The sequence below is a fragment of the Helicoverpa armigera genome, chromosome 13 (assembly GCF_030705265.1).
Source record: "Helicoverpa armigera isolate CAAS_96S chromosome 13, ASM3070526v1, whole genome shotgun sequence".
NCBI lineage: Eukaryota > Metazoa > Arthropoda > Insecta > Lepidoptera > Noctuidae > Helicoverpa > Helicoverpa armigera.
In genome coordinates this window covers 9,449,616-9,593,794 of record NC_087132.1, presented here as the reverse complement: position 1 = coordinate 9,593,794, position 144,179 = coordinate 9,449,616, and the positions used below count along the sequence as shown (strand labels likewise).

The window sequence follows — 144,179 nt, the reverse complement described above, 5'->3', positions numbered from 1 at the left end:
TAAAATGTAGGTTTTTTTTTGTGCACCATGCTATTTTTGAACGAAGACTTTGTGCAATCACGGGTTATTAAACAGGCTGAGGACTATTACAATAATACTGAATAAAAAATAGATTTACAAAATTTAATTTATTAATGTTCCATGAACTAAAATCTTAATCGAAAATTGCTTCGAAACCGTTTATAAAATTAAAGTAGTTACTTTATCGTTAGCTCATTTATAAGTCACCTAATCAGTAAAGTCTACTATTACTATTAAAGCAAATAAGTTAGAATATTTGAATCAAGCTAGAACTGAATTCTAATCAATTATTCTTCATTTATTTAATCTGGCACTATTAAAGTCTGATTTCACCAATCAATCTAATCAATCAGCAAACGAGTTTGAATTAGCTATTTAATTTTTCTATCGTCAATAAGTAAAACTTATAATTAATTGAAATAAATCAGTGTCAATTACACCTAGAATACTATTTAAACGTTTTTAACCTATTTTTAACTGAACTTTTTAATTTTGTGCCTAAAAGACGTCAAAATACCGTCGCATTATAATTCTTTTCCACTTATGTAGTTGTACGGTGAAACCAATCATTAAACGTAAACCATTCAGTATTTACTGGAAATTTGTAAGATTTACTGAATCGGCAGCATAAGCTTTTATTTAGTTAACACCTATTAGCCCAATTAGATAGATAAAGGAGCTAGTTATGTCGACTACTTACTCCGTTAATTGCTCTTAATAAAGGTGGCGATGTTAGACTGGGTGGAAATTAAACAATTCTGAGAAATAATCTTCGTGATATATTATTTTCTTCGTTATGTAATGTAAATCTTCTGTAGATAACAAATGTGTACTAATTAAATGTTATAGTGCTGAAGGTTTTGTTTTTTTGGTTGAACGCGTTTTATCAGGAACCAGTGATTCGTTTTGAAGAAAATGATGTGAAAATGTGTTTGTAAGCCTATTAAAGAAAGTGACTTGTACAAAATGTTATTTTATTTTCTTACTTACATTATAATGAAAAAAAAAATTGATGTATATTTTTTTAATTTAACAACTGATAAACACTCGACTACTTTAATAGTCCTTTATTTTGAAATCAACAAGCGAAAATACGGAGAAAACTTTTTTCATAATAAATGTTTTCGTATTAATTCAAACTTTTGTCGATAATATTCAAACAAAAAGTATTCAAGTGGTGTGCTTAACTGTTTAGTTTTCTTTTTTCTCTGTTCTTGAATAAGTTTCATAAGTTACAAAAACTTGGCCGGCCAGTTCTTCAGATAAATCTTTTGTTAAGTTTTATAGATTTAATACCATTGTGGTTTTCTGAAAGAAATAATATGTGAATTGTACCTAATTCTGAAATTATGTTATAAGCTCTAAGTTTTCATTTTAATCATTAAACTTATGAAACTAATTACATAATCCCTTACACCGAGGAAATAGGTATATGACACTTAAAAAAAAATTGCGTTACTCAGAAAAATGCCCATATTTTGTGCATAAAGTCGAAAATGTATCAAACACCTGTATTATTCAAACAATTCATGGAGTTTTAAAGTTCCAACAGAATTTTACTCAGTTACAGTATACTGAAAGATACAAAAAGTTTCAATAAATCGCAGGTTAAAATCCATAATACGACGTGAACTTCCTGCTTGCCATTTTGGCGGGTCAATATATCATATTACTTGTCCGAGTATCGAGAATAGCTGAATACGGAAATTCGAATAATGCACTCGAACGTTTTGTGTGAAGTTGTCATGTCATATTATAATATACTGGTTGTTTCCTATGTTTTGTTGTTGTATATGGAATATTTTGTAAATCCCGAGAAGATAAAAGCCACGTTCTCTAAAGAAATTCTATTACATCCTTGCTAGACATCACCACAGTTGAAAAAGTTTTTATAATTGTAGTATCTATTTGCAACTGCAATGCTTCCTATTCCTGGGTAAGATTTAATACAACAGAAAAACGAATACCCATAATGTAAAAAAAAAAATAACTTTAAATATGACATGATTAATGCAGTGTACTTTTCATCAAAATGAAGTGACAGGCAATTAAAATTAGAATAAATACGTACCATGACGGATATTATTTTAACAGCATTTTATTTACGAATTGTAACTATTAATTTACTATACAAACTCATTAACGGGGTTAAAATATATACAAGAGAAGTTTGTAACAGCTCAGTTTATTCCACAACTATTTTCGTACATAAACAAAAAAACTTCAGGCAATCGTTCATGAAACGTGTTGTTTTTGTAACTTATGTTTTCCAAGACGGCGTCTCACATTTCAGCAAAGTCGTTCTTTACGTTTTTCAGTCGGTCGACTCGCACCCCTTTGCCGAAAAAATGTAGCTTCCCGAATGTTCCTCGTTTTATCTTGTAAGAGAAAGATACCGCTAATTTTCTCTTTGCCTAGGTCACGTAGGGAAAATAATAATTATTTTGCTTTTGGATAATTATTTTGGTATTATCATTAATGAAGGGCAGAAGTACGTAGTATGATATTGTAAAAGTATTTCATATCCATATTTTATATTGTTTAATCTGCTTTCCATAATGTTAGGACGGGCACGAGACAATGGCTTATAGCTAGGAAAATTCATGCTTGGACCCATGATATTTAGGACACAGCGATATAGGCCATGAAGTAAATGAATTGATGCAGATCTACAGTTTCATTTGGTGGAGTCAGGCCTTGCATACCTATCCATTTTAATAGTACTAAAATATAACGACATACTCGTATATTATACAAAAACTGGTTTCAACATCCTTTAGCCTCCTCATATATCATCGTAAAGTTAACTTCTCAAAAAAAAACGGATTCATAACAAATTCTCTTACAGTCTAAACCACCTATCAGTACTACACACCTTGTTCCCTAAGCCAAAATAAACCCCTTTAGGAGCAGAACATTGTAAGCTATAGCTACCTACTTTGTAGTAGTTCAAATAGGTAGAATTACGTGACTCGACTTACACAAAAGGGTGAACATTGCATTAGTACTTCTAGAAGCATATTAGTTTAACATTATTCAAACATTTTATGTTTTCATGGTTTTTTAGTAACTCGGATAACGATTTATTTTGTTATTATTCTATTATTTTTTTGTTATTTTCCTCCGAAACATTACGCATACTATTTTGAAATGAAACATTGTCTGAAACTCAAGAGTGGGATTCCACTGGTGAGTGTGACACACACACACACAATTAATATTCCTTCAGGTTCAATTGCTCTATCAAACAGTAAGAAATGCGTAACCACATTTTTTCAGAGACATTACAATAATTATTTTTATTTGAGAACAAATGTGCGCGAAAAATTCTGAAGCAATCTCACCATAAGATACCACATCTAGGGATTCTACACATCAAACACACAACGTCACATTTCGTTGGTACAGCAAGAAAATTGTAACGATACACTGCTGGCCACGTTGATATACCCCGTCTTTTTTGAGAAGACCAGCATACTGCAGACTAAACAGTCGGCCGACAGTTGACTCGATAGTTGCCAGAAAAAAATATTTTTAGAAACATCTTGATTCCAATCAAATCACTAAATACCTGATTTTTGTTATATGCGTAGGTATAGTTATCGGCACGAATGTTGAGTGCTGACCTTCATCTGCGCAGAAGTGATTTATTAGCAAAGAACCAATCCCGAGTGACGGCTATGACGCGATGCGCTGCGGGCCAATCACCGCTTTAGCCCGCCCCCGCGCCTCACTTCATCCACAAAAGGGACCCAATAAATTACTTCTGCGCAGGTGAAGGTCTGAGCTCAAGATTCGTGCCGATGATTATACTACCATTTATCTTGGTACTGATTTAGGAGCCCAAAACCATCGGCCGACTAAAAGTTTGAAGTATGCACTCTAAACCTCACTCCTGGAAGCTTCCTTTGGCTGAAATAATAGCGACGTATTATTGTTTCAAGTATTCGAAATATTTTTATTTAGTACGAAGCAAAATGTTTATGGTTTTCTTTGGTGAATGCTCGGTCGTATTTAAAATGATTTATGATTTTCTGCTATAGGATTTTATGGGAGTATTTTTATTTATATTTTTGTGTATTGCACGTAGCTTTGCGCTGGCTTTAGTTAAGTATGATGTGAAGGATTTGAAGATAAGCAATATTTTTTTATTATGAAATTCTTGACGATGGCAAAATATTTCTTCGATACTTTTTTATTTAATCTCTTTTACGTCATAACTTACGATATCAATTAATTATTGTATATAATGAAATCTTTTACTTATTTTACGGTTCAGAATAGGGTAGTTTCCAGGGTCGAAATAATGAAATAATATTTAGTCCGCTTTTTAGATAATCAAAAAATATTGGATACGTATTTTTTCTTTTTTTAATTAAACATAAAATGACAAAGATAATACGCTTCAAAAATTAGGAGTGGGGGCCTTTTACGTCACAGTCTCCTGAAAATTGTAGCAACTTGTGACGTCACACTCAACTTTAACACGCTATATCTTAACAAGTTCTGATCCAATTTAAAAAAGAAAAAATACGTATCGCTTAATTTTGGACAATCTACAAGACGGACTAATTATTATTTTTTAGGAAACTACCCTATTAAGATTAAAACTTAAAGTGCCCAAAGATTTAGTATCTATCCTTTCCACTGTTTAAATAACTAAGTTAATGCCAACAGTTAATTAAAATAGAGATTTCTAACCTTAAAAGACTTTCAAGACACCATTTTCGTACCCACTCCACAATCTGGTAGACATTTTCAACCAAATTAGGTACTGGCAATTTTTTTGTGATTTAGAAACAAACAAAACATCCAAAATAATTACGTACATAACAGATTGAAATTTCATCACAGCAAACGTGCTTTACATTCAAACGTAATGGCTAATCAAGTTTCTGGCAGATATTCAAACGGTTCACAGTGCAGTTTGGCTCTCGTCTTCTTTGGATCACTGGCCCAATTTGTACTGATTTTCTGCCTGTAACTGTAATATTTTAGCTTTAAGCTAGACTCGGTGTTTTGGCAAAGGTCCTGTAGGTTATTGTGTTGGATTAGTTTGTGTAGCGGTGTTAATTTTAATTATAAAGTCACAGTAACAAAATATATCACAATTTCTCTACAAAAATGTATCTTTATAATGTCATATTTAAAATTCTTATAAATATTAATGTCGCTGCTTTCAATGTAAATAGCCGGTAATCTAATGCTACTTGACGACAAAAAACTTTCTAATCACGACGCAAAGTTAATAAATATTCGAGCTCAAAGAAATCAGAGAACAAAAAAAATAAAAATAAAAACACTGACGTCTGCATCCCCTTTCAAAAATCGAACAGTCAATTCCAGAATACAGAAGATAGATGCCACAAAAATACCTGCACTTCATAACTCGTTGAAAACGAAGTCGTAGAAAATCTTCGACCTGAACAAATATCAGATAGCCAGTACTATTTCTCACGAACATCGGTATCAGCATATCAATGCAACTAGAATTCTCCGAAAGGAAATAGTTGTAGAATATCTCCGTTGTCAACTTGTGAAGTGGACTTATTCATCAAAAATGAGTTTTATGAGGAACATGAGAGGACAATGCATCTATATTATGTCTGTGGTAAACCGGCCATACACATGACTTATTTCAACATCAGTTAGACCTATTGCTGGTGAATATAGTTCTTCAATACTTGAAAAAAAATATTATTGTTTTGCTATTTGATGTAACTCGAAGTATAGAATTTGAGCATCCAAATTTCTTCCAAAATATTATACGGCCGAAAATATTACCAATACCAAATAGATCTATTTTACAATTCCTCCTCAGCCGTACTCAAAGAAACAATAGTAATTGTTAGTCTAGTAGATAATTAGGTTTTATAAAAACTAAATTAATAAAACGCATTTGGTATCGGTACATGTAGCTACGGTTCAGTCACCTAAAATTAATTACAACGTACATAAACCAATTTGTAACACAATAAAAACAACACTACAGAAAAGCAGTAGATACACAATGAAATAAATTTTACTAAACAAGTAAGAGAAGCTACAGAAAGTTAGTTCAGCTGATTTTAATGTAAATTTATGTTGTCTTATCGCGTAAGCTGTTTATACTGATTACAATTATATTCATGACGGAGAATCGAACGTTGTGTAAAGCATTTTGATATATTCATATATTCTCTTTTGATTTTATCAGCTTGTATTTGGAATATCGATGTAATGCAATGTCAATGTCGGGGGTACAATTAGGCTCAAGTTCATCGACAACATAAAGTAAATGACAGTTTTCTTAATACAAGCGTTTACTATGAATTTATGAAGTATCTAAACAGTAAAAAAAAACAACGAACATTTATGTTGATGACTTGTTCATTGGGCTTGGGCCTTAATAGTTCAAAATAATTATCTGCCTACCCTTTTACTAACTATGTTAAGATCAGCTTCCATTCTAACCAGATGTAGCTGAGCATCAGTGTGTTACATGGAGCGGTTGCTTATCTGTTGTCTTTAACCTAAGCAACCCGACATCCCTTGGAGCAACTTAATTTAGCACAATTACTTTAAAAAAATACAGCCAAACGCTCAACAAATTACAACTATCTGCCCCTAGTTAATTTAGTATACTCTGAAAGGTAACTACTGGTATAAATTAGCCCAATAGTAGCAAGTACTAAAACCTAATTAGGTAGTAACAGAAACTGGCCAAAGACTAAATAGGACAGACTCACGTAACCTTTCATTGCGTGCCTCACGAAATAAATGGATCTATTCTGCCTAATAGTTGTATGGTGCGTGCGATTTTATTTGCAAATTAAATAAGCATATCATTTTTGCGGGCAGTTTTTGATGATTTATAATGTGGGAAGCTTTTTTGTGTTGTGATAATTAACGTTAAACTTGTCATGGTATTTTATTAGAATCATAATAAAATATCTCCAAAAAGGCGTGGTACAAAAGCATAAGAAGGGCAGAGCAACGAAGCATACAAATGGACATAAAAACAACAGAGTCCACAAAGAAAATGCTTCAGAGTAAAGTCAGTAATTATCATTGTTACTTTTGCCTTAGTGAGGTAAAAAACACAGTCCGGATATATACGGTAACACGGAGTGTACAATAAAAAAACAATAATCAACAATATGTCATTTTTTCAATCACCAAAAAAATAAACTGTAACACAAAAAATTCAAGAGACCTAAATAAAAACTGGAAGCGCGAGTGTAGCGCGCTCCATATTTTTGTATGAGATTCCACAGCCGCGGGGTCCAACACGATCTTCGTTTGTTTGCCGATGATTATACCCATTCATTGTCCAACAGAGCATTGTGCAGTGTTCACTGCATGGTTTTTATCTCATAAATAATACGAAATCCTGATTGGATAGCAGCTATGCATAACAAACCTTGGAAAGTCATCTATAACGACTGAATATTTGCATAACTGCTTTTTCGTGAATTGCTTTTTGTATTTATTATTTGCATTCGTTTCCTGCAGGTGGACTCACTTTAAATTCCATTGCCTTTACTGTGTTAAAGTTGTATGAGTCAGTAAAATTGTATGATTTTCCTTTAGGTACTTTTTATTTGAAGTGACATGTCAATTGGATGAGATTGACTCGCGCCGTGATAGTGAGTGACATAACGATTGGTAATCTTGACACACCCTCTCTCACACACATACAGTTCATGTGTGTTCATGTGTAATATACTACTTTGTTTCTCTGTGTGAGTGTAGATAAAAATCTATTCTTCCATAAACGTAGATACTCTATAGACGCTCTCCGACCACAATAAAATTTCCCGAATCCCACCCAAATATTACATAGACACAGCTTACTATTAAAACTATTATTTATATTGAAACCAGCTAGTGCGTTCAGAATTTTATCCAAACTTTAAGCAACAACATAGAATCTTAATTGAAATGTTAAAATTACACTTGCTCTCAGAATTAATTAAAAGTTAAAATATTAATCCGCAGATGGGTTAAGAATATTATTAATCAGAGAAAGTCATCTTTTAAATCTTAACACGTATACTCTATATGGAGGGTAATAGTTAGTTCAAAAACACAGTTAAAATGTATTTACTGCACGTTTCACTTACACGAAACTTAAATAAACTAAAGCATGAGAGATTTTCACTAAAAACTGGGACATTTTTATTAGAAAAAAAGACGAGTGGAAATTATCTCAACTACTAACATATTAAAATTAAAAAGTTTCGAGTGAGCATCTAACTAGCCTTTTTCATCTCATTATGGCGCAGTGAAGTGAAATTATCCGCGCTGGCTGGAAAGACAAGTAAAAAAAAAACGTAATATTAAATATTTTATGTTCTTAAAACTCAGATAGTTCTGTAATTTAAATTAAAAGTTAGGTTATGAAGTAATGATTACTACGGGATATTGTCACAATTACATCCCCTCACACCCGCGTGGGCAAGCTGAAGGTATTTTTGCGACATTAACGACGTATTCGAAATACGTCAGGCTTACGAAACATAGTCCTCCCTCATTTCCATAAAAGACACGATTTTTGTCAAGTGCTATCCAACCAATCTTATCCACTCAATAAAATAAATATTTAAAACATCAGCACAGACTATTTCATAAACATAAATTCCTCTTAGCGTTCATAAATAACATAATTATTTACTAGACTTAACTAAATAGCCTTAAATTACTGGCCACTTGCAACTTTGTAACTGTTTAAAATTAGAATGAAATAGAATACATGGAGCTGGCAGGTTATAAAAAAAGTCCTTAGTTCTAAAAGCATGTTCATAATCTGTTGGTTAAGCATAAAATACTTTGGAAAAACATTTTATGAATATGAAAACGCAAATCTAAACAAAATCCAATAGTAGATGTTACATTACAGTTGTATGTGATAACGCCAGTCAAATTCAGTAGATATCTATGTTCACGATATTTAGCCGTGTTCAAACAGATTGTAATCAGAGCCCAATCTAGTTCCGAAAAGGCCTGGCTAATGGCTAAAACGGTGACAATATAGCCATTAAAAACAAAATCTAAAATCTCCAATTTAATTAAGTACCTGATTCTGTATTACGAAACCTGGGACTCATTTTAAACCTCTATTCAAGGGTTAACAAGAATTGTTTCCAATTACTTCGTGAACGTTAACAACATCAATTATAATGACAAAGAGCTATAAGATATAGTTATGTCAGGAAACTTCATTAACGTTTTCTTTCATTAAGCTATTAAAAAGTTAATTAAAACCACGTACCTACAATGTAGTGGTCGAAACGCGCTGATGAAATTATAAATTAAAACGATTCCGTTTTATGACGTAATGGATTTTCCCGCGGCTTTGTTCGCGTTTCGGGTGGATTGGATGCATTTATATTTTTGAGTGAATTTAACCACAGAGGCTCTTTCGATCTCTCGAAGTGTTCCTAACTATTTAATCATAACAAAAAAGGCAAAACTTTGTCAGCCTTATAACAAAAACTTAAACAATACTTGAACACTTCTCTAAAAAATGTGTGGCTGCAAATCTGACCTTATTTCAACGTCATGATCTGTCACTTTTTTAGACAAGTAGTCAACAGTCGTTTAAAAGTTTTTGTGGTACGACGGTTTATGTATCTATGAAGTATTGTTTTATGATTGATTATTTCAGCTTATTCATTGATTTATTGCAATACCCAAATATAACTCTAAAGCCATAATATCTAATAGCACCAAAATGCCAATTTGAACTGACCAGGTTAGTTTTGATTTGGAGTTCAAGCAATTTATTTACATAGATTTAAATGCAAACCATTTGCTAAAATCTGACAAAGTTGATGCGTTTACCGTATTTGCATACCCTGAAGGTAAATTTTACTACCATATCAATGATAAATGGCTCCGATAAGTTATCCCCTTGATAGAATCATAAAATGGAGTTTAATGTTCAGCTTAAAAATTATTTTGATGGCCGTGATTAATTCCTCTGATAATATTTTTATTGGGAATGATTTTATTTAATATCCGATCCTATAATTTAACTCAGATCTTCCGAACATAAGTACACGTTTATATGTTTTTCTATTACGAAGCATTCCAATTTTAAGAACCACACTTGATTTTTATTACCTAGTCTATAAATCCAAATTTTCTGCTCACCTTTTGGTTACAAAAAAAAAAAAAAAACTTATCTTTGTTGTCATATAAAACATAAAGATGTAAAAGCTAGACAAGATAATCCTCGCAGTGTAATTCTCACCTAACTAAATAAATAGTTAAATATTCAAGTTTGTTTCATAACATCTAAGCTGTCAATGATATAAGGTTATTATCAAAAGCTTCATTCCAAGACTTAATGCTAAATAAGTAACTCTTGAATCAAATCTTATTAGGTTTCAATAATATCAAAGACAAAGCAGTCTTTGACACGATATACAATTTGCAATTGAACACACAATGCAATATGCTCTGCAGATACACATTATGAAGTATGTAATACTATTACAAGCAATTAGTATTCGTATTAACTAAAGCAATAGTTCTGAGCTTTGACTCAAACAATTACGTACCTTTGAGGTAATTTAAATCCTTACTAATATTATCTGTAAATGTTCAAGTAACTTTGTATGTCTGTCTGTTGCATTGTGTAGAAAGGCAGTGGACAGAACATAATGTCGTAACTGCTTGGGAAATGGAAAAGTAAATTAGGTTAGTGTTTGCGAAGAATAAAAAACTTCAAGGCGTATTATTAATTCAATTAGATTAACATCCTTTGTAAATCCTTTGAAAATGTTATATTCGATATTGGTACTCAAGAGAAAATAAGAAGAAAAACATGTGTATTTATCATTTTGTTGACTTCACATGTGTCTAAAAACTGTTCATAACCTTCTTTGACTAAAAAGTTGTTTGGATCGCAAAAACTTGGACACATTGAATCATCCCTTTAAATCCGACCTGAGTTATTTCTTTGACAAAGTTAATACCTACGTATTTGGAGCAAGAAAAACCTTTACATAACAAATTTTCAAAAACTTAATTAGGGTAAAAAAAAAATGATAGGAAAATAGCCTGAGCCTTATAAAGTGCTGTATGATTATCTAAACCGTGTATCTCACAAAGGACTCTGTAAAAACTTGCTTTCACATGAGAGATAACTGATCTGATAATATCCAACATGAATTCAAAAACTAAATATATAAAATACCTAATATGGCTTACTTAAAAATCCTCCATTAAACGCAAACATATTTACAAAGCATACCTACCAGTACTTTGCCATTTTACTAAAAAAAAAAATACTATTACCAGACGACGGCGAGTCGCACTGAACTGCATATGACGCCACGAGTGCTCGGAAATGAAATTCTAAATCGTGCTATAATATCATTCTAGCAAAATAATAAAGGATTTAGAGTAAGCGCACACTACACACTTTCATTTATCTATGGCTTAACGTACTTGTACACAATTAATGGTAACTGGGTAGAGGATTTCAGATAGGCAGTCGCTCCTTGTAAAATACAGGTATTCAGCTGCATCCGGTTAGACTGGAAGCCGACCCCTACATAGTTGGGAAAAGGCTCGGGAGATGATATCATGATAATGAGTTTCTGTATAAATTAACCAGTAAGGGCGCAGCAAATTACTTAAACGAAATATTGTAACTTATCAGTAATTATGTGGAATACTAACTACTAAGTAATTTTTGCATAGTAATGAGAACAAAAAGTCGACCGATAGTTTGTTTGGACTCAAATAAATCAGTATGGGGGTGAATGGTAGTGCGTAAATAACAAAGATCAGGTATCCACCCGATTTCAGACCGACTGAAAACTTTCATTTTGCCTACCATCGTGTCAACTGTCGAACGACTGTTTAATCTACAGAGTGCGGATACTCTAATAGTGAATATATATGTGTAATATTGTTTTTGAATTTTTATTTTCCAGCTGACTGATTTGCTAGTTTATTATGCACTGTGATCGCCGTATTGTAATACCAATTTTGCTGAGGAATTTTGATGTTTATCGGATGTATTTTGAACGTTTTAAGTGATTACATTTGATTGGATTTTTATTCTTAATAAAAGGTGTTTATATTTACAGTGTAGAATAGGGTTATTGAAGTTTTTATTTGAACAGCGTTCCTTCTCCGTGTGAGAGGATGCCTATGCCCAGTAATGGGACGATAAAAAGGCTGTAATTATATTGTTCTGTTTATTACCATTATCATAATCCTGCTGCTGTTATCCTAATTCTTTATTGGGTTGGCGCAGCATGTCGACTTGTAGACTTCTAATGACTAAGAAAAATAATATAATTTCTCTGCGTTTTCAAATCCGTACATTATTGTAACAAAACTAAATTTAATCCAACTACAACCTTTCTTCACAGTCAGGGCAAAAGAAACTGAAATGAAATGTAAATATTTCTTCTAAAAATATCATAATAGAGATAACAATATATCAGACTTGTGTCATATATGAGAAAAGTCTTTGTGAAAACGTATGTATTTTTAGTGCAGCTGTTTGCATTGTCTTCAACTGGGCTTTCATTGTTTATATGTGTGTTTTGCTTGAATAAATAATCATGTTTTGTGACCAGCCTTTGTTTTTCTTAACTTTCATATTAGAGCAACAATATTGCTGTAAAAATTATATTATGAGTATTTCTTTGTGCTTTTACTAGCCTTATTTTTAACAGGTGCATATTTGCAGATAAAACAAAAAAAGTACGGTACAATTCAAATGTTAAGTGGCATTTCTTCCTCACAGACTGACTGGTAAAGGCAATCAAACTAGTTTGCGAAACAAACAAACGAAAATCAATCTTCAAAAAGCTTTCACACATACAATAATTAGCTAGTAAGACAAGAATTACACACGGTAAACTTCCTAAACACTACAAAGCAAACACTATAATCCACATTGCTACAAGCAAGGATTCTCCCAATGACTCCCCACGCATTATTTAGCCTGATAATAATCTAGCAAATTTGCCTGACTGGGACCAAACCGGAGGCAATCTGTAAACCGAGCCTTGGGAACGGGTGTGTGGCAAAAAACTACCCGTAGACCTAGTTACGGGTAACAGGGTTAAATAGAGGATTGCTTTAGTAATGTTAAGCAGGATTAGGGTTAAGCAAACGGGGTACTTTAAGGCGATTTTTGTAATGAGGTGCCGTTTTTGTATGCTGAAATTGGTGAATGTTTAGAGTGGAATAAATAGTTGATGATAAAATTTTAATGGAGGACTGTTTTAAATATTTTAGTGATTAAATTAGTCATTCAAATCTTTTCGATTTAGGATTCAGGGACAGGGATTTTAGTTTATAGCCTAATGCGGCTGAATTACAATTTGTAGGTTGTATATTCTCTCGAGATTTGTTTAGCATGTGTTTGTAATTATACGTTTCAAATTAAAGACCAACTTTTTTTTTTAATATCAGACATTTAGGAATAGGTGAATAAGTGAGAGTGTGTCTATTTTTGTAAATAGAGTTCATGATAAAAAAGTAATAATAAACTAAGAAAATAACTAATTAAAAATTGCCTGCATTTTTGTTATTGGTCCAATAACCTCTAAATAGTACATGCTTGAAAACTCTGTAAAAAATCACTCAAATAAATGTTAATTTTCTTTTAATATTGTCATATCATGTAACAGTAATTCGCCTATCCCATGAGATAAGAAACTATGCTCATACTGCGTGTTTCTCTGCAATAAAGCTTACATTCCAGCAACGAATGCAACAGGGTTGTTTATCAAGACTTGGAAATGCGACATTACTTCTGGATTTCTTATAATTTATTGCAGTGCTTAGCTTTTGACCTGTGACTTGTTAGGTACAAAAATAATGGTTGCTGTTATATGATTAAGTGTCTTTGTGTTAGTTTGTTTATGTTATAAGGAAAGGAAAATATTTTATTTACATTTTATAAGTTGTTTGTTGTAACATGTAATTTGCATAACAAGAATAAATGTTTTGCTGTTGGTAACTTATTGTAATGGTGTGATGATCGATCTTGTTGAAACGAGAATGAGAAAACACTGATCAAACGAACAAACAAATAAAACCAACTTTCAACCCACTTTCTAGTGTGATCTTCAGTAATAGTACTTACTATATTTAGATACACGTGTCAAATAATGTATCTCGCGAGTAGTTCAAGTTTGATATACAAACTAGGAACTGTATCACGGCAATAATATGCCTCAAGTAAACTTTTAGATATTAAAACTTTTGCCAATTTTATATTTATTAAAAATAATCAGAACCTTTGCACGTATCCGAATAAAATATGGTAAGAGTGTATTTTTTTATTAGTAAAAGATTTTTTCAATAGTGTCGGAGCCTTTGGGGTAAAAACAAACAAACAAAAATGTTTCGTCGTTATTATAATATATCGCTTTCTAAAGAATAACTGATGCCGTAGGTGAACTTGCCGTATGTGATCTGCGTAGGCAGGATCTAGTTTAGCTAAAGCCTTTTCCTTTACAATTTCTACATATTGGGGTCACACTGTTACTTTCCCATGGGTGTTGTGGGCGTTTATTATAAGAATTGAACCTATGTACATCTAATTTGCTTAACAGTATACAATAATATGTATTATACCTATATTTGAATAGGTTTAAAAATAGAATAGTTGGTACCTTAGTTGTGAAGTAATTACCTACAATTACATATTATGTCGGTCTTTTAACTAGAACAATAAATTAGCAAACTCGGTTACCCATCCAAAAACCAACCACAGCAAGCACACATTTGTGCTGAATATCAGTACTGTATATGATATATTTATCAAAACAGTTCTATAACCCTTAAACCATTACCAGTTAACCCAATCCACCAACTTTACCAAACATATGAAACTTTCCGATTGTAGGCTCCATTACAAGGAAAAAAAAACTTCGAGATAGAAATCAAAGTTAAGACATCTTCCAATAGGTATGTACCTCACAAGAATGCTGATGACTCTGCCTATATCGTCGATCAATAAATTCAGAACTTCTGAAAACTTAATATCTGTAGTATATAAAGGCGTCCCCGTTTGGGTCCAGTAGGGTGACCATACTATTTGTCCCAAACGAGGACAGGAAATGAAAGGACGGAGTGATATTACGAAGGTTTAGCTTATGAGTTTTAGCCTCATAGTTTATGGTCACATAATATGTGACGTTATTGCTTAATATTTATGCTGCTTTTACTTCTTGGTGATGTATCGTTTCTATTGTGTGATATTACGTGAAATAATTTCGTTGTATGAGTTGCGTTTATATATGTATTTTAAGAGCACATAAAATATGTGACAATGAAAGTATTAAAGGTTTGGTTTTACAAAAAAATAAGAACGGTTCGATAATACTGTTTCATATTCAATTTCTAGGTAAACCGAATGTTGTTTAATAGTTGGAAATAATTCTAGAAAGTACCGAAGAACTTAATTGCGAGTCAGTAACTTGTACTGAAATTCCTGATACTTATGTTGCGTTAATTGCGCCATTGTCAGAATAAATTTGTTGAAAAGAATAGCCTGAAATGTTTAAGGCGAAACACACTATAGAGAAAATCCAATTTTACCGTTCTACGGATCCTGATAATATAATTATAGTATTCAGTTAATTATTTAGTGTTTACATCCGATTATGGTAAATTGAAATTTGAAAATTCACTAAATCTTTATTTATTCAACATAATAGTGTGAATTTAATTTGTTAGTCATCTATTATCTCTAACAATCTGTCTTAATTATTTCAAAGAAAAGTATGATTGAAGACGTCAGAATTAGGCTCACAATTTTTAAAAGATTAACTAGTCTATTTTTAAGTATTTTTTGTTTATTAATTTAAGAAAAATTGTGTATGTCTTATTTAATTCTTTAATTTTGATTAAGTGACAGACTTTTTTTATTACGAGACTTATCCTAACTTCAAAGAAATAATGGACACCTTAACTGACATTGATAACTTCCTTCACCACGGACTGCTTCGAGAAATGCTAATTTTAAGATGACATTACGACTCTCCAGAGTTTTCTTTTTTCGTCCCAATATTACGCTATACTTAAAAAATAGGTTCTTTTATTACGTGCGACAGACGAAGCACGTTTTTGTTTGAAGTACAAAGTTAATTAAAAAGGGAATAAATATTTTGCGTCGCCGTTCCCTTGGCGATGAGCAGCGATGACACAATTTATCTCACTAATTAAGTTTTTGTGAAGGATAATAATTAATAACAATAGCTTTGGTAATAAGCTATAAATAATATATGTCACATTTAAGTACCAACATGTTTTTAAATTAAATATTTTTTGGCCTTTTTTTTCATGTACTAATTTCATTGAGAACAATGCTTGGAACAAAAATCTTTCTTGGCTGTTTTAAGCCTGGTTAAGATAAAATATTCAGCAACTATACAGTGCAATGATTTACATATTTAATACTCCAAAACAAGTGAGTATTATTATTAGTAATACTATAGTTATAGAGTTGCGTATTACCACAAAAATAAAGCCTTTATCCATATTATGGGACTATAAATTTTATCGTCGAACATTAAATCCAGCGGAGCTACATGATGTTCTAAAAATGTAAACAGAATTTCAAATATTGTATAGCTTCACTAGAATAAAAGCTGAAAAGTTCGTTTGTTAGTTCATATCGACAAATTAATATAACGAATATTTATTTTCTGCATGTGCTCAAACTATGGTCATATAATATGAATATAACTTTGAAGTGGGAAACGATTAATATATTGCACGTCATCCTCATCCTCCGAGCCTTTTTCCCAACTTTGTTGGGGTCGGCTTCCAGTCTAACCGAATTCAGCGGGGTATCAGTGCTTTACAAGAAGCGACTGCTTATCTGACCTCCTCAACCCAGTTACCCGGGCAACATCTAGATCATTGCACATCTAGATTTAAATAGGTTAACTCAAAAAACACATTTTTTCCGAAAAGACGAAATACTGATTACTCCGTCCCTGCATGTAGTGTTCTGTACTGAAAAATGATTTTTGTGCATACCTACAACATACTTTTTAATCTGTTTTGGTGGCCTATGGATATTCGTTTAAGGTATTCGATGGTATGCATAACTGAAAAAACTAGATTTATGAGTTACCCCCTTTAGATCTACGTATGTGGTATGTACGGTCAGTCACAAGTGAGTGCGACCACGGGACATACCTAGTATGTCTAAATATGTTATACATTCTTGAAATGTCACGTATTGCGGTAGGGGTCCTCTAAAACCAGGTTTACGTGATCTAGTTGACAAGAGAATGCTCTTAGGGTACTTGGGTGATTTTAAGTATTTTAGGTATCGGAGAAATGTTTTACGATACCTAAGATTTTCAATCACAGAGGATCTGAGGGACTCAGACTAAGATTTTGTAAAATAATATTAACGGTGTCACTGATTGATTTATGGGGTTAAATTAATATGTTTTCAGGGGTTGTTCGGAGCATTCGTAGGTGTAGGTACGTCAAGTTCATATCTATCATTAATATCATTAGAGTAAATGGCACCGCTTGTCACATGAGAATTCTAGGAGAAGTATAAGTTATTTTGACGGGCCTGAAATCTGAAAACATAAAAATACATAAGAATTTTCCTAAAAAAATGTGGTTAACATTTTTAGGTACCTACCTAAAAGATCCTTAGGAACTCCATTAAGAATGAGACGTATTTGATGTACCACTCGCTCCCTAAAAATGATATTTCTTTAACAAAATTTGCTAGAATGTAGCCCAATACACGTAACTGCTTTTTGCTTCGCAAATAGGTCGGAGGTTACATACGTACCTACATAATCTATTTACATATGTATGTATGTAGACCCCAACCATGGAGAACAAAATTATTAGCAGAGATCGTCATAATGGAAAGTCTCCTAAGAAAGTAGCGCGCCCAAAATGGGTGTACGGGGGACGAGGAACGTTACAGTCTCCGCCTTTTTACGAAGTCTTTGGAACCTGTCAATTTTGTGAAAAACCGTAAATCGATGACAGATGTCTTAAAGAACCCAAATGCTTCTTTAGTTCACTCGTAACTGATAGTTTTTGTCATGCCCACCGTACATATTGGACCTAGAAGAAGGCTCCTAACCTACCTGCATTATGATACCTCCGCTCATTTTTCCTTACTCCGAGACCCCTTCGTATTTACCTACTACAATGTAGGTATGTATAGAAAGGTTTAATTTAGAAGTATTTGGTCAGGACTCTCTTGAGGAAAAGGTGTAGTATTGTCCACAGAAACCTTGGCTTCTTACATTGTGTAAAATGAACTTGGCCCAAATCCTGGTTTTGTCTTTGTAAGTGGGAATTGTGTGGGAATGTAGATGTAGGCTTGTTTGACTGAAAGCTGGAGTTATAACACGTGTAAAGCTTCTTTTTGTGTAAAATGGAGCTTGGAACATTTTTGTTTTTCATTTTACGTTGATGAGCGGTGTACGAGAAGTGATATTATGTATGTCAGTTCTAATTCCCTTATTTTTAATACAGTTATGTTCTGACCTAGAAAAGGATAGTGGGGATTAATTTTGTTATAGCTATTAGTGTCACTAGGTATCTAAAACTAAGACATATTTTAAGCGTGTACGATAGTGGAAAGTGTACGGAGTGGAGTAGCGTAGATATTGTAAGAAGGTTAATGGGTAATGCCGAGTTCCAGTGTGGTTATTTAAACAAGTTTTAATCCCCTATTAAATGAATAAAATAAAAACCTCTTCCACCACACAGCACAGCCAAAAAAACACTAAAATAAAAGCTTCTCGCGTAAAACTACTAGCGTTTCAGTGGTTAAATTGCACGCTATCAAAAATGTACTACCACCAGTTTAAATTTTACAACTCCAAAGTGCCCTACTCAGCTACTGCACATAACCTTTAATCTCTGACCTGAAAGTTTACCTGAAAACTTCCTGAAGGCTCATAAAAACAATATAAACGGGTTCATGTAGGTTCGTATCGCGATGCTTTACTGCGGTTGTATGTTAGCAACCGTTACTGGTTGCTGCGTAACCGTTTATGAGCGTTAAACTGGTGGGCAGGTAGAACAGTAAAGTATAAAGCTGTTGTTTATTTTTGTATAATTAATTTATAATGTTCTGTACCAATAATGTTTCCAAAATTATCATATATTTCAAACTAATCCAAACGCATAGGTACCCGGCTAAATCAAAGTAATTACTGCAAATATGACAAAATAAATTATCTTCTATTATTTTACAAATCAGTTAATTCATCAACAAAATTCACTCCAAGCAACTACAGCTGCTTATAACTTATGCTTATGCGGTGTAGCTGACGTAAATACGTCACCGCTACGCCGAGCCGCTAGCTACGCTGTCGTAGCTGACAACCGATATCCTATTCGCCTATCATCGACGATCGAGTTGACATTATTGTGCTTTATTTACTACATACTTTTATAACAAGGTGGCAATATCTCTTTCAACTATCAGTAAGTCGTTCGCTGCCATCTCATGAACTTATAGTGTGTCCTATGTGAGCAATCTAGATGCGAACGCGTAGCGGCGCTGTAACGCGAAAACAACAAACAGACGATTTATTTTGAAGTGGCACGTTCGTACATTTTTTAATTTGCATTCGCGTTTGCTTTCATTTGCGCCCTTAGAGTAGACATTGCAAACTTTTAGTCGCTGGATCATTAAGCATAAGGCAGGATGAAGATATAACAAAGACCAGATATTTAGCAGGTATCTGACCGACTGAAAACTTTCATTGGAATCAAGATTTTCATGAAAAAAATGCCCATCACCTAAGTATTCTTGTAAAACACAATTATTACGAGTACGCATACCGTGGTAGTGTGTGATACAGCTATACTACAGAACCTTTCGTAAGGATTACATACAAATAGGCGTTTATTAGTTTAATCTCCATAAAGGAACTATGTTCTCGCGAAATGTAATGTTAGCCAAAGTTAACTACGTGAGAAATAACTGTGGCGAATTAACTGAATAGGCCTCGTGCTAGTAGTTAGAATAAGTTTAATTTCAAAGTAATTTTCTTCATTGCTACTTTCTAACCTAGAATAGCTATGTTCGTAATTATGTACCATTGAGTTTTCCGTGACTTCCTACGCGTAGGCTTTGAATTTCAGCTAAATGTATCCTAGAGGGTACTAATGCTCCTATCTGGATAAAATGTTGTAATACTAATATTTTTATCTGGGTGCGGAAAATAGTTCCATTAGAACACCATTGTGTGTAATAGAACACCATATTGTGATAATTCATTATTATAGTAACATATTATATATATTTTTTTTAATATTTTAAAACCAAATGCTTCTGTCTCGTCTCCAATTCGTCCGTCCATTCCATAAAAGTCCTACTTTTACAAACTCAGGTTTACGGTTCACCCTTATTATCTGTAATCATTCGAGTAACAGTTTAATAGTTTTCAAACATTCTTTTGCGGACTCCAAAAGTTTCCGTCCGAGGTCTTAGACCATTTGATCAACGGGAACCGCCATGAGCACAAATCTCTTTGCGAAAAGTCTGGCAATTGGCGAGGCATCGCAACAAATAGAGATAGCTCACACGCTCATGGCTAAACTAACAAACACAAGCATAAATTTCACACACACCTGTAAATAAGTATTATAAGCGGTCTCGCGTCTGAGCCAGAGGGGAAGCCGTGGCAATGGCGTTTCCAGTTCGTTGAATGGTCTAAACTTGTGGTTGATAAGGCTAATAATTCTCACGCAACTCGGTTTCAGGGGGAATTAATTTAAAAGTTTTTCGATTTTCTGTTTAATAGATAGGAGGAGAGGATTGATGGCGGTCCGTTGTTCTTTTTTGTGGACTTTTTTGAACGTTCCTAAGGTAAAATAAATTTTGATCATAGTTTATGAAAATCTAAAACTTATAATCTTCACTTTTTTGTTATAAAGTATGATTTTGAAAACTTAACGGTGAAAATACACCTAAGTAATGAGCAAAAAAAAATGCACCATTCAAAATAAAATATTGCAAATTATATATTTTAAACAATTTCATTCTTTTGATTTACGAGTTTTTATTCACAACACATTTAACATAAATTCTCAAAAAATGTATTTCCAACTTATTTTTATTTATTCATTTAATCAAGGACGATGTGAAATAAAAGGTAATCCAAGAACGAAAGATGATAAATGCGTTATTTAAAATTATCTTTAAAAGATGCATTCATTTCAAAAAGATATGTATTGCAGTAATAAAGTAATTTTGTTTTAAGATGGAGAATAAAAATATATGAAATTTTGGTCACAAACTGTGAGTGATAAAAGTCTTCGTTTTTCGCAAATAAGTTCTTCGTGACATGAATTTTAGTTCTCATAACATATTTTATAAAAACTTTTTTGTAACATATACTTTGTGCCCTATATGAAACGTGTGTTATGAAATACCTTATACGGTTCGTTTACTTATGGTATTTTATTTCATACAAACAATCTGGATATTAAGAAATTCTTATTTTTATTTTACTTGAAATATGAGCTAAAATTTTTCTATGCATAGGTTATTATTTTATTAGAAAAATATTTTCGATCTCGTTATTAAAAACAGACATAATGATAACATACATGAATTACATTTAATGAAACAACCTTTATGATTTTGTCAAAAAGAACAAAATTGATATTTTATGTTGTGAAAATATCCCCAAGATTCTAATACCTTTATCAATTTTGAAACCACCTAAACAAAGCAAGTCCGGTAAATGAAGGTCCCACGTACATAATAAAGGAGTACTGTTAGTATTACGTATCCTTTAAACTTTATGTACAGAGAATTTCTCAGATACCTATAACAAACTTACCCCAATTACGTAACTTAACAACAAATAACCTATTGACGTACCTTCTACTATTATAATAAACAATATAAACATATTCGAAGGTTTCTCTATTAATTACGTATGTCTATGCTTGGGGTGCTCGTGGCTTCATAGAAACAAACTGTCAATTGTTTAAGGAAGTGTTTACAACAAAAGACCGAATGCTCAGTATTTCTCAACACTATGGAGGTATTCCATACTAATATTTTATATAGAGGAAATATTGTTTTCCTGCGATACCGCGAGAAAACAGGTTAATACAAACATAAGCAGAGCATTTTCCCAATGTAGTTAAGTACCTGCTCCTTTTACAAATATTCTTCAGAACTTAAGACATATCCTAAGACTCAAACAGTAACTGTTTGATTGTTGCATAACTTCGGAGTCGGTAAAAAAGTCCTAGTGGATATTTGAACTTTATTTTTTTGTCCCTAATCAAACTCAAGCAAGCGTGGTGATTAACGCCTTCTCTAGCCCTGTGGGACTGTCAAAACGCAGATTATTACATACCTACCCAAAAACAAAAGACCATCCAGATCCGATAAATAAATTCTAATAATACCCACGTATCTACTTGATAGACTCAAGATAAACTACTCAGTATAGAAAAGAACATCTCCCTTAAGGGATGTTAGTAAAATATTCATAGTCGGACACATGGGAGTTTGGTCGGGAATATGTTTAAGATAATTTTGGGAAAGTCCAACATATAGATATGGGTATATCTGTAACCTTTTTCCTATGGATTAAACAGGATATCGGCAGGAAAAGATTTCCTTAAAGATATCTACATACAGTATTGTATGGAAGCATGTCTTTTCTATTGTTGGGTAAATATGTGGATTTTGAAATAAAATATTAATTTATAATGCGAGACAAGAATACATGAGTAGAATCGGGACTAAGTACATGGCTATAAATACATTAAATATTAAAAATGTGTAGGGTTAAAGATTACTATAAAACTAGTTTAACATATTTTCTAGTTTCACTCACGCGGATGACGTCACGGCCAATTGTGATAAAAATTTTTGTTTTTTTTTTTATTATTTTATTTTTTCATTGATAACTGTACTCATAAATCAATATTATCAAAAAGCTTACCCTGTCAATGTAAAGCTGCATTATCGATACAAAAAAGGAAAATACCGCCGACTATTTATACGCAAAAGTAAAATATTATTATCGTATTTTCTTAAGACAATACCCTTTTCTCGTCGGATGATAAGAAGCAGGGATTTCGTGTTTCCTTCCATTCGCAAATCAGCTTAGGAGCGACATAATAAGAATTCTATTTTGTCTCTTATGTTGAGTAAATACAAGATATTAAATATTTAAAAAAAAACTGAATGAAATCTCATGATTATTGAATACTAGCTGCCTTCCGCGGTTTGTTCGCGTAGAGTTCAGTTATATCGCGTTTCAAAGAGAATTCTTCAAAAGTCCGGGATAAAAACCTACCTACCTACCTAACCTATCCTATGTTCTTTCTCAAGTTCAACTCTATATCTGTACCATTTTTTTTTTATCAGTTCAATGGTTTAGACCTGTAAGCGTAACAGACAGACAGACAGTTACTTTCACATTTATGATATTAGTAGGGATGCTTGTTGTCAAAGTCGAGAATAAATTTGAATCGTTAAAATAAAATTTAAAGACACTGCAAAAGTGTATGTGTTTGTTACGCTTACAAGCTTAAATGGCTGTACTGAGTGGGATGAAAGAATTTGGTATGCGGGCACCCTGAAGACAAGTTAATTTTTATCTAGGTACTAGGCGAAGTTCCCGTAGGACGTGAACATCATCTTAGGCAAAATCTAGTGATCCTATTCATCATCACCATCATCTCAGCCATAGGACGTTCATTGCTGAACATAGGCCTCCCCTTTTATCTCCACAGATACCTGTTGGAAGCGATCCTGTTGAATTATTTTAATTATATATTCAGTAAGTACAATATGAAAACTGTTTAAGTGTTCATTTATTGAAAACTTAATTAAGTACATCAATCAATCAATGAATTTGATAAAACCACAATGTCAATTTGAAACGAAATGAGTGAAAATTCAATTTTAAGATAGTTCTCCGCCTACAAATGTACTTTTATTGTTTTGAAAATGTATAGAAATAAAAACAATAAAATTCTGTCTTTGATGTCGTTATAACTATTGAAAGATTTATTTGAGCCAATTTAAAAAGCATTCAGAATAATTTTAATTAAGTTTGTAAAAAAGCAGGTTCGGTTTAATTCAGAAATGCATAATTATGTCTTCTATGAAAGCATACTTTTTTTTAGTAAAAAATATGTTAAAATTATAGTTGTTATCTCAATTACTAAATCATCATCCTCCGAGCCTTTTCCCAATCATGTTGGGGTCGGCTTATGTTCTCAATTACTAAATATGATATAAATATTCCATTTTATAATGTTTTTTTTAAAGGCACTATCCATTGTGTTATTTACAAACTTCCACTACTGACAAAATAACATTAAAAAATTAAGTAGGTATTTTAAATTGCAGTTAGTCACTTTATCATAATTACCACACAATGACAAGAAAAGTAAAATCATAAAGTACAGTCAGCTTCATAATATTTTAAAAGTGCTTCTATCATCGAGTCCCATTTACAAATATCATCATCTTCCGAGCCTTTTCCCAAACTATGTTGGGGTCGGCTTCCAGTCTAACCGGATTCAGCTGAGTACCAGTGCTTTACAAGAAGCGACTGCCTTTCTGACCTCCTCAACCCAGTTACCCGGGCAACCCGATACCCTTTGGTTAGACTGGTGTCAGACAACACACCACAAATATGAGTTACAAATATGAGTTAGCAAATTCAAATCGAGTTTACGCACCTTCAATCAATTTGGATGAAATATTACGATCCTTATATATTATTTCGATAGTATTTTATTTACTCTAAATCGAATAATACTGTGTAGTTTGTGATTTAAGTAATTTTATTTAAATCTTTAAAATAAAAATATTTATTCAGTTTTTTTTAGCAACATTTGTAATAATGTCGAAAAAATATTCACATGAGAAAATTTCGCTCATTGAATCTTTTTTTGACTTCCATTTAATATTTCTTTGTCAGCAAGAATATTCCAAGAAATCTATCCAACCTTTATCAACTAAATTAAAACAAGAACTACTACCAAGAACCTTTAAGCTGAAGATTGAATTTCAGCTCAAAAATATTCTCTTGTTTCAAAGCTTCAATTTCTCCCTTCAAACGTCAACATCAGGCCAAAAGTATGGGCCCAGCCAAATTACCACCACTTAGTTATAATCCGGGATAATCCACGAACAAACGCACCCCGGCAAGTCTAAATGGTTTAGAATATAGATTAAATTTAATGATGTGATCCCCAATTTCGGCTTTTAGCCCTTAAGTAATTTAATACTTGGAAGATACTGTGAGATGGGCGAATGAAAATGGACCTTTTAATGTAGTAAGTGAGTGTAGCGTCAATTAAGTTTATTTTATTACGCGCCCACTAATTCTGCCTGCATGTGTAATTGCGAAATTCGAAATGGGCCACTTAAATCTTGGAATTAGTCACCAAATTGGGTATAAAAAATAATACGATAACGAATTCAATGAAAAAGACCGATAATACTTATTAAAATTTTAATTACCGAGTTAATTTCATGCAGAAATGCAACTACATTAAAAAGCATTACATGTTCCATTGTAACAAATAAATTAAAAATGTACAGTCGAACACAAAAATCTTAGGGCAAAAAATGTCACAGACAAGTGATTTGAAGTTTGAATTTTCTGCCAAGGAAATTGGGATCGACATTATCGGACAAGTGAATTCCCTTAGCAAAGGAAAGGGTGCGGATGGGGTGCCAAATGTCTTTTCCAACTCATAAATCTTCGATTAAAATCGGGGGCGCAGTAATTGAGCGTGCAATTTATATCATGGTCATCAAACAATTTTAGAGTGTAATCTCATGTTTACATGTCAAAAAGTGAAGAAGTGATGTGTTTACAACATTGCTTTTCAAGAAGGTAATTTATGGGCTTAATATATTTTGATAGAGTGATGATGCGGTAAAAGATGGCCTAGAAAAATTTTGTAATTTTACCTGCAAGTACTATAATTTTACACAACCCGCAAATTATTTAAAATACTCATATCAACAGAGGGGTTTGCCTGCTAAAAAGATTATCTTCCTTATTAGTTAAAAATAAAGATTAACCTCTCTTATAATAAACTCTTTGAAGGAATAAATAATTCCCTCTTCGTGCAAGTTGTAATTATTCACTGCACGGAATGAGTTAGTATTGTGCTCCTAGTAATCAGTAGTTTCTGAGCACATTCTACGTTTCTTTGTATTGCATGCATTTTTGTATTGTAGCTCTAATTAAGCGGTAGAAATGTTCTTTTATTTCGTGTGCGTTTGTATATTCAATAGTTATCTGATGGAAATAAAGGACTTTAAAAAATAATACTGGTTAATGATGCTTGTGGTATTTTCTTGAACATTTTTTCGCCGCTGGAATTAAAATTTACATGAAAAAATAATTTCCCTGTGCTTTATATAGCTTCGTTAAATGACTAAAACAACTAAAAGTTATTTTAAACTAAATCATGAATCAAATAAACTTAAGACAGTCTATTTATAGTTCACTAGTAAACAACTAGAAACTATTAAATAAATTCACTGAACGGCAATGAAATCACGAGCGCTTTTCAGTATTATCCAAACAGCTTTCTTATTCAAAGTTTATATCTTTCCGACTTTAAAATAATACCAAAGAAGATACTGTCGTTGTTTTAACTCAATCTCGGAGCGAATAAAATAATATGGTGAAATTAAATGCAATTTCTACAGTAAAGGCTTAAGCAGCGCATTGAGCTGTTTTGCATCGTTGCTTGAAGCTGCTGAAAGCGCTTGAGGAGATCTGGACCAATGAGGGCAGCGGTTCACGACCTTAAACCCAAAGTGATAAAATAAAATGCAGCGTGAAATTTCCTTTAGCTGAGTGCATTTTGTGTCCAGGAAAATGGGTCAGGGTTGGTGGTTGTTGTTTAAAAGAGGTAGACATAAGTATGTAAAATGAGAATGTGATTTCGAAATACGTGTAGGTAAAGGTGCGTCTTGCGTTAGTAAACGCAAAAGCAAATATGAACCGAATTGATAGGTAAACTTTTAAGGAAATACTTAATCGTTCACTTCCCCAAAAATAAATTCGCTTTATACATTATTTTTCGGTAGCAATAAAAATATGACGTCTAAAGTCATTTAAGAAAAAAATTTTTCTCATGTAGTGTGTGTTTTTTCAAATGTAGTCGATACCAACAAGTTTCACTATAACAAAACACTACCTCAGCAACTATTTTACACGCATACTAAAACACTTTTGCACATACCAGTACTACCAATAAATTAACGCCTATATAAACAATTGCTGAATGAATTTAATTGTACGTTTACCCACGCAACAGTTCGAGGCATTTTGTATTGTTTGTTTTCGCCTTTAAATTGAATTTTAAATGCAATTTAAGATGGTTGACTGAATTAATTTCGAGAATTAATATAGTTGATATTATTTAACGGCTTTGCAGTTCGATAAGTCAATATTTTGGTCGTTATTGTTATTGTAACTTGTTGACAACAAGTAGTAAATTACATTTGACTTAAAGAGATTCAAAAAAATCGGTTCCTATAAATTTTTCATCACTTAGGTACTGCCTAGTTTTGACCTTGATAAGGATACCAAAATTTTTAGATAACTAAAGTTATTTACTTTGATATTTGAGTTTAAACCTCATTTGAGAATCTAACCAAAAAGTTTTATGAAGCTTTAAGGTCAATATAAAAGTAAGTTTTTAGTGAATGGAACTAACGCTGAACTATCTATGACCTAACCTTTAAATAATAGGAATATTATGTAAACATTAGGAATATGGACAAATCTATTATTCATAGGTATTGTATTATAGAATTATTTTCGTAACAAGATTTTTCAATGTCATACCAAATGGTTCATTGCTTAACATAATAAACTTTGTTTACATTAATACATGAGATTCAGTAAGGTTATTCTAGATTTCATGAATATCATTTTCTTTTGATTGATTTTGTCTCGTTATGTTGACCGTTTTGGCCTTTGGGGAACACGCTAATAAGATGTATTTTGTTTATGTATAATGATCTAAAAAAGACTAGTACCTTTTATTACAAGATTGAGATATGTTTTACATTTACATGTAAAGTTTTTAAAGCTTTAGTTTAGACATATCTTTTTGAGAATAAAATATAAATTGCGGTCTAATCTTACTTGAAATGACTGAACTATCGAAATTTTATTAAACTTTCGATCAATTAGTCGACAGTTTTTTCTAATTCCTTTTAATTTATTTATCTGTCTTTAATGGGTTGTGGAGGTCAGATAGACAGTCGGTCCTTGTAAAACAATGGTACTTAGCTGCATCCAACGTAGTTGGGAAAAGACTAGACAGATTTATTTATTAAAATATCTGCATAGTTTCATAGTTAAGTATATTTTTATAATAATTAATAAACCTCTATCAGAATGGGGATTCTATAATGGGATCCATTGAATCGTACTTAAGTGTTATCTCGTTTTTAAACTGGGTCGGTTTTTCTGCTCAAACGTTAATATCCATTGAATGAGGATCACAGAATCAATGCTCGGTTTGTTGAGCTTTGTAGCACTGGTTATTTTATTATGTTTTGCTTATCATTTATTTATTTTTCAACATATAAATTACATTTTCATATCAATTTCTTCTGCAGAGCGAGCGCGCCTTCTGGCTGTGGGCGAATGGGAGTCGGGTTTATGGCTTCTGGCACTTCCGTCGTCAAACATAGGCACCTTGTTTGACGATACCATTTTCCGGCTAGCTATTTGCTTGCGATTGGGTGCTCCGTGCTGCTCTCCTCACCGCTGCCCATGTGGTGAAGCTGTCAGCAGCCTTGGACACCACGGCTTGTCATGTAGCCGCAGCGCCGGCCGTTTTGCACGGCATGCGAATATCAATGACATAATCCGTCGAGCTCTTGTTGCCGTTGGCGTTCCAGCCATATTAGAACCCAATGGTCTGGCACGCGACGATGGCAAGAGACCAGACGGTATGTCGTTGTTCCCGTGGAAGATGGGTAGGTCTTTAGTATGGGACGCGACCTGTGTCGATACTCTTGCACCATCTCACCTTCCTAGCTCGGCGCGATGTGCTGGTTCCGCTGCTGCGGCTGCAGAGGACCTCAAACGGCGCAAATATAGTACCCTGGTGGGTAACTATACCTTTGAGCCGTTTGGGGTTGAAACCCTCGGGCCGTGGGGTCCAAGTGCTCATCTCCTATATAAGGATATCGCTAAGCGACTTGCTGACACTTCAGGTGACCCAAGGGCTGGTTTTTATTTTGGCCAAAAAGTAAGCATTGCCATCCAACGTGGCAATGCTGCCAGCCTTTAGGGTACACTCCCGGTGGGCAGCGATGAGGAGTTTTTTGATGCAATTTTTTAAATATTTTTATTTATAGTAAGTGTATATATTCGGTAATAAGTTAGTTGTATGTTGTATATATATTTATTATTAAGTTATTGTAAAAAGTTATTTGTAAATAAAAATTACATTTTTAAATATTAAATATAAAAATAAAATCATTTAAAAATATGACTATAATATTATTAAGTTTATTGTTGTATATTTGAGGAAACAAATATTTTGAGTTGCGTCATTTGTGTTGTTTTGTTAATTTGATCTTACTCTACCTAAATAAAATTGGTATAGGCGTAGGAGGATAATAATGAAGAGAATGATGATGATGTTTATTTGATATTTTTTTTTTAGAAAAATAACATGATTTTACGGCCATAAAACGAACTTGGAAAAGGCTTTTTGATTACCCTATTCAGTACAATTCTAATCATCAATTTGGTCATACTTATTTGTTCTGGCGTTAAGTAAATATATCTAACTTATGCTTGTAGCCTTTTGTATTTTCAGAACTATCAATATTTAAGCTTCTGACAACAATATTTCGATTTTACAGACTAATGTACTCAAAAAAACCTTCTTTAAGCGCAGTCTATGAAAAATATGTCTTAGGCTTGCAATAAGTGCTATGCATATTGAATGTATCCATATTGTCAAAGAAATATGAAAATCTAATTCAATCATAAAAACGTTCACAAAAGGTGAATTTGCAAAAGTTTCAATAAATTCAAATAAGTATTCATTTTGCAGTGAATTCAATTTATCGATGTTTGATATAGAAAACTTTTGAACTATGATTTATGGTTCAAGACTGAATTCGTGTACATAAATCATAATACCTAGTTTGCAAACAAAAACTAGTGATGTGATGATTTTCAGTTTTTTTGACTATGTTCATATATTTGTTTTCATATAAAAAGTAATAAAATCTTTTGAAAATATTTATTTTTCCAAAAAATCATAAAAATACTACACTTAATTATTCATAGTGCTGTAAAAAAGATTTACCTATAAAAAGTCGCCCTACGGCTTAGTAATGGTCTGGCAATCGAGAGATCCAAAGTTAGATGCTTTGTCAATGTATTTATCAAGTCTACTGAAATTTATGTAATATCAAAAATTTTACTATTAACTCAGTCAATTACTTAACATTAACTAATTACAATCTGCATACTTCCTATTAGTTAATCATATGTAATTTTCACTACCGCCACATCGTTCTCCAACCAAGTCTAAAATACAACCAGGGCAAAAAAAAGCGAAACACGTTAGTAGTAATTGGTAATAAAATTGATGGCCCACGCTCCAAATACCAGTAACATTTTATCCCTGCCTAGTCGTTTTTCCAACTACATTGATCGATTTCCCCGCCGACAGCTAATTCTTTTGCTCAAATATTAGTAAGCTAGGCTTATAAGTATTATCACCGCTGGGTATTAACACCTCGGTTTTAGCCCTACTTTTAGTATTTTTGTTTTATCTCTGCAAATCGGCTGCGAAATATCAAAACCCAGTATCTGCACAAAATCAAATTTTATAGGAGAGCCGAAAAACGATTTCATATCTTTGACAGCTTGCCGTTTCAATAATATTAGTCGTACCGTCCTGGGAGTGATTGCAAAATTTGAGGGAGATAACAGGGTTTTAAAAAAAAGTTTTTTAATGCGTCTATCACCAAGTATGTACGTAGAGGAGCAGTTACTAATAAAAAAATTGTTTTCTTAGTTCTAACTTTTTGAGTGTGACAATTTCAAAACCTAGTAAGATCACTTGCTTTGTTTTCATTTAGGTCTGAATTTATTGAGTAGAAACTAAATGCACTTTTATAAACCTAGTAAGAAACAATAGAATAAAACAACGAAATAGTGATAAGCAGTTTTAATGAAAAAGATTTAAAAAAAAACTCTTTTTCTCAGTAAAAAAAAATAATCACTCAAAATATTTGAAAAGAATATTCAAATAAAATAAATTATTCGCTTATTAAAAATTGTCCACCAGAAACTAAATCAACTGAATTATTATTGATAGGTAAACTTTGCCAAAACTCCCTTCTGTTCATTGGCATAAGCTGTAATAATGATTTTACTATGCCTTTTTTTTTACTTTCTTTAATGCCTCTTGGAATATATTTTAAGGTTGGCATGGTCAAGGGATTGTGTTTTTTCATAACGTTCGGTATGGCCGCTGGCCGTACACTACATGAACGTGCCCCAAAGGGTGATAGCCATTAGGCTAATCCGGGGGTACCGCACGATCTCCCGCGAAGCAGCTGGCCTACTAGCCGGACTGCCACCGTGGGATCTGGAGGCGAGAGTCTTCTTGCGCCTGTACGACTGGCGCGAGGAGACTCAGCGCTGGGGGGGAAACCCCGTAGCCGCGGCAAGTTGTCGAGCAGCGGGCGGAGCTCCGGCGCGATCTCATGGTGGCCTGGAGGGAACGACTGTCGCAACCCAGTACAGGGCACGCCACCATAGTGGCGGTAAGTCCCCTCTTTGAGGAGTGGCTCGGCAGGAGTCACGGCGCCCTCACGTACCGCATGACGCAGGTCCTCACCGGACACGGTTGTTTCGGGAGGTACTTGCATCGAATCTTTCGTGAGGAGGCGCCCGGGTATCACCACTGTGCGGACAGCCCCGAGGACACGGTGGACCACACAGTCTAGGAGTGCCCTGCGGGGGAAGGGCACCGCCGGGTACTCGTCGAGGCTTTAGGCGGCGGCGACTTCTCGCGTCCGGCCCTGGTTCAGGCCATGGTCCGGAGCGAGAGGGAATGGGATGGCTTCGCCTCCTTCTGCGAAGCAGTCATGCTCGAGAAGGAGGCGGCGGAACGTCAGAGAGTTCGCACCTCTCATCCCGGCCGCCACGCTGGACCAGGTAGACACTACGGGCGCCGGGTGTCGCGAGATGACTCCCGGCCACCATAGGCATGGGTCTGTGGGCGGTGAGTTCGGGTGGCTCAGCGTCCCTCTGTCTGCTTAGACGACAGACCCGTGTCGACGGCGCGCGTTGTTCCACGCGCTCCTCAAAGAGATGTCAGCAACCCCAGCGGGGCCCAGTAGGGCCAAGGCCTGCCGGGGCTGCGGGTTGTTCGAAGGAGATACCGTGGCTCTGGCAAATAAAAGGCCCACGACGGAACACGACGGTTTTTGGTCAGTAAGAGTCTGACACTCCCTCATCGCTGCTAACCCACAGCGGGAGAGGTCATTTGATGATTTTTGACGTCGTTTAAAAAAAATGCCTTTTATTCATAAAAAACCTTGGAAAACAAACAATCTTGACAATATTATACACTGAAGCGTACTTAAATTTCACCATGTTGTTTTTTTAAAGCACTCAAGATCAATTTCGACCTATAAAACTGATTTTTGCTCATTTTTAGAGACAAAAACACGCACTTGCAACGACTTGTTCTCACATACTAAAGTTGCGCGGGAGTTTTGACGTTTATTACAACCATTTCATTGGCTTAGTATCTACATGAACCATTTTATATCCAAGTAACTACAAGCACTAACTAGGTTTTTAAAATGGTTGATGTTAGATACTATGTTTTAATCTTGTAATTTTTGCATTTTGAAAACGTTTACTGTAGATACTAGGTTTCCGACTTTGTGTAACTTCGTTTTTGTAAAATTTTTGGGAGTTTTTGCTATCCTAGTATGTGGAGAATGGTCTATAAGGTTGAAAAATGCAAAAACACGCTTTTTTAAAAATTTGTCAGATACTAGGTTTTGAAATTGCACAGCCGAAATGGTATTTCGCAGGAGAAAGATTTTCTCTTATTTTTTCATGAAATAAATTATATAATGGCTCCTTTAACTAAGAAGGTTTTAGCATTTAGGAAAATTGTATTTCCCCTTTCATAAGGTAATTTATTCATATGACACAGCTAAAACCTGTAGGTAACGTTCTGATCACAATATTAAAAAAAAATCACTTTTGGCGAAAATCTTCAACTTGACTGTCACTTTACGTGTTTTTCACTTCGAACATCAATCCCATCTAACAAACAGCAGACAAAAATCAAATAACCCAGTTGGTACATTTTCCATGAGGCTACCCCTCGATTGCCTTCATTCTAAAGCGTTCTCGCCCCAGGCCCAGACTCCGTCAACTACATTCGTCTAAATGAAAAGGCTTAAATAAAAAACCCGAATGAGTCCGCTCCTGAATAGACAGACTGACGTGAACGTGTTCCAGAGTTTCTATGAAAAGAGGTAGAAAAGGAAAACATGGATTTTATGTATGGAAGTCGTTTTCCGGCAGTTTGAATGGTGCCAAACTGAGCGTGGTACGGAATTAGGTTTCGTGTTGTCAACGTATTGAGTTCAGGAATTGCTTTGGGTTGTATTAATTTTATAAAGGGTAAGTATTGCTTTGGGTAAAGGCTAATGAATTCCCTCTTTGGTAGAATATAAATTAATACATACGATAGTATGGGAATTTTTCTGTTCTCTTTTTGAAGCCTTTTGATCAATTCTATTTGACGCATGAAGAAGTTTTAGCTTTGTATAAGGATTGTGTATCTAATGTATTACTGAACATGTATTTCATTCATTTTAATTCATTTCAGGATTTCATTTCAGTCTGGTGACTTTATCAAAGTCTGATTTGAGACTTTAATTTTATCCAGTGTAATTTAAAATAATCCTTGATTAAGCCGAAATATTATCTAGGTTTTGAGTAAATTCGTTGTATTTCAGATTAAATAATAGGATTAGGTTAGTAATATGAAAATAAAAATACAAAATCATTAAAAAATGGTCTTTTATTTAAATCAACTTTTAATCTCCAAAACAATATTATCTATATCTATTTTATGTTAACTACAATTTTTACATCGTTTTTTTCTTATTTGACCAGCTAATTATCAATCACGATTGACATTGCTTTCAATCATCAGTCAATCAATTAATCGTATATCAATCAGTTTCAATCGGTTGATTGATAATTAGCGGGCCTTTATTAGTAAAGTTATGAATTTAAACATTAGAAAGGTGAGGGTTGAAATGTAGTAATATTCTAGCTTTTAACATTACCCTGATTATGAGGATATTTTCTATGCAACGTTGGCACAGATTTTCCATCAGGCTTGTTTTATAGTCCTGATTGATCATAGTGATTTAACATAAATACAGTGTCCAAATACTGATAAATACTTTTGAACATTCACAGAAAACTATTACAATAATATTCGTTTATACATTTATGCCAATCAATAACTTTTCAGGTTGAAATATAAAATAATAGTAAAGCTAATTTATAATTAATTCAGACTGAAAAAGGCAGTTTAAGGAGTACAAAATTTTTATGTTTCCTGCTGTTTTGAAACCTTAGTAAACAGGCATTTTAATCAAACCAAAATTTCAAAGGCTCTTTGTTTGCCACAAAAAATACTCGTCAAAAATAGTGCCACAATTTTTCTTTAGTAACAAAATCCCAGTTTTACTAAAAGATTGACAAGCCGCTGACAACTGACAATCAGGCTTTGAATTTCAAACATTCTGTACAATACTATTATTATTTTTACAAAACACCATTCACTTCACATCACTAGTTCTTCTGTATATCGATTGATCAATCGAATCTTTGAACCATTCACTTTTATCAACACTTTTACAATCGATTCGATATCGAGAGTCCATCAAACTTTTTTTATTCGATTATGCTTTGTAAGTTCACGTTTTGATTGTCACATTCTCTTTAAACGTTTATTTTATTTACACAATTAATAAGTATATAACACTAGCGATGCCTATTAGTGTGTGTAGGTCAAAACTGCTCGCCCACTGTGCACTTCCTTGCATTGCTGCTGGGGTCTCACCTGACAAAGAAAAAAAAAACAATTATTATAGGAAAGAAACGGCCTGTCGCAGATGCTTATGCAGCACAGGATCTTCAGGAATGATTATGTGTATGGGTGTAACGCCACTTGAAAATCAATGCAATCTTTTAAGTCTCTTAATTGCAATTGCAATCGGGGCTTTTTAATGTGACTGTTGGTGTATTTTTATAATTAGTTACCATTAAGTATTTTATGTAAATAAATAGTGAGAGCCCTTTAAATGCGACTTAATAAAATCACCTCCCATCTAATACGAAAAAAACTATTAACAAAAAATCTGATAAGTTATTTTTATTCTTTATTGAATAAACCTTGACAGCTCCTTCAATGTACATCTTTGCAGGAAAAATACGATGTTATTTATGTATTATTATTACATGTTATATACAGTCTGATATTGTGATATTTTCGTCTGTCAAAGCTTATAAAAGTCGACGTGATTTGTAAAGGTTATGGTGGAGAACGCTTTTCTACATAATTGGAACGAATAATAAGACTTTTTGATTGTAAATGGTAATGTCAAAGAAAATATATTTTATTGTATAATGTATATTTTGAAGTAAGCAGACGAATTTTGCTTTGTTGGTAACTTTGAAACTACTTGGAAATATTTTACGTTAAACTGTAGGTCCTGGCTGTCATTGAACATCCTTGGCAGTGCTTACGGGTAGTCAGAAGCCAGTAAGTCTGACACCAGTCTAACTAAGGGGTATCGGGTTGCCCGGGTAAATGGGTTGAGGAGTTCAGATAAGCAGTCGCTTCTTGTAAAGCACTGGTACTCAGCTGAGGTTCCTGTTAGACTGAAAGCCGACCCCAAAATAGTTGGGAAAAGGCTAGGAGGAGGATGATACTTGGAAATATTTTTATAAGTTAATAAAATAAATATGTAAATTATTCGAAGTAAAGTATCGTTATTATATAAATTAATCATGAATATATTTTCCGACAAAACTATTCAAACTTATATGGTCATATATGATTAACTTATATAGCCAAATTGGACAGTAAACTAGCTTCGATTTTTATGACATGTAGGTACTGTGCACTTTGCAGTGCTATTAAATATTTTACGAGCTAAAAGGAATTCAAAGCTTTTGTTATCCAAAACATAGAGTTTATAAGACTATAAAACATATTTATTTTAAACATCATTTGAGGGTTGTTTAAGCCACCTGCCGGGGCTGCGGGTTGTTCGAAAAAGATACCGCGGTCCTGGTACATAAAAGGCCTATGACGGAACACGACGGTTTTTAGTCAGTAAGAGTCTGACACTCCCTCACCGCTGCTAACCCACAGCGGGAGGGGTCATTTCATGATTTTTGACGTCGTTAAAACCAAATCAGTCAATTCTTATTTCATGGAGACATCATAATTTAGGGCCGGATTCCACCCTTGCGGAGAGGAGTACAAAATATTTTAAACCACCAATTGTTTTTTTCTTGTAACGTACATTTTCGTAGTCAGCCTATAAATAAATCTAAGATTCGCTTGGTAAGAATTATACGCCCACTCAATCACTAGTCGGCTGAGCTATTGATGATGATAGTACTTAGCACAGAGAAATCTCCTTTAATGTATTTCCCATAAGGAAAAACAGCGAAGGTATAGCAAATAGTGGGGACTGTGGCTCATTTTTAATGTTCGTTGTTTTTTGTAATAATGATGGCCCATGTTTTGCCATATAATAAAATAGTGGAGAAAATAAAATTTCTTTTTTTTGCATTTATGATTTGCTTGATGAATGAGTTTTCTGAATAAAATATATCGAATAATAGTCTACCTTTTATTAAAAAGAGTATTCTAGATTATTTAAAGTAGAAATAATATTTTTCCACTAAAGGGAATACTGACTATACTTGCCATGGCTTACAAACTGACGTTAAATACTCAGCAATGCAAAAATCAGATGATGATATCTGACATTGCAGTCACAGAACGAGCATTTAAAAAATAGCTATTCTTCTTTTTGAAACAGAAACGCAATAAAATATACCAAAAATAATTGAATCAAATCAAAAATTTCAATATTAACAAAAACAATACAGCCCCAAACACCTGCGTGTTTAAACAATTTTCATAATAAATACCCGTTTCCCGGTTAATAAAAAGGTACATAAAAATAGCTGAACCGTGGTGTTAATAGTCAAAATAAAAGAATATTATAATTAAAGTAAACATAAATTATCGCGCGATACGGCAATATTTATTTTATTTTATGAGCTTCTGACACGAGGCTCTCGTTATGGTAAAGTTATGCATTTGCTTAACGGCCTGTAAAAGAGGTGAGTGATTTCACTAGCTGAGTTGGACTATTTGGTCTTGAAAATACTAATGGAAAATTGATTTTATATTATTGCTAGCTTCCGCCCGCGGCTTCGCCCTCGTAGAGTTCGGTTATATCGCGTTTCCAAGAGAATTCTTCAAAAGTCCGGGATAAAAGCTATCCTATGTTCTTTCTTAAGGTCAACTCTATTTCTGTACCAAATTTAATAAAATCATTTCAGTGGTTTAGACGTGAAAGCGTAACAGACAGACAGACAGAGTTAATAATATTTATAATATTATATTAAGGACCTTTTCTTATAAATGACTTTTGTTTGACTGAGAATTTCTATTGCAAAGTAATATGGATCTATTGTTAAAAATCAATATGCACCTTTAATACCCTACTATAATGCAATACCTATAATAGTTCCGTGGTTAATGAACAACTTTATAGATCAGGTAAATTTTAATTAACTGCATTAAAGGAGTTATTACGTTGATTTAATTTTGCAAAATTGCTTCGTTATTTTCCTCGTTGAAATACATTGTTATGAACAAGCATTTACCGTGAATTCTGATTACTATTTTGATTAAGTAAAACGTATATAATCTATAATTATATAATGAAGAGGAACCATTTTTTGTTTGTTTCTTTGTATCTAAAGTCTCTGAAAATATTAACCCAATTTGACAAATTCTTTCACTTTTAGAAAGCTACGCTCTTCCCGAGTAACATAGAGTATATTTTACCCAGGTACGGGCATCAGTAGTTCCCTCAAAATGCGGGTAAAACAACGGGAAAACGGCTACAAAATTTTTAATTAATAGAAATTCTGCTACTTATTCTTAAATTATTTACTTTTGAACGGTAACGGCAAGTTTAACACGTTTTTCAATGTTACCAGTTTGCAAAACGATTAACAACTGCTCTAGTGTGTTTTTCTGCAAGCGTAGCGAACATACAATTTGTTGAGAAATAAACAATGAATAAATCCATTGTTTAACATTTTCGTACGGGACACGTCCTGATCGGAATTCGGAACATGTTAAAACAGTATTCGAGTAACATTTATTTTTCAAAATTGCACGGTTCGTAATTGTGACAAAAGCGTTGTATGTGCTTTTTTATTTTTATCGGGATCATAACGAAATAAAAGTTTGATCGTAGAACGGAACGATGCTTTTATGTTTGTTGCGTACTTTTATTTTTATGTTGGTGCCTAGATTGATTTATTTTAGTATTTTTATTAAAATGGATTCACCTGGTATTGACATGAGCGTCTTTGGTCGTTTCAGGAAAGAAGCTGCTGAGTTCTCGAGAACAGCAGTCTTTTACATTCAGTCCAGCGTCAAGTTTCAATGTAAGTAATAACTTATTTATTTTCTTGATTTATATAGGAATAGTTCTTATGTTTCACAAAATTATCAACATGGTCATTGGTCAAACTATTAATCATATCATTCTTCTTCTTCATTATCATTCAATCTCATGTTTATCATTGTATGTTTTTTTCACACATACCAAACTTAATAAAAAGCTGTATTTATTTTACTTTTGGCACATAATTTTGCGTTTAGTGTCAGTTTTCTACAAAAAAGTTCTTAGCCAAAGTTTCAAGGTTATGCTGAGATTTTACGGCTTCTCTGATGATAATAATAGCTGCGTATTATGTTTCTTGAAGACCTTTAACAGTTTGGAGATCATATTACAAATATTCTAAAAGCGGCGTTAAAAATGAAGGTGAATTTAATATAAATATTATAGTTTTTTTGCGCCTGAAACATTTTAACTAAAACTAACGATTATTATTCTTCATGCCTGTAATTATTTTAATTGTATATGAAAATACCTTGACAGCTATACTAAGTACACATTTCGTTAAAATAAATGACTAAAAACTTAATGAACAGGTACACTGAATTATTTCCAACAATTAAGCTGAAGTTAATTACAACTTTAAGCTAGAACAAACTACGTAGTCTATAGTCTGTAGTCTACTTCAGTACGGAAACGTTCTAGTTTCGATCGCCAGTAAAATTCAACAAATGCAACTCGCTAAATAGCGGGAGAGTACAATAGATTGCGTGCTAAACGAAGCATGAAACTACGGGTACCTTTGCAACGCTTGTTTGTGATTTTACGATAATTTATGTGCTGTTAGACTGGTTTAATTGGTTTTAGCTGGATTGGGTATTCATTACTATCATGGACCTATATTTACTAACCACAGTTTTTAATACCATTTTACAGAAAAAATATTTTAAAAACATTTGAATTGAAAACCTCCTCCTTTCTGGGAAGTCGATTAAAAATATTCTCATCATTATCATTTACCTAGCCTTTTCCTAACTATATTATGGACCATGTTCTGCCATATAATAAGATATTTTTTTATTAGAAGTCTAGAAAATATTTCTTCTTTTTTTGCATTTATGATTTGTTTGATGAATAAGGTTTCTGAATAAAATATGTCGAATAAAAGTCTCCTTTTTATTACAAAGTAACATAAGTTTATTGAAAGTATAAAAAATAAATTTCCACTAAAGAGAATACTGACTTTACTTGCCAGAGCTAACAAACTGACATTTAGCATTACAGTCACAGAATGAACATTAAAAATTGTTATTCTTCTTTTTTGAAACAGAAACGCAATAAAATATACCAGAAATAATTTAACCAATTCAGAAATTTCTATACACATTCACAGTTTTTAATACCATTTTACAGAAAAAATATTTAAAAAACATTTGAATTGAAAACCTCCTCCTTTAAAATATTCTCATTAATGATGAGAATATTTTTAATCGACTTCCCAGATCATTTACCTAGCCTTTACCCTCCTAACTATATTAGGAATGGCTTCTAGTCTAATACAGCTAGGTACTAGTGTTTTACAAGGATTAAAAAAATTCGCATTGGTCTGACAATGACTTCATGTATCAGTCACATCGGATTCTACACCAAAACAATTTGATATAACAATTTCCATTATATCTATTTCGCATACTCCCATAATATGGCCTAACGTATCAACAATAGTAAATAATAAAATACACATCACGACATCATCATGATTCGACTGGGAAACGAGTGACACCAACCTTTTTCAATAGAAAAAAATAATAATATAGGCACCAATATAAACGAATTTTTGAATTAACACTCCAAATGGATTGACAGTTCTATGGAATTAATTTCTGAATGTCCACAGTTGGATTGACAGTAATTGATTTGTATATCTATCTGTGCAGTCGGTTAATTGGTCGGGTGTGGGTATTAACGATATATTTTTATTAGTGACCAGTTTTTGTATTAATCTTCGAAAGTTATGTGTCAATACATATAATAACCACATAGGACCACTGAAATTAAAAGGTAAATAAACCTAGCTAGTATTTTGGTATTTTCAATTTGTTCATTGTGTTTTTTGAGGACAAGCTAAAGTTAATGTCTTTTCACATATAAATTACTCACAACTGTCCTATCATCATTTAATTCAATTAAGCTTTTTCTGTCTGAAAACACATTTTCCAATTAAGTTCCTGGCTTGTATCTTAATGTTTTAAAGTGTTAGAAAAACTAGCTTTTTAACAAGATATAAAACAGCATAACGTTCTTTGCACGCGACTAAAATGCGACAACTATAAAACACAATATTTAACTTGAACATAAAACTGAAACTTGGCTGCAAGCGTCTTGGCAGCACCCATATACCTAGCCATATCTTCGCTTAATCTTCACATAAGAAAACTAAGGTACACTTTAGCGTAGACGCATACTACAGACTAAAAAGTCGGCCGACAGTTGGCCAGGTGGTTGGTAATTTTTTTTCGAAGATAATCTTTATTGGAATGCAAGTTTTCAGTGTTCAGAAATTTCAGGTGTGATACCGGCTTAAAACCTGATATTTGTAATGTGTTTTATGAGCGCAAAAAAAAATAATGGCCTACTTCTTCTTATCCAATAGGTCGGAGGCTTAATCATCACCTACCAAGCCCTGGTGTCCGAGTTTTCAAATCCGCCTGACGGCCTCTGACGTGGAATTGTAACAACGTCTGCTACTGAGTAGCATTCCCTAAATAACCGACCCCGGCCGACTAAAAGTTTGCAGTGTGCTAAAGCTAAGGTACACTTTAGTATGCATTATCCTTCGTAGTAACGATATTACAAGCACATAAAGGCAATGCCATTCAGGCGAACTAATGTAGTAATTTGCAGTACTCTTGCTTCTGAACATTAGGCTAGCAATGAATACGAAACTATATGTATTGCTTAAGGAATTTACTTACAGATTGCCTGTAATTTTCTTGTTAAGTTTCGGGGTTAAGAAAATGTAGTAGGTACCAATGTGGTAGTACTGAGAATTAGCAAGAAAAATAAATTAGGTTTAAGATTTAAAATTCAGTCTTTACTTATTCTGTAAGTACTTATTTTAATAGTCTTACCTATATGTAAATGTCTAACTGCAAGGTATGTCTTCTTACAGCTTAAGTTGAAGGTAAATTATTATTATTTAACTGGATATTAAAGGTTTTATTAGCATAGTAAAGATATTGGCTTTATATTAATCTCTGATTGGTTGCTTGTAAGAGTTCGAATTATATATTATTATAATATTCTGCGTTCAAAGTGTAATATAAAATCTAAATTCTAATTTCAAAGCTGACAATTTTGCTTGAAATATGTTTATGAGTACGACAGCGCTGATCATCATTGCTCGTCATTTTAAGTCAGCTTGCCAAAACAGACGATTCGTTCACAACTGACGAACTCAAAGGCTATCATAATTAACCTAGCAAACTGAATGGCTTTTAAAATTAGACGAACGGACCGCACACACCGTTCGTCTAACAACGAACATTCGAGAAGGACTAATGCTGTAATTTGAGCTCTGCGGCACTAAGTAATGAATACATTAGTCTGACGTCACAGCTCCAATGTTATGCTCGGGAGTTCAGACCAATGTGATGGTCTACAGTTCAGACCACTGGTTTGTTAGATTATGTACCCTTGGACGTATCCCTATTTGTGGAGGTATTTTTATTCGTTTTGGACGAACTATAATAAAATCAAAATATGTCTCCTTTTTAAATTATCCGTGCATTTGAACATATATAGTATAATAAAAATAATTGCCATACGAAATTAATATTCGTAGGATGAATGATAATTCCGACGAGGGTATCTGTCCCACGAATCATACAATACGATTCTCATAGCGAATGGGTTCGTCCTAAATAGATAAGGCTTGATTATAAATTATACGAAAATGCGTTTATTATTAGCTTGAATGCCAACTTTAGTCCTATTTCATATGGGGTTAAATTATGTTTTTAAAATTTGAATCGAATATGAGTACCTACCAGTTTTTATAATTTCAGTTAATACATCGTTAACTGCACATATTTGCGGGCTAATAGTAACGACAATTTAATAATAAAGCCAGGCAATTACTTTCCATATTCAAACGTGATAATCTAATAAAATAAAATTACCACCCGAAAAATAAAAACTCACTGCACTTAAAAAAAACACTGGCACTTAAACTAATCGTCGCTTAACCCAGCTAATGAAATCCTCACCAATTCCATTTTGCCGACAACGTCTGACGATTGTCTTGCTAATTAGAACTACTAGACGATGCGAGACGCCCGTTAATTAGAAGCACGGGACTGATTTACTGTCTGTCTTTGGATACAAGTTGCGTTAAGTAATGCTTTTGTGTTTGTTTTTTGTTTTATTTTGATGAACATTTTATTTGAAATTTTGTAGATTTAAAGTGTTTTATTTATTTTAAATAGATTTAGTAGAGGTCTTTAAAGAACAGTATGAAACAAGGTGCACATAAAAGAGCCAGTTTAGTGTTCAGACGTGTTTTAATTCATTTTACTTTTTTGAAAATAACATTACCACTATATTCATTACAACTAATTGAGTTAGCACATACAAAAAAAAATGACAGACGAAAAATCACATACCAGAATGAAAGCTTAAAGTGTATTACTTAGCTTATAAACAATTACTCACTTTCTTTAACAAATCGAACTATCCTAACCAATGAATAAAAAATGCAGAATTGGGTGGCTGGGTTCCCATCACCCGGCGCACACTGATACGTGCCCGCGTCCGTCGTCACACAAACAGCTTACTGCTGCTTTGTTAACTATCTACTTACCCATGAAAAAGTACTATAGAATATTCCTGAACTCACCAGTAAGTACGTGCACCCTCGCAGTCGCTGACTGCGCGTTATCCGGTGCACATTGATACGTGCCCGCGTCCGTCGTCCGCGCGGATTGCACTAGCAGCCTACTGCTGCTGTATTAACCCTTAAATTACACCTCACCAGTACAATGGGAACTCACCAGTAAGTACGTGCACTCTCGCGGTCGCTGACTGCGCGTTATCCGGCGCACATTGATACGTTCCCGCGTCCGTCGTCCGCGCGGATTGTACCAGCAGCCTACTACTGCTGTGTATACCCTTCTCGGTAACTAGCGATATGCCGCCTCGCGTTGAGTCGAAGTTTATCGTCTGTTGAGAAAAAATATTTGTTGTAAAATGTGAAAAAATCAAGGGGACAAGAAAAAAGCTCGTACGATAAGAAAAAGATAGACAGGGCATCGTTAGTACACAAAGGGTAATACTTAGTCAAAAGTTTAACGTATTGCTTTTGCTATAATAATAAATAAATCCTTGTATTTATTAGTAGTTATTTAGTAGCTGAGTGTCAGCGGACAATCTTTGAATATATGCTCTCTTCCCTTGCCGCATACTTCATATATTCCAGTAAAATCATGCTGCGGGAGCAAACTAATATAATAATCTAAAGACAGCTTCGTTATACTTGGATGCCCACGAATCACAGCCACTGTTTATTCCCAGAACTTAATACTATAACAGGGTTAGTAAGAAAATTACTTTGCCTAGCAAGTTAGTAACAGACTTACACTTGCACAATTAAACTTAGCAGTGGACATTATGCGTTATTCCGCAGCAATTTATGCAAATACTGTACACAACTGTAGTGGAAACTTTTTGTAATTAGTAGTCTGTACTTTGCAGAAGAAAAACTGGTAGAATGCTCTTCTCATCATCATCTTAAAAGCTTTTTCCATACTATATTGGGTTTAGTCTAACTAAATGCAGCTGATTTTTATTTGGAGCGCCTATCAGACGTCCTCAATTGAATTACGCGGTCGATCCAATATCCCTTGTTTAGACTGGTTATCGGCCATTCTAGCTTAGGACATGACAGATGGACCATTAAGCGAACTCGTTATGACATAGATCTCATCTACGAATAGACATCACCAAGCATTGCTTAACTTGAGTGACCCTTAACCAAGAGTTTCTCTCTAAGAAAGCTATATTGTGACCTAAATCCTTTTTAAATCCTCTTTGGCAATCCAGTTTAGAGAATCTCGTCTGATCAAAAATAGATTCTTACATTCTAAACTAAGAAACCAATTTCACGATTGCACGAGTGTGATTCACTCTAGAAAATTGCCTAGAATTGTAAATCTAGGATGAAGAACCAATGGAGTGTGTAAATTAGTAATTTGCTTGTACTATCGAGAGGGACATTTCAGTCAGGCTGGCACACGTTAAACGCATTGAGACCTATTTGCATGTCGCAATGCTGGCTGGTTTGGCGTTTCTGCGTAATTAAAACTGAATCATCTTGAATTTGAATTTGTATTTCGAATTGACATCGAATTTGGAACGTCGACAATGACTAATGACGTCAACAATGAAAATATTTTTTAGACAAAATGAACGTTGTGAAAATAAACGTTTTTTTATATTCGGTATTAAAAACAAGTCTTCAAAAATGTTATTCACAATTCATTTTAAAGTTCGCTTTTAAAAGAAAACTATTTTCAAGTAATACCTCGTGTTCCACAAACTTATCGGCAATTTTCGATAGCTGAACGATAACCAATCGAGATAATAAGAATTTTCTGGAACAATGGATTCTGAGACAAACAAGCTATTTAAGTGTAAAATAGAATATTTATTTCAAAATCAAATAATATAAAGACATTGCCAAATATATACTGAAGTGGCACTTGGCAAAATAATACTCGATAGAAGAATAATACGAAAGAATCGAATAGTAATAAATGGAGGAGAAAACACAAACATAATTATATGGGTCTCAAGAATTCTTAGAAATAAGGGTCCGTCTTAATCTTGTTGAACGGAGACTTTATTTCATTGCGAAAAAAATATTTCAGAAAGGTAATCATTAATTTTATTTGAAACGAAACACATAAAGTATACCTAATATTTTATTCTTCTATTTTAATAAAAATACTATTTTTACTAACAAGGTTGGCTGTCAACGCTGTAGTGAAACCCAATATTTTTTAATCAATCAAACAACAAATATTTTACCGATTTGTCACAGCTGTGATACCAAAAACCGCAGCGTTATGGTCAATTTCCACTGAAAGAGCAGCGGCCGGCAGCGGCCGGCAGCGGCCGTAAATGCAAGGGATTGAGCGCGGTGGGCCGCGCGGCGCCGCGCTGGGCCGCGTCGCGCCGCGCTCTTACATTTTCCGTGCTCTTACGGCCGCTGCCGGCCGCTGCTCTTTCAGTGGGAATTGACCCTTATGCAAAGAGAATAAAACACGTATTCATATAAATTAATATAAAAATATCATCAAATATGAATAGATCATAGTGGAGACAAACTATCATAAATATCGTGATTTAATAACACATATTTTCAACGTTTCATTTTTATGTTTCAATTATTGATACCAATATTCGCCAATAAAGTGTATGCTACACCAGTGATAAAATTATTACTATTTTGAAAATATGACTTTAGCCACATCAAACTGATCAAACGGGTTAACTCGTTTATATTGCAATTAATACAGAGGAATTTGATAAAAAATATACTACATCGTATGCAAAATGGACTCTGCAGATCCGACAAAAGGTAGTTAATACCTACGTTTAAACTGGCTTCCAGCAGTTTAAATCTATAGGGCATTTTTATCAGCTTGTCTAAATAACTTATCCAATACTAGTACACCACGAGACGAAAATCTATAGGGATTTTCCAACTTCGATAATATGAATAGAGAAGTTAACTTTTCAAAATAAGTTATTCCATCAGGTACCTATTTATAACACTTCTACACGTGCGAATAAAAGGTGGTGAAACTTCACAAAGAACGAGGCAGTAAAGATTTTATTCAGAGCAAGAAACTGTGAGTCAAAGTTGAGTGATGTTTACATTGTTCGTTGAAACTTCGCTTGAGAACTAAGTTTTATATCGCAATTAGGTAGCTAGCATAAAGGTTTTTTTTCTTAGTTTCATTCATCCTGTTTTCTTTAAGAATATTATACGGATTTTAACGAACAATTTTCTGAAGTTATTAAAAATCTTTGTAATTAACCTCTTGCAGTTGCTGCAACTATGTACTTTAACAGCTATATAATATAAAAAAAAATATCATAAACTCTCAATTCTAAGACCGACTTACATACATACCTACATTCACATCACATACTTTTTTTTTATTTCTAAGGCACTTACATAATTTCTTAATACAATAATACAGCCACACAACGCAAACCTCACAGGGTTTATCTGTGTATGGCGAGTCGTTTTATACATACAAAGATAATTGTTAATTAATTCTGTGTCAGGAAACGCTTACATTTGTACCTATAACTTTTCGAACCGGTCCTATACAATATTTGCAGTTCTTCAGGAAGTTTATTTAAAAAGAAAGGTATTAAATATTCAGCCACCCTCATTCCATAAACATTGGTAAATTTTGGTAATATGTATTTATTTTGAAGTGGTATATTTCTCAATGTTTCTGGTCTTTTTCTTTCGATTAACAGCTCAGGTCTATTTACTTCCGTGAGAGTAAAGAATTTAACTTTATTGAACACATTCATAACCTTGCAGTGTTTAAATAGATCGTCGTCATTGTTCTTGAATTTGTTGACAATATGTTTCGGTGTAATAACTTTTAAAATTCTTAATTGTAGTTTATAAATATCTGAAAGGTATGTGTGGTAAGTTCTCCCATAGCTGCTTAATCCGTAGTTGATAACAGAATCTGCTAGGGCCATATATAACATTCTAAGCGTTTTGTAAGGTAGTTTATATTTCAGTATACTGAGCTTACCTAGGATGGATCTCAATTTGTTACATACGTAATCTTTGTGAGGACCCCAGCAGAAACGGCTATCAACGATTAAACCAATATACATATGTTTATCAACTACTTCCAATGGCGGGCACCTGCAAGCCTTTAGCGGATTATGTAGACAAGCGTGTTCATGTGCTATAACTTTAGGTATAGTGAAGCACTTATTGTGTGATGAGTGTATGTGTACAATTTTTGTTTTTGTTGCATTTATTACTAAACCTACGTCATGAGCCCATTTACACATTTGATCGAAACTGCGTTGGAGGGAGGCCTCAGCGTCAATAATATTTCTACTAGCAACCAGTATACATGTGTCGTCTGCAAATTGGTATATGGAGCCCGAATTTATGGCGTTACTCATGTCATTAACATATAGCAGGTACTCAGTCGGGCCTATAATGGAGCCTTGTGCCGTTCCTTGAGTAGACAGAAATTTCGTACTGTACTCATTTTTTATCTTAACTGTGTTATATCTGTTAGTGTGATAGTTTTTTAAAAGTTCTAATAGTGGACCTTGTATTCCATTTTGCGCTAATTTGCCAAATAATGTATTTAAACTGAGCATATCGAAAGCTTTACTGAAGTCTATAAAAAGTGTCAGAACATGTTTTTTATCATTTAAATGTTTATTGACTTCCTCAGTAAATGCTCGTAGTAACTGTGTCGTGCTTTTATTTTTCTGAAAACCATATTGTTTACTGTTGATTATTCCATGTGTTTCTAAGAAAATATTTATCTCATTACCAATATAACGTTCTAAGATCTTATCGATACAAGATAATATAGTGATCGGACGATAGTTATTTACGTCATCCCTTGGTCCCTTTTTGTGAATTGGCCGTATCACCCCTATCTTTAATAGGTCGGGATACGTACCAGTTTGCAAGCAGCAATTAATTAAATGAGTAATAACTGGGATTAGGTTAGTCGATGCATACTTGACATCTTTGGCCCGTATCCCGTCGTAACCAGGTGCTTTCCTATCGTTTATTTGCTTGATTATTCGTTCAACTGTATCATCTTGCGCCGCCTTAATTCTGATAGACCTATCCGGAACTATCTCATATATATATTTATTTAGAATAGGTGCATCGCAAGAACTACTAAGGTTCCCGATACTATTATTAAATTCAGTAATGAATGTGTTGGCCAAGGTTAATGGATCGGTTCGAAAAGCTGTAAGCAACACTTGCTCAATACATTCCATAATTTTTCCGGTTAAATTATTAACAATGCTCCAAATCTTTTTGCTATTTGTGAAATTATGAGTAACTTCCATCATTATATGTTTATTTCTAATGTAATTTGTGTATTTGTTTGTTTTATTTCTATATCTATTGTATAACAATCTTTTCTGAGGGTTATTTTCATCTTTTAGCCAGATATTAAACAATGAGTCCCGTTTCAAACACATTTTTGTAAGTTTATCATTTGCCCATGTACATGTTTTACGTTTGCTAAAGCTATTTATCTTGATGGTGAATTTACATTTATCGTAAACGTTGTTAAAACTAGTATGTATGTACTTAACTATTTCATTTGGGCATGTGTATTGAAGAGGTATACTCCAGTCGATGTTATTAAGTTCACTGTGCACTCGACGATTGTCTAGCTTAGTTATTAATTGACTAGAGTGTGAATCATTCTGGCTTAGCGCGCTCGTTATCGCGCAACCGGTTATGAAGTGGTCGGCTGGAGATGTCTTCACTACAGATGTATATATACGGTATGCACTTGCATTACGTATGAATATATGATCTAAACACGATTTAGAGATTTTGCTACCGTATTTTTCAATGCGTGTATAAGAATTAACTCCGTTAACAAATCCCAATGTGCACAACGAATATAAATAGTGTTTTGTTACAGGGTTACTTACTTTAAGATCTATATTCATATCCCCCAAAACAACACAGTCCTGCTTTGTGGGATATTTTGATAAAACAGACGACAATTCCTTTATAAATTGAAGTTTAGATGTGTCGGGCGGTCTGTACACGACACTTAATCCTAATTTAAGATTATCAAAACTAAGTTCACCAGTCACACATTCAAATTCCCGAGTACATAAGTTATTATATCTCATGAAAGATGCAGACTTATGAAGACTTAATACTCGGTACATACATATCTACGCACACCACACACCCATACCTCTCATCTCCTTAATATTCCCATCTCAGCGTTATACGTACATAACCAAGGCAATTTAAGCGCTGAAAATCTCCAACATACCAGGCTTAGAGTCACACTGGCACAGAAAATCTCATATAAAATAATGCCCAAGTTCTCTGACTCCAGTAATTGTTTCAACGAGTCGCCTGCACTTCAAGATACGCCAATCTGAAATGCACTCCATGCGACTGAATGAACGGAATATTTAAACTCGATTGCACATCCGACGTTGATATTTTGATTAAATTCTGGTCATTTTTAAACCAGTAAATGGTGCGAGATTTTTTGTTGCGTTATAAATTTTTTTATATTCATTTTTAACACGCATGAAAGGCTTGTAGATAAGTCCTTTGGTGGATTATTTATAACTTTTAAACTTGCCGCCCACTCGGCTTACGCCCAGTATTCATACGTATTATAGCTAACCTTTCCTTATGAATCTCTCAGCAATGCAGTAGTTTTAGAGTTAATCGCGGAGACAGATATGGTTTGAAGACTTTTGTAATGTGTAGTGATACACTCGAGCGTTTAATCTTATGCGTTGAGTAGAGGATTGGACAAACTAACGTCTACCCTATGGTGATACTCATAACCAGGCCAAGTTATGAAGATTTACGCTCTATCTGGCCTGACATATTAAGATGCGTATGCTAATTCTTGATTGTCGAGAGAGGGATCCAACCAAATGGGTGTATGGTTAAATTTGGCAGCCATTTATGATTACGTGTAACTGAGATAGTGTGAAGGATGAATCCTTATCCTTGCTAACATCAAAATGAGAAAGGAACTTTTGTCTATCTGTCGCGAATTCAGCCCAAATCTTTTGAACTTAAATATTCACAGATGCCTTAAAAGGACAGGGTACTTTTTACTCGGTTGCAGAAAGTGGTTCTCCCATGAGTTGGATGTAACCACTGGGACGCTAGTTAAGTGCTAAAGCAAAATCTTTAATTACGTAATCTGAACTTTAAAATTAAAAGTTCTTCCAGTTAAAGTAAAAAGTAAAATTACAATTTGTTTTAATATAAAGATAATAACTGTTCCTTCAAAGTTCTGACTTGTCGTATGAAATTAGAAGTGCTGAGTTAGCAAACAAGTATAAGATTAAGTGGTGCAAGAAAACTTATGCTGGGGTTTTGAAGCCGAGTGTAGGAACATTAATAACTGAACTTTTAACTTTTCAATGGTAAAACGGATTGCTGACAATTTGTGATAGAATTAATGCGAAGCCGATTCAAATTGTGAATTTAAAATATTTCTATGCCTTTTTAGTTTTTATTTACTACAGAAACTGTCTAACGTTCTAGTCAATCTTCTCCTACATTATTTCCGCTGCTGAATATTACTTACTTACAAAAAATAATGGTAACATACTTTTAAGGATTATATAAATGCATAAGTCTCTCTGATTATCTGTCACGCTTCAAACCAAAACTACTGAACCTTGATTGAAGTTTGATACTCCGACAATATTAAAACAAGTGACAAAATAACCGTAAAATTAAAAGCATAACGGTATTAAGTGAATCATAAAAGCGACAGTTAATTTCAGAAATGTCTTGTTCATCGTAAGTCACGCTATGAAAATGACTGATACAGTCTTCGTCAAGAAAATTATGTTATGATGTCATATTATATAATTTAATTTGAACGCTTACGAAACTCATGTGGTAATATCCTATTCTGTGACAATCTTTGTCGTTATTAGATTTATGTTAAGTCCCATTTTCGTAAATTTGAGAAAGATCACTTGAGAAAATCTTGCAGTTATGTATTTTAATATTAATTCTTTCAGCGGTTTTACCCATTTACTAGACCAATTTCTTCCCGTACCCGGACAAAAAGTGGAGTCTTTGTATATTTTTGGTGACAACCTATCATCAAAATATGTTAAGCTGTTTGTACGTGAAGAAGTAACTAACATACACAGACTACTGTGATACTTATGTGTTGATTATAAATAAATTATTATACTCGGTCCAATTACTTACAGATCGAAAATAAATGGTACTGCATTATCCTAGAATGCCAAAGGAGTATTTCTGCATTATTCCACAATGCCAAGTATGCAATCGGCATACCGACTCAATTCTGCATTTACTTGAAAATACTCAATAGTTCGCATAATATTCTAAGCCAGCTATTTAATAAGGAACCTTTTCAATTGAATCATACACTTATATAACACGATTTATTTTCACCATTAGAATAATAAAGTTGATTGCCATAAAAACTGCCTGAATATATAGCACCCTAGAACATAATACAAAAACAAAAACAACATATACAAAATGCGGTGATAGATATCCCAAAGGACTCGATCGCTTCGTTAAGTTCACCCTAACTGATCATTTTGGTCATGCCCATCGTACGAATTTGACCTAGAAGAAGACACCTGACCTACTTGCATTATAGCAACTCCGCTCATCTTTCTTTACTCCGTATCAAAACACTAACAAACCCGTAATAGCATCCAAAACTTCACAAGACCAAAGTTTAAATCCCAACCGAAACGCCATTATTCGAGACACAATTTGGTGTTAATAGTCCAGTGTGAAATCAACTTAATCCTAATACCCAGTGCTATTCACATATGGATGCGTTTAATTGCAATTTGGGGAATCGCATTCCGCTTCTATGGCGTTTAATAGACCGGTTGGGTACTAGGAATTAGAACTTATCGAGTTAGTGCCTGAATTAATGAGGGAGTTAGTGTTGGGGATGAGTTTTATACTTTGGAGTCTGTTTTATAGCTTTATTGGTTTATTAAGCCGTGGTGAGTAAGTTTTGGCTTGGTACCCCAGTGGCTAAAGGATCTCGAGTCGGCGTCTGCATTGGATTTCATGTCAGACAAACATAAATGAGTCGTTTCTACGTTTTTACTTCCTTTCTATGTTTATCTTGAACATCAATGATTGAGTAAAGTTGAAGAAATTCATCATGAGGAAACCAGCATTTTTATCATAATACGATTGCCAAGTGACTAAAAATATCTTTATATAAAGTAACCTAGAGAATTTAAAACTATTTTGTCCAAGTACTCTTTTTATAAAGCCATTTATTTATATCACATTTCATTTTTAACCTCAGACCATTTCTATTACGATGTCATATTTGTGCAACAGTTGCAAAGAAATGCATTTAGTTTAGAGTTGTGACGGGAACGTAATACAGAAAGTAAATTGGAGTGGCTCAGTTTTATTTAAACGAAAAATGTACATCTTAACTTTTTTCAGCAGTCGGTTAAGAGATTAAGGAATCGGTTAAGAGGCATATAAAAGTGCTGAGCGGTTGAATTTTGGTCGTTTTATTCTGTAGTGCCCAGAATTTCAGACAAAAACTTCGATCAGTGAGCCATCTAAATGCATCCTACCTCGACGTCACCGTCACTGACTAAAAGACCATTTCTTGAATCTAGACGTGATACTATTGACAGATAGGCCCTTAAAACACATTACACCTTCTATCTTTGCTTCCTAGAAAGAGAAGTGGTGGAACCAACTAGATTGAAAGTTAACCCCAACGCAGTTCTTCAAAATTTTTTCAATATCCGGCAATCCAAAAATGGCCAATACCATATTTCTTTATTCTTTAAAATAACTATATAATCTTACCTTCCCTCTATGCGTCCAATTGATAGTGTTGGGCGGTTCTGGCGTGTGCCTCACAATACACGTGAGGTTGATGGTGGAGCCCGCGTATATGAACAGGTCTGGACCCCCCATTATCTCGGTTTCTGGTTCTGCGGACAATGGTGTTTATGTTATATGTAGTTGTAAAAAATACATGTGTAGTACTTTTAAATTAGAAACTGGGGTTACATTTACAAAATCACTTAGAAAAGTACTATATTAACGCCCACACTCAGAGACATTTAATTATTACTTAAGTCACTCCTTAGTGACGGAATGTCATACAAATCCTTTACTAAGGAATGGCTTAAGTAACCATTAAATGTCTCTGAGTGGGGAGGTAATACTTGAAACTCGCACTTCCCATGCATATGAATCCTCCTCAACAACTTGATACTTATGTGTATATTTAAGGACATTTACATATATTCTATGGATAGGTACCAAACAATATTATCATAACCTTTTGATTTCACGCCTAAAGTGTATAACCATGTAAAAAGTGTGAAGTAGTTTTAAAGTCTTGTCCGTATTTTATTTATTTACTAACTTAGGAAGAGTGTGCACTTTCCAGTTTGAAAGTAGTTATAGTTTTTATTTGTCAAGGGAATAAGAAATCAAGTTCCAAGTCTTTATAGATTTCTGGTGTGTGGTTTAAATACGGTGAAAACAAAGTGAAAAGGTAATTTCTTTTTTATTTTGTGTATTATAAACCCTCTTAATCTAGCCTAGTGAAAGAAATGAAAGCAGTGTTATTTTTGAATCCTAGTATTCTTAATTAGTAAGCGAATATTTTCACTTAAAGAATAAGAAACATTACGTAGGTAAAGTATTACGCGGCAAAAAGTATTATATAATAAAATTGAGGGTTTCACACCCACATTATAAGGAAGCCATATATTATCGCCTAACAATAACACCTTAGCGTGACGAATTCTTAACAAAAAATAGTTACGATGAAATTCTGCTTCATTACTTCGAAGAAAACTTGTGACATTGTGTAAGGTTCGGTTCCTTAACATAAGGGTTCCATTACAAGTCTAATATGAAGGCGAAAGGTTTTTTATTTTTGGAATGTCTTCCTACACCTGTAAACTTTTTTGAAGAACTATAATAGGCATGATTATAATATTCATGTTGTTATGTGTGGTCTCTAAGTTCCCCACACGCAAGAATGTAAAGTAACCATAGGCATTTCGTTAATCATGGACACTTCACTGAAAGCAAAGAGGAGTTCTATGTGTATCCATAGATATGTCACAGCGAAAGCCCGAATTGCGGATAAACCTAGGCAGTTGTCAGAGTAGACGACGTCGATTATACTTCTATAGTGCGCAATTAAACTATCACAATCAACTTTATTGTTATTAGTATTATCTCGTCTACTTTTTCACACAGTTCCATAGTTTTCTCATATTGAACTTCTCTAAAATAAACAGCAAACATAAAATACACCTCGGCCCGCTTACACTAAATAAACTTTGGATGCCCTAAAACAATATCGACTCACCGTTTCCGAACTAAGCTCGAACAAACAGTCTAACTTTAATATCGAATAAAATAATAATAGAACAACAGACTGACAAAGTAAACAAACTAAGGGGAGCACACACTACACAGTTTTAGTCGGCTGAAACATAGTTGATTTGGGCTCATAAATCAGTATGAAGATGAATTGAAGTACTGACGTAACAACGATCAGGTATTTATTCGGTATCAGACCGACTTAAAACTTTGATTGAATTCACGATTTAAAAAGAAAAATATACCGCCGACTAAAAGTTTGTAGTATGCGCGCGCTCTAAGACATCCATCCATTACACACTTATCCACACACTGCAGACTAAATAGTCAGCCATCAGTTGACCTAACGCTTAGCAACAAATTTTTAAAGAAAATCTTAGTTCCAATTAAAGGTTTCAGTTAGTCTCATACAAATAGGCGATTATCACACTGCCCCGCATGATGCAGCGTAGTGCGTGGATGCGTTTTTTTCCGTTGTATGGAAATATCTCCGTTTGTATGGAAAACACGCATAGTCCAACACACTGAAAATGCATCCACGCGCGTTCATGCGGATCACGCACATACATGCGGAGAAACACGCACCCCCGCGCGTAGGTGCGGGGTGAAACGCAAGGTATGGCACACTGATCCCGCAGTGACGCGCGTGATTTTGAATGGGCGTGACGTATATATTTGAAAATGGAACTCGATGAGAGCCGCTGTGCGTGAATTTACAAAACGCACCTACGCGCGTGAGTGCGTGAAAAACCCGCACGATGATGCAGATCTGCACTCCCGCAGGAACGCGCGTAGGTGCGTCGACACGCAAGATGCAGCGTGATGCGGGGCAGTGTGAAGATCACCATAAACACCTGATCTTTGCGCTTGTGCTTACATCTTATGTGCATTCATCTTCATTCTGATTTGTGACCCTCAAACTATCGGCCGATTAAAAGTTTGCAGTGTGTGCTCTAAGCGTAATATGTGTAGAAGGCTGTGAAGCACAAGCCATGCAAACAATAGTTTCAGTAAAGCTTTGCTTGTTTCTATCTGGAGTTAGTTTCCTTTGATAGAGCCCATTCCATTTGCTTGCTTGCTACACATGAAATATTGACAATGTACTGCGCTGCTAATTCGTCTGTGCTTCCGAAGTCTCCTTGTGAAGGAATGCACAGAAATCTGTATTTCTATTCTTATTTTTCATAAGTAGTGTAGACGAAGGTTTTTAAATTCTCGTGACTTCGGAAATAAATCGAGATATTATTTATAAGAAACGGTAAATTTTTTCTATTTATAAATTGTGTAGATGAAATTAAAATTCAGAATTATGAAAAAGAAATGCTTGAGAACTCTTAAACAGCACTCAAAAGTCTACATTGTGCCGTAAGTTGAATCAGCGCTTTTAATTGGAACGCGAAGAAGATTGCCCATTCTTTATGACTATTCCATTATTTCCTCAGCGATCTGCGACATCGAGCTATTTGCGTCGAATTCAAGTTTAGTGCCAAGAATTTCCTCAATAGCCAACGTCTATTGGCTCCAATGTTTTCTAGGTCTTTGTGAAAAATATGGGACAGTAACGTTACGCTAGTTGCAATCTTTGGACAGTTTCGAAAAGCGCCGAATTTCGCGGTCAATTCCAAGTTTGAATGGACTCCGTTCAGTGTAATTGGAACGTATCCAAATGTGAATGCATGCGGGTAGGTATTTTAGAAGTAGTTTCGAAGTGGGAATTAGTGTTCTTGATATTCATGGTCATTGCAAATGGTTTGGGGGTCGAAAACAAGACATTACGCACTTACGGGTACTGAACATTTAGTCTTGTTAATGGACCTTGAACATTGCGAGGTTTCCAGCAAAACAAAAGCTTTTAAATGCAAGTTCTTAATACTTTCTTTAAATTATTGTGCATCGAGTCAAGATATAAACCATAGTACCACAAAAACATTAAAACGTCTGTTGAACAAGTGTCTAAAAAATTGCAAACTATGAGGTCGAAAGAAGGTCCGTTTTACTGTCACCCTTTTTTAGACAAGTGTTCAACAGATGTTTTTTTCTTTGTATTTAATTGGTTATTGGACTGATGACGTTTAGCCAATGCGATTCACTTACCTACAATATTAAGATGTACAGCATGGCCTATAGGCGGCGTGGTGGATATCTGGCACTCGTACTGTCCGGAGTCGCGGCGCTGCGGGCTGCGTATACGCAGCGCCCACTCCTCGGAGCGCGGCTTGTGCTGCGCCTCGAAGCGCTGGTCCGAGGTGTACGTGTAGCGCCCCACCGTCAGCAGGTGGATGTCGCGGTGACGGACCCATGATACCTACGAAAAACAATTTATAAAACCCCCGACCCAAAAAAAGTACGCAATAATTATGACAAAAGTTTAAAAACGCTAAACCCTATAAAAATCAAAAAATAACTTTTAACACTACGTAAACTAAATTTTGTCGTGTCGGGGGACCGCTCTAATTCATAACTTTAGATACGTGGTTTTTTTTAAAACGAATGTTGTAATTAGGTAGGTATCATTTGATTTATGTAAGTACATATTTATGAAGGTAAAAAGCGGTCCCCCGACACGTCAAAATTTAGTTTACGTAGTGTTAAAAGTTATTTTTAACCCCCGACGCAAAAACGACGGGGTGTTATAAGTTTGACGTGTCTGTGTGTGTGTGTGTGTGTGTGTGTGTGTGTGTGTATGTGGCATCGTAGCTCCCAAACGGATGATCCGATTGTAATGCGGTTTTTTTTGTTTAAAAGGTATGTCAGTCAGGAGTGTTCTTAGCTATGTTTGGTGGAAATCGGTTCAGGTCTTCAAGGTCATCAGCTCGTTTGCTAGATGTGATAGGAATGTTACACGCTCAGTTTAGTTGCACGTATATGTGGGATCTGAAATTTGAAACACTAATGTCTTTTGGAACCACTGAGCTGGTCTGCTGTTAGGGCGCGAAGGTAGGAGACGTAACCCTGAACTGCCTCTTAGTAAACCCATCGAGTTTGGGCTCGTTGAATTTGTCTTAACGAGTTCTCTTCATGTTTCTGATTGACGAGAACCTGATGCTGGAAATGGGATGTGGCGGATGAAACCCTGGAATGCCGGAATGAAACGGATAAACCGATTTATATTTTTGCTGAAAATCTAGAATGTCCAAAGGTTAATCTTTATTGTTTCTCAATCTGTGCAATTCTCCCAGAGCCAGTTTGTCATGAGGATTGTTAAACAGCTTCCTTTGGCCGAGATAGCATATAGCGACCCCATCTTAAGATAAAATTAATCAAATGAAAGAAGGAAAAATTAAGGAGCTCCTTTAAAAAGCATGAAATAAAATTAAATTATAAATTAAAAAAAACCCCCGACCCAAAAAAAAGTACGAAACAATTATGACAAAAGTCAGGAGTGTTCTTAGCTATGTTTGGTGGAAATCGGTTCAGGTCTTCAAGGTCATCAGCTCGTTTGCTAGATGTGATAGGAATGTTACACGCTCAGTTTAGTTGCACGTATATGTGGGATCTGAAATTTGAAACACTAATGTCTTTTGGAACCACTGAGCTGGTCTGCTGTTAGGGCACGAAGGTAGGAGACGTAACCCTGAACTGCCTCTTAGTAAACCCATCGAGTTTGGGCTCGTTGAATTTGTCTTAACGAGTTCTCTTCATGTTTCTGATTGACGAGAACCTGATGCTGGAAATGGGATGTGGCGGATGAAACCCTGGAATGCCGGAATGAAACGGATAAACCGATTTATATTTTTGCTGAAAATCTAGAATGTCCAAAGGTTAATCTTTATTGTTTCTCAATCTGTGCAATTCTCCCAGAGCCAGTTTGTCATGAGGATTGTTAAACAGCTTCCTTTGGCCGAGATAGCATATAGCGACCCCATCTTAAGATAAAATTAATTAAATGAAAGAAGGAAAAATTAAGGAGCTCCTTTAAAAAGCATGAAATAAAATTAAATTATAAATTTAAAAACCCCGACCCAAAAAGTACGAAACAATTATGACAAAGGTTAAAACGCTAAACTCTATAAAAGCAAAAATAACTTTTAACACTACGTAAACTAAATTTTGACGTGTCGGGGGACCGCTTTTTACCTTCATAAATACTTACATAAATCAAATGATACCTACCTAATTACAACATTCGTTTTAAAAAAAAACATGTATCTAAAGTAATGAATTATAGCGGTCCCCCGACACGACAAAATTTAGTTTACGTAGTGTTAAAAGTTATTTTTTGCTTTTTATAGAGTTTAGCGTTTTTAACCTTTCGTCATAATTGTTTCGTACTTTTTTTTGGGTCGGGGGTTTTTTTAAATTTATAATTTAATTTTTTTGCTTTTTATAGGGTTTAGCGTTTTTAAACTTTTGTCATAATTATTGCGTACTTTTTTTGGGTCGGGGGTTTTTTTAAATTTATAATTTAATTTTATTTCATGCTTTTTAAAGGAGCTCCTTAATTTTTCCTGCTTTCATTTAATTTATTTTATCTTAAGAAGGGGTCGCTATATGCGATCTCGGCCAAAGGAAGCTGTTTAACAATCCTCATGACAAACTGGCTCTGGGAGAATTGCACAGATTGAGAAACAGTAAAGATTAACCTTTGGACATTCTAGATTTTCAGCAAAAATACTTATAAATCGGTTTATCCGTTTCATTCCGGCATTCCAGGGTTTCATCCGCCACATCCCATTTCCAGCATCAGGTTCTCGTCGATCAGAAACATGAAGAGAACTCGTCAAGACAAATTCAACGAGCCCAAACTCGATGGGTTTACTAAAAGGCAGTTCAGGGTTACGTCTCCTACCTTCGTGCCCTAACAGCAGACCAGCTCAGTGGTTCCAAAAGACATTAGTGTTTCAAATTTCAGATCCCACATATACTTGCAAGTAAACTGAGCGTGTAACATTCCTATCACATCTAGCAAACGAGCTGATGACCTTGAGGACCTGAACCGGTTTCCACCAAACATAGCTAAGAACACTCCCGACTGACATACCTTTTAAACAAAAAAAACCGCATTACAATCGGATCATCCGTTTGGGAGCTACGATGCCACATACACACACACACACACACACACACAGACACGTCAAACTTATAACACCCCGTCGTTTTTGCGTCGGGGGTTAAAAAGAGTGAGAAATGACAACACTATTTTGTTACGTAAACACACGATTTAGGGCTTTATTCGCGAAATCCAAAATGATTTTTAAAATGTAGGCTATTCAGGTTTTGATATATTCAAAAAGCATTACCTACCTCCCGCTAGTGAAGCTGAAAAAACAATCTTTAACTTTTTTCAAGGATAAATATACACATTAGAAATAACCTGTAACTAAAATATTGTCTATCCTTCAAAGAGAATTATTTACATATTTAACGCGTAATATACAATCAAGTTGAGCTTCCATAAACATAACGTAAATAAACTTTCCATTAAACCAGAATAGTTCATAGTCTTCATACCATAATATCGAATTTCAGAACCAATTCAAACAATGTTACTATCAAGTATAATACCTTACTCTAGCATCCAAACATACATTACAGTCTGAAGCGTATGAAACTTACCGAATAACCTTAGAAATACCGTTGGGTTAATCAAAACGGCTCGCGATAACTAATCCAGTGGATTGGGTTGTCTAAGTTATTTGAGATGGGTCGAACAATGATAGCAAGAAAATAGCTATTCGTATTACTAAGAATAACTTACGTTTCGATGACAGAGGTATGGAAAACAAATGAAATAGGTAAAGAAAAACCAGTTGAAAATGTCTTTTACTGTGTAGTAATCGATCCATCAGTTGTTTACAGATAGGAAATTGAATTTTGACATTCACTGCAGCATATAAATTATGCATTTCAATCTCTAATACAAAAATAATAGATAGGTCAGTTATTGCAATCCGCAGTTAGTAGATGTTTGTCGTATTCGGTCAAAAAGGGTCCATTGTAATTAATTGTGAATTATTTTGAAAGAGCCACTAAAATATACAAAATACTCGTTCCTAACTGAAAAATATATCATTTTGAAAAGTTATTTATAAATAAAATAATGAGCATTTCTGATCCATTTTGAGAAAAATATTTCTAATACCAAGCTTCTCAAGACTTGACTACTTAACTAACAGGTAAGGGCGCAAGTTCCATTACAATATAGCTGTCTTTGAACTCCCAAAGCTCTTTGGGCTCCATTGCAGAAATGAGTTCTACACGAATCGGAAATTGCCTATTGTAAAGTCGAGCAAAACTGTATTCGAAGACTTTGTTCGAAGTAAGACCTATATCCACGAAGTAAGGAAAGATGAACGGAGATGCCAAAATTCAGGTAGGTCAGCCACCTTCTTCTAGGTCAAATTTGTACGACGTGCATGACTAAAACTGACAGTTAAGAGTGAACTAACGAGGCGTTCGGGTTATTTGAGACGTCTGTCAACGATTTTCAGTATTAGAAAAATTGGACGGGTCCTAAAAAAGCGTATAGGGGCGAAAACAGCTCTTTTTCCCTCGCTTGGCGCGCTACTTTCTTAGGCGATTTTCCGTTTTGGCACCTCCACTAGTCATTTTGTTCTCCATGCTCCTATATCCAAGATATTACGGCTTCTATACGGCCAAGCAATCTTGCGACACCTGTTTCTGAATAGAACTTTGTCATAAGTTCGTACACTTATACAAATTTTGTTAACCTGAGCTGTATTGTTGCATTTGGAGCCAAAATTGTTTTGGTTCCGATTGAAATTTTAGACTCGTGGAGCAATTTGGGATTTGAGTTGGCTTTTGTTTTGAAATCTTATACTTTGGTATTATTGTTTGTGGCTTAGTTTCAGAGTTTTTTGACCGTCATTTTTATAAGAGTGAAATTAATTTAGAAACAATAACATTTAAGGCATAGACCCCAAAAATGTTAACTTAAGTAGAATTAGATAAGTACATAGAATGGACATTAATTAATAGCTAACTTCTTTCGGCCATGTATAGTCATAAAATCATGGGAAGGATTTTACACGGAAGGTTCTGGTTTCTCAAAATCAAATCGTGAACCATATTTGAATTTAGAAACAATAATTTACGTCACATTTATACTCAACTTAACAATATTCAGACCCTCTGCTCACTCCACGGTACAATCTATCAATGGATACATAATAACTGCCAATAACTGAAATACCTATCTACCTACTAGCGGCAACTTTAGTACCGAGCTTACTATTCATTCTAGGAGCACTAATAGAAACTAACTGAAATACTAAAGGACTTTGAAGTTTGTGGGATAGCTAACTGTTCATGATCATTTGCTTAATCAAGCGTGGTGATTAGCTTTTTGTTCTATACTAAATATCTTTGTTTTTTTTTAATTCAAACATTGCTTATACTCAGCAAAGCGTACTTTTAACTAATGAAAAGTAAAGTTAAGTTTAGTAAAGTTATTTTATTAATTTTATTAATTCTACGGAGATCTTTGTCGTTGACAAATAGCAAGTACCTATGTAAATATATACGCATGTCATAAGTCTTTTTATATATGCTATTCGTATTATTTCTAAGAAAATAAGTGATGCCTTGTTGTCACTCTGATCTCACTCAAACTAAAAATAATAATTTATTTATTTCTTATAAAAAGAACACCAACATCTTCTGTGTATAAATTATCAAAAAAAGCTTTTAAATATAATAAATAGGTTGTCGGAACTAAAGACCCACACAGTTTCCGATTACAGGAATACAATACTTCCAACCTACATCCACAAACACATGTGGTAACTTAAACTACAAAACCTACTTACAGTAATAATAATACTCACAGTTCTATTCTGCAAATTCTTGACTTTGCACAGCAGTATGACAGGATGCCCCACCAAGCCGGTCACATTGTCAGGCGTGCTAGGATCAAAGTATGGAGCCCCAGGGGTCTGAGGCCAGTCTTCTAGGAACTCCGTCCTGAATCTTCTAGAAGATTCTGAGACTGTGCTTTGGTCCCGAGGTCTGTTGTTGCCGCTGTCTTGTCGGCATACTGTGAAGAAAGGAATATTATTAGGTATTTATAAATACTTTTGTTATTAATGTTACATAAATAATGCCTATGGTACAACAATTTTTACTTTTGGGAGTACTTGATTGTGAAAACCACCTATCATAATCACCGCATAGATCCTATTCCCGAAAAAAAAAATGGATTGGAAATAGTAGTAGTGGATCGATCACTACACACTTGAGACGGTTTGTTTATACATAGTTTCATGTTTTCAGAGATACTCATTGCCGTAGAAGGGCCCTTTCAGTAGCTGAAAATTAAAACTGTAGATGTACGAATTAAAATTACTGACCAAGCATGGAATAAAAAGGTGTAATTTCGAAAGAATTTTAGGACCATAAATTATTTCTGTATCCATTGTAGAGTTTTATTTCATTCTACCCGAATAAAAGTATTCAAAAACCGCTTAACCTTTTCGTATAATAAGAAGGTATTTCGCTCGAAGTTCCTGCAATTATTACCAGAGCAATGCAAAAAACTTTCATTTCAATATCGTTCCGATCCAATAACCTTTCTTTTCTTTCGATTTATTTCTATCAATGGAACGATTGCTGTTTGACCTCTGTAGATCGGAAGAAATCATAATTGTAACAAAAAACTGCTCAAAAGAAAATGATTTCGGAGAAATGAAAAAAATGGGCCCCGGATTTGGGATGAGTCAAAGCGAAAATCAATGTTTCTGTCTATTTATGTTCTTTGCTATTCGGTGAAAGTAATAATAGAACAGAAAAAAACATACATTACTTTTACTATGTTAAATTGTGACTTCTATATTTTTGTGTTAAGTTTTGGTAAATTAAGACGGCACTATAAAAGCCAAATGTGTCTTAATTTCTAAACTAACTTCTGAAGAAATTTAATTAATTAAACAAAATAAAACTAAAACAATAATCTCGACAAGCTTAAGCAATTAAAGGACTTAAAAACAAATACAAAAAAGTTCTGTTTAAGTTGATGCCTACGTCGTAGCGGCTAGGAGTCTGCATTGACGTCACAGCTACGCTACGTTAGCTACGCAACCGTAGCAGAACATTGGCTGGCTACAATGTAATGCATTTATCTATCCTCTAAGGCACTGCATGTGAACGCGTAGAAACCATTCAATTTAAACCAGTCACACACATAAAACGAAAAACATTTCATCACGCAAAAATAATGATTTTACCCTGTCAACAGACAACTATAATTAGACTGTCATATTTTAATTATGTAGGCAAATATGACCCATAAATATTAACGAGTAAATACAGCGAAACATTTCATTCTACATTCATAACAAACATTTTAAAAGCATTACCGATTCATACCACAACCTCTCTCGAACAAGCAAAACAAAACACGTTCAATCAACAAAGAAATCTCGAAACAAAACTCTTCAAAATTGTTCGCGAGCTACCGTAAATTATAAGTAAATTTTGAGCATTCAAGTCTTACAATAAACAACGATAACTTCATTAATTTCCTTCGGACTGAGATCCCCATCAGATTAATGGTCCCTCTGATCAGATTAAAAATTAATCACATTATCGTTTAAAGACCTGAGAAAAAGTAATTGAGTGGAAAATGAAATGTCCACTAGGAGACGTAAATCGCGATTGTCAGCTGAACCTTGATTAAGTGGTAAATTTTAAATTATGATCCTCCCGGCTTTGGACGAATGACACTTTATTACCATAGAGAGTTGGTTACGCAAGTGAGCAGATCTTTTGGGCTGGTAACAGACGGATTTCTGTTGGCAGTTTGATGTTTAATATAATGTATCTGGTCGAGGATATTTTGATTTCAATTTGAATATTTCGAATTATATATAACCAGAGTTTAGTCGGATTTTGTCTCAAGTTTTGTGTTTAACAAGGTTCACATCAGCCTTGAGGAATATTTGGAACTCCTCTATTTTGTAATACGCCAAGTTTAGACGAAGAGGACAATTTAGGCGGCATCGTAAAGGCGTCTGCTCTTTCCAGCTTCCAGCAGAGACAAAGAATTCTTCTAATAGAAATCCACGTTTACCTTCATTACATAGACTTAATTTATTTATGTTTTACCACTTGGATTGTTAATAAAAATAAAATCGGCTCAAAGAAAAAAAATCACAACCAACATGCCTATTTTTTATCCCACATAGTTCTACCAGTCGTTCGTCTACCCGCCCCTTTACTTTTATTACGCACATGAAAAATGTAACGCCGTCTGTCGCGAGTAGATACGTCGTACCTGCATTGCGTCATCATCTGCCTAGCCTTTTCCCAACTATGTTGCGGTCGGCTTCCAGTCTAACCGGGTGCAGCTGAGGACCAGTGTTTTACAAGGAGCGACTGCCTATCTTCCTTCTCCGCGTGAGAGGAGGCCTGTGCCCAGCAGTGGGACGATAAAAAGGCTGTAACAGTAACAGACTGCCTATCTGACCTCCTACCAAGTTATCCGAGCAACCCAATACCCCTAGATGAAATTGGTAATCAGACTTTCTGGCTTCTGACTACCCGTAACGAGTGCCAAAGGTGTGCAAATGACAGCCGGGACCCACACAAACACGAAACGTGGAAGAACTCGTTGTGACAATATGGTCACCCATCCACGGACCGACCGCGCCAAGCGTTGCTTAACCACGAGCCACGTAGTCATTTAGCCACGAGGTCTCGTACCTGCATTGCGTGTATTTGTATTTTGTTTGAAAATGATACGGATCTTGACTGACGCTAATTGCGGTGAATTCAATTGATCGTGTAACCAACACGGTATTTGTTTATGGGTTTAGGAAATTACAGTTGTCGCTTTTGTTTAGGTTGTATGTTTGTTTGTTGGAGATTTGAAAAGGATATAACAGTAATTTAATTTTTTTAAACTATGCTCTTGATATAAAACAGCACAGTATCATTAAATGATGGAAACGTTGAAAAATTAATAAGTTATTTGTACTAAAACATCTATTTTGAATTGAGTAATTTTAAGTATTTTAATATGCAACCAAAGTTTTATGTTTTGTTGAATTACTATTTACATCATAAGCTAAAAGTAAATGTCTAATTAAATATTTACTACAAAGATTATGTAGCAGCAAATTACTAATTTTATTTTAACTAAAAAGTTCAGGAATACTTTGGTTTTCAAGGATAATCTGTGTTTTGTTACCACGGAGTAAGGAAAGATTTTGTTTTCCATGTTTTTTACTTTAACGTTAAAACTGCCCAACGCTGAAATTTTAACTCGCTTACATAACATTAATTTTCAGTTTAGGCATTACAAGTAACTCATTAAAACTAAGAAAAAGTAGTAATTTTTTTATATTTTTTTCAGGTTTCAAAAGCATGCTTCTAAGGTAACGTTAAAAGGTTTTTTCTAACATCAACATAATTCATTAACTTTTTCATTAACATTACTCTTTTTTGTTTTAACTTGATAACTTTCGTTACAAGGCTTGTTCTATTAAAACGTGAGTTTTAGTCATTAATCATATTTTTATAATTACTTAAAAGTTAGGTAAGAAAACGACAAGGTTTATGAAAAGGATATTTACAAATCAAAAGCAGCTCATTCAAATTACGCTCAACATTCTTAATTGAAAATTGTTACACCGCTAATTTATAAATCACAAATGATACCCCTGGAAGTTTCAAAATTACACTAGACTTCAACACCATAACAGAAAAAAAGAACACACACACACTCAGACAAATAAACACACACACACACAAACACACACAAACACAGCACAATACTCAAGATAACACAAGAAATACGCTTACCAATGATGCACCCCAGGAAATGAGCCGTGAATAGGCAGACAGCGGCCGCTCGAGCCATCTTTCAGGCCAGCACCCCGAGCCGAGGGGTCATCGCTCCTGAAACAAAAGATTGCGCTAATAACCTCTGTAACCCTGAAGATAACGGTGCGTCCTATATTAAAGATCTGGATGCGAACAGGAAGATAACAAACAGTCCATACGGATCGCTTCGCGTTCGCGGTGCATCGCTCATGGGGGACGCACCCAAGTCTAAAACGTTTATTGAAAGTGGGCTAGTTTTAGCACTTTTTCACGACTCAATATTACAATCAGTAATCAATATTACAAAAGGACAGCACCCCAAAAACGCCCCCTTTTTACCACTTTCTAGTATTAAAGCTGGAAAGAAAAAGCGGTGAAGAGCAAACTTCCCAGCAACACCACTGTCTATTGCTCATAAAGCGGATTTAGATTAGCGTATATGCGTCTATAAGCTTGTTTTTTAAAGAGCCAATTTTGCCAATAGCACAAATCGTACGCGAGTTGACGCCCATATAAACTCCTTTAAACTAGGCTGAGTCATTATAAACGCTCATGTCATTTCCAGCAAATACTGGCCTATATTAGGGTCAGCGCGTATAGCAAAACAATTAGCGTATAAAGTCTTTAGTCTGAAATCGCCCTCAGTCTCAGCATTCACTTGGTATAAGGTACCTTTGCTCAATTGTTTGCAAACCGTTCTCACTTATTTGCTAAGGACTATAGTTCGATGGGAAATGTATGGTCTTGTTTGACCAAACATATTGTTATAGCGAGGTGTCTTATTTATTTAGGACTGTTTATTATGTGTAGTTTCACCTGCGTTCTTGTAAAAGACGTACTTATGTGTACCTATATATTTTCCATAAATGAATTTACGTCGATGCTTGCTAAATAACCGAAACTTCGAAATAACCTGAACTATGGTCAAAAAAGTGGCGCCCTTCCATAAATAATTAAAGTAACGATCAACAATTTACAATTTTATAACTACATTTTCTTCTTATGAATTTAAAACTCAATTTCTGCATAGATGTTACTTTTAACCTAAAGCTTTCTTTAATAAGAAGTTACCCGAACCTAAGCAAGTCTTATATCTAACAACGCTGCAGTGAAAACGTGGTCTAACTTTGTATGTAAAATAGGACGCGGCATTTGGCCGCTCTGTGAAAATGCTAGGGCTTTGAGAGTGTCAATTTTCTTGAGTACTAACTCTTACTATGTGCTTTATTCGTTTGGTTCCTGTCTTCGCGTAAGAGGGTATGTGTTTATTATAATTGCATTGGAGTGCCTGGTGTTAAAAAGCGACGTTGGGGCTAGAGGTAAGTGGAGTAAAAATAAGGAAAGTTCTTTCCACGGGGATGTATGGAATACACAGGAAAGAAAGACAGGAAAGAGATTCAAAGTGCATGTACATCAAGTATTCTTTGCCCGGTTTCATGAAATAAAACACTACACATAGGTACACTGTTGCTATTTTACTAACCTAATTTTTAACCTTTAACCTTTTTTTTAAATATGGCTCAGATATTGGATTTCATATTTTATTTCTATTAACAGCCGTTTATAAAACTAAAAAGCCGTTTATTTTTAGTTTTATAAACGGAACGGAACGGTTTTAGTTAGAACAACAGTTCTAACTAAAACGAATGAAATTTACTAAAAGCTAATACATTAACAGTATTTATGTCTTCATTAATAAACCTTTATCTGAGAACAAAGAAAGCAGTCCTAATCCGGTAGTGTTAAGTACAAATAATGCGATAGAACATTACATTCTGGGAGATTAGTTAACTGATTGTCTAGACCTAAAAGGAAAGACTATTGTTTCGGCTTTTACCAGAAGAACTGGTGAAAAAGAAATATTTACATTCGTCTTCAAAAAAAAAAACACAGAAGCTTATTATATTTTTCAACGTGGCTTCATTTTAATTTACATAGACAAAGACCTAAAAATAATATTTTTTTCTCCGATTAACATTAACTGTGTCCATAGATAGATTCTTAAAAAAACGTGGATTTACGCATTTATGTCCAATATGACCCCTGGTTGACCGATAAACTAGGCCAAGTCAGACATCTTTTGAATCTTTACTTTTAAGATTATGTTAATAACGTTACTATCAACAAAATGATAAAAAGCATTAAACGAAAGCTGAAAACATAACAAAAGAAAGTCTACAACGACACTCCAAAATGTAGATACGAAACTCCTTTCAATTAAAATGTCAGTTTATTTTCGGCCTGCTTTTTAGAAAAGAAAAATCATGTTTTAAATATTTTTGGAATAGCTATGTTCCAAATTTGAATTTTCAGGACGTTAACGTAATATTATAAGCGACGTATATACAGAGATCGTAAAAGTTTATGCTCTAAATACTAGGACAGTTATTTTCCCGAATTAGAAGTTACGTAGGAGGAATGACAACAAAAATGATGGAGTTTCATTAAAATGGTGAACGCCGGAGTAATTTTATTTGAAATTTTCGGCGTACGTTTTTATTATGCTTCTAGAGAGAAACGCTTGTTTTTGATGATTTTACGGAACGTACTTAAAATGTAATGAATTGTTTCATTTTAGCGTGAAGTTAAAAAGTCGCAATAGTTGCGTATTTTTTAACCTACCCATTAACGAAGCCATGTAGGAAATATGTAGGCATATTAACTTATGGAACTGTGAACATTCTTATCTAATCTAGCAATATGTTGCATACTTGTCTGTAAGGAATTCCAAATCTATAATTATGAAAGTATGTGCATCTGAACTAAGCTCCCTAACCGCCTAGCTTTTTCCCAACTATGTTGGGTCCGCTTACAGTCTAACTGTTTTTACAAGGAGTGACTGTCTGTCTGACCTCCTCAGCCTAGCAACCGGGCAACCTTATACTGCGCGTCTGAAATTCGCTACTACTATATGTCATTCTCACGGGTTGCGAATGAAACTGCTGGCAAAAGCTAGTATACTGCCTCCTTCCTCCTAACAATCTATTTCAGTACGTTGACACAAGGCATTGTTCATAAAATAATTGTCAGACAAAGAGCAACCAATTACGTCTGTTTCCGTACAGGTTAAACCATTTGTCCAGTTTTCATACTGTTATAATTATACGGTTCATTTGATATTCATTCAGCGGAAAATATAACAATATGCCAAGTCTGTCATGAAAGGTTAATAAAGTCAAACGATGTATGTTTTTGTGAATAAAAAAAGGTATTTTTCTGAAATATTTATGACTGACTGTATTTTCAAGGCTGTAGGTATTTATAGCCTTTATTTTAATGAGAAAGGAAAAACATCGATTGATTTTACTCTGTTTTTGATTCAGAGGACCCTTGTTCTGCAAACTTTTAGTCGGCCGATAGTTTGTTTGAGCTCATAAATCAGTATAAAATCGAATGGTAGTACGCACATTACGAAGATCAGATATTTAGCCGCTATCAGATCGACTGAAAATTTTGATTGGAATAAAGACATTCTTTATGCTCAAGACATAACAACATAATCCTAATTCGTCTGCATAACTCGTATAAAATGTATTCTAAATATTATATACATATATTAAATGAAATAATGTGCTCTTTAACTCAGTCATGTTTTGACCATACAGAATATGTGAACACATAAGATACACCAAACTGTTAACATACATAAGTTACTACTCAATCCCCTATTCTATCTTATTCAGTTTCCTTTGTTAGTTGTTCGCTTCACTAGCTTTTGAGACAATAGAACAAATAATGGGAGCTCGGACTTCTAAGATAACATAATATATCTTAGCGAAAAGCTGTTGAAACAGCCATTATGTTTCAGGAGGAAAGGCGATGTTAACAAATGATAATTATTGAAAGGACAATGAGGGGATAAAATATTTACAAATTGATGTCCAAAATTGTTCTTTTTTATTTTAACAATATCGGGTTTTATAGAATGGCGTGATTGATCTAACTTCCCCAAAAATGCTGTAACCATGTATATTTAATCTACCTACATTTCGAGAAATAAGGCACATTTAATTGAAATCCATAGAATTTAATTTCCATTACATAACACAATTACACTTCCAGCTAACAATTGATCATCCCAAAATAACCCTCAAACTTCAAAACTCCTAACTAGATACATACCAATTTCGAATGTGAAACAACAAAGAGACACTCTAACAAAGGCCCTCAATTTCTTGCCATTTAATTACAACCCTGATTACCAAACTGGTAGAAAATCAATAAGCCTGCCGAAGCCCTTCAAAATTTCTTAGCAAACTTTTGAGCACCTTATTGTTCTAATACCCAATCTGAGGCAATAAGCTTAAAACTGGTTCGTTACTTTCTGATCAAAGTCGGCGTATGGCTTCAATACTTTACTGTAGCCATTGTAGGCTTTTTACATGGAGTATGGGAAGATGGAGATGCCGTAATGTGGGTAGATCAGGCGCCTTCTTCTAGGTCAAATACGTACGGTGGGCTCACTAAAACGATCAGTCACCAAGGAGGCGTTCGGATTCTTTCAAGCATCTATTAACGGTATTACAAAAAATGGTCTGGTCCAACGAAGTTGTATGAGGTCGGAAACAGTAACGTTCCTCGTCCCCGCCCGCATTTTTCTTACGAGATTTTCCGTTATGGCACCTCCGCTAGTCATTTTGTTCTCCATGGCTTTGTAATATAGCGACTATGGAGACATTGAAGGCTCAAGATTTTCTTTGATATCGGGAAATCGGAATGAGCGCGTTGGAACATAAAATTTATTGATGTGTACCAAATTTGTTGTGCCCGGAAGGCTCGAGATTCGAGTATCTTATCAAAGGTATTATGATTGTTATTGCCGAGTGGTGTTAATAGTAGTGATTTTGGCAACGCTCGCTGAATATTGTATTTGGCATTCAATGTAATAATAATAATCGTTATAACGTGATGCCGTGTACCGAATCATGTCGGAATATAAATGGTTGAATTGTATTGAAGAAGAGCATTGATGGGTGTACTTAAACGATTTTGAAAATTCTCTTATGACTTCAAAAAAATTACGTTATTGTTTTTGAGAATTTAAATCTTTATTTTATCTGGGTACGGGAAGTAGTTACCTACCTATAAGTTGCGGGAATCAGCTACTAACTAATAATCCTATATCACTCAGCAACAAAGCCTAAATCTCATACCTACACTAGAGGCTTATAAAAAGCGCGATAACAACAGATGGCCGAAACAGTGAAGGAAGTTGTCCTAAATAAGGCCACGGTTACACACATATACACAGCTTTTGTCAAACAATAGCTCCATTACTTGGTGGCGAGAATAATATGTAGGTACAATAATTTGTCGTCCCCAGCTTTACTTGTACATAAAAACATTTGGGTATGAGAATAAAAGATTTGTATTAATAGTATAGATACTTACCTAAATAGATTATTACAATATTGTACAAACACGTCGTAACCAGGCATGAAAGTATAAAGTCAAGGCAAATCTTCATTGAGATAAAAAAGGACCGAAAATTTTCGAATATTTATTAATCATCTGCAAAACGGCTGAAAATCTAATTCATCCAAAAATAAAACACATTTTTTATTGGTAACCAATTAATTAGACTTTTTACGTTTTGTCGGAATTATTATTCCGACAAAACGTAAAAAGTCTAATTTAAATATATGATGATTTCATTTTGCATAATTTCTTCAATTACTAAGATTACCATACCTAATTCCATCAAATCAGACAATTGGTATTTACAACTCATTAACGTTAAATAGCCACGTAATAGCCAGTTGGCTATTCTGGCTATTCTATTAACAGTGGGTTAAAATGAAATAATACGTCGTTCCCAGCACGACTTGTGTAAATAAGACCGATGGCTTCTGAAGTGATATATCATACTTGAGGTCCGTTTTGCCCACTCTCCCCTTAGAGGAGCTTAACTATTATCAATTATTGTATTGTGGGAATATTTTTGCTGACTTAGATGTTAAGTATTTCGTTGGATGAAGTCAGGTATTTATTTGGTTTGTGGCATTCTTGCCTTTATTTATTCTTATAATTTACTAGTCATTTTCTAGCGTGAACTACTACCGGTGTGCCCGTATCGGGGAATAATATACTTTTGTTTTTCGGGAAGAGTGTAGCTTTCCAACAGTGACAGAATTTTTTTCATACAAACATCAACCAAAAACCCTCTTTATTGTATGACTATAGATGAATACAAAATAGTGCTGTATTTTGTTGTAGAAAAGATATATCAGATAGACATATCAGAAATTTGGCTTAAGTTGTACGCTTTATCGAGAATTAGAATAATTCAGAACAAAAGCTAAATATTTAAAACCGTCGTATACTCATACAAATACATACATACTCGTTATATAAACTCTAAATGTTTCAGTCTAAAGATGATTTTATTCAAGGCAAAATATAAACGCTATCAAAATGAACGCTTCAATAAAATTCAAGTATTAATAGAAGTAAAATCCCCGATATAAAGTTGAAATGTTCTTGAGGAGCTAATAAAAAATGGCTTTAAAACTCTGTAATAGTAATCTGGCTTAATGGAGCCACAAATACTTTTAGCCTTTCAATTTATACTAATCATTTATCTGGATTATGGTACTTTTTTATTTGGGATAGAAGAAAATTGTTATTCATTGACACCATTATATAAAACAGCTTAACGCATAAATAATCATATTAGCATATCGACTTCCAAGAAACAGGAGTTTCTGAATTCGAATGTTTTTTTTTTACATTTCTTTGTCACTTTTACAAAAAGTCGTGGTGGCCTAGTGGGCAAAGAACCAACCTCTCGAGTATGAGGGCGCGGGTTCGAATCCAGGTCAGGCAAGTACCAATGCAACTTTTCTAAGTTTGTATGTACTTTCTAAGTATATCTTAGACACCAATGGCTGATAAAAAGGTGAAGGAAAACATCTTGAGGAAACCTGGACTATATAGTCTGAAATCACCAACCCGCATTGAGCAAGCGTGGTGATTAATGCTCAATCCTTCTCCGTGTGAGAGGAGGCCTGTGCCCAGCAGTGGGACGATAAATAGGCTGTAACTAACTAACTAACTTGTCACTTTTGTGTACCAGTACCATGTACCCGTGGTATGTACTAATAATGAATGTATATAAGATAAAAGCATGCTATTTATCTGCACAATATTGAACGACGAATGTTGTTTGTAATGTGAAAGAAAATTGCAACGCTTGTATATTCAATCTTCTACATCATAAAACTCCTAAAATGTTTAAAATAAACCTCTACCGCTCAACACACCATTTCTCAAACACACTGTTTACCATTTCACCGTACCTTGCGGTTTCAAACGCAATATTTCCTTCAGCGAGCGACACCGGGGCGTGTTCCCAGTATACACAAATACGGTAATAAATTGTACGCTTAACTTACCATACAAGTCGTAGAAACCGGTAAGGGTGATATTAATGTTCAGGGGCGACAAATCGCGTACTATTATTATGCTTAATGCGTGACTCGAACATGGGTAATTGAATCGTTCACCGACCATTTGGGTCCGAATAGGCTTAGATCTTGCGACATCTGATATATCGCTCCTCCCACCGAATAATATCGTTATCAATAAATTCAAATTTTACAGGAAAAATAAAACAGTGTTTTTTTACGATTATTGGAAAAACTGTGCAACCTAAGAGAATGATTTATATATCAAATAAAAGCTATTTATTTATAGAATCATTCTAAACAAATTTATTTACTGTTTATTTTATTAGAACGAAGTTATTTAAGAAAATAAATTTTACTGGAAACGCTAGAAAAATATTATTTCGGAAAACAACATTACGATATTATTCGCGTAAGAACAAACAGACAGCGTGCACAATAATAGTACACTACAATGGTATTCATTAAACAAAGACAACCAAACATAAACAGTAATAGATTGTACCTGGATTTTTTGCCGATATAATGCACATTATATATTAAATTATTGTTTTATTACTATTTTATTTTTCAATTAACTATCAAGTAATATCAATTTATTAGAAATATAAATCGCAATAAAACTATGACTTTGTGATAAAAGAAAACTGTTTATTAATAAAATGAAAAAACATAATCATTTGTTAAAAAAAAATTACAAACCAAACTATGATTAGATCTGTCCGATCTTTCATAAACACCTTAGTACAATAATTTAGTCTCTGTCATTGTCATCGTCACTATCAGAATCCGAAGCTGGTTGTCATTAAGTATAGCTTCGGAACGAATTATAAAACGAATGATAGTGGGCTTCAGTTCTGCATAAGCTGAGTAAATCTTCTAGTAGAGCTTTGCTGACCGCAATTGGTTCAGAGTATGCTGGTTTTAGACTGGTCACTTCAATATTACCTGATATATTTTGTTTGCCTCTTCTGGACCTATTGATACAACTTTCTGTGTTTAAGTCAAAGTATTGATCATCATAATTATATTTAAATTGTACTATATTGGGATTGGAATTTGAGACCTTTACTTCTACAATTTTAGTCCATGCGATTTTAGAGCCTTGAGTGTCTGTAGTCCAGTTTTTCCCAATGATAAGGTCTTTAATGTCGTAAAAGTCACTTTGTCCCATTTCTATTAAATTATATTTCTCTCCAGTAATTTTGGCATTCACTATTACACCATACACTTGGTCAGGTGTATATAAAACTTTGTTTTTCATTGCTCGTTCAATCAACGAATGCATGCTGTCACCCTCGTTTTGACTGTGACCAGTTTCAAAAAAACGGTGGGTAATATTTTCTATATAGCCTTTTTTTATGGCATATAGATAAAGTGCAAACACATACCGGTTTTTATTTTGGCCCGCGCAACCATCCGAATAAAATGATATGTATTTGATTCCTCGTTGTTCTTCCATAATTATGAACTTTAGTAAACAGCTCCCTATTTCAATAGAGCCTCTTTAAGCTGTAGAAAGGTGCCACACGTAAATCTTTCTTTGGTTTAAAAAATGAGTAGTTATATTGAGTATTCAATATTGATTCGTATTGACGTTTTGATGCTAGACCGAGGCTCTCTGAATATCAACTTCAAGGCCGAACGTTTCCGTCTGAGGCCAGGCTCCGACCAACACTGCTCCAAACCATGACAGGATCTGAAACGTTCCAGTCAAATCTGGAGAACCGATTTGCCGCCGTGGAAACCACAACAGACGTTAACCAGAACCATGAATATGTGGTTCGGATCCTCAGGGAGGAAGGTTCGAGATTCTGTAACATGCAGCGTAAGGGCAAGAAATCAAAGCTTTCGGAAGAGACATTAGGGCTTATGAAGAAACGACGTGAAAACCCGCCTGTCACTTCGTCAGCTAAGCGGGCTCTAAACCAAGAGATCAACAAGCACGTACGACGCGACCAATACTCCGGTGCTCCAATACTCTTGTCATTGAACGAGCAATTGAGCTGAATCGGGGGTCAAAGGTGTTCGTACAATCTCTTGGAAGAAGCCACTTGACGAAGCTGACCACAACAAGTGGAGAAGTCGTTTCTTCGGTGCCGGCAGTCCTTTCGGAAGTGGAAAATTTCTATGGCCGGTTATACGCATCGCATGCATCTCGACCTGATCTCGGAAATGAGGATTCTAGAGCCACATTAACACGCCATTTCACCGAAGACCTGCCAGAAGTCAGCAGTGGCGAAATCGAGATCGCTCTGAGACAGCTCAAAAATGGAAAAGCCCCTGGCGAGGATGGCATTACAACAGAGCTATTAAAAGCAGGAGGAAACCCCTTACTGGGGGAGCTCCAGAAGCTTTTTAATGCCGTCCTGTTTGAAGGGAGAATTCCAGAGACGTGGAGTAGGAGTGTTGTCGTCCTGTTCTTCAAAAAGGGAGACAAAACCCAGCTGAAGAACTATCGACCCATTTCCCTCCTAAGCCACGTCTATAAGCTGTTCTCAAGAGTGATCACGAACCGACTTGCGCGAAGACTCGACGAATTCCAACCACCGGAACAGGTTGGGTTTCGGAGCGGATACATCACCATAGACCACATCCACACAGTGCGGCAGATTATACAGAAGACCGAAGAGAATAATCAGCCCCTGTGTCTAGCATTTGTGGACTATGAGAAGGCCTTTGACTCGGTTTAAATCTGGTCTGTTCTGAAGTCCCTGCAGGGTTGTCAAGTAGATTGGCGATACATCCAAGTGATGAGATGTCTATACGAAGCCGCTACAATGTCCGTCCAAGTACAGAATCAGCAAACAAGGCCCATACCATTGCATCGAGGAGTGAGACAAGGGGATGTTATTTCCCCGAAACTGTTCACTAATGCAATGGAGGATATGTTCAAGACGCTGAACTGGAAAGGATGCGGCATCAAAATCAATGGCGAACACATCTCTCACTTGCAATTTGCTGACGATATCGTCATCATGGCGGAAACGCTGCAGGACCTACAACAGATGCTGAACGACCTGGCTGAATCTTCTCTACGCATCGGCCTACGGATGAACTTGGACAAAACCATGGTCATGTTCAATGAACATGTTCTACCGGGACTGATTGCGATACACGGCACCGTTCTCGAAGTTGCTCGGAAATATGTATACCTCGGGCAGACATTGCAGTTAGGTAGAAACAACTTTGAGGACGAGGTGAATAGGAGAATTCAGTTGGGTTGGGCTGCATTTGGCAAGCTACGTCGAGTCCTAACATCGTCGATCCCACAGTGCCTAAAGACAAAAGTCTTCAATCAGTGCGTCCTACCTGTCATGACTTACGGAGCCGAAACGTGGACACTGTCGGTACGGCTGGTTCACAAGTTTAAAGTCGCTCAGCGGGCTATGGAAAGGGCTATGCTCGGCATTTCTCTGAAGGATCGCATCAGAAATGAGGTAATCCGTCAGAGAACCAAGGTCATCGACATAGCCCACCGAATCAGTAAGCTGAAGTGGCAGTGGGCTGGCCATATTAGCCGAAGAACCGATAACCGTTGGGGTAAACGAGTTCTAGAGTGGAGACCACGCCTCGGCAAACGTAGTGTAGGACGTCCTCAGGCACGGTGGAGTGATGACTTGCGCAAGACGGCTGGCAGGAGCTGGATGCGAGAAGCCGAAAATCGATCTCAGTGGCGTGCACTTGGAGAGGCCTATGTCCAGCAGTGGACTGCGATAGGCTGATGATGAGGACCAGAATAATTCAACAAATCCAACATTCGTCTAGCTCGGGGATTTTTCAAAACAAACTTTTTCATTTTTGCAGTATTTCGATGACACTTTATTCTTAATCTATACAATTAACTCTATAGATATTAATTTAAAACAGAAAATCGCTATATATTTAAGTAAACTCGTATTTATTGCAATTAAAACAGAGCGCAACACTTCACCACGAAATTATTGTCCGGTACTGATTTAAAGTAAACAAACACGGCGACTAGGCAGCACGTGCCGCGTACTCAGTATTATTCTATCCCTTTCTTTATCATTAGAAAAAAAGAAAGCGATGCGTATTGCATGTAGCTCGCGGTAATAGATAATACAGTAATCGCATGTTGAGTGTAAACATCGCCTCGGTAAACTATTGCAAAAGTAATTGTTAGTTTTTTTTTAAATATAATTTAATAGTAACTAGCATTACCATAATTTAAAAATAAAATGTCTACAGGAATAGTATTGTTGGAATATTTTACCATAAAATGAGTTTCCTGTTCTTACTCGAATAATATCGTTATTGTAACAAATTGAAAATCTTATTTGCAGCGCTACCCGTAATCACTACTAGTGATGGTATTCACGTAAATAAGCACAATAAATCTGTAACAGAATAATAATGCTATGGTTATTATAAAAATTCTAGTTTGTAATATACTTATAGGAAAAATGTGAAAAAAATTTACAAGGTGTAAAAGAGTATGTACATGACGAATATGCAATAAAACGAAAAGCATCGTTATGTCACATTACGATATTATTCGGTGGGAGGAGCGATATAATATTTACCTATGAGGGTTGGGGGAGGCCGTAATGGAATTATATTTCATCTTCTTTTCTTTAACCTTATAATGATTGTATACATACAAAAATATATTCCTATTCCCATATTTTAGTGTAACTGTCCCATTCAGCGGTCGGCATTTGTTTTTTTTTTTCTCAACTGCCAAGAAGGGTTATGTTTTAATGACATTATTATACCTTTTTGAGTTTTCATAATCGTGCCCATTGAAACCTTAATGTTAAAAAAGTCCGTATGTGGCTCGTGAAGGCAATTACGGAATACGTTACGGGGATTTGCCCTTTTTTTCAAATACAAATATGGAGGGTAAGCGAGTAAGATTTTAGAGCTTACAATAGCCTTTGAATTTTATTGTTTGAAATCACAACGCTCATTCGTGGGTGTACAACCTCGTTTGTCTCTGAAATATTATGACCGTGGCGAACATTCATAATTGTGTTAACCCTAAACTGCGAGTTGAAGGTAAATTGTACCAAGAATAAGTTTATCATTTATTTTTCTTCGAATTCTCAGAATTAATTTCTTAATTAATGTTCGGTTAATCTTTTGTTATTCTATTAAGTTTTCAAGTTCGTAGAACAGCTGTGTATACTTTGTCGTGCTCTTGAACTTGGATATCTAACCTTTAGACGTTTGATTCGTAAATATTGTTTTGGAGTTACGAAAAAGTTTCTAGTTCACGTCTTGTTACTTGTTTGTTTTCTGACTGTCAGTGACGTGATCATTTTCACTATAAATAATGCAATAAATTAATACTTTAAGTTATCGTGTCCATTGCAATGTAAATAATTTGTAAAGCAAATTAAGTGAGTTAAGTAAATTATTCTTTTGTAGTGGCTGTAGATTCGAGTTATTTATTGAGTAATGTGTTGACAAAATCATTTCAATTATATTTGCCTCAAAAATGTAGGTCAAAAAGTTTGAAGGTTAAAATCTGTAAACATTATTAATTAATTAAGTAATTAATATAACACACGCTTGACAAAACTGCTGTGTTGTGACATAATGTTGTTAATTACAATCAATTACAAAGTTAAACCGCGTAGGCTTGTGAAGCAATCATTAACTTTCATAGCCATACTTTCTCTTTGATCTTTCCGCAGACTGGTTTTGTTTCCTGGTTACATTTACGTATCTAATGTTATTTTGGAATATTCTTCAAGATTTCATACTCATTAAAAGTCATATAACATTGTGTGAACTTTACGTATAATGTACAAAGAAAACATAATTATTTTTAACCGACTTCCCAAAAAGTAAGCAGTTCTCAATTCGAATGCTATTTATACTTGTGGTAATTTTTTCCTCTTATTTTAACGCGTAGCTTTCTGACACAGTGTTTTGCGCACAAACAGCTACGTTATTATAAATAATATAATAACATAATTTACTATAGTTCATAAAGTCATAATCACACGCGAAAATTAGTTCTCCGAAGCAATTATTGCGTGCCTCATAAATTACCTGTCACACACCAAATTAATAGCAACAAGGGCATATCACGAGCAAAAACTGGTCCATCATCTTACAATAAGTAACAAAAATAATGGGTCATACAAAATTAACGGAGACGGGGTCTATTGTACCCCGTGCCGCAAAAGAGGGTTGCCAGATGACGCATCACAACTTGGCACTAAAGTGACAGGGTCACACATTGTTCGGGGCTTTGCGGGATTAGACTCTTAAGTAGTGTACGCTGTTTATGATTATAATAATAAGAAGAAAATTGAATATTACGAAGGGTTCATGTATTTCGTATAAGGCTTTTTAAGTGGTGATTTTATCAATTTATTAAAATTGGGATGAAATGGGACAGGTTTTTGGCTGTAAGTTGATCCATTTCAGGTAGTCTAGATTTCAGTCACATAACAGTCTTCAAGGCTTATTTGAGCATATTTTTACGTTATTCACTTCTTTATGGTATCCATTTCTATTCCATAAGCAAATACACGTATTCTTCTTCCTAAATGATTTTAATATATGTATGACAATATGTAAAAAATCTACATAACGATAATGAAGTAACTTACAATAAATAGCCAATTATATATTATTATTCAAGTATATAGGGAAAATACATCTACAAATCTAAAAATAAGTCTGTATACATTAAAAACTTTTTGGAACTTTTCCCAAAATAACTGGCAGCAGAGTATTTAAAGATGCCAAGATTTCTAACAAAGCTGTGATGACCGAAGTAAAGTACGGGTCTTTTGATAGTGAGAAAAATATTGTTTTTAGTATAATAGGGAAAGTTGGAACACTTGAAGCAATTACTTCAATATCTTTGTGGGCGTCACCACTTAAAGTCAAGAATCAAACTTTCGTGGCCTTAATTTGATAACGAATCTATATTTATTAACGTTTTATGTAATTTTGTTTTTGATTTAGTAAGTATTACAGGGTTCAATATGCGGGAAATCATGTATGATATATTTTATGCAATAGAAAAAATGTAAAGGGTCATCTTTTAATTAACAACAGAAACAAGCAACGTAAAACCACTCAGTACCTACTTATTTATTTTAGAGTGACTTTGAAACCAATATTCTAATATTGAGGTAAGATTTACAAAAGAGTTAACACTGATAAGTACGTGTTTATTATAATAATAGCTCCATAATTACATATATTCAAACTTATGTGTAGGTTGATATTTTATATGGATTAAATAATATTAATATAACCGCGATAAAATCCGTAAACGTAGTTTTATTTAAATATCTTCCTCCAATATAAATAGAAGCTCAAAAATAAAAATGAAATCTATCCCTCAATTCGTTACAACAAGTTACAAGAAACGACTAAGTAATACGTTCTTAGAGTTCTAGTTACCGTTCCCATTTTTATAAAAACAAAGCAAAATGAATAACGTTTTCTAGGAAACAATATTAATAAACTTATTACGTGTTTCATTTTATTCCTGACCTGTTAAACGCTAAGCGCTTAATATATTTTTCATCAAAACATTTGATATCATCTACCAATTAATCAACAAAAATGTAAAGCATATAAACAGTTTTTAAATTCATGAAACGCATTTTTCCAGGCAGTCCAGTTCGAATAATCTGTTTTTGTTAAACCAAAATAACAGTTCGTACCTATAGAAAAACACACACGATACAAAACTGTTGTTTAGGAAAATATTATATTTACATCTCATCAGTATTCGAATGAACTATGCGCTTAGAAAAGCAAGACTTGCATTCAACGCAGTGTTTGCTTTTAATCCGAAAACCAATTTGTTTGCACAAGAACGATGAATATCCATAAGCTAGAACATTGTATTCAGAGAAAGCTGTTCTAAGCACACACAAACACACACACATAAACTCTCACACACAACAAAATGTAAACACCCTTTGGCACAAAGAACAAGCATCAACGAATATTGACGGAATTACACTGAAAAGTAATAGGCAAATCACTCAAATAAGTAGTGTGTATTCTAGTAGAAAATCACTATGTTGTACCCAGGAACAAATCAATTTGAATTTTTGAAGGCATTCGGGTTTTAGCTGTGACATATGTATACCTATGGGATTTCGTCCCGCAATTCCTTTTCGTAAACGTAGTTCCGGGTTTAAGTGATTTTGATGGCAAAATTAAAATTGGTGGAGTCATTGTAATATAATTATATGTATTATTTACTAGTGAATTTATAAGGTACTTTTTTTAATTTATTCATTATTTGTCTCCATTATTTGTCACCCTTAAGGCTGCTGTACCGATTTGAAAAATTCTTTCAGTGTTGGTAAACTACGCACTTCCTGAGTAACATAGGCTACATTTTATCCCGATGTGGGTAGTAGTTTTCACGGGACGCGGGTGAAACAGCGGGAAAACGGTTAGTAAGAAAATATAACAAGGACACACTTTCACGATTTTCTTCTCAAAAGAGGTTTAAAACTTTAACTAAAATCGTGCAGAAATTTAACCTAGAAATAAACAACTGCCTTTTATAGTACGAGTTTAAAATGGCTACTTTATAAATCTCAGATACAGAGCATTAGAGTTGCACCCGTCGTAAAGGTAAATAGTTTTTGATTTATTCGTCTAGTCTAGTTGGAACTAGTTTTAAACTATAAATATACCCGACGTATTCGTAGACGGTGCTTTTAAGATTTATTACCCTTGTGCACTGTAAAATATGTGGGGGATTAGCGATACAAAAATGTTAGGGAAATTTTTACCTGGATTTAAACTAACGTGTGGAAAATAATGATAAAAAGAACTTAAAATAAATAAGATTTACGAGAAAAGGAGAAATTTCCGTATCTAAAATATTGTTTGTATGTTTAGTTGTAATGAATAAATAAAAATTTGGCCCAGTAAAATGTGTTTCTAAACTCAATCAATCTATTAAAATTAATTGAAACCAAAATTCTTTCACTAAATATTTACTGCTGAAGAAATTTTTATATAAGCTGCGAATCTTTTTACACATCGCCTGAGATAACACCTTGTGGCTTCCCATAAGTGATTACATCTCAACACAACTTTTACCTCAATATCCTAATGGATTTTGAACCAAAAAAATTACGCAAAACTCAAATATCACTTAGAAAATTACAGGAATTACTTGGCGCTAAGAGCATTACTTTAAGTCGGCTTTGTTGACCTACATTTTTGGATACAAACTTCCTTAAAGTGACTTGCAGTAGAAGTTGACTTGTGGAAATTGTCCCGTAAGGAAAAACCTTTACGTATAATATATGTTAGTATTTCCTTAGTGCGAGTCTTTTTCTTTAGAAGAAATTTTGAGTAAACCTTATTATATCTAAAACGGAGATAACTTAAGTATTGTTAAGGCGGCATTTATACCTTTTTTGTGGGAAAACATCAAATGACCCATCTGGCTGTGGGTGGAGCGTGACTTGTACTGATTTAAATCCACCATGTTCCTTCTTAAGCCCTTTATGTACCAAAGTTGCGGTAACTGTTTGGAACTTCGTTATACCTATAATCTATATGTATATCGAACGTTTTTCATTCAATTCAAAATCAATTTAATTTCATTCTACAGTTAAAAATATTCTATCAACAAGACAAATCACCATGTAAACGAGCCGGGCAGATCGGGCCCGACCTGACCCACACATTTGTCCCGTCGATGGCTTAGCTTAACCGTATAACCGACACGTTGACGTCGCCTCGGCGCGTGACGTCGAGATAACACGGACCGTGACGTATCGAGACGGGAACATATTGCTGGCTGTCTTGTTTGTACATGTATTTGTACCTATATATCGAATGTCAGCCATTTAAAAACAATTTAATTTTATTCTACAGTAAAAATATTCTATTACACAGATAAATTACCATGTTGACCCATACATTTGTCCCGTCGATGGCTTAGCTTAACCGTGTAACCGACACGTTGACGTCTCGGCGCGTGACGTCGAGATAACACGGACCGTGACGTATCGAGACGGGGACATATTCCTGGCTGTCTTGTTTGTTCATGTATTTATACCTATATATCGAACGTCAGCCATTAAAAATCTATTTAATTTTATTCTACGGTAAAAATATTCCATAACACTGACAAATCGCCATGTTGACCCATACATTTGTCCCGTCGATGGCTTAGCTTAACCGTGTAACCGACACGTTGACGTCGCCTCGGCGCGTGACGTCGAGATAACACCGACCGTGACGTATCGAGACGGGAACATATCGCTAGCTGTCTTGTTTGTTCATGTATTTGTACCTATATATCGAACGTCAGCCATTAAAAATCTATTTAATTTTATTCTACGGTAAAAATATTCCATCAGTGACAAATCACCATGTTAACCCATACATTTGTCCCGTCGATGGCTTAGCTTAACCGTGTAACCGACACGTTGACGTCTCGGCGCGTGACGTCGAGATAACACGGACCGTGACGTATCGAGACGGGAACATATTGCCGGCTGTCTTGTTTGTTCATGTATCTGTGTGCCTATATATTAAACTGTTAGTTTTTATAGTATATCGTATTACTAGCTTCCACCATCAAACTTCTCCTGTCACTTGGATAAGAAATAATAACCTATGTCCGCCTCCTGCCATGATAGATGCAGCAGTTTTACCGTGATTACGTAACATAGAGACAAGAGTTATTTTCTCATTTATAGAGGTACTTTTTAGCAAGAATTGGTGATATTGTTAGAGGCGTCGATAATTTCAATCATCTTTTCAAATATTTAAACTGATTTTCAATAAAAAAAAGCCGGTCAGTCAATTTGCTGTATTACAATTAATAACCTGAATATATAATGTGAGACAAATATAATGTCACATTAGCAGTATTTTCCAGTAAATGTCAGAGTGGACATAATATCCCATTAGAGATAAAAACTATTGAGTGCCTGAGGCAAGTCCATTTTCTTGATGCGAAGATTTTCTAAGATGGATTATGATGACCGGCCGCTTAACGATAACGTATCTACATCTATACTGAGATTGTGAAGAATACTCTAATATATCTCTATACCTAAGTCATCATTCATCTGCCTAGCCTTTTCCTAACAATGCTAATGTTGAGTTTGACTTCCAGTCTAAGTGGATGGAGCAGAGTACCAGTGTTTCACAAGGAGCGATTTCCCATCTGACCATCTCAACTACCCGTGCAACCCAATATGTCTAATTAATACTGGTTGTCAGACTCAATAAAAAAAAACCGGCCAAGTGCGAGTCGGACTCGCGCACCGAGGGTTCCGTACAAATCCTGTACAGATAAAAAGTGAGTCTCGCGCCAACTGTTCAGTTTAGAACAATCATAGTTATGGTAATTTCGTAAGAGTCAAAATAGTTAATATTTTATAATATAACTAAAATAGTAGGCTAGTACCTTGTAAAAGTTATTTTATTAAAGTTATTTATATACAACATTTTATAGTCATCATTCAGAAATCTGATTGAAAATAAGTAATTTAATAAATTTAATAAATATTATAAATTAAGTAATTGTCTTAAATGTCATTGGGCATATCTGACCCGCTTTGTAAAAAGTGGCGGACATGAATCAAAGTAGTTTAGAGACTAGAGAGAGTCGAGGGAACTCCTGAACGGTATGTTGCATCTACCACGTGTTTGGGCTTATTTTATTCGTATTGGCGAAGACTTTCCACATAGACTAGGTAGGTTTGACTGCCATTGTGGGATCGATAGCAAAGATCAGATATAGTTATGGGAACTCCTTTACAATTTATAACGTAACCTTGTGTTGGAGCTTATTTTATTTTAGGTGATGAGATCTTTTATTATTTACAAATGGGATCTTTTATTTTTGAGGGATTAATCACCTGACGAGCCCCAGTTTCAGGTTTTTTTCGAAACTGCCTGACGACTTGTAACTGTCGAATTGTAACAACGACTGCTAGAGAGTAGGATTCAGGGCTGCTGGCTTTACGTTTCTAGAGCCTTGACAAAAGTGTAATTCTGTCCCTTTGTTTAATAAAGTCGGCTTTATTTTATTTTTTAGCATTTTACAAACAAATCCAACTTCAAACATATAAAAAAGCAACAAGAAAACAAAAGCAAGAAAGAAATTAAAAAGATGTTAGGTGCATCGGTCTAGAAGTCGGTGTCTAGAGGATGCATCTGTTTTTATTCAACCACCGAGATCTATGAATATAAACAGTTTTCTTATTGTTTTTAGAAGTGGTTTTTTTTTGTAAACGGTTTTTATTTTTAACTTTTGTGAAAAGTCGTAAAAAATACGAATAATATAAGCCCAAACACGACGTAACTAAAACATACCGTTGAGGAGTTCTCTCGACTTTCTCACGTCTCCATCATCAGGTAAGCTCTAAACCTTCACTGTTTGATAGTATCACCAGACATACATCTGAAAATCAAGTTTTAATCCTACGCATGCATGCCTACAATTTCTGATAGTTGCCCTCGATTTCTCAGGATTTCCATCATCAGATCCTGACCTGATGACAATGGAAATAAACGGTGAATATACTCTTTCACTAGAAAGAAATGATTTCTCAAACTTGGTAGTTGAAATTCCCCATTGAAATGAGGAAAATATTTGATGTTTACACCTGATTTTCTCTAGATTCCCATGGTTCACAATGATGCGACTAATGCCATAGTACATCAGAGCCTTATATCATTATACTATGCTATATTTCGTTCGTGTCCGCCGTGGGTATGGTTTCCATACTAAGGTGCCCAATGACCTTTGAATGATTTAGAATTTTTCACAGTTTAGAGGCAATTAGATTTAAGAAGTGTTTAATATGAATTTCAGCTTCAATATCTCTACGCGTTCGTGTGCAAAAGTGTGTAGGTAGTAAGTTTATAAATAATAATAAAATATTTTATGTCATGTAAGCAAAAATAATATTTTAATATTTTATGTAACTTAAAATTTTTCATTTTCGCAATTTTTCCTTTATCTGTACTATATAACGTTGCTTCGTGCCGAATTTCAAGATTCTGAGTTCACGGGAAGTACCTTGTAGGTTTTGATTCCCTAGCGTGTGACGGAAATTCGTCTAAGGTGTCGGTATAACTGCTTTATCTTTTGATCGCGTTAACTTAGAAGTTTGATTTTTTCACTACTTAAAGGGACAATAGACCTCGGTATTTGGTATAAATTTCAATTTGATACCTTTATTCGTTCGTGAGAAATAAGGTAGTAAGTTGCATTTTATTAAATTATTTTTATATTATATAACTAAAAAAATGAGATTTTCGCAATTTTTCCTATATTTGCATTATATGACAATGCTTCATGCCAAATTTCAAGATACTGAGTTTACGGGAAGTACCCTGTAGGTTTTGATTCCTTTGCGAGTGTCGAAAGTTTGTTGAAAATATCGACATAATCGGCTGTATCTTTTGATTGGCTTGGCTTAGAAATTTGATATTTTCACAGCTTAAAGGGACAACAGACCTGAGTATTTCATGTGAATTTCAGCTTGATACGTCCACGCGTTCTTGAGATAAAGGGTCTTGACAGACAGACAGACGGACAACAAAGTGATCCTATAAGGGTTCCGTTTTTTCCTTTTAAGGTACGGAACCCTAAAAACGAAAGTCATTTATTCAAAGTAGGTTAAAAATCAGAACTTTTTGAAGGTCAAATTTACAAAAGACAGCCCCCGAAACGCCCGCCCTTCACCACTTCCTATGTATTTTTGCTGGGAAGAAGAAATGGTGGATCAAACTCCCCAGCAACACAATTCTGTATGTATGGTTTGAAGAACCGTATACAAAATATTAATGACATCTGACTACCCGTAACGACTGCCAAAGATGTTCAATGACAGCCGGGGCATACGGTTTATTATTCCATTCGAAAAACGTATGTATTCTCTATACAAGTAAAACCATATGAAGCTATGTATAAGTGTTTCAAGAAGAAAAAAAAGAAGGAATGAAAACGTTCTGAACGAAGACTTGCTCCGATTTATTTCAAATTGTGTTCGGAAAAAAATGTATCGGAGCATAAAGGAAATCGACACTTTTAACTGACTCGAGTTGTGAATATATTTTTGCCTTTTATGTATCTTATTCTTGTACTAGCTTCACACGATTCATCCTGCTTTTTATACTGCCGCGTTTCTTGAATAAATTGGGTTGTAGGTAAAAGGTTTATTTTTAGGTTATTATTTTGTCAAGTTATGTGTAAGCTTTCAAATCTGTTATGTCATTATTTGATTGAAACAGCTCATTTACACAAGCACATTTTTGGTGTTTGACACGATACCCCTCTTAGCACATTTTTGTCAAACTTTGGGATTTGTTGCACGTAAAAAAACCGCGCGGAAAATTTGCCAGTGTAATGCGCAATTAACAAGTTAGTGTATAGCTGAACAAACATGGTTCCAACACACAGCAACTAAACAAAACTTTGTTAAATTAAACAGAAGTTAAAAGAACAACATCCTTCCTTACTTACGTAACTATCAGAAACAGAGTTTCAAGGAATACCTAAGTAAACTTTGAGTAGCCTTCATACTTATAATGTTAGACGAGGTGATCACAAATTTTACGCCAACTAACGCTCAACTGCACTTAGCTTTAGCGTGACCTCCATTATTTTTAGACTCTAAAATGGCGAGCTTATATTAAATTCTATTGTAAAATTATGAAATGAACATCGTGGTATCTAATGTCTGTTTTATAGACTTCTTATATTAAGTCTGTGTAGATCTACCATTAAGAAAGTCGGCAAAACTATGGACTGAATTATCCAAAGACAACTTAGAAAGGTACTCGTAATACCAATTTATAAAAACTGAATAAAAGAACCAAAAATATATTTTAAACTCCTACATATTTATCAAGAAATAACATCACTTTTGGAAACGCTGCAATCCGAAAATAATCAAAAATCTCGCATACATACACATACATAAATAAAAGCCATAAACTGCCGTCCATAAACCTAGATACGAACCATCTCGAAACATAAACTGAACTATCAAACTACATAAAGAATCACTCTAAGCTATAATACCTAAGTGGAGCTTATAAAACTGAAATCTAACACTTTATTTCAGAAAACTGATAAAGTCACGGAGTAAGGAAAGATGACCGGAGATGCCATAATGTAGGTCGGTCAGGCAGCTTCTTCTAGGTCAAATACGAACGGTGGGCTAGCCAAAACGATCAGTTACGAGTTTACTAACGAGGCTTTCGGATTCTTTGAGACATCTGTCAACGATTTTGGGTATAACAAAAAATCATTTCATCCAAAAAAGGCATATAAGGGCGAAGAAAGTAACGTTCCTCGTCCCCCGCACACCCGCATTTTGGCGCACTACTTTCTTAGGAGATTTTTCGTTATGGCACCTCCGCTAGTCATTTTATTCTCTATGTTACCTCTATAAAGTCTATCTTAGACGATCCCTCTGATCAGAATACTGAATGTTTTTCAACTAAGTAATTACGTAAGTCTTTGGAGCAAGTAATAGTGGAGGTTGCTATGCTGATCAAGGGAACTTGATGCTTTGGAAAATTCTGGAAAATGACACTCTAGACTTTAGAACGATCTTGTGCTAATAAAGAAGTGGTGTATTTTATATCAAACCGGTGATAGTAAATTATGTTAGTGATACCTAAACAATTTTATGCTTCCTTTCTTTACGTACGTTAGTATTATCTAAAGACAAGTCCCTAAAACTCAAATTTTCATTTTGTTATTACAAAATGTAAATTGTATTAACATTACGCTTTTGTGTTTTAGACACATTATTAAAATAGAAGTTTGGTAGATAGAAGTTACTAATGCTTTTGCTAATATTAAGGTTGTTCAAGGTACACGACGTCTTAATGCACAAGGAATAAGTTTCAAGTAATTCCCAAGATCCCGTAAACTAGATCCTTACTTGCCATGCATACACAAATTGCAGTAGCTTCACGTTGATATAACAAAACAAAATTTATATAACGTCGTTATGAAAATCGATCTTATTGTCTTTCAAATAAAATTGATTTTGCTAAAGTAGGCTTTCGTTTAATTAAATAACTTCAAACTCTAGTTGTCACTACTCGTTGGTGCGATTACGATACACGATGACTCATCACAAAAGACTACAGTCACAACACTAAACATATCGATGATTCTAAAAGGTTCTAAATTCAAAGCCCCTAAAAAGTTGTCGATTACATAACGCGTCAGGCGTTAGTCATTGACTCACCTTTTTACCAAACACTCGAGTCAGCACCGACCGATTGAATCAAACGTTAACGAACTATAGAAACGTGACAACGGTCAGAATCTTTTTTCGCATTTCGCATCAAACATTTTTCGCATTCCCATTCGTGTACTGAATTTGAATAGTGTCCCTCTAGTACTTTACGGTACGAATTTGTCTCATTCACTTTGATTCATTAAAGTGCTATACATTTTATTTTTATTTGGCGTAGCTACCGTTTTGGGACAAAAACTAGAGGTGCACTATGTGAGTGTGATTGTCATTACTGGGAAACTGGGATAGGGGCAGCGTTTTAAAACAATTTAAACACCTTTTCAAAGTGGAGCAGTAATTTTTTCCAAAAAATTTCAGTTACTCCTGTAAATGTAAAATTCTAGTTCTATTTCTGAATAGCATAAGTATTGCTTTGCAAAACCGTGACACGCCTGGATAAATTGTATTTTTAGTCTGCTTTGTGAAATAGGTGTCACCTCAAGAACTTTGCTTTGACTTTCAGAATTTAGAGTTATGTTTCAAAAGTGGTTATGCTTTCAGAAAACGAAATAAATGGGGCTACAGAGCATTCGCACACCTTGCCAAGTATAGCGTAGAGATTTAGAATATTCATTTGACAAAAAATGAGGGTCGATATAAATAGTGTTTGTAAAATCACATACCTATCATAAGCAAAATTATGTGCTCTTTTAAATGAGTTATATATAAAATGGGGTAAAAATACAAAAAAACCTTGTTTTTATTTCTTTTTTTTCGTACATATTTAGCAGAGTAGTGATTATGATTACTGGACATAAAGCTTTTTAATTTTACTGGATTAAAAGAGAGCAGTTGCAACTTGATAATACATATTAGATGTAAAAATGATCTCTCCTGTACCTAACTACCTACATATACAAGCTTTAATAACTTCCAGTAATTTGAGCGATAAATATTATAATAACACCTTACCCCTGGAGGATAAAACACACGTTTATGCGAATATTTGTAGAACACGTGCCGCGTTATCAGTATATATTTAAAGCCTATAAAATATGATTCAAGCGAGTTGTCATTTAACGGAGAAATTCCCTGAAGCCTGGATTTACATTTAAGCAGGTTTTCGACATAATCATGATATTATGGTACTTTAATTTAGACTTAGCTATAGAGGGATAAATACAGCACTAGTTATCGCTCTCAGAAAGATGGCGTTTCGCATTTCAGTAAAACGAAATATTTTTAAACAATTGAAGGGTGCGTTTTAATCAAACTTACAGATAGCTAGAGCACGATCATTATTTCGCAGGATTTAGGCATTTTTTTTTTCCTTATAATTCATCTTTAAAGGAAAATTTAAAATGAACATAAGCTTATTTGCGGATGTAGCTTCAGCGACTTGTACACATATTATTATGGCCATGGTCAATGCCAAGTGAAACGTCTATTACTAAAGGTATCGTACATCAATACATCGCTTTGAGAATAAAAATTAGCTCATTTGGCTTAGTTCTCAAAAATAAGTTTTTCCCAATATTCTATTATTCACTTTTTAAAATCTTTCTAGCTGAAATATTTTTCGTTCATAGTAGTCCTAAACTGTGGTCAGTAAGTATAGGTAGTCCCGTTGGACCTGTGATTCTATTACACTGCAATAACCTAGTTTCCCTAAGGGATTGCTGATGAACGGACAACCAATTACTCAGAGTAAGACCGGTCTTGGAAGTAAATACCTAAATAGGTCGCGATTAAAAATAAAAGGACTTTCCTAGAGTACTAATAAAGAAAATATGCCTTTGATTTTCCTTGATTTTATTTTCAATGTATTGTTTACAAGAGCACAAGAGGTCTTTGTATTTGTATTATAATTATTTTTTTTTGTACGATAAGTGAGCATTTATTTATCCGTTCTATTAACATAAGATGGGTGGACATCGCGGATAAAACTACTCAGTAAAAGACAGATGCATAGCTTTTAAACCGTTCGGGAGGTTTCCTTCCTTTCGATAAAAGCAGAAGAAAATTTAGAAAATGAAGAGCTTAAATCTTGCACTAGCTTGTAAGATTAGTAAGCTTGCTCTCAATACGATGAAAAATTGCACACTGGTTTAAACTTTTCTACACTTGGACAAAACACGAAACTCAAACAAAAGAACGAATAAAAATTATTCAATACTAAAAAGGTATTATGTGATATTGTAATCAGATATGTGAATTGATATTTTAATACATATTATATGGTGAGCTACATAACAGGCCAGTTCATTGTGAATTATTGGCTTATTTCCAACGCGAATGGCTATTATCCCGTGTTCTTCAACTAAATGATATGCATTAGGGGATGAGTTCAGTATTTTTATTCCGATATCAGCTTAGGTATTTTGTAATAAGCGCAGCAATTTCTATATTAGTATTTATTTTTTAGTAGCTTTAATATTCTCATGAGCGTTTTTCTATTGAATTAATTGAATAGTTTAGATTATCATATTATCCCGGTTTTATTATATATTTATTTCTCAGTTTACTATTACAGGATAGTTAGTTAGTATCAATAAAAACAATAAATAATAATTATTTTTATATTTGTATGTATTGCATCGGAATTATTAATTTGCAATCCATTCTCCAATTTTTATATTTTTTTATATATAAGTAAGTATGTAATTATTCTTTACCATACAAATCTTGCAGATTAGTAGCATTGTCCATTCAGACCAATCGCAAAAAAACACAAAATTACATCACTTCGTCAACCCGTCCAAACCCTTCACTGCAGAGTTCACAAAGCGTTAAATAAACTGATTTTTCATTACACTTTTATGTGCAACCCAGTGAAATATTACACACAATATATTACCTATGTACTGCCTTATAAATTCCCTGTGCGTGCGTAAAAAGTACACACTTTATTTATGTAAAAAGTACACACTATGTTTACGTCAAAAGTCAATTTGTCTCACTGTGTAGCTTGAGTGATGTACGGCCTTTGTGAATTGACATAAATCATTTTGGACCACTGGGGAGATCAAGATGCGAAGGCAGTCTTTTTTTTCATCGGTATTTTATTATGGGAGTTAATGTAAAGGTATTTTATTTTTATTTGGCTGCGATAAAATTTATTGATGGTGAATTTTTTTATTGATTGATGATTTATTAATAATTTATTTTTTTATCGAAATATAAAAGGTGAAAATAAAATGTTACAATTCGGTAATAACATTATGTTCCCTAGAAGTTCTATTCATATCTTTGAAAATTATAGAAGTAAGAATTTAGAATTTTCAATTTATCAAAATATGAATCACCTATTTCTATCGGCACGCACAAGTAATAAACTTTATTGCATTTGTATTGAAACCGACATTAAACTAGCCAAACTCACATTGAAAGTACAGTTAACGATATAAATAGGCTACATTAATATCGTCTATTAGCCGAAACGATTTCACGATTTAATGTCATTATTGGGAAAACGATAAAAACCTTCTAAGTTGAACGACTTGATTCCAAATAAAATCAACAATCCCTTTCAATCCGCGATTCAATCGTAATACGAATTATATCGATAAGAATCAAGCAATTACGACAAAGGGAACTACAAAGTACACAAAAGTAGAAAATCTTACCCTTGTAAGTAGAATTTCCAAACTCTTTGGAAAATAAACACGTAACCGAAACAGTACTGGCATGAAAAAAAACAACAAAAACTGTCACAAAGTTTACAACAAAAAAAGTTTCACACAATTCGAAGTCAGCACTTTTTATTTGACAACACTTTGAAAACGGAACACTGGTTCAAATTCGAAAACGGAATCACATCACACACTAACTTTTTAAAAATAGGGTTGTAACAAAATTCAACGTGCACTTTTTAGCGTGTTCGTATCGCGAAGGCTGTGAGTGGTACGAGTGTTCGTGGCGTTAGTAGGGCTGCCACTGCGATGTAGGGTACGCAACGCGCCTGCGTAGCTTTGCGCACCGGCTCTGCACTCCTGATACATTTCTGCCTCAATTAATCCCCGCACTGTACTCAATTACACCTAGTAGTACTCCGACGGTGGCAACTTTAAACTGTTAGCGCGATATTGAAGTGATGAATCGCGAGTTTGCTAAGGTTTATTGTTTCATAAAAATGCCGTTCCTTATTCGAATTTCAAATTCGAATCTTGCCTCTAGTTTAATAAAGGAACCGTTTTATTGGTCGTTCAATAATTCTATAATCAATAGATTTGCAGTACATATCTTAAACCGATGCATCAAAGGAGATTTAGTACCGGGTATTACGGAATCTATTCCGTACAGTAATAGTTTACAATAGTGACAACATGGAGGTATCGGGGTGGAATTGTGGATTTCTGTATAATGTACGATTCATGCATAAGCGGCTGTCTTGCTGTCCGTTGTATGTCTGTTAGATATTAGACTGGACTGTGCCTTGCAAGAACTGGGGACAATTTATTACCATAAATAATTGACGGGCTGAGGTGCTAACTGATAAACGTATGACAATTAGGAGTTTGTTAATTTGCTTTTTACATATGTTTCTGTGACAATAAACAAAATTAACACAAAAACTAAATTAAATAATTAATGCAAAAAAGATAAACAAAAAGAGCAACGAGAATATGTTGTGATTTAAATATTTTTAATTCATCATCAAAAAACGATGATCAGAATAAAAATAATTATGATAATTTTAATGAAGTTACAATAATTATGATAATTTAATCTTCATTAAAATTAAATAATTAGCCATAACAATTCCTTTTTAATTACTATTTTGTAAAGCAATATCTCACATTCTTAAAGTCTTTAGAAAACATTAACCGTTGCCCATTAGACGGGGATGGTTGGTTACGAACGCCTTCTACCACTTAAGTGATTCATTTTTCTCGAGTGAATTGCGTTTCGCGGGAAATTAGGCGCTTATTATATTATGGTAGCATGCGTCTGGTTTGCTGTTGTCGTATTATAAAGATGTTTTGGTATTTGAGATATTTTTTTGGTGATGGATTTTGATTCCTGAGAAAAGTGTTTTACTCTAGCATAGCATTGTTTTTAATAACCCTTTTATGGTTATTTATACATTACTTATAAAAAAATACCTATATAGTAGTGACTCAAACTGCAGTGTAGTAGGTAATTCCATGTCATAAGCAAAGACTCAAACTCTCTAGGATTCTCTAGGATTCTTTTATAAAGTTAGTCAACTAACTTTATAAAAGCATCCTAGAGAATCCTAGAGTATGTACTAAATAAATAAAAAAACATGCAAAGAGAACTGTTGAAGAAAACACTGAGAAGCCTTATATAAATACAATAAATACAAAAATGTTTATTTCGTTACCAACTTAATATCGTGACGATATCATTCTGTATAGCATTCTGTCGCGTTAACATCTGGATCATTTAATATCAATTACAACCAATGTCTCAAACTAAATACTTACCCATGAATAATAAACTCAATACCCCCTCATTGACTCCCAGCATCACTAAACTACTATAGAGAGTGGAATACGTGGAATTTTCCACAAGGTTTTCGCCATTCAAGTTCGCATTGTTCAGTTTTGAACGCTGGACTGAAAAGATGGAGCGACCTCTTCAAGCGGTCTTCGGGTTACGTGCTCTCCGTGAAATGTCATACTACTTCTAAATATAGAGGAGTTTTTTCTTAACCCGTGAATTTACAAAATGACATTCTGTTTCTTTCTAATAATGGCAGGAAATGTGTAAAGTGCGAGAGGTTAGTTCATAAAATTCGTTCGTCGTACATTGTATTTATATAAAATAAACCTTGAATATAAAACTATGACATGTAATACAAAATAAAAACATTTTTTTTGTGCGCCTAAGAGAAAGAAAGAAATTGTTATAACTTGTCGTTGTAACCTTGTTATGTACCTTCAGAAATTCATCCATGTGTAAATTATTGCAATCAAATAATATCCAAATACTGTAATAGAGGTTAAATATATTAAATAGATCTGATTTATAGTGTTTAATTACAATATAATCTAATACCAAATAGATGAGATATATTTGAATTGAAATACCAATGGCCATTGCGAATATTCACGCATCATCAGACCACAAAGTAGCCAATGAAGCGATTGCAAAATATATTTATTTATATATGTATATACACGTATATGTATATAATATACTTTAGCTTCTGCACAGTGGTTTTACTCACATCCCCTAGGAACTTTTTCACGAACCAGGATAATATAGCCCTAGCCCTAGCCTTCCTCAGTAAATGGTCTATCTAACACTGAAATAATTTTTCAAATCGGTCCAGTAGTGCCCGATATTAGCGCGTTTAAGCGAACACAGAAACTCTTCAGCTTTATAATACTAAGTAAAGATATCATATAGATATACTTATATTTTACAGAATTGGACCCGAATAGTTACCACATCGATAATTTGATCTGAAACGGCCATCAAGTCTAATTTAATTGTTAACCAAGAACAAACGATTTAATGACATAATATTTCTCAAATTAGTTATCATTTTATTGGAATTTTAGTCCTTAAAAGTTTTATCATGATAATTTTCAAGTATAATGTAAAATGAGGTGATGTGTTACGTTAATTTAAGTAAATTGGATTTGAAATTTTTAAAGTATCATCGATAATTTTAAAACTATTTTCAGATAAAAGCTAATTTAAATGTACTATTGCAAAAAGTAGGCACGTTTTTCATTAAAACTTCTAGTAGGTAGATCCACAATATTATATGAATGTGAAATAATTTGATATGAAGATAGATTACCCTATAAAGGTCAAGAGGGAAGAAGGGATTATTTCTCATTCTGTCCTTTCAAGATACGTGAAGACTTACCATGTAATCACGTCTACACAAAATACTAACAATTTTCAAGCGGTTTCACCTCCGTCCCGTAGGAACTACTACCCGTACCGGGATATAAAATATAGTTATGTTATTAGGGAAGAGTGTAACTTTCCTAACAGTAGATTTTTTTTTAGATTCTGTCTAATAAGTTTTTGAGTTTAACGTTAATTTTTTTTTATCTTTTTATTTAATCAGCATCATATCCCCGCTATGTACTATCCGCTGTACTATCTCACCTCCTTAACCCAGTTAAAATACCTGAGGTAAGCCTGTTCTCTCTATAATTAATACTTTGGTCCCTTTATAACAATAATTAGTATATGAAGAAAAATCTCATACATACTGAACAAATTATTTCATCTAAATTCGCTGAGAGTGACAATTTTAGAGTAGGACGTCTGTTGTTGTCGGCCAGCGCGACAAAAACAAATGGGCATCACTGCAAGTGTGGCTTTGGATAGCAAAGCGGTGGCTAGTGAGAGCTGAATATTGTGCCCCTATTTTTAAATACGTACTTGCTTATTGCTCTGTAAATATAATTAATCTTCAAGTACATATTATTAACATAGTTGTTTCAATGACCAAATGTTCTGCCAGAAATGAAAAAAACTTTTTTCCTAGTCGTCTGCTTTCTGTTCCAGTCGACCTTCACGAAGATCAGTGCTATGATGTCCTCATCCATGCCCTTTTTATCAATTTTATTAGGTGTAAAAAATCCTGACATTTCAAAAAATCAGCGCGAGCTTCTAAAAATCTGAACCCTATTTTTATCTTAGGTCCAATTCTGTGATATTCTAACCCTAACTACATAAGATATCGCAAACCGCAGCTTGCATAATTTTGTAAACTTATCTACAAACTAAGCGCAGCTGTGGACATGATATATTTCGATCTTGATAGCGAACTTTCATGGGAATTGGCCCCCATTCGAGACGACGCGTTTGAATTTTGGTTGAGATATATCCCCCCGTATCGTGGTTGAGATATATCCCCCCGTATCACATGGGACCGAATGACATTATTAGGGCACCTCAGCTCTCGAAAATTGTCGTCGAAACGCCGACGATCAGGTGTCAACCCATAGCATTTTATCTGAATTGGTTGTGAAAAACGTCGATGCGTACTTTCTTGTGTCATCTACTTGCTGCCTATAACACTTTTGTTTAAGAATCATGATATTGACTTGCCCTGGTTTATATTTATAAATAGTCGAGGTTTTCTTATGGTCTGATACTGCTTACTCCAATTTAGTTTATAAACTGTATTTACTTGAAATAAGGAGGTATGTAATAAATTACAATTTACCAGTGAAATTGATTTTTTTAGTAAAGTTCCCTAGTAAACTAGAAATACTCATACATAAACAATTCACTTTTAAATAACATGCACTGTACTGCTTAAAACCAGACTTTTCTCTTAAAAACCTCGGTGTAAACATTAATAAGGGCTAAATTAAAAGGCCTCCTTAATATCCCTTTTGTGACCTCTACAGTGTTACTCACTCACTCGTTCATTCATTCTCATACGACCATGAAATTACATTCAACACTGCTGCGTATATTCAAGATACTAAAAAAGTTCTAGTTTTTATAGTTACCTACATAAACTGACATTGTGAGAATTTTTTGAAACATGTTTTCCCTTTATTTGCTATATTATTACTTTATTTATGATTTTCATCGAAAATACGGCTTCTTGAAAATTATTAAATAAAATCAACCATGAAAAAATGTAAATAAATAATTTTAACTTTATATTTTTAACTATTATTTTAATTATTTTCAAGAGCGCGAGTTTAATTTCAACTTAATTTCAACAATTTACCTACAAATTGTCGTGGGTTTGTTTTAATTGAATGGAATAAGGCAAACACGCGTGTGGGTGTGTGTCTCCATTTTCATCATTATATTTAACCTTTCAGTCAAAGGAAAGAAACACGGAAGGTTTATAATAAATATTAATATATTCTGAACGTTTTTCAATCTGTGACGACTACCTACGTAATAATTTCGAAATATAATTATTATAACACGTTATTATTTTCTTTTCTATTATTCTTTTATCTTTTGTAGGTGTCATGGTTTTTTTAGAATCAAGCAAATTATTTAGAATTAATAAAAAGTTAAATATTTTTGTTATTTAATTTTTAACACAAAATGTGTTATAAATTGTTAATTGATTTTTAACTTATTGGGTTATGGGATAAAGATAAAAAAATATTTTGCTTTTTTATCCACCTTGAGCAACAGCGTTGAGTAGGTACAGATCATTCCTTCTACATATGAGAAGTGATCTCTGTCAAAAGTGGGACAATAAAAAGGCTGATGAAGATCATGATAATATTTACTTGGACGATGATATTTATTTTTACATAAGCACCAACTTCTGTATTGTAATTTAGGCCCGAAGTTAAATAAAACTTGATACTTTTTATAGACCCAAAGTACTAACAAACCTGTATTGTTTGATGGTAAGTATTGTACTAAAATATTTTCATGGCTACTCAGTTTGATGGCAAGTACTTCCAAAAACGAGCCTTCTCAGAATAGGGTCAGGTAGGAACGCCTAAAATTATAAATAAACACTATTTATGAGCAATTCATACCCAGCTATCTACTTCACTATCTTTCACTGTTAGGCTTAGAAATCCTTGGTTTTTGGCTCTTTGAAAAATCCATTCAATTAATCTATTTTCCCAAGACACAAGAAACTTTTGATATAACCAACCTAACATACTTCTTTTACTCGGCCCTATTTATTTAGTTGTATGTCTGGTCAATATTAGGGGTACTTCAGAAAAATAATAATATAATCCAAAGAACAAATTGGAGAGGTCTCCATATATCACATGATCAAAAACTTCCTTTGTCAAAGGCGGATAAACAAAGAAGCTGAAAGAACCTCTCATTAAACTACATGCCCATGATAGCAGGACGGATGAATGACAAAATATTACTGGTAGGGAACCATGGATGAAGGAAAGATAGCGTAGAAGCCTTAAGGGAGTAGGGCAGGCGTCTTATTCTCCAATAAAGTCTTTAATTTCCACGTCAAGTAACGTACGATAGACGTGATCAGTTACTAAAAATAACGAGGCGTTCGAGTTCCTTGTCAAAACCAAACCAATCTTTCAAAGATTGGTCTTGATTGATTAGTGATTTTATTTCTGAAATAATGGGGGAGTTCTATATAAGGCGTATAGCTCCACAGCTAGTAACGTCCCTGGTCTCCCGGACACCCGCACATTTTGGCACGCTTTTTTCTTAGGACATTTTGTGTTATGACATCTTCGATAGTCATTTTGTTCTCCATGTACAGAACCCAAAGCTCATGGTCGAATACACAAATCAGGTACAATGTTTACGCCCCGTTTGGTCCTACTCATTATATTGGAAGGTTTTTCCTTGCTAGATTATAAAGAGCCCGAAAGTCATCGTTTGGCTTTATAGACTCTTAGATGTCTGCGGTCCGAAGATTAGACCTTTTTCTATGGCCGATACGTGGCTGATATTTTAGACCACGTCTTGGTTAGGTTGCTGAGAAAGAATTTGTTGGTCGCTGTGAATAGTTGAACGGAGCCTTTGTGATTGTTGGGAGAGGAAATAAGGCAGGGTTTATAACATAAATTATTTGTTGTTAAGACTAATCTATTAGCGAATTAGTTAACGAGCGTCATGCAAAATAATATTTTCGTTAAAAAAAAACATCTCAATCGAACAGCAAAGATCATAAATCTTCCTTTTCTATCTATGTGCATAAAATATTTTCAAAACTGATTACTGGTGTACCTACTGGATTAATGCTATAAGTGCTATATGAATGGCGTATAGTGCTTATCTGACCTAGTGAAAAACACATAGGTACCTTTAAACATACTTGTAAATACCCTGTTTACTATGTGTGCATCTTGTTTTTCAACCGTTAAAGTTTTAATAAATCCCAAACTTCCCAAAGCATTCGGATTTGTTGTTGTTTTTTAAAGCAAAGAGCAAGGTTCAAGCTATACGGCTTTTTTCTTTACACCAAGTTTAGTAAACAATTTTAATTAAAAACACTGCACATAAAGTTCCTGAGTTTATTTACGAAGAACTGCCTGGTAGATACCTACATCGTGTATTTTTTTAAGAACTCCTGCAACCGTGCTTGTTGCGAACATTTGGAGGATTGAGAGGTGTGGAGACAAAGTGGCACCAATGGGCTGGCATTTACTCAGCAGTGGGACAGTTCAGTGAAAATTCATATCTCAGTTGTAATTTTTTGTATGCGGTCAAAATAACAAAAAAAAAATTGATAATCACCCAAAATCTTGTTATATTGTTAGAAACTTCAAACCATAATTGTCTTTTTTTTGTTTGCCATTTTATGAAAATAATAAAATTTTCTTGTCGCTTTAGTAAAAAGATAATAAAATTACAAGGCCATCAAAAAACTGATTGCACTTTTTGGAAAGAATATAAAGTTTTTACTCGTAACTAATGTCATTTTGGAACAATCAAAATTAGTGGCTTCAAAAACCAATATATATTCCTAACTTTGTTTTCAAATTACTGACAAAGTTTCAAAGCATTATTTTTATATTTGTATAAATAAAATACAGAATTTGCCTATGATCCAAATCAAGCATTAATTAAAATCAGTAATTACTAGTAAACAAACGACCTATTTATTTAATATTCAATTTAATATTATCCATAAATAATACTAAAAAATTAATTACAATATAAAAATAACTTTGTGTGATCAAAGAAATCTATTTTGTTCTAACGAAAACAAAAGTTATTTAGATCAAGAGTACCCAACAGAGTACCACAGACTAAACAGCCGGCCGACAATTAGCTTTCAATCAAAGTTTTTAGTCGGTCTGATACCGGGCGGCCAGATACCTGATCTTTATTATGTGCTTACTGCCGTTCACATGAACGAGTCGGTATGTACATACATACCGACTTATGAGCTCAAAAAGACAATCGGCCGACTAAAAGTTTACAGTGTGTGGGTAATCTCAAATTTAATAGAAATACAATTGGGACCTTTCTCGTTTCTTTGAAGTCCTTATTAACTTTAAAATGAATACTGTTTCGTGAAATAATGGTTGATCTTAAACAAATCAACATTTATTTTGATCCTTAAAAAAATATCAACTTCGGGCCATTTTTCATTTAAGATAACTTTGTTTGAGGAAGTTAAAATATTTGGCCTGATTTTGACGAAGATTCTTTGTCTATTTGTTGCTTTTAAATAATAATCAGGAACTTTTTTTCCTTAAGGACTTATGAGTTTGATGGGAGAATGATTTTACAATAACATCGACTGGGTATAATTTTAACTGGCTTGAAATCGAAGTGTAGTACCTATACGATTAATATATCATTTTTTTTTCGTTTATCTCTTGCATTCCGTAAATACTTAGACGTTTTAAAGTAGATATAATTATTTACACTGGTAGATAAAATATAATTTTCTTGATAATAAATTAATTCTTAAACATTGCCAACAGACTGTATGACTTAATTAATTTCGTATGTGGTTTCAACCCAGTGGAGTAGCTTCCGCAAACCACTCGGACTAATCATGTAGATTAGTCAGACAAGACAATCCTAAACATGTAGGAGGAAAGTTTGGTTACCATATTGTGTCTACGCAATGTGGAAAATGATGGACAATTTGATTTGTTGTTAATAACGTCATGATTCGGTGATACATCAAATTTAGCGAATAAATAGAATATGTTTATTATTTCAGTTAATTAATTTACACTGCATTAAATTAAATCATTGAAGTCATGAATTTGTTTCTATAGTTAATTAACTTTTACGTAGAATTATAATCAGTGCTAGCATAACTCTGTTAACATAAATGTAAAAAAAAAATACACCAAAACCTTGCTATGCAGACAGAAATCTAGAATTAATAGTCTCTCTATATCATACACATCTATTAAATTCCCGCACACTCACAAAAAAAAAACAAATACCTCCATCATAATACCGTAAACCTATTAAGTCTTCACAAAAGTTTTCAAAGTAATCCAGCTTTTGCTTTATCTACCAATACCTCAGGGAAACCATAGGAGTCAATAAAAGTTTTCCAAGGAACCTCCCTTTTGAAACCAACTTATAAATGAACTTTCTTATTTTGGAAGCCAAAAACATTATTGTTTGATTCCAAATAAATAAATTTTCCTCGCTGAAGCCTTACGTTGTTATCTTTTAAATCTCTCCCGGTTTTACTTAATTCTTTCGAAACTTTTTTTGCGTATTTCGAAGTTCGTTTTGGAGTTTGGTCGAATTTTGTACTAAGTACGAATTGGGGCAATTCTATCTATAATATAATGATGATGAATATTATAAAAATATTTTTCTTTGTTTGTTTGTACCCTAGAGGCTTCGAAACTACTGCACCGATTTAAAAAATCTCTTACTTTTGGAAAGCTACTCTCTTCTCGAGTATCACAGGCTATGTTTATTTCGAGTAGTTTCCACAGGATGCGGGTGAAACCGCGAGAAAACGGCTAGTTTAGTTATATTATGAATGGCAATTAGGATGGAGTCATGAATGAACACTTGAGACAACTTGAAAGTTTTATATTGGTTTTCGAATTTGCATGATTTCGGTGTGTTGTTATTCAATAACATTTTGTTCTTTGATTTATTCAATACAAATTTGACTTTATTTGATATTACTAACATAAATAAAAATTGTTTTTTTGGAAATATATTAAAAATATATATATATTCCAAAATAATTAATCCATAATCCAAACCTTATAGATAAAGCAGGTACTAAATCTAATGCTAATCACAATATATTACTACGAAGATTACAATCTGCAGATAAACCAATTACATTAATCATGAACTAAAATTTTATTCAGTTTGGTCCATTCTATAAAATCTAAATCAAAATCCAATTTTGAGTGCTAACTTTGGGTCTAAATTGCCTTGTAGAATTGTTAAAATGGAAACTTTGGAATGTGAATTAAGTCCTTGAAGCAAGATTGGGCTCGATATAGTGATTAGATGAAACTTGGCTCAGTTAGGTAGGCTGTAACTAACAGTGTTTCAGAAATTGAATTTTCAGACCTTACAGTATTTATGTGATGGGTTAGTCTTTATGGTTATCTGCTGTAATAGTTTGAAGGGGACTACTTTCATAAATACCGACTCATTAATTCCTGTGCTTAGAAAGGTCTCATAATTTCTAAATATAGTCTGAGAAAATTATACATTTTGTTTTGGATTTGCACAAGTTATGTATTTTAATTTTAAAGCGAGGTAAATAACATAGGGATGATTATAAAACCATTATAAAAGTTATTATTTTTTTGTGTGTGTTATAGATTGAAGTGAAAGAAAATTACGAAGAAAAATGAGTTTTATGAAAGTCTGAATTTATCAGTTTAATTCTTTAATTAACGATGTTTATTCTCATACCTATTCTGTGTTACTCTGTTTATCAACATCTTGGATTGACACGTGCTTTACAGTAAAAAGACTTCCTATCCATGCAATTATTTAAAAAAACAACGGTTTCTGATTAATAAAATATAAGATTGAAGTACTTATTCAAAAACCATGGCACGTATTATTAACAATACTTCAATTTACAGGCAGACAAATTATAATGGATTTGTCATAATTCGGTTGTTCGCGGAAACTTTTAGTCACATTTTCAAGTAACAATTTATTTGCCGATCCAGAGGTTGCCAACTGTTAAAAGTTTACTAAATACTTCTTGCTGGCAAATAATAAAGCTTTCGTTGGATTGGTATTTTGCCAGAAAAAAAGTGAAATAAGTTTTCTATTGTATAGAGTTTATTGTAAATAATATCTATAGGGATATTGTAGTACTGTGCTATTGATATTAGAATTTCTTTTTCAGGTCGATGACTTTGTTGGAATTATTATTCAAAGATGATGATTTTTCTGGAAATATGATGGTTTTGTGGTTACCAAAACTGATATCACATCAGTTCATAAAGGTCTATGAAAGGATTGTGTATTTTCTCTTCCCAGAAAAAAATGTATTGGATATAGTGGGATATATGTGGGCCTTGTAAGCCTGTAACCCCAAATTAGAGTAGGTACAAATGACCTTCAAGAATAAATAGGTTCTTATAAAAGATGCAAGTAGGTACACCCAAACCATCTAAAACGCAAGTACACTGATAAAATTTACTTCGTAAAGCTACCAAACCGAGTGTTGCCATAAAATCCTGAATTTATCGTACTTTTTAGTCCAACGCCTGCCCAGGGGAGCCACATGTCCGTGAAATGAAACGTTATTTCTATGTTACACGATCACTCCGTATTCGTGCAAACGGAACCGCGGAGTAGAGTTACTTACTGTAAGTAACGTTTTGTATAGAAAGTAGCAGAAGCTGGTGTAATATGCTGCTTTGCTGGGGATATACTTAGATTCAGGTTTTTTTTTTGTAGAATTAACTGTTTTAAATTTTTTTGTAACATCAGACAGATATCAGCTTCATATCACACATAATTCTATCAAAAGATGCTTCGAAATAAATAAACGTACTTACTTAGGTAATAAACCGATTACATACCTAGTCATACAAGTTTCTTAAACCGAGAATAGAGAAGAATCTTTTTGACAAAAGTACCAAGAAAACCCAAATATTTAAAAACAGCTGAAACAATTTTATTTATTTGGTATCTAAAAGGTACATACAAAATATCTATTCAAAAATTGTTTTCGGTGAGTAAGGTCGTTGAATGCAAGGGAGGGTTGTTCGTGCACTTTATAGGGGATGTTCGTAGCAGTCTTCCGCTAGATAATGATTTTGTGCCAAATAAATGGGCTGGCAGAAACCGTCCTGTTTTGGAGAGACAACTTAAAGTAATAATTAGCGTTATTTACGATTACATACCACTTTTGCTCTGTTGGTCTTTCCTTAATTGAAACAATTTGACCTTCAATTTGAATTAACATTGCAGATCATTATTTTTTTATACGGACTTAACATTTCAGGTTATTATTTTTTTTTTTGTATAATGCATATGTATGTTTGAGCACAGAAGTAAGTATTGGGTATACTTACTATGTTTTTCTTATTACTTTCGAAGTAAAGTTTTCAACATTCAATTTTATACACATTGTATAAACAAATAGAAAACAAGTTTCCTCGTCTCGGTAGATTTGCTTTAAGAACTTGCTCTATTAAATAATAGACCCGTTAAGAAGTTAGTTCCGTGAAACCTGCATTATCTCTGTAAGCTCAACAGTTACGGAAGATAGACAGGTATCTATCAGTTTCAAACTTGGTGAACCGCAACTCCATACCTATTCAATTATAGTATCTATATCCTAACTAATATTATAAATGTGAAAGTTTGCTCGAGGGTAGGTGAAAAGTTAAGACGTGTTTTTGTTGTGCTCTGTAAATTAATTATTAATTTATAAATAAAACTATATTTCTTCGTGTTCGGAGTAATATATTGGTACTCACTACTATAGATATACGTTAAAGTGTTATGTAAACAATAGCACTAGCAGAACACCACCTACCAGCTGATCACTTGCACTACATTTTGCACTGTCACTACAACCAGTAAAATGTCTCAAGTTCAACTTGCCGATGTCCAAGCCACTCAGAAGAACTTAGAGGAGCTCATCTTGAACAAGATGTCAGAGATGGAAGCGCAAATCCAGTCTGCTAGTCTCCCGAAGTCCAACACTGTTGCCAAGCTCGCTGAGGAATTCCGCTGTTTCCGTGAGTTGGTCTTTTCTATGCTGGGCCTTCTAAGGACCCAGATTCTAGAATGCTCCAAAATAGCTGATGGGTTGGAGATGAGGAGTCGACGCAAAGCTCTTATCTTCACTGGGTTCCTGAAGATGATAAGGACTGCAAAGCCCACGTTCTTGAGGTCCTTCGCAATAAATTGTCTATCAGGGACATCACAGCAGACAATATCACCGTATGTCATCGCCTTGGAACTTCAAACAAGGACCGTCCCCGACCTATATTGGTGAAGTTTGGAGATGTGAGCCGGAAGTCCACAGTATGGAGGGCTAAAACAGCCTTAAAGGGTTCCTCAATCGCCATCAAAGAGTTCTTGACTCGCACCAGGCAGCTTGTTTTCAACAGGGCGCGTCTGCATTTTGGTATGCGGTTTTGTTGGACCCAAGAAGGTATTATAGTTATTAAAACTTCGGATGGCAGTCGTCATAAAATATCTTCCCTGGCTGAGCTTGATTTGTTACTTGTGAAGTACCCTAAAGGACCCGCAGAAGGGACATCTGCTGCTCGGGGCAAGCCCTAAAATATCATATATATTGGTGTTTTTGGTAATTGCATACGATTTGCTTTTTGTTTAAATTCTTTCATCTATAATATTATACTTGTAGCAATGTCGCTTATCTAGCCAATATCGCTATATCCACTTTTGCTTTGTTATGGAACTTATGTAAATCTATGCACTTTTGCTTTTACAAACTTGTCGAAGTAGTGTACCCTCTTATTTTTTATTTCTAGTCATGTTTTTAGTTTTTATTTTCACCTTCCTTCCAGTTCCAACAATATTTTGTTATGGTAATGGCATGTCACTGACTTTGACAAGTTTGACATTGACATTTCATTTAGTCCTGATCACTGACCTCTATATTATACACTGGACAGGCTGTTGTCAACGTGCTTTTGTGCCCGTTTGATAATCGCCATTTTGGCGCTGTTAGACGTAGCGAGTGTCCGTGGTACTAAAATTATTTTACAGTGAACCAATGAACAAACACTTCTCTCACAGCCATTTGAAATTATACGTCAAAATTAGTTCTGTGGACACTCGCTTAGACGATATTGGCGCTTCAAATGGGCACAAAAAAATTGCTGTCAAACGTACGGAACAGCCGGTCCAGTGTATAGATATAGAGGTCAGTGGTCCTGATTCATTTGATTACGTTCCGTTACACTTTTGCTTTTGTTATTTAGTTGATCCTATATATTTTTCTATACTTTCATCCTTTTTTTTTTAATGTAATCGGTTTGTGTTTCTTTTTTTATTAATGTTAAGAGTTTAATTTTAGTTATTCAGTGTTAAATTTATGTTTTATTTGGTTACAGCTGGTGGGTGGTGCAGAGATATATTGTGCCATCTTGTTGAATAGTTTAATTTTTTTTTTGTTGATTTTTTCTTTTTTTTTTTCATATATATTTTATTAGTATATAGTATATTTATTTTATCCAATGATGTCCAATGATGATTCTTTTCATTCTGCAAATAGTTCCGATGATTTATCTGATACAAGCTTTTGCTCCTGTACGGAAACACTTGGTGACTACATGCATCGAACATTTCATCATAACAATCGATATTTATTTAATATTTGTCATATAAACGCTCAGAGTGTGCCTAGTCATTTTAATGATTTATATGAAGCTTTTTCTGGTGCTAATGTTCATGCTGTCCTGGTTTCTGAGAGTTGGCTCAAACCTCATCTCCCTTCCACCAGCTACTCTCTTCCGGGGTTTGTGCTCATCAGAAATGATAGGATCGGGAAGGGTGGTGGTGGTGTCGCTATTTATCTCAAAAGTAACTTTCCATACAAAATACGTGCCACCTCACCCCCTGATTTCCGTTCATCTGCTGAGTACATTTTCCTTGAGATTTGTGTTAAAGGGGTCAAGGTTCTGATCGGAGTGGTCTATTGTCCTCCTTCGGTGGACTACTTTTCTGACCTTGAGACGGCTTTGGAATCCATAGGGTCTGAGTATGAACATCACGTCATCATGGGTGATTTCAACACCAACCTTTTGCACTCTTCCTATCGTTCCCGTAAACTTCTCCACATCATTGAGTCTGCCAGTCTTCATGTCTTACCACTCCAACCTACTCACTGCAATATCGCAGGTGATGATACTTGGCTAGACTTGATGATTACCTCCGACCCTTCCTTTGTTTCCTCTCATGCCCAATATCCTGCTCCTTGTTTTTCCCATCATGACCTAATTCATTTGTCCTACCTCCTTAAGCCTCCAAAACCTACTCCTAAGGTACTGCGCATGCGCTGTTTTGCCAAGTTGAATGTGGATAGGTTACGCGATGATGCTTCGAAGCTTGAGTGGGAAGCTGAAGTAGCCAATGCCTCCTCTGGCGATGATAAAGTAGCTACGCTTAACCGTTTATTGATAAGTCTCTACGACATTCATGCACCAATTAAGTCAGTGAGAGTTAAGCGTCCGCCAGCTCCATGGATGTCGAGGGGTGTACGTATGGCGATGAGGCGGAGAAATCGTGCCTTTCGTCAGTTTAAAAAAGATCGTTCGGAGGATAATTGGGTTCTTTATAAAACAGCAAGAAATCGTTGCAACCAGATGATACGTAATGCTAAACGCCGCCACATTCTCGATAACATCTCATCAAGCTCTGCAGCTGATATTTGGAAGTTTCTTGGTTCACTTGGTATCGGTAAGTCACGTCATATGGAGTTTCCTAACACGATTGGTTTAGACGATATCAACTGCCATTTCGCCACTACTTCTAGTTTGGATCGTCAAACCACTCGTGAGACGGTAAACTTTATTGCTAGCCTTCCACATCCTTGCACAGACACCTTTGAATTTTCTCCAGTGTCTGTGGGTGATATCAAAAAGATCATCCTTTCCATAAAGTCTAAGGCCGTGGGCTATGACGATATCAGCCGTAGTATGGTCATCCCGATCCTTGAGTATATTCCCCCATCCATCTGTAACATAATTAACTTCTCTTTATACTCGGGTCAATTCCCTTCCTTGTGGCGTTTTGCATACGTCCGTCCTCTTCCGAAAATTACCAATCCTTCCCTCCCCACCCATTTCAGACCTATTTCAATCCTTCCTTTCCTTTCCAAAGTGCTAGAGGCCTGTGTCCATAAGCAACTTTCGAGTTTTATCCATCGTCACAACCTCATTAGCCCGTTGCAATCTGGGTTCAGGCCAGGACACAGCACTGCTACGGCACTCCTCAAGGTGACTGGGGACATTAGGGATTCAGGACACCAAAGTTACAGCTTTGGTCCTTATTGACTTCTCTAATGCCTTTAATGCCGTCAGTCATGAAATCCTAGAATCCATCCTTTCCCATCTTATGATTTCACCCAAGGCTCTGGAATGGTTCTCGTCTTATCTTCGTGGTCGCCAGCAAGCTGTTCGTGTTGATGAGACATTGTCTAATTGGCGTGATCTAGTGGCTGGTGTTCCACAAGGCGGTATTCTTTCTCCTTTATTATTTTCTATCTTTATCAACTTTATAACTCATAATCTTCAGTGTGCGTATCATCTGTATGCTGATGATCTTCAGCTTTACACTCAGGCTCGGCCTGAGGATTTGCATATAGCCATTGATAAACTCAATGGGGATTTATCGATCATAAATCAATGGTCTAACCAATTTGGAGTCTCCGTTAATCCTACAAAGTGTCAGGCTATAGTGGTGGGAGGTTCTCGCATGCTGAGCAAGGTGGATTTTGCTAACTCTCCACCGATTGTTCTGGACGGTACTATTATTCCAATTAGCCCCAATGTCAAGAACCTCGGCCTATATTTTGACACTACACTTGGTTGGCAAACTCAGGTAGCTAGCGTCAGTAAGCGTGTAACTGGAACCTTACGTCATCTAAATCGGTTAAGGAACTTTTTGCCACCGAAGACCAAAGCAATGCTTGTGCAGTCCCTAATATTTCCTATAATTGACTATGGTGACGTGTGTTACTACGATCTCAATGCGGACTTGCTCAACAAACTTGATCGACTTATCAACAATTGCATAAGATTTGTCTTTAACCTGCGGAAGTACGATCATGTTTCTGAGTATAGGATGCAATTGAAATGGATGCCCATTCGCCAGAGAAGATCGCTGCGCGCCTTGACGACCCTTTACTCGTTACTCAACTCTCCAACTCCTCCTACGTATCTAACTCCTCATTTTCAATACCGTTGCTCCGGTCATTCCAGAAATCTCCGTTCTTCTCACAACCTTCTTCTTCACTGTCCTTCTCATACTTCTGATACTATCCATTCTTCTTTTCATATTAAGTCTATCCTTTTGTGGAATGCGCTGCCCTTAGAAATCAGGAAGTCTACCAGTAAGCAATCATTTAAAAGTGCCGTGCGGAAGTTACTGCTTAATAAATTGCTAGAAGAATCACCATTTTGATAATCATTGGAATATTATATGCTAGTATATGTATTATATAGATATATGTTTATATATAGGTATATATATTATTATATATATATATATTTTTTTTTTTTATCTTTTGTATGTTATATATTTGTAATAATATTTATACTTACGTCTATTTTAGTATTCTATTAAAATGTTAATCTCTAGTTGTCTTATAGATGTCTTTCTAAGTAAGTAATGCACCTACCATGTTATCTCTGCATCACCTTAAGGTTGACTGGAGAGAATGCCCATGGCATTAAGTCCGCCTTTGTAATCTTATGATTGCATAAAGTTAAATAAATAAATAAATAAATAAATAAATAAAGTAACTCTGTCTGTCTGTCTTTTCTTCACGCCTAAACTACTGAACCTATTTGTGTGAAATTTGATAAAGACATAGTTTGGGACTTGAAAAAGGACATAGGATAGTTTTTATTACAAAAAATTATTCCGGACATACAAAAATCTGCCAGAAGTCACTATTCTATCTGTAGGTACTCTGTCTGTCTGTCTCGCACGCTTTCACGCAAAAACTACAGAACCGATTACATGTAAGCTGCACATTCAACAACCCGGAAAAGGACAAAGACTCCTTTTTCCGGGGGTCAGTGAAATAGTTCCTTAGGGATGAAGCTTGTACTGAGAGGAATAGCGAGTAGAACTTTTGATTACATCAACATCATCTGATTATGTAAAAAAAAACATATTGTCTTGTGTATGCATTTTTCTTTAAAAATGGGTACAACGTCCTAAACATACTTACGTACTTTTTTGCAAATATACAAGTTTAACTAAAACTGTATGTTATCTACCTATTCCACCGCAAGCAGTCCTTATAGTAAACAAGCGAATTAAGATAAAACGACGCAACCTAACCTTTTCAAACCCTTCAGCAATAATGATCAAATTAAGACGTTGCTACCCTGTTATCTTAGCCTCACCATTATAATTACATATACGTACGAACAATACGGCTTTCAGTGGAATTTTGACAAAGATAAGAGCCGATACGAAGTCAACCAACTGACAGGCACTATCATGTCATATGATAGCCATGCTGTACCTCCCAAGGTACACAGCCCTCGATTAACTTTTGACTTTATCGCTTACACTTTAAAGTTTAGAATTGAGTTGTAGGTTTGGATAGTTTGTTCTGTAATTAACATTATTTAGCAACACAGCCAATAATATGTAATGCCCATGTTTCGTAGATTGCTATAAATTGGACATAACGTGTGTACAGAGACAGGTCACATGTGTTCAACATTAGGCACAATAAATGTTATTGTTGTCTACTGAATGCGAAATCGGGATTAGCCCTTTGTTTTCTAGTTTTATTACCTGAATACAATGCGACATGTGGCCCAAACTGTTAAGCTAAATGGACCCTCACACTGCAAACTTTTAGTCGGCTATAGTTTGTTTGGGCTCATGAATGGTAGCACGCACATTACAAATATCATGTATTTAGCTGGTATCAGACCGACTGAGAGCCTTGATGGAATTGACGAATGAGTTTAAAAAAATTCAACCCACGGTCTAGCTGTCGGACACCTGTTTATTTGTAGTGTGCAGACTCTTAGGCTAATAATGTTCTTGAAATTGTAGCCTAGAATCTGTAGAATAGGATATTCAAGAACAATCTACTTTTTGGAAAATTATTTAGGTTGTAAGCCTAAAAATATTAATAGTTGTTTATATCCAGATATATTTCCATTGATATTAAATACAACGGTAGCCAAAAAAGGTACAGGAAAAATCTAATGAACCAAAACAAAACACGCCGTAAACAATAAGTTCCATCGTTTTCCTTCTATACAATATTGTTATGAAAATATTTATGTAAAAACATAAGGAAAACAGGGCAAAAGATATAAAAATCAGATCACATACCTTCCCTTTATGGGATAAAGTGTGGGACTTCTGAAGTGGAGAAAAGATGATCTTTATATGGAATATTTTGAGAATAGAAAAGTGTTATAATCATGTACCTGGTAGTTTGAATGTGATACCTGTTTCCAATACATTGGTTTTCGAAATAAGAAAAATGCTAAAAGAAGGTGTATTTTTGCAGTAAATTAATACGATTATTTTATTGCAAAGAGGGAATTTTGAAAAAATAGTTGCCAATTTTAGTGCCAACAATAGCCTAACGTCCCAGGATAGCTACCACCTTCGGTTTCACTCGCCTCTCGACGAACTCTTTCCCTCATATAGATAAAAAGTAGCCTCTTATTATTCAGTTACTTACAAATATGCTTCATCAAAATCCATTGTGCGAGAAAGAGAACCAATCATAAATCCATGCATACAAACTTATGCAATATACAAATACAAATTAATATTAGAAAGTTACAAATAGTTACAATTAGGGTGGAGGACCCCATATCAAGCAATACTCCTTATTACCCAATAACATTCCTCTGCAACTTACCAAACAAAAATAATTTCGCCGAACTCATCTAAACCATCTCAGTATAACAATGTCGAACCACAAGTTAACCTTGCAACTACATCATTTCTCATAACCAGACGAAGTTTACCTGTCGACAAACTTGAGTCAATTCAAGCGACGTTTAAGTAACGAGAGTACATTCAAACTTGTGTTAAAGGTACTCCACGTTTACTGCAGAAAGTTCTAAAAGTATGGGAACGTTGCAGTTTCTTTGGTGTTTTGGTCTGATCGGTTTTTAGGTTTCGTTAATCTGAATGCGAGTCCAAATTGCACATTTTATGGCACAGTGTATTTTGGATGCTATTTTTACATATTTGTTAAGTTATCTGGGTTCTTTTATTCGGGAGAGATATAGAACTAGAGCTGTAGATTTTTTTAAATAAACGCAGATATTGATAAATAAACGCATCTTGTATGGAACATCTCTGTGTTACTCAAGTGTTCTTTTGTATCAGAAAAGCTATGCGTATTGAAACTGTGCTAACTGCATTGCCTAGAACTTATGTCAATATTTGATTATATACATATTTCATTGATAAAGTAGACACTAGATTCGACACGACCCTGACAAAGGGTGAAATTACTTTATATTAAAGAGAACTCTACTGAATGAAGTAGATTTACCAGCTCTCAAACTCAACGGTGAACTGCCATTGTGATCCAAAGTTCATCAACCTTAGAATATAATAACATTATTCTACAATTATTCTTATTTAAGGAGCTCGCATCTAATGGGGTTTATTTCTCAGAAGCCAATTAATATACATAATATCGGAGCTTATATTAAATCTTTTCCAAGTAGATGTTTGTATAGACTAATTTGTAACATAATAGGGTTGGTTTTAATGACAATTTTAAGGGTTTTCTATACGTTTCTATACTGGCCAATATTATGAAAATAGTGTTCTGCGATACTGTCGCTTTCGTTAACTGTAGCGCGCACTGATGACTTTTGTCAGCGTGAAGATGTTTTCACTCTTATCAATTCCGTGGATATGTGTGGGTCTGACCCAGTTGTCACGTCGTAACATACGCACATCTTCATACATACACCATACTGACAAAAGTCACCAGTGTGCGCTAGCATTAAGATATAAGGATCTCTAGTAATTTTTGCAGTATTTTTCAGTTGAATATCTTCAGCGATTAGCGTATTTATTTATATTCTTTCCCTTATTTTGTGTACATAGTATAAAATTGAAAGAAGTAGAACAATGGAACGTAATGACAGAAGTGATTAAAAAGTACTTTTGTTCACTGTAGATTTGCTAAGCGATAGAATATGGGTCGTGACCTAATCTATCTTGTTCCTTTTATTGTGAGACTGAAGGTTTCATAGCATAGCTACATTTTTCATCTTTGAAAAAATTGTGACTTTATTTAATGCAAGATGCATTTTTTTCATTATCACGGGGAAATTGATTACCACATAATAGCTACATAATAATGAAATCTGGACTGATGTTATACGTAAAGGTGAAGAGCCTGTTAACTCACTTAAACGTGCTAATTCAGAATCTAATAGGCCGATTTGAAATTATTTCAGTGTTACATAAGTCCATTTACAGGAGAAGGCTACTTTTTATCAGTGCGCGTGAAGTTTTTTAGCGCAATGCTCTTGAAATCGCTGGCTTTTCAAATCTCAATGTATTTTGTAGATAAGATAGTCCAGTCAAAGCCTAGCTTTTTAATGAAGGTGCACACATATCAGTAGTTAGGATTTATTTGTCACCAAATCAATCTAATTTATTGATACCAATAAATAAATAAAGGTCGTCATATACAAGTATAAATGATGGCAGCGGTTTAGCAATTATTGGTTTTAATTTATATTTAACCGACAAACAGTTATTAATTCATTCGGTACTGAAATCAGCGTTGTGTAAACGACATCAAACAAAGCGGGGTTTCATAATAAGTTTATTTTTGTGGCTAATTGTTGACCGCTTCATTGGTTTGTGAGTTTTATTAATGAGAGGTTGACACAAAACTGTGATATGGTTTTCATGAAAAAAAAATACAAATGATCTACTTAGTTGGATAATTTATACCTAAAACATTTATTTTTACGGTAAGTAATTTCCTAATTAGCTAGTTGGATAGATACTTTATTATTGTGAAAACGAAATGTTAGTTGCGATTTTACCCGCGTTCTGTGGAAACCATTTCCTTTAAGGCTGTACTCGACACCTAAAATAATATCACAGTGAAACTTCCCAGTAGTGAAAGAATGTTTCAAGTCGGTTCATTCATTTCGGATTCTTTGGGGTGCAAATTAACGAAAAATGTTTCCTCTTCATAATATTCGTGTAGAGAATATATACTCGGTACTTGAGATAAATAACAACAGTTCAGAACAGACGATTAACAGCTGAAAGTGATTAAAACGCACGTGTTTCCGAGTGCGTTTGACATGTAAACAATGTGCTGTTGAGGGCTGGGAGTTAGGGGTGAGACGAGTCATTGGTTTTGATAGCTGAAAGAATTAGTAAACTGCGCAGTTGAAGGTACATTTAGTATGTCTTTATGTGATTGGTCAAAAACAGACGTAGGTATGATATACCTAGAACAAAACCGAGTATAATTGATCCGAGTATAACCGAGTATAATGATATCTTTTTGCCAAAATAATTTAATTTCTGTCTAGCTTTTAATTCAAGTAAGAAACAAGCAACCATCTATTTAAGGTTCAAGTACGGTCACAAACAAAAAATAAAAAGCATACGCTAAAAGTTCCGCACAATTTCGGTAGATGGCGGTAAGTGCCCACAAAACGTGAGCAAGGCCTATCTATGGGGTCCCTAAACACATAAAAGTTAACGAGAATACTGCAAGAGTCTTAACTATGTAATAGTGATTGTTAAACCGTTTTCTGAGAAAAGTAATCACGTACTGAGGACAAACTGTCAAGTTTTGTAGAGTGATTTGAGGATTTATCGACTGTTTAGAACTTTAGAGGAATTTAAAATGTAATTATTAGGTAATTTAAATATTGTTTCTCATCGCAATAAGGGCCCTTTTTTACCTTTGTTTTGCAATACAAAACACATGATTAGAGGATTATGAATATAATGGTATGTGTTTTATTTCCCTTAACTAAGTGTAATACAGTGCATTATAAACCTTCATGAGTGAACTGAAAAAATAAATACTGCTGAAAATAATGTGATAATGTGAAAACTTAAATAAATAGAAAAAATAGGTCTATCTAATCTTTTGATCTACAGAAATCTCAGAAAAAATCAAGTGGACGTTATGTCTATTTTTACCCGACTCCGGAGGATTATAATTTTTTAGGATACTGTTCTTCAATTCGTAAAACAGCGGTAGGTAATTCTGAAAGTAGTTGCTACCATCTGGGACCATATTAACTTTAAGTGTTATAGTTTCATTGCGAGGGAAAGGGACAAAGCACTTTGTGAATAGTTCTATCTCACTATCTCGCTCTTAGAATATCCACACACTGGAGACTAAATAGTCGGCCGACAGTTGACCTGATGAGATGGCTGGCAAAATTTTTTGATTGATGATCAAATCAAAATTTTCATTCGGCCTGATACCCGATCGTTATTATGTGCGTGCTACCATTTGATTCATCTTCATACTGATTTATGAGGCCAAACAAACTATCGGCAGACTAAAAGTTTGCAGTTTGCTGGGGCTTTTAGCAAGGAAATAATAATAACTATGAAGTTTCGTGTTGCAGCAACTGTTTCGAAATTTGTCGGAATTTGTAATGGTACTTGTAAGTTTTAGTTTACCACTCGAATTCGAAATAAACTTTTTGATTTTAACAGCTGCTTTAGAAGTGAATTTCGCAGTAATTTCGAATTGTTTTATTTTTTAGTTTTAATTTATTTACTGCGCCTGTCAGTTTCAGTTTAAAAGTTCGATTTGAAAAAAAGTTGAACTAGAGTGAGTATTCTAGATAACCATTGTGGTTTGAGGTTTGATTAAAAGTTTAAGTTAAAAAACAAAAGTTAAATACGTGAATTATTACTTACATTTTGATCGTGACAGAAAGAGCTCTCTATTTAAAAATAGGTATTTCTACACAATAGTCCAATATCAGTACATCTTTAGATATTTTGGCCCTTTTCCTTGCCTATGTATGAAAATATGTCTCAATTTAAATATTCTTGTTTAACTATTTAAATATAATTAGCCTTAAATGGATAAAATACTGTAAGGAGAGCTCAGAAACTAGAAAGAAAGAAGAAAGAAAAAAATACTTGTCAGAAAGCTATTTTTTAGATTTTTTTTTTGTCAGAAACCCAGCTAGTTGATATTTACTGCTGTTTTAACCAACAATTGTGCATCCGATTTATTTCTCAGAACAGTCAAAGCTAGTCGTCGTAATCTATAGTGAATCCATTGATGTAGTACCTCCGAATCAAATTCAGGTTGTCATCGTACATTTTACTCGAATCATCTCAAACTACACGATTCTTAGAACTGACCTGAACTGGGAATGAAACATCATTCTAACTAAGTTATAATCGAAATGTTTGTTTGTTTGTCTGTCATGTTGTCTGTTTAAATCAGTGCACCAACTTAAATGTGATTTGATAGCTTGGTCTTTGGGGATGAGCACAATGAATATTTTGATGTCTTAACTAAAATTACAATTTGCAGTTAGTGTCAATGAATTCCTTCTTGATCACGGTCATGAATACATGACCTTCTCATTCTATCTTTGTACGTGTCAATACGCCAAAAAAACTCAAATAGTAACCAGGTTCTTGTTCGTCCTTCTCTATAAATAGAATACTACCTTTGAAAGATGGTTATTATGAAACATCGGCAGAAATCTTGTCATCTTTTTTATAGAAATAAATGTTGAAACAATTCAAACGAGCAACACTATGAGCAAACACTAGTAATTATATTAGCATACACCGACCACATCCTTTTTCTACGAAGTGTAAAGTAGATATCCACGTTAAGTGGTCCAACCTTACTACATCCTAACACAAAATAAATAGGTACAGAAGTCAATCTACATACAAAGCGCGTTCGAGTCACGCAGACATAGGTGTCTACGTGTGCGTGTTCACAGACGCGCTGTCTCAAAACAACTCAGAACAGTGCGAGCGCGGCTGCCGTTTTCTTGAGATACCCGCGTCACAAGGTTTATCGCACGCGTTGTGATTCCTAACTGTATTTTGACTGTAATATTTTAAATTTTAATAACAAAAGAAAAAGTAATAATGGAGCAACAAAAAAAGTCGTACTATAATTGTTCAGTGGACGGTTGTTTTAATACAAAAATAAACAGTGAACTGTCGTTTTTTAGCCTGCCGGTTGATTCAGAGAGGTAAGTACCTATAGTAGGTATGTAATGTACCTATAGTATGTTATTTTCTCATATTTCGATGATTCGTTTAATAAACGCAGTAGGTACAATTAGGTGGGAAGGTAAGCGCCCCGATAGGCTGATGATGATGATGATGATGATGAGTGTCGACCCAGGCGAACCTGCCTACCTACCCTCAAAGATTATTACTACTAGGTAGTAGGAGTTAATACATTTTTGTGATCATGGCGAGAGTATGTTGTGTAAGGTAGACGAAATAAAACCGGTCAAGTGCGAGTCGGACTCGCATTCAAGGTTTCTGTAGATAGAAGCAAGCTTAGATCAGGGACTGTACCAACCCATTACATACAAAAAAAAATTTTTCGCAAGTAAAGAGGTACTTTATTTTACATAGTGTTTTATGGTAAATATGTATGAATAACAAAATTATTTTGTTTCTGAAAAAGTTCGGTACCTATCTCGTTCAAACTAATTTCCGCTGAAAGTGTTTATCAACCTCTTGTATGCCACATTAAATATTTTATTACTATTGGTTTATATTTCATTTCTCCTGTTTTATTTTCAACAATAAATACATAATTAGATACGAGTACCACTACCACGTTAGTTTTATGCGCATAAAAAGTTGACAACCCTAGCGCGACCGCCGAGTTTAGGCATGAAAAGTGAAGTACATACATGAGATTGACTTCTGTACCTATGTATTTTATGATCCTAACTTCCTGGAAATATTATAAAAGTTAGAATACACGTTTATTTGTCGGTTACGCTTTCACGGTAAAATAGATTTAGCTATTCGGCTTTAGCAGCCCACACACCTAATGCAAAATTTTCGGCCGATAATTTAAGGTCTCTGCACACAGCGGGCGCGGCGCGGCGGGACGGGACGGCGACGCGACACTGAGCAGTTGTAATGTACACAGAGCCGTCCCGCTCGGCGCGACGTGACGCGGCGATCTAGTACATTGTGTCGCGTCGCCGTCCTGTCCCGCGCGCTGCGCCCGCTGTTTGCAGATGGTCTCTGCTCGGTAATCGGGCTCATACTTAAATCAGTGAAGAGATGAATGGAAGTGAGTACGTTTCAACGGTCAGGAATTGGGCCGGTATTGGGGCAACTGGAGTTTGATAGGATTCGGAACACCTTCAAATAAACTGCAAGCCAAGCATCGTATCAAATATTGGCCTACAGTTTAGTCTGCAGAGTGATTGCTATGCAATCAAGCATAGCTAGGAGAGCGGTTTAAAATTGGCCCAGTAATATTTTTGACATGTCTACAGCGGATATCCCTCAGGTTTGAATAGGCCTACTATCTAGGGGTAAAATTTGTAAGTTTGTATGTATGTAGGGTAATCTTTGGAACCGCTGGTCGGATTTCCAAAATTCTTTCACTGATTGATACCTACAATGCTGAGTGCCATAGGCTATATTTTATCCCTGTACGGGCAGTAGTTCGTACGGGTGAAAACGCGGGAAAACGGCTAGTAGGTTTATAAAGAAGTTCGCTTAGCACGTGGTTGAAAACCCCAGGAACTGCTTCTAATATAAATCTAATATAAAACGACACCCACTCCATGCTTGGCTCATGTCAATAAAATCGCCCACTATTTCCTGGAACTCAACTTAGGTGGTGAAATGTGGGCGTACGTAAATTTACTTGTTTGAAACAAAACTGTTTAATGTTTATCCCATTTAATTATAGAATTAGTTCCAGAAAACCACGTGTTTTAGTAGCTTGACTATGTAATAAATTATCTAAAAATAGATATGAATGGAAGTTAGTTAATTTTTAGCGGTATTCTATGAAAAAGATCTATCTTTTCCAATCTGTTTGTGAATTGATTTCCTTAAAATGTGTGCGTGTTTAAAAAATTACGTTAGGTAAGTTGGTGAGTATTGGCTGTCACTTGTCCATTATAACAGTCTTTTTCCAAGTTTTAGCTTCGTACCAGTCTTACACTAGGAATCGGGATGCTCAGGCTACTAGGTTGAATAGGGCAGATAAGTACACAGTCGATCATTGTAAAGTACTCAGTTGCATTCAGCTAAACTGGAGACTGAAATACTAATGACAATCTGTCTGTAATTTATAATTGTAATTGTATAAAAACTTCCCCTTTCCAAAAACAAAAATTATTTTAATTCTAACTCCGACCATATTTTAACCCCAGTTTCACAAAAAGGCGTGTCAGTTGCAGAGCATTCAGACTAGAGAACACTACGTTAGCTTTTCGTGGAACTAGTCCACGCATGAAACAGTTGAAGGACGCTTGACATAGTCGGTTTTTTCGCGCGACAACGCTCGTTTCAAATGGGCGGTGTCGCGGGTATAACAAATAATAATTGACAACTACCGGTACAAACGATGACACCTGAAAGTGTGCAATTGCCGAGCGTGCACGCGCGACACAATCTGCTAGTGTGAAAGGGCTGTTATAGTGTAAAGGACAGGTTGACGGAATGCAAGATGACATTTTGTTTTTGAAGTTTTTTTTTTTTGAATGCGCCATCAAGTTGTTGGATTACCTATGGTTGTTACTATTTTGTGTTTGAGATGTATGCAAAAAATAATTAAATTTATAAGTAACATTATGTATGTTATTATTTCAGTTAGAAGATGCCTTTGTCATCTTTATTTTTCGTAGGTGCGTTTTATATCCGTATAGAAAATATTGAACTGAACTTTCTAACAGATTTTTAGGTTTCTAAACCTTTCTATCTTATCTTTGTCTTTTATTTAAAGACAAAAAATTTAAGATAACTTTCTCTACCATCTCTTCTTCCATAACGTCCAACCCGCATACGATTTAGCAGGATTTCGAAAAAAAACACCTGATTATGACTGAATATTATAGGTCCCGTAAGAAATATAAATTCCTCATGTCCCCGAGAGTCCCCATGTTCACTGGCGTTCACGATATCACATTTCCGCGCGATGCACCCGGAGCGGACGCTCGGAGGATTCCCGATCACTTGATCTCGTGTCATCGGCTATTAACTCCAAGGAATTTGTGAGGCGATGTGATGGAGCTCCCGTGTTATATACTGCGTGATATGAGGTAGTTTTGGAAGGGTTTCGAAGCATAAGTATGGTCAAAAATGGATGCTTGAAGAATAGTAAGCGTAAGACCAAATATAGAGATGGACTGCTCAGTTTTCTTTTTTTTATTTATAGTGTATGTAACAAGATTAAGTATGTATTTCAGTCCCAATTATGAATTTAAGTAAAGATCAAATGTGTTTTATGTTCACAATAACTCAAAGAAAAAAACTTAAAAGCATTAACGTTTTATTCTGGTACAAAAATAAAAACACAATATTACAGGTCACCCAAGTACACTTGACTCCCAAAACCCTCATTACCTGAGAAACTTCAAAAGCCACGACCAAAAATACTCCATTAAATTCCGACTAATAAAACGTTCCCAAATTAAAATTCCGAAAGCATGCAAGACCGGGGTCAACAATAAGCGTATAACTCAATTACCAAAATGGAATTCATCTTCATATCTCAAGTAGATGACGTAGTCACTCAATTTTATGAATCGGGCTTTTGCGTGTTCAACGTTTGACGTAAGGAGCAACTAAAATAATGAATTTCAGCCGAAGGGAAGAACGTCTAAATTAGCCATTATGTTTTGGGCAAAGGAGGTGAAAATGGGAAGTTTTTGGGGCACGCGACTGTGTTTCTTGTTAACTGGTGTTGGTTTCAGTATTTCAGTTTGTTTTTCTTTACGTTGAAAGTGTTTACATTGTAAGGCCCCTTTGGTTAGCACTGAATAGAAAATGAGTGAACATAATAATTTGGTTGGGTGTGTTCTTTTTTGCACCTCCCAAATTTTGTCACGTAAATTCGGTCTCACCAAATTCTTGAAAGAATTCATAAAAATTAAACAATTCAAAGCATCTTCTGTGTTCGCAGAAGGCATCCAAAGATGAATATTACGAAAATATTATTAGAATTTTTCAAATTCAAATTAAATAAGGCTGACAAACTTTTTGCTTAAAAGTCAAAAGCCTTAAAATGCATAGAGGACGTAGTTTGGATCACAAAGCCACGATTAGACATGAAATGTTCCACGTTATGTATAGAGCAGGCTTCATAGCTAATGAGCCAGCAATCTGTCATCTCAAACGCAGTGCTGCGGTTAACTGATTCAGCACCAAACAGCACAAATTAGGTGTCTTAATTGAACTGTTGATGTCATATCTTGTATGATACCTGCTCATCCAATAAGCAGGAAACATACCTGAAGGTGTGATAAATTATAATGATAGATAAGGGAGGGATTAAACATCATTATTAATTTTTCATGGAGTTCTTTATACCTATTCTCAAAATCTTGGTGATGATTTTCATCGTCAAACCAATGTGGTAGGATTTCAATGGACGTATTACTTAAGGTGGAGGAAATTATAGGAGTAAAAATTAAACCAGCATCTTACCAATGTGAAATATAAGTCAATAAATATAAATAATAGACGCCGCTAATGGTTTCTTATAATATGAAGTAAATTGATTACAGATTTAATTTACCAAATAGAACGTTTAGTAGTAAGTACATCAAACTTCAAAAGCGAGGTTCAAAGATGATAAGGGATCCCTAAGCCCAACGAGAATATCGGGAAAGTATCCAAAAATAACAATTAAGTTGGATTACTGGCACACGCTCGCTTCGCTGCGTCCATGTACACATACAACCACGGGAAATTGCTTTTAACAACTTTAATTGGACTCTCAGAAGAAAAAAGTTTTCCAATCTGCCTTTGTAAGTGGCAAAGCTTTAAAAGCTGAGATTAAAACGGTTATTAGGCACAGTTTGTTTATAGAAGATACATCTATTATTCATGACGTTTGACGTACCACTTTGGATTACCCGATATTGTGGGTGCCAAAGTGACCCCGAAAAGGTAAAGGTAAAATAAGCTATTAACATGAAAAAAATCTTTGATGTAAATTTTGGGTGTGTTTGCTCGGATTTAATACCCGATGGCTTTATTTACGTTGAAAGGTAAAAGTTATTTCGTTTTGCTGTTTATTTTATGATATTTATTAGTAATAATTAATCATTAAGTTGAATTCTATAAATTGCTTGGTAATTTTTGCTTTAGTTAATCATAATATAATTTACACGGAATTATGTATTAATATTACCAATGAAAAATTGATAATTTATTCTATTAAATGTCACGTTTCTGAGTATTTAAATTTTAATTAGTTTAACTCCGTAACAATATATTATGAAATTTAATTCAATGAATTTAATATTTACATTTTAAATGTAATTTTAATTATACCTATCTATAAAATCACGTTACCCTAGTTTTTACTCACTTTTATTAAAGTCACAACGATATTTTGTCAAGCAAATCTGACACAGCACACTGAACAATACATAAAAACAAAACAGTAGTTACATTTTCAATTAACTTTAATCTTATCTTACACAGTTAAATTTTTTAGAATTTCGTATTTTACTAATTATATATTTAAATAAAAATAATATCATTTACATTACTGTAAATTATGTCAAAAAAGTAGTATGATATGCAATTGTAACTCGACAAAATTCAGAATTCACATTACACCTAATTATTTCTTGTCGCTTTGTCAACTTGTCACCTCTTGAGTGTAATAATTCACTTATTACGCTGACAAGTTGAGATGAATGGTGAACATTTTAATAATTTACGGTGCTGGGTGTCTTTCCGAAGTTGGTTGGTTAATGTGCAAACGGTGCAGACATGAACTATGTACCTACTTTAATTAATTTGATGTTTGGGTTAACAAAATAACTTTTAAAGTATTCTATTTATAATAAATTGCAATACGATTTAAACATTTTCACAAAATTGCAGAATAAAAAATGCTACATAACCAAAAAACTATTTCCATAATTGCCAAACTATGGGTATTAACGTGTCATCCACCTGTGGCAAATAAAATTATACGGAAAACATTTAACCTTTCTGCCAAACGTGGCATTACTGGCAAGATTCCTTTATTTGTTAACTAGCAACTTGCCCTGGCTGCGCCTGAAGTATTTTTTTATAAACATACCTACCTAAAACTTCCTCATGAATCAATCTGTCTCATTGGTGAGAACAGCTAGATCAGCAGTTCTTGAGATAGCTGCGTTTAACCAAACAAACAAACTCTTGAGGTTTTGCATTATTAATACGTTGCATTAAGAAATAAAACCATATTCATCAGTAAATGGTTTCTGAGAATCGGTTAAGGGGTTGAGTAATCGGTATTTAGGTCAATTCTACGTAGGAGGATTATTTTCCATAGATAACGTTACTCATTCCTTTTATGGTTAAAGTCAACCTTCTCAGAAATTATTTGCTATATTTATGATTTAGCTAGATTTTACTTCTTAAATACTGTAAAATATTGGGCAAAGAAATATCGAAATGGTCTCAGTATATCATTCATTAGCAAGATTTATATTCAAAGAAATTCTTTTTTACTAAATTCAGTGCCTAGTTTCTTTCCTAATTTAGGTCAAACGGAAATTAAAAACCGTCTCTAAGGACAAATAACGAGACATTAAGTTCTGACGCTAACATTTTTTTCTAAATTATTGCCACAAAAAAATATATGAAAAAGAAAATTTTCGCTAACGGTCGATGCTATCGGTTAATACCCAACATTAGGGCAGTGAGTTATAATTACAAGCAATATGGTTGTGGTAACTTTAACAGCTTAAATTACTTAACAAACATTAAAAGATTAAAACCTTTGGAATGCCTTTATGATGTTTGAATATGGGTCACATACCCTGCCTAGTTATTTTCGCCTGTCGTTTAATTTCCATTAACGATATTTCTATTATATTATAATTTTCTATAAGTCGATTCTGGTTTTATTCCAAAAAAAATGTGGTATTGCGGTGGGTGTGGTAATGTGGTCCTGATATTGCATACCGGTGTTTGAATAATTTACGATATACATATCGAGATACGATCCACCATGTATCCTAAACTAAGCTACGGAGAGATGTGAACACGTATTTCGGTACTAAACCTGAATCGCATCAAAATTACATTCGGCAAATACATCATGTTACATCCGCAGTACATTAACAATGCCTTGTGCCTCAGACACCACGATTCACGATATAACAACGTGTTAAAGTAATTGGCCAGTGTGTGGTGGCAATTATGCCTCACGTCCAACTTCCCAGGATTTGCATATTACCAAGGCAGCAACGGTGACAGCCAGTATTGTACACCTGTGTTTCAGTTAAGCGCACGCAGAAACACCGTGCACGCACACAGCATATCCTACTAGGGCAAGTAAAGGACTTTAATGCAATATAGAACACGTATTTCTCAGTGTTTGCTGATGGAAAACAGATAGTTCTGGCGTATCGCCAGCTCATGAGTTTGGTATACTATTGATTCTGTTTGGTGGTCTGACGTTTTGTCAGTGCGAAGTGGTAGATTAATTGGTGCAATTGTCTGTTGAAGTTTATGATAATTTAATAGCGAGAATGTTTGATAAATATTCAGTTTTAGGTTTGAATATTAGAAAAGACTTTGATTAGAAGCAAACTAGACAGAAGGCTTATTTATGAGTACCTCATTGATTTACACAAAATTACTAGTATAATCAATCGAGCATTATTTAAGTATTTATTAGCAATTAATTAACAAGGTTACATATGATACTGCCATGTCTCTTAGCCGCTTGTATGCCGCAAATTATAGAAGAATTGAAAATCAATTGTGTCTCGTGTATATCTGCGCACCGGCATAGAACAGGTTAAACATAATCATTGAAAAATCGCACAGAAGTTTGACTTTGGCTCAATGATAAAAAAAAACTTTCGTGAAAATGTTTACCCTCACAAATTCAATAACAAAACAAAATAAAATTCCGAATAAAACCCAAGAGCGCTGACACTCAATCTCTCTCAAACCCACTTACAAATACTAAACACTTGGTAATTGTTGACATAATCGAAATAATTAGTTAACAGTTACATTAGAGCGTTAATAAATTCTCTCTGGAGCGCAAGTTTGTACGAAATGCAACTACATTTGGCGACCAGCCAGGGTTTGCAAGAAAACCTGTATGTATCGATTTGCCAACCCGAAGCACGTTCACCTAAAGCTATGCATTTGGCAAGCATAAACAATTTGTGTTATTTATTGTTTGAAGTCAATGTCGTATACAATATGGGATTTGTTTCCTGGGTCTGAGGTGAAGTTCGTATGGTTACTTTCTTGATCAATCTTCAAGGGTTGCTTTATGTTAGGTGAAATGCAACATGTAACAATAACGATAACCGGCTGGCTATGCACCAATTGATCGAATCGGATATTTGGTTGAATGTGGTTATTGGTGACATCCACCCCTAATAAGTCAGGTATTTATATTATTTTAATAACCCTAAGAATTAACCTAACCCAATTGCGGTTTGTTCTTCTTTACATGTAGATAGTAGAGGTAAGTTCATTTAATTTCATCAAAGTAAATTAATATAGGTAAAACTTCTTATTTTCAATCTTCACTCAAGGGCTTCCAAAAATACATAACTAAATACAACTTTCAAAGAATGAAGTCAAACAAACCCGTTAAAGTTTAAATCGAAGAGCAACTTCTAAATGGCCAAGAAAACAGTTTTCGGGCTATCCAAAACATTATTGCTTTTAACTTTCACTACCCAACAGTAGTCTCCAAAATTATCTTAGTATAAATAAGATGAACACCTTAGTGGCTGATGCCTAAAACTTAAAGACTCTTTTTAATTAAATTAAGGCTTAAACGACCAAACTCCTGTTTCTAAACTACCTTCAGGTAATCATTACGCACTTAATTACCTAAAGTTAGGCTTTTATCGAAAAGCTAGCGCAGATTCATTAATGCCACTCCATTTTAAATTAGGTTAAGTGTATTCGTATACTTTTTTGTTCGCAGCTCCAGTACAAAGCGAGAAGGAATAACGGTTAAGTTTGTTGGCACTTCTAAGAGTTTTTTGTTCTGTTAAAATCTTGCTAAGTTTAAGATAGGAGTTATTTGATACAATATGCAATGGCTAATTGTATTACAGCATTATTTTCTACAACAGCTCAGTGGCCTCATGCTTCAACTCCATGGATATGCTACGGTCAATTGATAGATGGCTATTTGTACGTCGCTATGCATTCGTCAAATGTCACCACTGTGAAGTCTAAATCCCAGTTCTGGCCAAATAACTTAGCTAATTTGAAGTTGCACACAAGTGACTTTGTTTTGATGACTTACAAACAAAATACTACTGCTAATTCGTCAGGTATCACTTTTTGAGGAGTATTCGACGATACCTTTACATGAGCATAGATTGTGGTGATTTTACGCTTTTCTTTTTCAAGTAATTACTAGGAAAAATATTTTTAACTGAAAACAAAACATAGCACAGTACAAAGAACAATAAATTATTCAGTCTAATACCTCATACATTACATAGCTATCATTGCGCGCTCAAAATTGTAATTTCGCATGTACGAAACTCATAAATCAGTTTAGATATGGGAGTTTTCCTGATAATCGTTATTTTTATGTTTTATTTACATTTTTGTTTTTATAAAAATGTATAAAGGTCCTAGTTTTATCACGCTAGAATACCGGTAGGCATGCAATACAAAAATATTGTTGTATTCATTTAATGTGAAGCATGTCAAGTTAAAAATTTGAGTTTGTTTTAGGAAATCAGTACCTATTATTATTTAGACGTATAACCAAATTGAAAGAAAAATACAAAGAAATCATTTTAATAATACAAATACTTTAGACTATAAAATATTACAATTTAATAACAATCACCACATTATAAATTACAACTCTTCGTGTTCATATTGGTCAATTTCTAAACTATCAGTTTCATTGTCAGTCAGTAACCTGTGAAATTCTTTATTAAAATAATCAGATATCATATTCCACACATTCACTGAATACCACACAAGTACACTTAGTGAAAATACCAAACGAAATAGCAAACCAAGCATTTTTACAAAAGATTTTAATAAATATTAACTGTAATAAGATGATATTAACTCTGTTATTAATAGAGCATAGAAGATTATTAATTAAAGATAAATAGAATACCTTTACTATTAGCTTTATCACCGAAAAGAGAAAATTAATTCTCCTAGATATAACAATAAGTTATTAACAAATCCTTACTTAGTAACTCGTACTATCTTTAGATCGGACAGTGTCTGACTTATACTAATTAAACTTATATAATGAATTCATACAATTTCTTATAATATATTATTCCTTATCAGAAGTTACAGATTTCTAAGTTACAAAAAAATCTGCAAACTCTTAACTTACGCTTACATGGATGACCTTACATTTAACTTTAATATCGTACAAAAATATTTTAAAATATAATTACAAAGTTCCCTCACATAAACGTTTGAACAGAACTTATCGCCCACTTAGTTTAAAGGCAAGAGAAAAGAAACTAGCGAGCGCACGAAGAAATTCAAGTTATTAGACAAAACTTTTTGCAATGTACTAAAAGAAGCTAAATGTTTAAGATACTAAAGGTATAGAGAAAATGGCAGTTTTAATAGTGTTGAGTACATTAACACTCCATGTGACTGTGGTTAAATTAAAATTGCAAAAAGTACGGTCAACGTAAAGGTAATACAAACGTGCTTGAATATTAACGATTCTCTATATGGAGCACAGTATAATCGCATGTTACAATATCGTCAACATAAAATACATTCAGACGCTCACTCAAACATATTCCATAAATAATAAATACTAAAGGAAACTGAGATCCGATGATGCAGGCTCCCAAACAAATCTCCCAAGGCTTATGTATAAATAGCGTTTACGTAATCAATTCAATCGTCGTACAAAATGTCGGTGCCATAAATCATATCGGAAACGACCTCGAAGATAGCTTGAGCGTGTGGGTACACAATTGTAGTAAGCATCACAATGCTATTTGCTATCACAAATAGTTTCATCGTCTCCAGGCCGTCTGATGATCTGAAAATGGGAAGTCAATCGTAAAAGTACCGTTACAATCTCCAATGGCGAATAAAAACTTTTGTATAGACCCTTTATTGAGTCATTTGGAGGAAAGCGGATTCTTGATCTGATTGAAGACTGGGTTGATAGATACGATATTGGATTTTTTGTGATGTAGTTCAGTTTTCATAAGGTTTTTACTACAAAAGGCAAATGATTAACATGACTTTTCTAATATTTTTGAATTCGTTCGGAATCCGAAATGGTATCCCAACAATTTGGCCTAAATATTTATTATTCATTATTTCAAAATATTAAAATAAATTGCAATATTCTAAATTATATTTCACAAGGAATTTATTTGCTTAAGGATTCTGAGTTCGCGGTCTAATTACCATATTATTGCATTGGATTTGATCGTGCCTATATCTAAACGCTTCGAAGCAAATAACTTTTCCGCCATAACCGATTTTAAACGATCACAGCCGAACGCGTTCGTTCAAAGCATTAGCATTCGCGTGGATGAGTTCGGAGTAACTCGAAGTGCCGGAACATTAAAGACTCGTTTGGATCTGATATCGAGATTTCTTTAATTTTTTGAACATCATGAGTTTGTATATTAAAGGTGTCACATCTTTGAAGGTTTGGTTATCAGATACCGAATATCGGGAGATAAATTACAATTTTACGTTGAACATCAGTAGTATTCTTGTCTGTATTTATTAGGTTTTATGTGCTATATTTGCTAAATCAACTCTTATTTTTTACTTTGTATTCAAAATTTCCTTATTTTAATTTCCATAAATTTACCTTAACCATCCACCGAATCCTTGTTCTTCATCGTCCAAAGAATCAACTTTTACCGGCACGTTTTCGGTTTTCTCTGTAGGTTTCTCTTCAACTTTGATTGTCTTTTTCTTAGCTGTCCCAGAATTAAGTTTACTTTTCTTCATAATCTGAAACAGGCAACTGTTACGAGAAAATATTTGAAGTCTTATCATAATTTTACTGGATTACAAAAATATTTTTTGCTATGGTTTTCTTATATAACAGAGTAATACTTTTTTCAAACTATTTGATTTACTGTTATTCAGGATTCCAATTCCATTATTTATAGAATTTAAATACCTAACAGTGGTTTTAAATACAAATCGAAATGTTCATCACATGATTTGAATGGCTGTCAATTAGTTAAAAACGTTCGACCAGTTAGAACAAATTGAAATAAATCAAACCGATTTCAACAGCAATTTGTAGGTGCCACAAAACTGTCTGTAGTGCGTACTGTACTGAATATTTCAAAAGTTTCGTTAAAAAACGATTCAAAACGTTTATCCAGGCGTAACTTTTGAATAGTCGAAACGATTTGACTGCTTTTTTTCGTGTTGTTTTTTTCGTGGTAGCTGTGGAGTAGTTCTATCGGCTGGAATTCGATGAACAATATCTATAACTATGGTTTAGAATTTAGATGATAACATTTAATTTTTCTTTGAATTTACAAATCTTCAATTTTTCGTAAGCTTTTAATCACGAAGGCCAAAGCAAAAAGTTTAATTAACACAAAGTTGTTGAGCCTCTTTCCTTAGAAGCTCGTCACTTGTTTCAAGCAGAAAAAGAACTTGAAAACTCTAAAGCAACTTCTACAGCGGAAAGTATTAAGGAACCACGTAACGAACACAAAGATACGAGTACTTTCCTGGGGCTAAACAAAACACTAACTGTGAGAACACCTGCGCCCCTAATCAAATATTATTTGATTCAATATTACCTCAGTGGCAAAGGGTGTGTGGTGAAGAAACAAGTGGCTCGGTCTACTCACAGCGAACACTAACACACCTAACGAACCACATTCAGCGAGAAACCTCTCAAATGCTGATCGATACTTCACGTGGTGCAAGTTTTTGAGGTAAGACAGGTGAGAGCGGAGCGATCAGCGGGTATTACTTAACAGTAGGACATTATTGATTAGATGATGGTGAACAGAAAAAATAGCCATGGAGATGACGTAATACTCTTCTCATAGACTCTCATTCTTCCTGACCAATCTTTACCTCGCATCCAGGATTCTTTAATACGTCCGCTGAAGGGAAGATTCTAATATTTTGTAGCTATCGGGTAGAAGTTCATAAAAAGGTCATAAGTAGTTGTTCCAATACCATTTATATTCCAAACCCTACCTTTCAATTCTTGTTCGAAAAATCGTTAACGATGAGCGCACTAACAAGCGTCCATACAAAATAAACAAAGAAAATATTAATTTCCGCCACTCAGTTCCCACCCCAACCTTTTGCTGTCGACGTCCTAACACGATTATGAATTATTACCGCCGGGTGAATGAGTAAAATTCGGCTGTTCACCTCCCAAGGTAATTTGCAAGCTGTACGTTAAAAAAAATAAAGTTGGTGGAAAATATTCGGGAGAGACAATTTTTTTAAATGCTTTTTTTCTTTTGTTGTTGACGGTACGATCTGATGCGCTTGCTAATTTCTAACGAGAATTTATGACGTCATTGATATGGCTAATGTTATCGGATTATTTATGTGTCCATGCGTCATGGTCAAAGATATGTAGGTATTGTAGGATACTATCGTGTTTCGCTTGAGATGGAATAAATTGTGTTATTTTTAACACAGACACAATTCGCTTTCTTTTTTGTAGATATTATGGCTGAATTAGTCGCTATTTGGCACTTACTATTTCAAATCTTCGAGATTTATCTTCAAAGAGAAGATATTACTATGAATTTAAAAATAAATACCTACACTGATAAATAACTCAAAACCTCGTAAAATCATAGCTCACACAATGAGTTTAAAACACGAACCAAATAAAATAGAATTATATAGGTTTACTACTAAACCAAACTCAGAGCTTTTCGGTAAAATTTCTGCAAAAGTCGTGTTCTCTCCAAACAACATTTTCTGCCCAAGATAATGCACTGCAGCGATCATCTTTTGTTTAGCCCACATACTTGACTTCACGAAACAACAAAATGAAATCTGGCAACGTCGCTTTCACTCATAGTACCTAAACGTATAAAGTGCATGTTTCCTCATAGACAAAAAATCATGATTACAGTTTTGACAAATAAAATAACCAAAAAACTGCAATAGATAAATTCTTGTAACATTTTATTACAGTTTTTTTTGCAATTTAATCTCGTCTATCACAGGTACGGGAGTTAAAAATTAATATCAGGTTGACGATAAAATTTTATACGTTCATCAAAATGGTGGGTTTATTGTTGTGTGTTTTGGCAACAATGTATGATACGTGTGTGTGTGTATGTGTGTGTGTAGGGAATTGCTAACGAACTTGTGTCTTCGAGTCGGACAGGCGTTACCGTTGATATACAGGCTGTAGTAACTAAGAAACTACGGTTCTGTATCGTGACGAGAAAATCATTTCATCTTTATGACGGTTAGAAACACAAAAATATGTTTCTGTAGCTCCTTGAAACTATAACTAAAAAAAAATATCTACAATATAACTAAAAAAATACAGACGTCAGAATTGAGAATCTCCTTTTTGTCGGTTAAAAAAAAGCTTTTTATATAAAAAAAAATACCTAAGGTTTTTCTGTTTATAGAATTAAATCAAAAGTACCAATCACACACACAAATATTCACTACCCTAAAATTGATCACTTCACGTCATAAAAATAGTTTTTGCTTCGCATACACAAGTGCATCACGGGTATAAAATGTTTGGAGTGTCATTCTGCAGCTCTCGACCAATACTTTTTTTGAACCAATTTACCCAGCAAAAAATATTCCGTATCGAATGTAATACTTTGATAACACTTAAACGGATTTTTTTCGTCATCGTTATTTGAAATAATTTTTTTATTTTGTTTTCTGGGAACCACTTTTAAAACAATGTGATTTGAAATTTTTTGTTTGTTTTTAAAAGATAACATTTAAAACTATTTTGTAGCTAACCGGTTTTTGCACCTTATATGTTAATACTTAGGTCAATAAAATAAAATAAAAAACACTTACACTCTACTTTTTTGTACATAAAATTAAAAATACACAAAAATGTACGTACAACAAAGAACAATATACATACAAAATGTAGAAGCTCATAACTGCAAATTCTAGAAAGTTCTAAATTAAGGAACTGTGCTCTAAGACTTCATAGTTCATGTAAACTTGAGAGAAATACTTCTCACCTACCTGGCGTACTTGGGAAGAAGATAGTTTCGCTTATTTTAACCTACGCCACGGCGATGTCTACAAAGGTATTTTATTTGACACACTTGTATGAAATAGGAATTTTCATGAGGCAAAAATTGCGGTGTAAATTTATGTAGTCTTTTAGTAAACTTTTAGTGGTGTTGCAGTGTTTTTAAAGCTTAATAGATACAATAAAAAATACTACTTTTGAGTAGTTTTAGCTACATAAAGAAGAAATATCCTTGACTTCTTAATTTATTTTTATAAGGTTGGTCCTTAAACTAAGGAACAATATGAAGCTCAAACTTTTGGAATTCTGTCCGATGAAAAAAGAATCGATAAGATAAAACATTTGCAAAAGAAATAAATATTCACACAGGATTCTACAGGATGATATTCTACGAGTACCCATATCAGATCTTGGTTATTTGTCCTTGGAAGTGCGAATTAGCAAACATAGCCTGGGATGTCCCAAGGCTAGATAGAAACCGACGGCATTAAAAAGGCGGTAGGAACATACTGAACGTAGTACAAATATCCTGTACTTTTATGATATTCGTATAAGGTAGAAAATGTGGTATTATAGAATATTTTTTTTTTTCATGAACTATCTTTTATAGACCCCGTACCTACCATAAAATTTCTTCAAGTACTCAGTAATCTACAATAGTCTCCGGTCTTTCATTTAAATATATACATCCTATAGGTAAATCAAGTCTATTTTAATGCAAAAACTTAACAGACAAACGCATCTACGTTTATTTTAAAATTAACAAACATACAAGGGACATTATATTATTCCATGACTAGAATCTACATTTCCGTCAGTAAGTACGTCTCCTACAAGACGAACTTTAAAAACAACATACTGTACCTCACAATTTCATGCCCACGTCACTAGTCGCCAGTCTATTAGAGAGACCATCAGGCCGTAACGTGACAACTAGGTAATTGTAATCCTATGTAACCATCGGAAGCGTAGACAAAGCCCTTTATTCCTAAAATAGGGAACTAGATTTTAAGCGATACCTACTGAATGTAATTTCTCAGCTTTACTGAGAAACTCTGATCTTCTAGGTATTGTTAGAGACTACATGTAACTGATATGAGCAGCTGTCTACCACTCTCAATGAATTCGTTTTTTGTTGTAACAACTACCTATACCTATCTGTGGTTAAAGAGAGGAGCTTGTGGCAAAGGGACTGAGAAGTTTTACATGGAGTGACTGGCTAATCAGACCTCTTAAGGCCCGTTACCCGTTGTAGTAATGATGGCGTAAGATATTGACATGGCATTTGGTACCCATAAAGTTAGAGTATCAAAGATAGTCACCCTTCCACGGACCGACCGCACCAAGTGTTGCTTAACTTTACGGTCGAAGCTTTACCAGAGTAAAGTAGATAATTTTAATTATACTATGAGTTTCCTGCAGGCCAGACCCTTCACAGGAGAATGTAATTATTGTGATCGTGTACTACAATTACGGATATAATTGTCATCTGTGTAGTGAAATGGTTAGACTAATTTAATTCATATAGAGGAATGACGGAGGCTTATGTACTGCTTGAACATTAATTTATATCGACCTAATAAGGTTGACGGATGCGGAGCAATATTATAAACGTTATTATATACTTAGTATATTGCCTATGTATTAACGTAAATCACTTTCGATTACTGATGTACCTATGTTTGTGTATAAACGTAAATCAGTTTTGATTGATGACGTATGTATGTGTATAATATAGTTAAGTTATATGTCACTAGCTTTCCGCCCGCGGCTTCGCCCGCGTGGAATTCGGTTCACCCCTCCCGCTGTGGGTTAGCAGCGGTGAGGGAGTGTCAGACTCTTACTGACTAAAATCGTCGTGTTCCGTCCTAGGCCTTTTATATACCAGGGCCGCGGTACCTCTTTCGAACAACCCGCAGCCGCGGCTGGCCCTGGCGCTACTGGGCCCCACTGATTTCAAAACACGTTAAGACTAATTCGCGGCGAACCTTAACACCATCAACCTTATCGCCATCTATCGAGCTATCGGGAAGCTCGCGATTGAACAATGAGCTACAGGTTAAAGCGCGAGATATCATTGCACTTCTTACGTATCTTAAAAAAAAACAACGTCACCACGTTTTAAAAAGCTATCATTCCACTTCTTACGTATTTTAAAAACACATCGTTACCACGTTTTAAAAACACCCACCGCCATCTATCGCATACCTCAAGAACTAAATAACTTAACTAATACTTATACCAATTAGTAATTCGTTGAATTATAGTTATTTCAGGATAAGTAGATGTAAAAAAAACAGTTAAGACGATAAAACAAATTGTACGTCATCCCTCGGGAATTCCTCATTTTCGAGGATTCATTATCGTATCATTTAGCTTCTAAATTTCGTGTCGGTCGTGGTGGCCTAGTGGGTAAAGGACCAACCTCAAGTATGAGGGCGCGGGGTCGATCCCAGGTCAGGCAAGTACCAATGCAACTTTTCTAAGTTTGTATGTACTTTCTAAGTACACTCTTTTGCAAAAAAAACGGGCACCTATGCGAAATCTTAGTTTTAAGGACTTTACGTGTATTTCAAAGGGTTTTAATGATTGTAGTATGTTTCTAGCATCAAAAGAGTTAGCCGAGCATGCGTGAGAGTGTATTCTAAATTTGAATTTTGTACCATTGCTAAGAAATTGGTTAAACCTTGTTTTGGACTAATTGCTGGCAGAAAGTTCGTCGGTGTTTTGAAAAGTTTTTGAAGTGATTTTCAGGAAAATGATAATGCCGTTTTAATTAATGATTAATGTACTTTTTTGTTAGATCAAAACATTTTTAAAAAACTATGCGTATTTGATAAAAATTTCACCTGCTCTAAATGGGCTATACTGATGATTGATGGCAATGTTCAGTGTTTCGGTATTTTAGTGTAAAGCGTTCTATTGTTTAGATATTGTACCCACGTGTTTTAAAATATCGCTTTTTCATAAATAAACACTATTTAGAAGAGTATCAGTACCTTTGGCTGCGATAAAACCAATTTAAAGTAAGCAGTGCCCATCACAACCCGTCTCCTATCGGACTTTGACATTTAAAACATACCAAATTTTGTGATAAATGTTAAAATTAACCACATGAAAAATGATGAGGAGGGTTAAAGCTATCTAAAAAGTCAAATTATTGCCTCGTTGAAGCTCTCGATAACTCCATAGATATCGGCTTACTAAACAATGCTTTAGCTGAAAGGGAGTCAAGAATTCAAAAGTATTGACCAAACGTATGTTTCTTAAGAAATGAGCAGATAGCCAATTATTGTTATGATTTAAGCAGGAAAGTGCTGTCGATGCTAGAAAATCTCGGTGTAGGCAAGTTTATTGAATAAAATGTCCGTGGGATGAAAACCCGCTATTTGAACGCTCAGACTCATAGATCTTCAGAGGTCTACGGAGTTTCCCAAGAGACGAGGTTGTTTAAAAATCAGTAATTACGAGACCTTAAGACCTCGTGCTCATAGTCTATGCGCTATTTTCTGTATTTTGTAGAATTTCAAGACTTTTAAAAATGTCAAAGTCCTATAGGAAACGAGTTGTGATGGGCACTGCTTACTTTAATTTTGTTTTGTCGCAGCCAAAGGTACTGATACTCTTCTAAATAGTGTTTATTTATGAAAAAGCGATATTTTAAAACACGTGGGTACAATATCTAAACAATAGAACGCTTTACACTAAAATACCGAAACACTGAACATTGCCATCAATCATCAGTATAGCCCATTTAGAGCAGGTGAAATTTTTATCAAATACGCATAGTTTTTTAAAAATGTTTTGATCTAACAAAAAAGTACATTAATCATTAATTAAAACGGCATTATCATTTTCCTGAAAATCACTTCAAAAACTTTTCAAAACACCGACGAACTTTCTGCCAGCAATTAGTCCAAAACAAGGTTTAACCAATTTCTTAGCAATGGTACAAAATTCAAATTTAGAATACACTCTCACGCATGCTCGGCTAACTCTTTTGATGCTAGAAACATACTACAATCATTAAAACCCTTTGAAATACACGTAAAGTCCTTAAAACTAAGATTTCGCATAGGTGCCCGTTTTTTTTGCAAAAGAGTTTATATCTTAGACACCATTGACTGTGTTTCGGATGGCACGTTAAACTGTAGGTCCCGGCTGTCAGTGAACATCCTTGGCAGTCGTTACGGGTAGTCAGAAGCCAGAAAGTCTGACACCAGTCTAACCAAGGGGTATCGGGTTGCCCGGATTACTGGGTTGAAGAGGTCAGATAGGCAGTCGCTTCTTGTAAAGCACTGGTACTCAGCTGAATCCGGTTAGACTGGAAGCCGACCCTAACGTGATTGGGAAAAGGCTCGGCGGATGAGCTTCTAAATTTATATGTTCATATTCGTTTGCAATATATAAGTAGATGTAAAAAAAAAAAACAGTTTAAACGATTAAACAAATTGTACATCATCCCTCGGGAATTCCTCATTTTCGGGGATTCATTATCGTATCATTTAGCTTCTAAATTTACATGTTTATATTCGTTTGCAATATATTACCTTGTTTTAAACGACACACAGCGCCATCTACAATCCATCCATCAAGCAAACAATATTTTTGTTTTCCCTCGGGAATATCTATTTTTTTCGGGATAAAAAGTACCCTATTATTTAATCCGGACTTTTAACTTTACGTCTGCAAAATTTCAAAGCAATCGGTTCAGTAGTTACGGCGTGAAAGCGGAACAAACAAACAAACAAACAAACTCACTTTCCGATTTATAATATTAAGTAAGGAAGTAAGGATTTCGGGGATTCATTATCGTATCATTTAGCTTCTAAATTTACATGTTTATATTCGTTTGCAATATATTACCTTGTTTTAAACGACACACAGCGCCATCTACAATCCATCCATCAAGCAAACAATATTTTTGTTTTCCTCGGGAATATCTATTTTTCGGGATAAAAAGTACCCTATTATTTAATCCGGACTTTTAACTTTACGTCTGCAAAATTTCAAAGCAATCGGTTCAGTAGTTACGGCGTGAAAGCGGAACAAACAAACAAACAAACAAACAAACTCACTTTCCGATTTATAATATTAGTAAGGATTACACTTGAAAGCAATTGATTTTATAGTAAACTTAAAAAAAAATCGGTACCTACCTACTCAAATGCGATTTGATGACCTCAACTTTACAAATAATATAATAGACTATAAAAGTATAGGCTACTTTATATTTTTATTTCTTTCTTTATTCTTGTGGTTAAATAGGTAAATAATTCTATTTAGGTGCAGGAAGTAGTGAGCTTAGAACGTGGATGAAATCGCTGGAAATAGCTAGTCTAAAAATATGCAAATAAATGTTGTATTGCTGTATTTCATCAGAATCAAGTATCAATTTCTTATAAATTCAACAGCAAACGATTGATATCAAACGATCGCTATATTCTCGAAGTAGTCGATCTATCAACGTTAACATATTATGTACTTTGTATACGTCGAAAATATCTAAACGATTCTAAAGAACCATGTTCATGTATTACGTTCTTACTAGAACCAACAACAATATTTTATATAAGGTACGTTACGCTTATATTTTCTGTGTATTATCCATGTTCCCTCTTATTTATTTATTGATTAATGATAACAATTTTTTTGTTAGTTTTTTAAAAAGACTAACTACTTTTAAAAAGACTATGGAGTTTTTTGTCGGTTCTTCTCCGTAACGAACCATCCACTTATCTATTGTCATTTTTTTAGGGTTCCGTAGCCAAAATGGCAAAAACGGAACCCTTATAGTTTCGTCATGTCCGTCTGTCCGTCTGTCCGTCTGTCCGTCTGTCACAGCCGATTTACTCGGAAACTATAAGTACTACAGTGATGAAATTTGATGGGAATATGTGTTGTATGAACCGCTACAAAAATATGACACTAAATAGTAAAAAAAAAGAATTGGGGGTGGGGCCCCCCATACATGTAACTGAGGGATGAAATTTTTTTTTTCGATGTACATACCCGTGTGGGGTATCAATGGAAAGGTCTTTTAAAATGATATAAAGTTTTCTAAAAAACATTTTTCTTAAAGTGAACGGTTTTTGAGATATCAGCTCTCAAAGTCGTAAAAAGTATGTCCCCCCCCCTCTATTTTTATAACTACGGGGTATAAAATTCTAAAAAAAATAGAGGTGATGCATGCTAATTAACTCTTTCAACGATTTTTGGTTTGATCAAAGTATCTCTTATAGTTTTTGAGATAGGTTGATTTAACTGTAATTTACGGAACCCTTCGTGCACGAGTCCGACTCGCACTTGGCCGGTTTTTAAATACCTGTAATAGGTGTATATGAAATAACAACCTTTGACTTTGAACAACACATCGGTCTCTAATTCAATAAAAATACAGTTTCAGTAAATTGTTGTCACTAGACCAAAAATGATAAGATGAATATAATAAAAAGATAACAGGAATTTACTAAAAACAAAAGCATTTTTATTTTATTGAAACAAATAGAAAATGGAATCAAAATCCTTTGCATTGTTTTGGTGCAATACCAAATTCAATATGGCTTGGAAAATATTTTACGACACATTTTGAAGGAAAATGCATTCTCTTTTGTTCGCGTCGGCTATGTACTTAACCCAGTCTTTGGATGTTTCTGACAATGGCTAGTAATAATATGGACTAGATTTTAAACAAAACATACGAATTTTCTTATTTTGTTTTACACTAGTTTCCGCTAGCAGCTTCTCCCGCGTACCTGAAGAATTACTTCATGCATTCGAAATAAAAAGTGGCCAAGAGGTATCCTTGATAAGCAATGGCTACCTAATATTAAAAAAATAAAAAAACAACACTGTTGTTCCTGAGGGTAGCGTCTTCCATCAAACAAACAAACTTTTCTTTGACAAAATAATTCCAATATTACATTATCAGCCAGGAAAAGCCTACATTTTATTTAAAAAAAATACTCTGAAAAAATAAAAACATAAAAGTCATCTAATTCTGAAATCCTATAAAAAAATTACCCCAAAATCTTTACGCTAAAACATCTTTAAATAAACAATCCTGAAAACTGAAACGCTTAAATCAATCAGTGTGCGACATCGTTCCCTCTGGCTGCTACACAAAGGAAATACATTAAGACGAACTAAAGAGCTGGAACTACTTGTTTATATCTAGAATGTTCCAGGCTTTTGTACCGGTATCCCGGAGATAACGTCTTTCAGGAACCGTTCCGGGATATCAGAGAAAATGTTGCTGTTGATCTGTTGTTGGTCATTTATTTTGGGTTTTAAGGTGAGAGTTTATTGCGTTAAAGAAATCAATATGAATATTTGTTAAATTGTAAGAATTTCCAATACATTTTACGTAAATTATGAGCTCATAACTTGATCAGAATTCAAAGAAAATAGAATACGTATTCAATCGTTGTAATACTCACGTTATTGTTTAATTTAGTCATCATTCCAATATACCTACATACCTTTCTCTGAGAATCAAAAAGCCCTTTCCGAAAAAAAAATGTTTTACCTAGTATTTTATAAAAGAACAGGTACCAATACACCTTCCTAGTATACCAATAAAAAACCTATATCTACTCTATCAGTAACAAATAGTTTGCTACAGAAGGCTACAGGCGGCTATATCAACTCGTTTCAAAGCTCCTGCAAATTCCTACAGTTTGGAATCTCGTATCTATAAAGAGCTTTTAGTTTTCCTTTTACTGTGTGCCGTGTCACAGTCAAACTGGTTACTGGGATAAAACAGTCTTGATACTTGTACGTGAGAAGGTATCTATACCTACGTTTACTTATTGACTTTGTATTAAAGAAATCTTTAGTCATATATTTTGCTGTCTTTCTTAAATGGTCCTGATCTCTAGATACTAATCACTGACCTGATTAAGAATACTGTGTAGGCCATTTATCAAGGAAGGACATAGGCTATTGACCGTGTGCAGGTACTTAGTAGATCCCACGGGATGCCGAAAGTAATCGCGGGATAGCCGGTAATTCATAAATGTTTGATAGGTTAAGTGAAGAAAATCCAAAACTTTACAACTACAATAAGTTTAACTAAGTTGACCACTGGGTTACTAAGTTACACAGTTAACCTTTAAATTAAGGTGCCAGAAAGATAAGGATGACAGAAGAGCTCTTTTTGTTATTTTTCAGCCAAGAATCAAGAAGTACCTAAATATTACCATCATAATAAAAGTTTAATAACCTTTGATCTATCTCGTAACTCCATTCCTAGAATACCCTATCTTGTATACTCAGTGAACTAGGGTATCAATTAATCAACGTTTGCTTGAGTGAGGGACAAGTGGACCCCATGCATACTGAGTGCACTGTCCAAGACAATGCATTATATAAATGCAGTTAGTTCAACAAGATTACTATGGTTTCGACACTATGAAATTCATCCAATTCATGTAGATTATAGAGAATGCCATGATATTCTGCAGAGTTAAGAATGAATCCTAGGGAACGATGTGCGTCAAAATCTAGACAGAATTGAGGAAATCTTGTTTCGAAAACCTGTAAGTTTCCAACTTGATTTTATGTAAAAACAACTCTCGAGGGCCTTTACATTGGTAACTACTAGCTTAGGTAATAAAAATTGAAGCCCTGGGATATTTAGAGGGCAGCTAATATTACATCACACGTGAAATTCATAAGTATTGACATACAATCGTTACTAATATTTCAAATGTAGAAGTAACTCTTTCCGTCCGTCCACCGTTCATGCCAAAGCTACTAAAATTTTTGTCTAGAAGCCTGAGAATACACTGGGCTTCTTTCTATTTAGATGCGTTATATAGTGGGATCTGGACGTGGAACTGCAGGGACCAGCTAATATTAGCTATTTATAAAAAACTGACTACACCCCACTTAAGTCGTTTAAATTTTTCAGCCGTTTTAATTATCCAGTATTCTTTCGCTTTATATTACGTCAAAATCCTTTGTATGTTGTGTAACAAAATGTAAACAGCAGTAACACATGACAGAGTGCAACTTTTCGAAAAATACGAAGGTTTTTCCGAAAAGGGGACTGCCACAGGCAACTTAATTGATTGACTGACGGGCATAAAACCACCATGTTGACGACCGACGTTGTTTATAAACTTTATTTTGTTTAACACGGATACAGGAAAGCCTACGGTTTTATTTAAAATTTGCATACATATAGAATGTTTACGGCGTTATTTTGTTAGCTTGTAAAAGGATGTAAATCATTATCCGTTTTTACAACAGTACACGTTCCTGAAGAAATAATGCCACACATATCTGGCCAAGGTTACCAGGAAGCAGTGGATGCGGGTTGCTGAAGAACGAGCAAAGGGGAGAACTTTTGTCCAGCAGTGGACGTGTTTCGGCTGAAACCGAATTCCTTTTCTCAACCACTGGTCTATCAATTTTTAGTGACGGTTCTCAAACAAATAACTAAAAGAATAATAACAAAATCAAAATAAGAATACCTCTATGTATTAACAAATAAGCATCAAATGAAGCCTAAATTAGACATGAAAAAATAAATCTAAGTAGGTATATAAGAAAGCGGTTTCATAGAGTCAATAACCTATCAACCTCAATATCATATCAGCTCAAAGCAAATTCTTTGATTTGTCCCAAAATTATTATATAAAATGATACCTAATAATCAAGACTTTTCTACAAGAAATTTTCCTCTCATAACGTAGGTAATATTTTCGCCATATAATATTTTGTCAGATCAAAGTCTTCCAATTCCTATATTCAATAATCTTTGCTTCCTACGAACGGTTATTATAATGATATAACGGAATAATTTTGCAAAGCTTTTCGACTGAACGAACTTGATTCTGACTGTCTATGAGTTATAGAA

At 34.4% G+C, this 144,179-nt stretch overlaps 2 protein-coding genes across 2 annotated transcripts; both read right to left on the bottom strand.

Annotated features, from left to right (window-relative positions):
* Positions 1-34,108: 34,108 nt before the first annotated feature.
* LOC110373365 (hemicentin-2) lies at positions 34,109-94,281 on the bottom strand. The gene is made up of 7 exons (XM_064037651.1): positions 93,984-94,281; positions 66,729-66,824; positions 62,756-62,964; positions 57,063-57,273; positions 53,427-53,554; positions 43,819-43,987; positions 34,109-35,166 (listed from the first exon to the last, which is right to left on the bottom strand). The coding sequence occupies exons 2-7, from the start codon at positions 66,784-66,786 to the stop codon at positions 35,063-35,065; spliced, it is 879 nt and encodes a 292-aa protein (XP_063893721.1). The 5' UTR covers positions 66,787-66,824; positions 93,984-94,281; the 3' UTR covers positions 34,109-35,062.
* A 35,170-nt stretch (positions 94,282-129,451) lies between these two features.
* LOC110373346 (uncharacterized) lies at positions 129,452-131,967 on the bottom strand. The gene is made up of 3 exons (XM_021330606.3): positions 131,895-131,967; positions 130,937-131,082; positions 129,452-130,144 (listed from the first exon to the last, which is right to left on the bottom strand). Exons 2-3 carry the CDS (start codon positions 131,077-131,079, stop codon positions 129,997-129,999), a joined length of 291 nt encoding a protein of 96 aa, XP_021186281.1. The 5' UTR covers positions 131,080-131,082; positions 131,895-131,967; the 3' UTR covers positions 129,452-129,996.
* Positions 131,968-144,179: the final 12,212 nt, after the last annotated feature.

Bases quoted from the DNA above. Each gene is read 5' to 3' on its own strand.
- LOC110373365 (XM_064037651.1), bottom strand. From the start codon at position 66,786: ATGGCTCGAGCGGCCGCTGTCTGCCTATTCACGGCTCATTTCCTGGGG. The intron at 53,555-57,062 runs GTAAGTGAATCG...CATTGTCCGCAG, and splicing joins TGTACATCTTAATATTGTAG to AACCAGAAACCGAGATAATG. The intron at 43,988-53,426 runs GTAAGATTATAT...TTTTCTCAACAG, and splicing joins ATTGGACGCATAGAGGGAAG to ACGATAAACTTCGACTCAAC.
- LOC110373346 (XM_021330606.3), bottom strand. From the start codon at position 131,079: ATGAAGAAAAGTAAACTTAATTCTGGGACAGCTAAGAAAAAGACAATC. The intron at 130,145-130,936 runs GTAAATTTATGG...TCCCATTTTCAG, and splicing joins GGATTCGGTGGATGGTTAAG to ATCATCAGACGGCCTGGAGA.